The sequence below is a fragment of the Diadema setosum genome, chromosome 7, assembly GCF_964275005.1.
Source record: "Diadema setosum chromosome 7, eeDiaSeto1, whole genome shotgun sequence".
NCBI lineage: Eukaryota > Metazoa > Echinodermata > Echinoidea > Diadematoida > Diadematidae > Diadema > Diadema setosum.
In genome coordinates this window covers 2,298,207-2,415,244 of record NC_092691.1, presented here as the reverse complement: position 1 = coordinate 2,415,244, position 117,038 = coordinate 2,298,207, and the positions used below count along the sequence as shown (strand labels likewise).

The 117,038-nt window shown below is 39.6% G+C and overlaps 2 protein-coding genes across 2 annotated transcripts; one reads left to right on the top strand and one right to left on the bottom strand.

The window, feature by feature from the left end:
* Window positions 1–3,111: 3,111 nt before the first annotated feature.
* LOC140230896 (insulin gene enhancer protein ISL-1-like) lies at window positions 3,112–83,133 on the bottom strand. The gene is made up of 6 exons (XM_072311038.1): window positions 83,115–83,133; window positions 82,015–82,210; window positions 70,088–70,341; window positions 55,657–55,943; window positions 17,755–17,940; window positions 3,112–3,412 (listed from the first exon to the last, which is right to left on the bottom strand). Exons 1-6 carry the CDS (start codon window positions 83,131–83,133, stop codon window positions 3,245–3,247), a joined length of 1,110 nt encoding a protein of 369 aa, XP_072167139.1. The 3' UTR covers window positions 3,112–3,244.
* LOC140231015 (uncharacterized) lies at window positions 32,811–39,003 on the top strand. Its single transcript, XM_072311168.1, has 6 exons — window positions 32,811–32,880; window positions 34,302–34,607; window positions 36,794–36,910; window positions 37,391–37,507; window positions 38,236–38,345; window positions 38,848–39,003. The coding sequence occupies exons 2-6, from the start codon at window positions 34,328–34,330 to the stop codon at window positions 38,917–38,919; spliced, it is 696 nt and encodes a 231-aa protein (XP_072167269.1). The 5' UTR covers window positions 32,811–32,880; window positions 34,302–34,327; the 3' UTR covers window positions 38,920–39,003.
* Window positions 83,134–117,038: the final 33,905 nt, after the last annotated feature.

Sequence of the window (117,038 nt, the reverse complement as noted above, 5' to 3'; positions counted from 1 at the left end):
TTTGTCCTTTAATTCCCTTCTCTTTTTATACCTTTTTATCTGCGCAGACAGCAGGATTCATTTTTTTCTTCTCCTTCTTTTCAAAGGATGCGGAAAATATTTAACAATTCATAACGCTAGCGGCAGAGAATACATATATTCTTTACAGTAGCACACAGCTTTGGTCGCTTTCTCGAATTTCACACGACTGAGAAATATTCAAATGTTGGGGGATTAGCCGCTGATTAGAAGAGGCCATGGATAGCCCAGGAGTACCCTTCTAGGGCAGGATGACGTCATTATCTTCTTTTGGTTTTATTTTCGTTCGAAGATGAAAGAGAGGGGGAAAAAATCGAATAGGTGAGCGCCATTATAATCTATTCAAAACCGTCTCGTCGCTTAGGGCTATAGCCGTATTTCTTCGGAAAACTGTTCTCATCTACACATGTTTTTTTTTTTCTGTTATTTTCTCATTCTACATTTGGCAAATTTGTGTGTGTGTGTCTGTGTGTACGTGTGTGTGTATGTGTGTGTTTTATAGCATGCTACATACATTATACATGATATAACTTTCACGATCATCCACAAAGAGAGCGAGGGCGATGGGGGGGGGGGGGGGGTGGAGAGGACCTGAGAAAAGTTGTTGATGGAGATACCATTGTAAGTTATAAGTTGTGGAGGACGGGCTCGTCTCATGAATTTTCATGGGGGAAAAATTCCGAGGCATATGCGGGTACTTCAAAATTCAAATTCACATCCCCGGGGATATGGGAACCCCGCTCGGTGTGAGAACATCAAACGCGCCGGGTATCGCCCGATGGTCGCCGCTGATGATGGGGCTTACAAATCACAAAATAAACATTATGCAGAAATTATGAGGAAAAAAAAAAGTGGAAAAAAGAGCAGAGAAAATTGATTGAGGGGGAACAAAAGACGGCACTCGTTTTCGGATAACTTTTCTTTTTGTTCATGTATTCTCTCACTTACAATACCAAAGCGGGTGCATATTTTTGCTGCTGCTGCTCAGCCAATTTTGTCGTGCTTGTTAGGAGGAGGGTTGGATGGGAGGGATACCCCGGGAAGGGGAGGGGAATGAGGAGAATTTCACACAATGCATAATGGACTCAACATGTGCTCGGAATTTGAATATCTGCGCAGGTTTTGTGCGCAGCACTTACAGTTCTGATATATGCTGCGAGAGACAGAGAAACATGTATGAAGAATGAAAGAACAACATTATTTGTCGCTTTTGCGCGGAGACGTTACAGACATTTTACACGGTTGTGTATGATCTACATCTGATGGGAACATGGTGGCAATTACAAGTGAATATGGAGGAGCTTGCGAATTCTCTACAAGAAAAATTCGTATTGACTTTGGGAGCTGATTTATGGATTTCTTATTCTTTCTTACCTGAGGATATCGACAAATTGTGTGAAAATTGATCTTCTTGACATTGTGCTGAGCATACAAAAGGCATGTCTCATGTTCGTATTCTCAGTTGTACTGCTGTAGAATGAAATAAACGTTGAATTGAAGTGATTTGAAATGAATCGAATTTAACTGAATCGTCATCAGGTGAATAACGTTTATCTGCCTCTGGGCAATGTTATGAGGTGCGATATTTTATCGGCTATTAGGTTGATATACACTGATTTTGAATCATGGTTGAATACATGTATAGCTTTATATCTTTGTTATAGCTTAATCAGCGCAACAAGTCGTGTTCACAGTAAAAAGGGTATATGTCCAAGATCAGATGCCCAAAAACGCTCTAAAATCCGTGGGGTGAGTGTCTGTATTGTGTGTATGTGTGAGTGTGAATGTGCGTGCGCGTTAGTGTGAGTGTGCGCAATGTGCGTGGTGGTTCTTCAATTATAACATTGCCAATATTCGTCTAGATACTATAGTAGTTAATGGCCGTCCATGGCATTATTGCACCGTGCCGTTGTTAAGACAGACTCGAACAGGATTACTAATAAACCACCGCGACATGGAAAGAAAAGAAATATGTGGTGATGCTTTCTACAGAGACACAAACGCAGAACGGTAACTGTATCACACTAATCATGATTGTACACAGAACAGTTAAATGGGGAAAAAAATGGCCAAGAGATATTGGAGCGAGCGTTCCCGTTACATTACTCGTTTTCACAGCAATTGCCCACACATGCATGTAGAGAACAATGACAAATTCGAGTTAGTACGCCGTAGCAGAGCTTTCTTGGATTACAGCAGTCGTAATCACCCTGATATGGATATCATGTCTTGTGAAAGCGAGAAGGAAAAAAATTGCCGTTGATGAGTTTCTCCTAGTGTCTGTAACTCGAGAAATCTTGGCCAGTTCGTGGCTTGTTTTGGGCTTGGACATGTGCAGGGTGAGAAGAGAAAGGTTGGGAGAGGATCTGGGACTGGGTGAATCACACGATTGCCACCCTCCCCCCTTTCATTTCACAAACAGGGAAAGTTGGTCCGCGTCAGCTGAACATCTTTTGTCTGGTGGTTTGCATCTGGAGGGCGCCTCTCGCGTCCGTACAGCTCCAGGTAGACGATGGCTCCCCCCGGTGACGACGCATGCTCGATACGCAAAAGTCCAGCTTCGTTGTAAAGAGAAAACATGTGTCCGTATCCACGGTCACATGAGAAGACGCAAATGAAAGCGTTTTGCTTTTTTTCATAATGTTATATACCCCCCCCCCCCCACCATCACCACCACATTGTTTATGTGAGTTAATGAAGGAAGTCCCTATACTCGTGAGTTATTGCTGGGCAAGTGTTTTCCCCGCCCTAAATGTGGCAACTCAATAAGCAAACATTGCATCCTGTGGTTGTATTCCATACCGTTGGACAGAAAGGTCCAACTGTTGCCAAGCTAGCAAGATTATGTCCACTGTTCCCTCCAAAAGACACCGCCTATCTTACAGAAATAAAAGAATCCACGATGAGATAAATACAAGACACCAAGTTCCACGAATTCACAACAAAGTGCACAACTGATAGAGTTTCGATGAAGTTCCAAATCGTAAAAAAGTGAGGCGAATATTTTCTCTTTTCCTTTTATTCCAATCCTTTACTTGTCATAAGAAAGCAAGTTGATCATGCCGCAGAGGCTCGCTTATCTCTCTCCTACGATCATACATTGTATACACAATGATAGTACACTAGTAAATCCACGAAGAAAGCGCTTTATGAATATCTCGTCTCGCTGTACAATATCCTTGCTTGTTGATTCTCGTGCACGAAGTGAGTGGTCGCGCATCCCTTCTTATTCGCTGGCACTAAGCGGTTCTAGGTCCAGGTGCGTAGTGTGCATCCGGTCGGACGAGTCGGGCGTCGGAGGCAGACTCATGCCGGACCCAGGCGCGGCGTCGTCCCGGGGTGGAATGTCTTTACCGACAGCAGTCTGGCCTAGGCTCTGCTCTGAGAAGTTGACCTGGATTTTGCGACAACAAGGATGAAACAGAGATCGAGAGATAAATGACGATGAATAATTCAGGACGGAGGGCATGAAATTACCTAGCGTGTCATCAAGGCAACAGAGCGAAACGTAGGACATCTGTGAGTAATGTGTTATGTATAAGAGCTTAAGAGCAGATCTGTAAACATAGAGACAGATTGATATATAAATGGATGAAATAGATTATAATGATATAATACTCATTGGAGTGTCAAGCTATGGTGTATCTGGTTATTATTATCGGATAAGTAGACGAAAAACTACTTCTCATTAACACAAGATAAACGTTAACCTTGTATTATACAGATCAAAATATGAATTTGTTAAATATTTTATTCTTAGCATGTCCTCCACAAAAAAAAGAAGAATCCCATTGAGATAATCTCTATTTATTGCAATCAAAACACACACATACATTTGCACAGAAAAAGCCCGCATCGCCACTTGCAGAATTCATTACACATACACACATCCATCACCAAACATAATAGCACACAATACACACACAGGGTACAATATAATGCATACCGACATTGACTCATATCACACTCTCCATATGAGTGTAGCCTCTGTTTACATTCATGCACATGTTTGTTTTTGGTCGCAAGGGCAGATTTTGGCGTCGCCATTAAACCGACAGGAACTAAATGGTGAGCGATATCGCGCAGGAAAACAAGAAAATGAAACACGCCATATTATCTCCCTAAAGAAAGTTATGGAAACCAAGAAGGCCCTCCATTCTAATGGCGTGCAAATGGGTTTTCGTTGCGACATTCTATCTTCTCGACTCCGACCGATCGGAAGCTCCGGTCCGGAAGGTATTTGCGAGAGAACCTCTCACGTCCGCCGACTCAAGGCAAGAAAAAAATTTAGATAAAGAGGAAACATAAAGACGTAGATATAGAAAGGAAAACGAAGACGGAGGCAAACCTTGAAATTAACCCTTCAATAACAACAATAATGATAATGATGATAAAAAGTAACTGTCGTGGCGACATCTTTGCCGAGTGAAAAATAAACAAACTGTAGCCTGAGATCACAGCCTTGTTTGACATGAACCTGATAGATCTTGGGATGTCTGTTTTCGCACGCATTCATTGCTATCGCATGGTGAAAAGTTAGTAGAGTTCCCATTATGTTGAAATTCACCTGATGTTCTTGAGTACGTGTAACCTTACTTCAAACGAAGTATGAATGATGTCTACACTTTTCCATCCAATTTTGATAATACTTTCATCACGAGTAGGTGAAGGTTAACGGACAATCCAGAAAGAATAATCTACTCTGCAAGCATCACAAGAAATGACACTCATTGTAAGAGATGGTGGTGTAATGTACTGCCAAGGCATCACAAATATTATCAGTGTAATCGACTGAAAGCACACGAATAATACATGATGTTATTTCCTTCTTCATCTTCAACTTTTCTCTCAGAGCCGGGAAGCGATGTGTGCAATATAGCCACTGCATTTAATTAAATGCACAGTTCACGGGGACTGGGGGATAGCTGAGTGACTATTTCAGTGGAAACTTTGTCATTAACACTTTGTCGTGCCTTGCTCTACGCGATTGACTGCACGGATTTAGACAGACTAAACCATGATGGATCCTGTGCTTAAGACGCCAAGCTAAACACGGTGTTACGATCTTCAGCTGAAGTGTACAGAGGCCTGGCAGAACTTGTCGCTCGCACGGTACAGTGGTAGGACAGGAGGCCATAAAACAGGGGCGGTTGGTCCTTCTATATCCACAATCCCTCGTGTCGCCTTGTGATGGATCGGCAGTGAATGACGAACTCGCAAATGGGCGATCCCCGCACTTAATCTTGATGAGCATTATAAATTGATTTTGTCCATTGCTCCCTCATACCACTGCCAGTGTGGGACTGGGGCGATCTCACGCCATTGCGCCGCAAGGGATGCGGGGCGCTTACGGGGGATACCGCTGGATAAACACCTGCGAAGTAAACCTCGAACACGCCATCCGCGTCACTCCGACACACCATCTTTCACCAACACCAGCTCGAATCTCCCGAGCATCAAGTTAAACGTGGTCTCGTAGTGAGCAGTCTACTACTTTCACGCGGGTTTATTTCTGAGGGGCATTTGTTTACTAAACCTTCGACAGATCATGTTTCCATGAGCTTCTCCGAATACTGCATTATGCCTACACTTGCATGTGACGTGTGTATGTGTGTGTGCGTGTGTGTCTGTCTGTCTGTCTGTTTGTCAGTCATTGTGTCTGTGTCTGTGTACAAGTATACCTTAAGGTAACCTTTCAACTTGATATCCTCATGATACCTTCGAATAGGATGACGAAATTGAAAGCAATAGAAGGCAGTCGAGCCTAGGACATAAGACAGCAACGTTCATACCTTCAACTTATACCTAATATTGTGCTTGTACTACTTGCTCAACGCATTCCATTGCTTGACTCTTACTTACCACTGAAAAGCTTTGATAAATAAAACATCATATACCTAAAAGTACAAACGCACAAAATGACTACAATGCTCTATAGTCATGGTGTTACGTACACGTTGTTCTTACAATATTATCTATTCTAAAGAATACAACCAGTCCAGATTATAATGACGAGTAAGTACACCTTTTCTGGACAAATTAGTGTGCACTGGAATGCAAGTAACATCTCATCCGTACAGTGAATCAAACTCAAAAATGTACACTTCGCGTAAAACTTGTCCGTTCCCTCTCTTTTCCCTCCGTCAGCCCCTCAGGATTTGACGCATTTTCAAAAGTGGTCAGACGACTGGCTGTAGATTGTCATCATCTCTTACTCACTCTGGCGCGTTTTCGCTCTTTCTTATAGACATTACATCTCTTTCACTGCAGAAGCCTATGGGCATAGCCAAACGGTGGAAATACATTTGGAGAGTGGACACCCTCCCCTCCTTCCCCCCCCCCTCAAAAAAAAGAGAAAAAGATAAAAGAAAAGGCTGGAGAACATTGCAAAGCAGCTCCTTTCAAGCGATCCACGGTGGAGCGCCGCTCTGGATAGAGTGTTAACAGAGGGATGGGCTGATGATAGATAACACGCCGCATTCTCTTCTCGTCCGAATCGGTTTTTCATCCTTTATTTTCTTTGTCGCGGTTGAAGCAAAAACATGAGGGTATCACACCCCACCATTAGGTAAATGCGCTTTCTCTCTTTCTATCTATCTCTTCTTCTCGCCCTCTCTCCCTCTCTCTCTTTGCAATCCCTACATATTTCTCTCACTCTCTTCCTTCCCCCATCTCTCTCGAAAAGACAACATCGGGGAAAGAGACGTCTCAAACGGACACCACTTCTAAAAGCACTTCCCGCATCAACATTTCTACCCCATTTCGTCAAATTAGTCTCGAAAAGAAAAATACAAAGAAGCAGTAGATGAAAAAGGAGGAGGAGGAAGAAGAAGAAAAAGAAGAAGAAGAAGATGATGATGATGAAGAGAGAAAAAGATAGAAAGAGGGAGAAACAGAGGGAGTGATAAAAACAGGAGAACTTTCACTAATGTTTGATGCTCGTCGATTCGTTGGGCAATCTTTCTGGACAACTCCGGCTGGACTGGGATTGACGCTGATAATCCGTTGTCTGGGCAGTGTTTTACAGGGATAACGCATCTTAACGAAAAGAGGAGACGTTCATAGGAGGTACCCCTATAGACTGGCCTCACAGTGATCCAAACGGCTGGTTTTCATAAGGTAAGGGGGTATTGGCATCACCAACAAACTCATCATATTTTGACCAAGATCCCACACAGTAACAATCCCCTCGACCATGAGTTACCAGGGTTACAATAAGACGATGACAACTCCGTATGCCTACCGGAAACTCTCTTACTGCCCATTCTTTAACGTGTATGGTGTAACCAACAATAGCAGACTGTACGGGCTCTTATATTAATTTTGTTGTGAATGAATAAGACTATATGACATTATGGTCTACTGTAATCCATGATGTACAAATTGTTGAGTAACAGTCAAATTTCAGAGTGCATGCAAACTGAATGAAATTGGTGTTAGTGGTGGGGGTGCGTTAAAAAGCCTGAAGAAAACACAAACCAAGAGATTCAAAATAATCTTGTTATCCACAGAAATAGATCACACACCCGAGCTTCTAAAGTAGAATTTTATACCTTAAGAGCTTATAATTATGTGCATGTATCATGTGTATTGAACATCCTGGGCGGCGTACCCGTTCGTAAAACTGCCGGATCACTGTGTATGTACGGGAACGGCAGTTCTGGTTTAATGCCGTGCATATAGAGCAGTAAAACAGTTTCATTTTCTTTAGGTTGGCTTGGGATTCGAACCCTAGACCTTCTTGATCAGCGACAGAGTGCTTCATTGCAACATCATGATCTTCATGATCTTACATATCATTTGCACGGAAGTCATATACCGAGGAAAACCCGCTTTGTGAAATGATGATGTTTGGAGTTTAACTCAAAAGGACTGCACAGAATGGAAGAGGGGAAAACCTCTCTTTTGCACCAGCCACTGTTTCAATGGCGTATCATTGTATCAACTGAACTGAACAGCAACATTCGTGCCTTCCGAGTCCCGCGTCTATCAGTCATACGTTAAATTGTCAGTGACATGGCGAGGGGAGCCCCGGTAAAACGGCGCGGCGACTCCGAACAGCGCCGCACCGCCAAGGGTTACTTTGTCAAAACTGTTTACACTGCTCGAGGATCCGCAACCAGATGATTTATGGCGCAAAACCTGATCGTAAAGTACAATAAATATTTGCATCGATAACCTAAGCAAACACAGACATTCTCTTCTTCTTTTCTGGGTTCTTTCTCTCCCGCTCCTTTCCCTGAATTGATCACCAGTCTTATCCGACGGTTGTTCAAGGGGAAATATAATAAAAAAGAATAAAAGAAGGTTAGATGATGTGTTACGCATTGAACCCCACAAATTATATAGTTAGTATCAATTTTAGGATCTGATTTATTACACAACCGGTGCTTCATACCAAACACACTGTGAATCACTTGCTCATCGTATTCTGTGTACACAGTCAGTTGGATCGAGTTCGATCTTCCTCCTTTCCATAACTGCCTGCCCCCCCCCCCCCCGTCACCATTTAATCAAGCATGCGTAAGAAACGTGCAGACACAGATCAAATCGTAATTAAAGATAAAGTATCTTCAAATAATTGTTTTTCATTTTAAACTTTTACGAGGAAAAATACCCATGGTAATGCTTTTTTCAGTTTTGCGATTTTTCTTTCCTTAACATCCTTTATCATTATGCCTGTTTTTGATCTATAATTTTCTTTTTATCCAGTCTCCTCTGGAAACCATTTATTTTGAGTGACAGCCGCGCTGAAATTTGCATTTAGATAAGCTCTAAGTCCGACTGATACCCACTGACAAAAATGGAGAAGCAATTGCGCGAGAATTGACTGAAAATTATTTGATAGAAGCCGGGCGATCACAAGCTGACAGCGCGCCGATTCGCGCGAGAAAACTGACATAACACTAAACAAAAAATAAACACGATGATAAATCCCATCCAAAATAACATGAGAGCAAATCAATTTCGGCATAGAGACTTTGATGCTGTGCGCGTAAACATGTTATACGCCGGGATAAAACTAGACGTAACTATTTGCTCTGAGGGCACTCACACCAGAGGAAGGATTGCAGAAAAGATGCGACTTTGAAAAGCTAAAGAAATTGTTTTTCTTTCCCGATAAAGCTCGAATCCTGGATTACCAGTGTAGAAATCCTCCTGTATGAAATCCCTGATCCATATCGATCAGCAAAGGGAGATCTTCCGGGTAATTTTTCACACACACACACACACACACACACACACACACACACACACACACACACACACACACACACACACTCATACAAAGAAAAGGCAAGAAAACAAAGCAACGAACAACACAAAACAAAAGCAAGAGCAAACGATATAATATCATGTAAAAACAACTGAAATTATCACATTATTATCCTTTCATCAAGCGTATATAGAGAGTAGGAAAAAAAGGTCAGGAATAGTGATTCAACAAAATGATGGCGCTTTTTGTTTTATTTTTTCCTCAAAGGGAAACACAAAAAGGGCAAGGAAACAGTGCGAAAAGCAAAATGCCAAAAACAAAAAGAGGAGAAAATCATGAAAAAAAACAACAACCCCCAAAGTTTGCTTGGGAAATACATAATATTCACCAAAAAAAAAAAAAAAAAAAAAAAAAACACGCACCTATCCCCAAACCCTTGAATGACGAAATTGGTCTTAAAAACCTTTTTATAAGAACATGAAGAATACTTCCTTCTGGCTCGACAAGGAGTTGACAAAGCGTGCGTCACAAAAATATTGTGACTTTGTTGACTATCGTGGAAAAGTAAGATCACAATAAACAGTCATTTTTTTTTATTTCATGGGATCGTACGTGTAAATATCATTGAAAGACAGAACACAAAGAAACTGGAAAAGTCGTTTTTCGTCCGGTTTCTCGCGGCTCGTGTCTACAGTGAATCTATAGTCTAATTTTTAGCGTTTTTATCCGTTTTCTGTTTCTATTTCTTTTTGTTGACTGACATCTACTCGCAAGCGTGACACGAATTTCGCTTCCCCAAATTGAGCCGTTTCCCCTGACATTCTTCCAAATCACAAAGAACAAAACATATCATTCATACGTTTTTCGGCTCAAAAGCCTTGATCTCATTTCGACTGTCTCAACTGATACTCGACATCGCTTTGGATAGTCAAAATGCTTGCCAATCAGGATAAAAGTGAGTAAGATATAAATGCTCTGAAGACAAAACCACGATCATTCTTTCTGTGCACTTATCAAGCGGGTGTGTGTCACAAATTTCGACACCAAAACATAAAAAGGATTTAGTTCGAAATATTGCATTATTCGCTTCTGTTTATAGCGCTAAAATTATCTTTCATTGGGCGTAGGCCATGCGTCTACAGTGTTACATGAAAACTATACCTCTGTCTGTCTGTCTGTCTGTCTATCTCTCTTCCTACCGATTTATTTATCCATCTATCCAAATATGCCAATATTACAACATAATAGTATACAATATCAAACAGATATAGATTCAGAATTGCAATAAAAACAATAATTTATAATGGAGGAATGTTCGATATAAACGGCGGTAGTAGTCAGGTAGTAGAAACAAATATTTTCATGTTCAATACAGATGATGATGAAATTAACATTGATCCGTTACTTTTTTTTTCTAATTTGAACAATACAGTGGACTAATAAAAGAAACTGAACTGAATTTTCCTGCAATAGAAGGCCCCATTTTTGTACACTTCTATTAGCGCTGTGGATGTACAACAGCGTGAATAATATGAAATCACACTCCTTTGGCCAACAGCGCCCAAAATTTTCAGCAAGATCCTTAACCTATCAAGTTTGAGTGCCGCCTCGCCCCCCTCCCCCCCCCCCCCCCCAATGCATTACCCTCCTCAAGGGCCTTTCCAATCTAGTAATAAACGCGTATCCGTTGCGGGTGCGGAAAGACGCGACGGGCTTGGATTTCATATCAGTGGAAATAACCAATTGCTGATTCGCTTGTGTGTTGTGATAATGACGACATAATCTTTGTCACCTTTACGCCATTCGCGGGCGGCCGAGGACACATCTCTTTTCCGCTGCGGATCCAAAATGGCCGCGATTCCAGAGACGGACAGCGCATGCGCAGGTAAGCAGACGAGAAGGGATTCAAAAGAGTATTTATTACTTTTTTTTTCATGTGAATCTCGAGAGAGAGAGGATCTTGAATCTGTTTTATAAAAATCCCACGTGACTTTGTGATGGTGCGTTTGAAAGAGGAAGAAGGGCTCTCGCTCCACTGATAGGCGTCTGTCAGCGTAGAGCGTTACGGGAAGGGGACGTGGAAACACGGACTAGCGTTTCTGCGAGTGAACATCCCATAGCCCCACGTGTGAAGTTCTATGTATGGAACGTGGGTGCATTGCCCTTTATACGCCTCCACACGCCTTCAGAATGTAGTAACACGAGCCTAATTCGACAATCTTTGAAAGATTTCAGCTTGGCTTTGAATAAGACTTTTAATGTATTACTTGGTCTGTCAACTTTTACAACACCTTTTCTCCTTCTGATTATGGTATATTATGATCAGCTGCTGCCTATTATTATTATTATTATTATTATTATCATTATCATCATCATTATTATTATTATTATTATTATTATTATGATTATTATTATTATCATTATTATTATTACCATCATCATCATCATCATCATCATCATCATCATCTTAATCATCAAACTTTGTCTATTTTGGAAAAAAAAAGAATTGCGAGCTATTCCGCCTAGGTTTTGTTGATGATACTGATTTTATTTCCATGAACGTATACGTCTAAGGAAACACTTTTTGTGGCAAACCTTATTTTTGTGTTTATAATCCCTTGTGACGAAAGGAGACATTAGCAGAAATGGCTGGAAAACAACAAGTGGTTGAACACGAGGGACCTGTTCCTGCCTGATTAAAATTACATAAATTAGTATAACTGTTCTGTATATAAATCAACCTGGCATCCCTCCATGTATGACCAGCCTAGTTTTACATACAAACAAGCACACACACACACACACACACACACACACGCATATCCATTATCAATACAGAAAAAGATTGGACAATACACTCAGTCCATTTTTTATTTTGAAAAAGTAAATTCTATTTTCTTTTGTATTGACAAGAGCTACACATCTAATGGTGATGGTCAGTGTGAAGTCATCGGCTAAATTAGCCGCCGAAAGAAACAGCTTTCGATACGAAGGGCCCGCGTGTATCTTCGTTCCTTGGTCAAGCCACGTATACTCCAGACCTGCAGTACGCCGAATTGTCCTTTGATTATTATATCGGCCACAGGAGATTTACAATGACGGGCTGACCGCGGTAAAACTGGATGAGAATTCTTTTGCTGGGCTGCGATGTTTTACTTCTGTTTGGATAGCGTTGCAGTGTAGTCATGGTTACCGCTCTCTCACTCCATCCCTCTCCATCTCTTTCTCTCTCCTCTATGTGTATTTTGTTTCTTAGTTTTCTGGGTTGATCTGGATGGCCGTCGCTTTGAAACATAAATTTACGTTTTTCGAGGGGCTGTTTTATGTGGGGCAGCACGAATTCTGCTAAACACACACCATTTTCTCCCTTTTGTTTGTGACAACAGGAGAATATCTAGGCGAGTTAGAGGGGAGTATTTATGTGGGTTATTCCCCACCAGGACATCTTATTTAAGCGTGTGTGTGTGTGTGTGTGTGTGTGTGTGTGTGTGTGTGTGTGTGTGTGTTGCATGTGCGTGTTTTTGTGTCTAAATTTGCTCTCTCCACTCGAGTCGAAACATCCTTCCAAGAGTTACAAATTAACATTGTCGAAGATAAACACGGCGCTTTGAGTCAGCCACAAGTTCGCGGCCAGTAAACATATAAATTACATCAGCTCGAATATTTTCTCCGCTCGCCGTGCCAAAAAACAAATATCCCGGGAAAGATACACAGGGCACGGGGAAACGGAGGGAGAGTTTTCTTTTCTCTTTTGTTTCCTCTTTTTCCTCCTCCTCTTTCTAGTGTCCCTCCGAAACAACGGCCACCGTCAAATATCACGCAGGCAAACCATAATTTTTGGCTAGCAGTGTCATTGCCGGTTCGTAGAGCTATATAGAATCCTCGTGCTCGTCAAAACCCCCCTGCGTGTGGAAGAGAACTAAGCCACGGCGACCGGATGAATTATTGACCGATTCCCGGGGAATGTAGTTGGCTGGCCCACCGTCGGAGTGATAAACTCTGTCAGGGGGGTTTTATGGGGTGAAAGACGGGAGGAAAACTGATTTGTTACATGAAGAAGCCCGATACAGTAAAACGTATGGGTAATTAGGAGGCTTGTTTATACTACGCGATCAACATCCACGGGGATGCAGTTTTCTTCCTGGTCAACCATGAACGTTAATTTCTAACCTCTTCCCCATGTCCGAGCAGGCAAGGACAGTGACAAGCGAAATAATGTACCTGTCCTCCATCAAACTAGCCGTTATCACAAACGAAAGTCATAACCAGGCGGATAATCTAATGAGCTCGAGCGAGCATGCAGGCTCAGCTTCGACTCAGTATGAACAGGCCGACAACCACCTTCATTTTACCATGGAACTACAACAAACTCATGATTTTACTACCACCTAAACCCGTGCATTGATACACGTCACAGCATCTGCTACACTCTTATCATATGATGTGTGAAGAAAAAAGATTTTTAGAAAACGACAAAGGAATGGAAAGAGAAGAGAGATATAAAGATACATAAATAGAATAGAATAGAATAGAATAGAATAGAATAGAATAGAATAGAATAGAATAGAATAGAATAGAATAGAATAGAATAGAACAGAATAGAATAGAATAGAATAGAATAGAACAGAATAGAATAGAATAGAATAGAATAGAATAGAATAGAATAGAATAGAATAGAATAAATGAATGAATGAATGAATGAATAGAATAGAATGGAATAGAATAGAATAGAATAGAATAGAACAGAATAGAATAGAATTGAATAGAATAGAATAGAATAGAATAGAATACAACAGAACAGAATAGAATAGATAGATAGATATCGACATGGGTGAGTCAATAGACTATACTAGGTGTTACTTCGGGCGTTCCTTTCAAAAATACATCCCAGAAATAGGACTTTAAGGCAGACGGGCACAAACAGACATTTACACAGTAACATGCCATACATGGTATTTAGCCTTACTTGTCTTTACTTGTTTTGAATAACAAACAGTTCTTCATCGATTTCATTCTCAAATCATGTAGCAATAAACAATCCGTGATGCATACAAAATAAAACGTGCAAATGCAGTTAAAGACAAAATCAACATCATTTTGCAGCGTTTAATAATAGCGTTTTAACAATAATAAACCATCTTGAGTCAAACAAAATAGACAATAACGTAGCAATACTTCTTATGATACGCATTTAGCATCATTTTGATTATATTAGCATGTGTAACCATATTTCACTTGAATGTGTTACAACATGTAACTCATATTGCAATTGTAAGGAACAATTATAGGCCTTTATTAAAAAAAGATATATATATTCAACTCAAGAATAAAATCTTTAGTAAAATCTTTTATAGATTTTGCTCAACCGTATACACACACACACACAACCACGCACTCAAAGATACATTCTACTATGGACTTAAATTCATCTATGAGAAAATTTCACATAAACGAGGAGCTAGCTCGATTAAAACTGCTAAATATATGAATAGATTAAAATTGGGCATAGGAGATACACCGAAGAGAAGTAGATATGCGCCGTAAGGGAGAGAGAAAGGAAAGAGAGAGAAAGAGAGAGAGTGAGAGAGAGAGAAAGGTGGCAGGGGAGAGAGAGAGATTAAAGAATAGATGCAGACTCTCAGATTTATTATATATATATATATATATATATATATATATATATATATAGAGAGAAAGGAGAGAGAAAAAGAGAGCGATGAGGAGAGAGAGAGGGAGGAAGAGGGAGACAGTGAGAGAGAATCAGGATGCTCTTCGTATGCAGACCAAGTCGTGAGATTTATAAAACCTAATATTGGCTCCGTCATGCAGAGAGAGGAGGCGGAAAGAAGCGCCATATTCTCTTGACTGATGGCCGAAGCAGCCGACACCAGACAGAGGTAAGTCTTGTATGGACCCGAAATAGATGGTGACATAGAAACAACACGAACAACAATCGATGAACCTGCTTCAACCTAAGCACTTACGCACCAGTCCATCCATCTCTGGATTCGATGTCCTTTTTATTTCTGTAAATCCTTCCACTTAGAATATTTCCTGTTACCACAAGTGACTCCACTCTTTTTTCCCTACCCATGCTGGGGTGCTGTGCATTAGGCAAATTTCAAGGAGAAGTATAATTTATATATTTCGTTTTGAGAAAGGAGCATCTTGTAGACAGGCGTAATCGCTCTTCCATTTAGAGCGGTTGCTATCGAAACGGCTAGTGTGATGCTGGGTGAGGTTGGAGGGATGCAGGCTTGATCGCGGAAATCGATCGCCAAAGCTTCTGACGCGCATCATTTTACGCTAACTACGTAAGAGATGTAAAAGAAGGAGACGAATAAGTCTAAAACCCTTAGTGAGAAGACCATAAAGAACCACTTAGAGTGGTATTTCGTCATGCCGAAATATCTTGTGTAATGCAAAGTAATGCTCGTTTTGGCCTTCCGCTTGAAAAAGGAAATAAAGCCATTGTTTGCTTTGTTTTACGATGCTAAAATACGCATTATACGTATTCGCAAGCACATTCTGTGAAATATTCGGAAACACGTAAGGTCTTCGAGGTCACCCGTTAAGCGCAAACAGTGGCCATTTTACCCTCCCATCTCCTGGCAAGGGCGAAAATAACTCAAGTGAAGAGGCATGCGTCACATTATCTTTATCGACGAAATGCCATCAATTATTGGGAGGACGAAACTTGCATGTTGCCACTTTTAACGCGGAAGACGTATGCACACGCTGTGAAAGAAGGGGGAAACAAGCAGTGAAAAAAGGGAACTTGTGTATTGCCTTCGTTCTGTGTCGGTATACCGCATAGTGTGCATGTGTGTCGCTGAATCGCCTGTACCGCGATGTGAGTTCATCGGCGTTGGCGTTCGGCGCCGGTTGCCATGACGACAAATGGACTCGTCAAAGTCACCGCTGTTTGCGCGCTGGAAATGATGCAAGCAATTTTTCACACCGATATTTTCACCTAAGTTGTTTCGTGCTTAAATCCCCCACGTATTTTTCACTCTGCTTTTCTCTCTTCTTCTCCCTCCATCTCTCCCTGTCTATTTCCTACTCTCTCTCTCATTCTCTCTCTCTCTCCCCTCTCTAGGGCCATCTATTTCCTTAGGATTCTGTTTCTCTCTCTTTCTCTCTTAGGCTCTTGGGCAAAGACAGAAATGCTCCTAATATCTCCCTAAGAATTAGTAACTCTACCTAACACTGATATCGGAAAGGTGTGTTCTTTGAAATCAATAATTTAAATGTTCTATTAACATTTGTTCTTCGGGAAGTGTTGGTGCCATTATCTTTCACATTTTTTTAAACATTATTATTTACAGCGTCAGCAGCATGTGGAAGCTATAGTGGGTCAGATATCGGGACGTGCAAGTCACGTGACAGTGATGTTAGGACTCTGTGATTATCGCGAATCAGAGGGGAGGATGATGGGACTTGCATCAATATAACTTCGGGGTATCACCTCAGATGCTTTGTAATGCATTTACGATTGCCGTGTTTCAAAAATTATTAAATCGGGCAATTCTAGACAACATTCGTGAAACACGACGTCAACTTCATGCAATGGCTGTGCTTTGAAAGGCGATTGAACAGAGTAAAGATATACATGAAGTCGGTGAATTCCTTGCAATGAGAAAGAGGAGCAAGTGAAACACAGGGTGAGTATGACTCATATCTCCCCCTTCAAAAAAAGAATGCTTATAAAAGATGCGACGAGTCTTCACATATTATTGTTGAAAAGATTTGAGCATGTCTCATCTTTAGTCACCTATAGATGACATATCTAGTATATGCTGCGTTCACGATTGGCGAAGTGAATGATACAAAATGTAGATAACATTTTTATTCAGGGGACATCATCTAATCAGAGTCCTTATCATCCGACATGTTCTCACCAAGCCGTTCCCTCAATGTTCTGACTTTTCAGTTTCTTATACACTAAAACAAACAACACCGAAACAAAATTCCGGATTTAAAGTTTATACTTTTCCTATATTTGTCCGAGAGATGAAAAGAGCGACAAATACAGAAGAATCAAAGCGGGATGAAGACACTTAGCAACATTCTAGCAACCAATCTGTATCATAGTTGTTGCCATTATCATCATCAACAATACAAGTGGTGACATCATCATCGCTGTTGTCACATGAACAAAGATCACTACCACCATAACAACAATAACAACGTCACTGCTATTAACGTAAACGACTGCTTTATCGACGACAATATTACCATCACCATCATCATCATCATCATCATCATCATTATCATTGTCATCATCACCACCATCATCATCATCATCATCATCATCATCATCATCATCATCATCATCATCATCATCGAGTACAACAATAACCAAGTCACCAAGCAAGCGAGGGGGCGACCTATCTCGACCAATCGACTGATGCAGCCGCTCAACCATTCCAACCAACTAACTACCTAACTAACCAGCTAACCAACAAATCACAAAGTGACATATTTTTGTGTTTTGTGTTAGTTTGTATGATTCTCACCAGCTGTTGGAATGGAGGCTGTTCGATATCACTCTGCAGGGCGAAGTCACTGAGCGCCTTCCAGGGCGGCTGCTGGTAACTCTGCACCTCCACCTGACTACCCTGTGGCATCTGCGAATCGTGACGGACGGGACTCGAGGCTACCATCGGGACTCCGTTGAAATTCGGGACTCGACGATTAGGGTCCTGAGCGGGACAAAAATATCAAAAAGAAAAAGGATACAGAAATAAAAGATCAATATGGAATACAATATAATTACTTTACATGACGAGAATGTGGAGTGATGGCCAGTGAAGGCAAAAATATGATCTGCGATCATCGGGACCCTGTTCTAATTCGGGACTCGAAAGTGTGGTCCTTAAACGGGACAAACATCGTGAACTGTTTAAACGTGCAATCATTTCACTAATTCATAAAAGGTATGTTGCTGCTATGTGGGTGACATCCCGATAAAGTACGATCGGTAGTACATAGTCACTTTCAATAGACCACAATTGTCATAGACAATTTCAATTGGCCACATTTGCTAACTTGCAGTCATTGAGCATGATACATTTATTGCATATCATTTCGATTCTAACTTTCTCAGTAGAGCCCAATACAAAGGCTTCTTCTACGTCATCATCCGATGAGGTACATGACATTATGGCGCCGCACACCGCATCGCAATGAAAACCAAACTCAGATCAAGTGGATTCCATTTTACATCACAGTTATTTTTGGTGACACATTTGTCTTATATAATTGCATATTTCGAATCATTACAGGCCTGAAACGTTATTTTTTTCAGAACGTATTACTCCGAAAGAAAGAAATCGATGAAATAAAAACAACCCAAAACAAAAAGAAAACTCCAGTATACGAACACGACTGTATGGGTCTATTCAAAGTTTAACGACATTTTAACTTTGACTGAAACAACAATTCTAACTACAGTAAAGAATCACTCATAAGGTATCATTTTGAAAAATTATATAGATTCGCGTTTCTGACTAACATATAATAACCATATGAATACATAATACCGGCGCGTAACATTACGGTCACAATTATACACTTGTATTTTTGAGCCGAAGACGTGAATGGCTCCTTTAAGACAAACTACTGTCAGATATATGGAGAAGACCGAGAAAGAGAGAGAATGAGAGAGTGAGAGAATGAAGGAAGGAATGAGAGATGGGTCAAATTAGCCAGATACAACAATCAAATTACAACAGTCGACTAGATGCTAACAGGCGTCGCCGTCGCCCTTAATCTGAGCATGCGTACGATGGCGTACCATAATTTAATCCTATTTTCCCGCGTTTTTTTCCTTCTCCATTCCATCCTTTTGTATCGAGCAAAGCCAATACGCCAGAGCGGACAGTTCATACATGATGTAACTGAGAGGACACAACATGTCATGGAAAAAAAAAGAGGATGAGGATATACGCAGTTGTTTATCTTGATAAGGACCGGGGAAATTAAAGGGTTGCAGTAATACTGGAGTATATCAGCCAAACTATAATTTGCAATATGACCACGCAATTAAGTGTCTTCTCGAACATTTTTTGTTTTGTTTTATATCGTTGGCTTAGTAATACAATGTACGCATTGCCACTTACAGAATGTTGAATTATGAATTACTGGATGACAGTGGAAACCACACGTTAAAAAGTTGTTATTTTTTTAATGCTTAATTTAGTTAACAATACAGAGACAAGGGTTACTAAGGTCATCTTATTAAAATTATCATCGTCTTCTACTTATACACTTCCTTTTTATCTGTAAAAGATTCGGAGTATCTTGGATTTTGAAACGTGATATAATTCACTTTTATATCTAATCTTTGATCTCTGATCTTTAATATGTCCATGTTAAAGCAGAATAAATACCCCCCCCCCCGTCTCCCTCCCTCTCCCTCCCTCTCTCCCTCTCTCTCCTCCTCCGGCTGCGTTTTGTAATTGGAAGAAAGGGTATTAAAACCCGTCATCCATATCCTTTCACTCGTCTTGTTTTGACGACGTATGGCGGGTAATTCCGAAGACTTTGTCGCATTGACTGACTTCTTCATCGCGTCGCCACGACTGCCCATGGTGGATACGATGTACACCGTGATAAATATTTTACACCCGCCATCTTCCGATGCTCTTATACCACCGTGAAGACAAAAGCAACCTATCGGAATATTGTTATGCGGGCCGGATGGACATGAATGAGGTTTGAGTCGCATTGTGACTGTCTTCAAATGCAACTGCAACTATGGAAGATCAAGAAAAAGAAAACAGGAATAGAGGAGGAGAGAATGATACGAAAATGCATCAAAGTAAGAGCAAAACGCCCCCTTTTTTCTCTGTTTCGGGGGGGGGGGTGAGAGGGAAAACAACACATGAAGGGCTTTCATATTCCCGAAGAGTTTTGCATTTCGGCAACGGGAAAGACGCATTGAACTAATTTTGCTTCAGTGATGATTACAGGGAACAGTAGATGGCTATCTCAATCTGTACAAGAACATTTAAGTCAAATAGCTTGCGGTAAACATGGTGGAGTACCCGTCAAATTTATAAGCTGCAGTATCGCTACAAGGTATGTTGCATTAGTCATATACCTATACTCTTTCCCCCTATTACTGACGGTACTGTTTTGCGGACTAAGATGACGCGTAATAATATGACAAATGTGCTTTTCACTGAGACAGGGGGTTACCGAGAGGTGACGAGATGGAATAACATACAAGGGAGGCAAGCTCCCGGTTCTTCTTTCCCTATTGTTTTTGTTGTATTTTTTATTCCTTTCAGGGGGAGGCTCACATGTTGTCGCTGGAGGATGCCCAGAGGCATACGGTGAATGTGTTGGTTGGGCAATTGGGAAAGAACAGACGTGAAGTCAACACACATGCACATACACACAGACTTGAAAGACACACACTCGCTGGCGCTACCTTGACAAACGGACGCCGCGTCGTGAGGTGTGCATTCGCGGTGCGCCAGTTCGGCGCAGATAGCAGCCCGCCAACACACCTCTGTCGTGATCCTGTTATGGTGCAAAAAGAACTTACGGTGTAAGGAAATCTTCTGCCTGACTGCCTACTTAGCTTTGCACTTAGTGTTCATATTTCTACGGTCGGCAGGTATCTTGTACGGCCCTGCTTGTTCGACGCCGCAACAGTAATAAATCTGATTGATGCCACGATTGTAGCAGTTACATTGTGATCGCGTACTACAGACTAACTGCATTGACCCCGTCGTCATACAAGGTGCGTGGTCTGAAACCGGATTGCTGAATATTGCGACATGCATTGTGAAGCATGAAGGATGCAATGCCCACTATATTCCTTGTTATGCTACGAAAACATGGTAAACATGCTCCTTGCATGACAATGTCTTCATATTATTATCATCCACCACTAACCCCTGGCTCATAGTCAAGTCTGAACGCTGGAAAATGAGAGGAACAGAACAACAACAACAACAACAAAGGAAGACTAAAAAGTGTGAAAAATAACCCTACTCCAAAATGCGAAGGTGATTTGAGAAAACATGGGACATTTTCCCCCGTTGTTTTTCAACAATAATCCGTTAAGCTCTAGCTAGGGGGCTTGGAAATATTTATCTAAGCACGATGATTAATGTTGTCAAGAGTTTTTTTTTTCTCCTTTCTTTCTTGAAGAAAGGAGGGGAATGAAAGGGGGAAGACGGAAAGAGAGGGAGACCTAGAGAATGAGGGAGGAACAGAGAAAGGGAGAGGAAAAAATGTAGGGATAGTTCTTCTTGCACGGCCGACGGCAATTTCATGGGCATGTTTTCTTTTGTGACGAAAGGGTAACACGATTTCTGCGGCGGAGATTAGCGCGTCGGAGCTGGCGTTGACGACACGGAACGAACTCGGCTGTTGACCCGCAGTGCTGAGGTGGGCATCCCCCACTATTTGGCAGCCGCGGCTTGGCAGTGGGGTAGGAGTACGCCGAACGCTCCTTCTCTCGGCCACTCATCCCCAACACCCCCTTCCCCCCCCCCCCATCTTAAGGATCCCTGCCTGCTACACCGCATCTTCCAGACTCACATACACAGACATACGACTTCATGTCAAGAGCTTGATTTCATTAGACGTTAGATCCGTTCTGCGTGTAAAGTGCCAGTCATTGCCTTCCATTTTATGGGAGCTCCCAGACATCACATTTTTCTCTAAAATCTAAAGTTATGTTACGTTATAGTCATCGAATGACATGCGTTCAGTTTACGGAAGACCGAAATCATTTGAGATTGGAGAAAACTCAATTTCTATCGAAAATCGATTTTCATGTCTGCCCTTGACCTCAAACTCCTGAGGTAAGTATACCTAACATAATCCGCACAGTACCCAATGGTGTTAGTCCATAAAGTGTTATGACGAGACAAACGGACAAAAATTATCTATTTGAAAACCTCGCTGTTATGATTTGTGATGTGGCAGAGCATGAAGGACGTTAATCCAGAATAATGCCTCTACGAGACTTTGTTTGAACGGCACATGCGTACGGATAGCTCAGAGGCGGAAGATCTAATCTCCTTGGTAAAACTTGTAGTTTGGTTATAATGTCACAATTTCCTTTTATTGCTTTTTTTTTTTGGTGGATATATTAATGAGGTAAACAGCTCTCTTGGCGGTATTGAAGTATGCCATGAACTTGAAATCACATACATTAGAGAACGGGCGTAATGCTTATGCATAAACTTCATCCTTTTGTTCTTACATTGCAGCATTTTTTTGATCATATATCAACGACCGCCCTCTCTCGATAACGCCGATTTGCTGCCCAAGTCTCTACTATGAGGTCAGACTGTGCGTGTATGTGTGTATATGTGTGTGTGTGTGTGTTTGTGTGTGTGTGTGTGCCTGTGCTTGTGTGTCCAATATTCATTAGCGAATAATTTGTCAACGTTAACAATTATTTATCAAACCCGAAATTTCACAGACGATCGCATGTCGAGTGTTAAAAATGTTTGACATGGTTGAGATGGGAGAAAGAAAGGGGAGGGCACGAGGAAAAAAAAAGGTTTAAAAAAAAGAGAATTGTTCATGTCGTCGGCTTGTCTAAAGACACATCTCTCAGGTAAGCTGTCACCGAGGGCAAGTAAGCAAAGGCTACGGGGCGAGTGTAAGCAAGCCCCTCGGGCAAGTTCGGCGGCTTGCTCTCCCCTGACCCCGCTCGCCTAAAAGGAACCAAAGAGGTTGGGGACGGAGGGATGGGGTGGGGGTGACGAGGAAAAACAGAAACGAAAGCGACGCGTTAAAGCAAATTGTACATCACCCCAAATCACGACCTCCTGGAAAATGACGCTATGTTATACACACGTTTAAAGGCAACCGTGGAAGCACACAAGCTAGATTTTCACAAATCTCGCAATGCTGATTTGGAACGCAATCTGGACTTAGGAAAAAATCGGCTCTCTAATTTATCGGTTCTTTTTAAAGTCTTCTTCTATGCAGGTAAAATGCAAACGGAAAAATTCGTAATTGTATGAGAGTCAACGTTTCAATATCCCACATTTCTCAAATTAAACTTTATGATTACGAAGTGTTTTACATATTGCATAATTAAGAGACAGAAAATGATACGAAATTTCAAAGTGGAAATAACTAGAATATAGAACGTAGACGAGGAATATGAACTTTCGCAGAAGGCGATCCGATACAATGCACATGCACTGTGTACTGTTAAGTTAACGTCATCACTTAGTTTGCATCCATTGTACGTGTGTGGCTTTGTGTCACTGTGTGTGTATGTGCGTGTGTTTAAGTGGAGTGTAGTTTAAGCTATAAGAAGTCAACAAATTACAAAGATGTACCGGGGGACTTCGCTCGAATATAGACGACACATGATTATTCAAACGGTTTGACAAGAAGGTCGTGTGGTAACTGCCGAAGGCAAAACATACCAACAGAATGAAATAAGACTAGAGTCCTCAAAAGACATAGAGAGACAGAGAGAGAGAGAGAGAAAGACAGCGGAAGAGAAAGAGAGAGAGAGGGGGGGATTTTGTGATGAAAGTGGAAGAAAGGGAGAGCAACAGAGTTGAGAAAGTGGAACAAGAGATGGAGTTCTTTGCTGTTCCCAGTTCCCAGGAGACGACTAGGGGTAAATAAACATTGAACACAAAAATCGGCGCGAATATTCCAAAGATATAATTCTTCAGGCGTTTGGGAAAGAATAGTTCAACTCTGTCGCTGCCATCGCATAGGAGTGACCCGGTACTGGGCAGGACACACAAAAAGGGGAAAAAAGAAGAGATGTAAAATTCAAAAGAACACAAATAACATCAATAACAACAACAAGGTGAGTCAGACTGCCCCAAAACTTCAACTCAAGATCTACGTATGGAGTGACAAGCACAACACCTCCGTCTCGTCAGTCAGAAACTCCTTCGAGCAAAGGTTTCTTTTTTTTGTCAAAATCCCCAGAAAGATGTCAAGACGAGCGATGAATTTCGACCTAACAAGCTGTGCTACTTTTGAAATACTTGATGATTTGCACGAAAACATCCAATAATTGATAACACTTTCAGGTCTTGTCTGCAGACTGCAAACTTGGTAATAATTAACCATGTTTACTAACAAACACATACACCCATACAAATACAAAAGGACACACATACATACACACATACAGCGTGTCTGAAAGAAGGATAGATGGAAGAGAAATTAAAAAAAAAAGAAGAGAAAGAAAGAGAGGAAGACAGAGAATAAAAAGAAAGATTTCTTAAGAGGAATATACGCGAAGAAAGCGGGACTCAAAAGGAGAAGAAAACAGACGCACAAAGCAATCCGCCGCCTCCCAGACTTTCCCTGCCCTGTGATTGATCGTGCAACATGTAATTATTCCGAAAATTGGCCTGTGTAAGATTTCTTGGGATCGATCAAACATACACAATCGCGACTTTGAGTGACAGTGACGTTCCGTCCGCTGACCCATCCTTTATCTCCACTCTTTCTGCTCGCCGCCGCGTACACAAATGGGGTTAAGGTTAAGAGGGAGGGGTGGGGGGGGGAACTGAAGAGCGAGGAAGTTGAACGTATAAGAGAATACCTTGGAGGTTGTAGGAGGGGAAGAGAACTGAGGAGGGGAGGGGTATGGTGGGTAAGATGAAGAAAATAGGGAAAGCGAGGGCCAAGGTTGATTACATCGTTGATTCAACGTCGCATTATTATGGAAGCCGGAATAAAGAAGGAGAACGCAAATCAAGCAGAGTAAAGGGGAGTGCTCGAGGAATTAAGATGATGAGAATGAGACAGCGGTCTAATGAGAGAAGGAGACAGACGGATGCTGATGAAAATAAAAGCCGAAGGATGCCCGATTGAGATGGATAGGTCGTGCGAAGCTTGTCTCCCCTGGACTCATTCCCATGTGTTACACCTCCTAAAATTGGTACCTCCTCCTACTTTTCCCTGACTCTTCAGACCAAAGAGGATGGCATCCCGATGATGGAGGGATGACGGCCGTGACATATGAAGGTGGTATCTCTGAGAACCATACAGATGAGAGACACTCTCTCGATACCAACCGAGGACACACACCATACACACAAAAAAAAACCCCACATGCAAGCAAAACGTAAACATACAAGTATATATATATATATATGTATATATATATATATACATATATATATATATATATATATATATATATATATATATATATATATATAATCACACACATACCACACATACACACACACACACACATACACACACACACACACAAACGAACAAACATACGCACACAATCAAACACATTTGACAAAACGGTCACACACAAACACACACATTCACCAACATACCAGCATTTTAAAATTTTGACGAAATATCAAAACGTATCCCACATGCCATGCCATTCAGGTATAAAGACTCAAGCCCAGTTTAGTGGGATTATTACTTTCAAAGTCGTGTGTGCATGTGTACATGTCTGTGTATTGAACATCTGGTTTCGAGACAGCGTTTATTGACTCAATACACAACAATCAAAATACGCTGTACAATTCTGGGCCCATCCTTTCTTTCTTACTTTCCTTATTTTCCAATTCTGTCGAGAGAAATCCAACCCCAACCATTTGTCTTATTAACCCGGATGTAAAGTCTGAGAGTTAAAACAAAAATGGCGTTCTAGGAGTATTGAGAGTTTTAAGCGGCATCTTCATAGTGAAAGAGTTCTAGGAGTATTGAGAGTTTTAAGCGGCATCTTCATAGTGAAAGAGTTTATCTTTTAGTATCTAAGTCCCTTGAAATATTTTGGAGGAGTAGCTCGGGGAAGGAAACATCAGGTCTAAATACGATTTTAGATTACTGTACTTCACGTCCTTTCAAAACTCCTCTGCTTGACAACACAGCCTCACTGTCGCGCCTTCAGAGGCGATGCGGCGCCTTATTACGGGCCGGCGTGTTGTGTGTTTAAGAGTAGAAAGCATTTTATCTTTTTTTTTTTCTTTTTCCCTTGCTCGTCATCTTCATTGCCACGCTTTCGTCTCAAACTCCATAGATGGCTGCCCATAGAAACTTGACAAAGGCCTGTACCTTGGGAATAGTCCTCGCCTTCAAGTTTTGCAAATGTAAATGAGCATGCGGAAAAAAAAATGATGGTGAACTTGTTTTGTAGTTCTCTTTTTATCCGACGTCGACTCTCGTGTCGTAATTCGACATGTCACAATGCCGTCGAATTTGGCCCGTGTTTTCGGTCATGCGGCGAGCTGCACCGTAGATTAAATGCACGGTTCCCGACTGTCTCCGATTAGTTTTGTCTCCGCTTAAATGCGGATCCAATTACACAAATTAGGTTGGTTGCCAATTTCCATATCTTTTGTACGCGGATGGGTGCGTGCGTTTCGATCGTTTTCTGCAGAGCGTGAAAGCGGCTGTGTGTCGGGGACGAAAAGAAAATTCGTTTAAGGACATCAATCCGCCTGGCGCGTGGTCGCTCATTCCGTGTTATGCAAATCGTGCTCTCATGTCCGCCCTCCAAACTCCAGGCTGGTTCCTAAATCTAGAATACACCCAGATCTTCTCTTCAATGATAAATTTTAATTCTTTGTTATCTTTTCATCCGCCTCTTTTACCCCCTTTGGCTTCAAAAGTGAAGATGTTTATTAGCATGTGTGTGTCACGTTTAGCTCCAAGATGCACTTACGGATCTGTGGACGCATGCGATATGCAGAGCTGGGCGACCGGCTGACAGTAGGCACGATTTCTCCAGTACTTCTCTTCGCATTTTCCACTACAGGCAATGCAGTATCGAATAGGCTTTCTCATTTTCTCCCGACCCTGCCTGCCTGACAACCCACACCACCCGGCGATATTAAAAAACTTTTAGAATTGCTTTCGCGGCTCATCTTGCTCAAATATTTTCCTAAACTCGGGGCATCTTCTCTCTGAGAGTCGAAGTAAAACACGTAAATATGTAAAAACAGCGGCGGCGAAACCCGATCACCGTTGGTTTGTTCGGGGTACTTCGATCACGATGGAATTGATGGCTTTTTTCCCTCTCTCTCCTCTCTTTCCCTCTTACTCCTCTCGTTGCTAAAGACAAAGACGAGTACACATGTAGGCTCAGGGGCATTCTACGGTGTACGTTTTCAAGTGTCTGAGTGTAGTGTGCTGCTCGGCTGGTGAGAGGAGGGAAAGATACCGCTTCGCCATCAAGATGGCTTCGCTAATAGGGCAGCGACGTGCGCGTCACTATTATTCACCTAATATTTCTCCTCTAAACTCCATTCATCTCTCCTTCCCCACTTCTCTTCTCATCTTTCCCTCTCTCTCCATTTCTTTCTGTCTTTCTCTTTCTATCTATCTCCGTCCCTTTCCCTATGTCCTGTCCGCTATGGTCATTCTCACTGGCCGCTCTTTTTTCTTTTTAAGTCTCGGTAAAAACATCCGACGTGGACGCATGTCACAAAGCATTTCACCGGGCCGTATCGATTGAATTGGTTCCTGTCCAACACCTGAACCGTATGTCACATACAGTCGTGTGGATCAAAATGCATAGATTGACGGCTGTTACATAATAGGATGAGCGGGAAACCCATTGAATATTTGAAGGATGTTGGAAATCGGTCGTTAATTTGTCCGTGAGGTGGTTAGAGCCGCGTACTTTCTACAACTCCAGAGCGACCACGCACATTTGCCGTCAATTCAAGTTCTTTTCTGAGCTGCGTTAATCCACTTTCATATCATGCAGTCTAAAGCTCACTGTATCTGCGGATAATGCAAATCAACACATCTTGGTCTTGTTTCTTCTTGTGTCTTTGTCTATTGACGCCCTGTCCGATCCTTCACAGAGTCAGAGTACGTTATTTTCTCTACCTCGGAACTTGTCCCACCGATGAACCAACTTCTATGAAACTCATTTTTTTTTTGACAGTTACTGTTTTGTTTCTTCTCTTCTGATTAAAAAAAAAAAAATCTTCGTGCGCAGAGGTAATAAGTGATGAATCAAAATCACATTACTTCTCCACAGCGTCGTGAAAAGCTACGAAAGGATACCGAGTCTTAAACCAAAAAAATGGACGCTCTCGCTAGACTTATATACATTCAACGCGTATGATTCATGCGAAACAAGAGTAAAGTTAGCAATTATACAACTAACGGATTAAACCTTCGTCTACCTTCTTTCGTATGGGCCTATCTGTCCTTGGCAAACGTCCACGCTCAATGAAATATCGACAGGGAGCATGAGGCCCGTCCAAGGAGGATGAATTGTCGTAATGAAAGGTATTAAAAAAGAAAGAAGAGAAGACGTCTAAATTCCACATTGTCGTCTGTAATGACCCATGAACACGATGAAGAAAGAATGACAGCTAAGCGGGAAAAGTAGCCAATCGATTATGCGTAGCTTGAATAAGGTACAGTAGATGAAGGAACACGAAAGGCATATGTCGTCTGCTCCGGTATCTGTTCGTCCTTCCCATCTTTGCTCTACGGTATCAGCAGATCACTCTTCTGCGCCAACATCATCTTTTCTTTTCATTATCGTCTTCTATATTTGTTGTGCAACGCTTATCAACTACTCCAGTCGACATGTCGAGTGTACACAGCATACTACACCCAGTTATTCGACGAGGGAAAACAAAAAGATCGTTATATCAGTTACCACCGAAGATGCTTACCTAAAAAAGAGCATAATCATCAAGTACAGTATCCGCTTGTGCTGATGTACTCATTCATGCGTCCACGCGCTTTTGATGTGGCATCTCAACACGTGACGAAAAAAAGTGACAGAAGAACAAGCTGTGTGGATGTCAACATTATACTCTCAACATATCTCTGCAATCTCAGGGAGACAGAGGGAAATTTGTCACAGTATTTGTCATGATACCGCGCCATTCTAGAAATCGTTTATCGAGGGAGAGGACTGCGTTGCCCCGCGTCAGTGTCGTCTGTTTAGAGTGTAGGGTCAGCGCGTAACTGCGCAGCGCAGGAACGTGGACGATAGTCGCAGAAACGTTGTTGAGATGGTCATTGTGAAATATCAAAAAGTGCATTTGAACTAAGCACGTGTGTGGTGAGGCCATTGTTGCAGCGAAAATACGAGATGTGAAAAACACAACATGGTCTCAATCACACTTCCCTATACTTGCACACTGGTAGAACTGGTAGAAAAGGGGATTTTAAGGTAATGCTCAAATTGGCGCCAAGTCTACGCCCAATACTCAGGTATGGCGCGTCCTCTGTGGATATTAACACCTACCCAATTCCACAGCCCCCTGTGAGCATCGAAAGAACTGTTTGTTTCAATCATTATACCGTCATTGAAGACCCAGAGAGTGAATGGTGTAACCTAAGGATTCAATTCATTTAATAAACCGTGGATTGATGGCAAGGGGGGGGGGGGGGGAGGACTAGGCTGAATAGGCTGAATTTGGTGATCAAAATGAAATCGTCTGCATATCTTTTTCACCACACTGCGCGCGAATTGTTAGACCAACGAAAGGCTGAGTAAACTCGCGGCTTGATTCAGTTGCCACAGAATTGGAGATATAACCGAACGCCCCGTCTACAGGGTATCCAAGAAATCTAAGGCTGTGATTTCGAGCAATCAATTATAACACTAACATAGATTCTGAATTCGTCAAACGATCCTGAAAAGGGGATAGTACCTGCAAAAAGGAATGATATCTCAAAATGTTAGAAATTACGTGTAGGCGTATCGGCATTACAATGAATACATAAGGGCATGGACGGTTTCAGCAATTTGAAAATGGTTCCATTGTAAGATTGTTTTGTCAATCTGAAATAAGGAAGGCTTTTGATATTGCATTTCTGTTGAATAAATGTCATTATGTTATGACTAGTACGGAAGTAATGATGATCATGCACTTTCCGTATAAAATAAGAGCTACCTTTTCTAAATGTATGTCCATTCCTTGGCGGATTACTATCGTATTTTCTTTCGTCCTCTTCAGTATTGTTCGGTAATTCTTATCCTAATTCATGATACATTCGTGTTGCAGACATTATTCTCATTAAAGTGTTTATTTGGACCTATTCTCATTATGCTCATTAACTAGACGTGCCCCCAAAAGTCATTTTCTTGAAGCACCGTGAACAAGGCATCCAGAAGCTCCCTGCTTGCATGTACACACATTGCTAATCTTGGCTTCCCCAAGCTTACGCAAATGTTTGTCGAGGCTGATTACACAGTGGGACTAAAACACACACGTCCTTTTCTCCCCATCCCCTCGTTCTACCCTCGCCTTCGACTTTCTCTCTTACTCTTTAATTTCTTTGTCCCCTTCGCGTCTCGCTTTTCACCTCCTTCACATTTTCGATATTCACCTTCTACAATTCTCTTCTCGCCGGCTTCGAGCGTTTGGGCGCTATTAGAAAGCCATTTGTATTTCCGCTGCGAAGCACCATGGAGAGGAAAAAATAATCCACACACACACAACACACACACACGACGCACGCACGCACACACCCTTGCCGCTGTCGTATGAGGGCGCCACCGGGCAGCACTGTTTGGGATTACCCACAACGCAGCACAAACAAAGACCCATTCGTCACACGGGATCGACGTGAATGCATGGGCATTTACTAGCAGACGATAGCTGGAAGATTTCCGTGGATGACTATATATCCACGAAAACAGTGTACTGTGTAGATGACGGGTGAAATAGATATCTGAAGACTCCCCCTGACCTTTAGATCTTTCTTATGTGCAGCTTTAACCTCGATAAGATCTAAAAATAGGAGAAAACCCACAAAGAAATAAACTAACTTATATGTATACATGTATCTATATATTGGCACATGCCTTATAATCAGCACGGATTTTTTCTTTATAGGATTATTTTCATTATCATCATCACCATCATCATCATTTATTATTCATAAATGAGGCTGCGTTTCAGCACAGGTGACCGTCACCATCATGCTCATTCCCTTCCGACTCTGTCTGTCTATCTGTCTGTCTGTCTATCCGTCTGTCTGTCCATCAATGAGACCTTGCCTGTTTGTACTGTCAACTTTCACCATGATAACGATGAAAAAAAAATTCTGTCGTCCTCATAGAATATGTTTCTATCGCTCACCATTCCATCTCCTTACGCCATCGACCTCCCATACTGAAACACTTTAAATGGCGCACTCGCCTCGTTTTGAGTTATCTCCCCCTCCCTCCCGCGGCTCCCTCCCAGCAGGCCTACCAAGGCTACTTGTATACCCGTCCCTTGCTCAATAGGTACGATGAGGCGCTTTAACCAAGAATTCCCTTTTATACAAATCGGCACTGTCATCGATACAGCAAATGGTGAATGCCACCTCCTTTTCTTTCCATCTTTTTCTCCTGTTTTCCCCTCTTTTCCCTCCCTACCCGCCATCCCCCTTATCTCTTTCACGTGCTGTATTTCCCCTCTCTCGGCTTCTCCCCGATACATCCATACGACGGTCGTCCATGAACCTATGTGTGATACGTAATCTCGCTCTGTTTTGACAGAGCCGCCACGACTGTGTACGAAAGAGAGCCTTATATCACGTGGTCCAATTATGCGCTGTTATGATAACTTGCAGAGCAGGGAGAAAGTTTCAATCTCACATCATCCTACCACAGAAGACGCACTTAATGTCAGGCTGCACATCTCCAGTGCCACTCAGAGAGACTGGTAACGATTCTAACTGAAAGCACTGACCATGAGAGCTGTGGCAATTTCAAAACTAGCGTACACAAGATATGAGCCCTGTCTTTCCTTATCTTAGTGAGATATTGACCTCGTGATCGTATACCAATAATTACGCAAGATAAAATGCCCGTAGAAAATCTGTCTTAACTGACAACACAACTCGCCAGTACTACTCTTTCTGATAATAAAGATTCCCGCCAAACTCGATGAACGATTTTCCTGGGGCAGTGAATGCCTTAGTTGTATACTTTTACATCCACTTTTGATAGAAAGTAGAATGGGTGAGAAGAGGGAACGGATAAAAGACTGATGAAGAAACGAGTGAAAGAGAAAGGTGAAACACACTGGGTAAGGAAACGCGAAAATATGTGAGGACACGTCATAGCTAAACACACAAACTAAATAGACAGAATTGGGCCTGACAAAAAATAAGTATGTGAATAAAGATATAAATATATTACGAATAAATAGATTAAATAGATGTGAATAAAGATATAAATATATTACGAATAAACAGATTAAATAGATAAAACACACACAAAAACACACACACACTATAACACTGTGATAGATACGTGTGTATCTACATGAGTAAACATTTCTTGAACCATGTAGTATACTGTTCACTTGTTTCATTAATGTTATTAATCCTGATGGTAAAGCGCATTTGAACATCGTCGGCGACCATCCGAACCGTCGTATATGTCAAAATTCGGTAAATTTTTCGAATTTCAGATTTTGCCGTTTTAAGAAAGCCCAGCACACACTCTTTCTACTCACAAAATTTTGAAACCGGATTTTGTGTTTTTAACAGAGAAATTTGATATACGTCATTTTGCCTGAACGCGAATTGGCTGAAGGCGTTCATCCGAACCGACGTACCGCTATACGTCGGTTCGGGTGGTCGCGAATCTTCGAGTCGCGTTCAGAGAAGGTGTCGTATCGCCAGAACTGGCAGAAGCAGACGATGGAGCGTCAACCGGACCCTCCCCAGGACCGGTGAGTTTTACAATGAGTAGCTATGAGATCATGGAATTTCAAATAAAATGAACAGACCCAGGCAAGTTCTATCCGTAAGATTGTCACTTGTCAAGATAAATACGCAGATTGTCGTGGGTTTTCCAAAATATTTCGTTTTGTTGTTAGGTGTAGTCCTGTGTATAGATAAATATGTGGGTACAAAGGGATACTCTATACATAGTAATCAGTACAGTTTAGTAGGGTTTAAATCATAGACCCTTTTAGTCTAGAAAAACAACGTTCACAATGATCTCGTTGAGTTGACTTTATGTGCTTATGGTCCATATAGGGTGAGTTGTTTGGGAATTACCACAAAAAGTACGAGATTACTAGTCGGACGAGTCTAACAAGTTACGTGGTCACAGCCAACAGAGCGGCTAATCGCTGGTTCATCATTGAGTGAAGGGCCCTAGAGTTCTGATGATAGGTTCTATACTTACTTATATATCTATGGCCGATTGAGCCCCAAGATTGCAAACACACACAAAGAAAAACACCCAAATCTGAGTGTAATGTATCTCATGTGAATTTGCCAATGTAAGCCAAGGAAGGAGCTAGTAGAAGCCGAAGGGCCTATACTGGCTATAGGCCTAGTAAATATGAATAATTTCACCAACGTCTGTAAATTTATCTGATAGGCCTACTAGGATTCCTGGGACTCTAGGAGTAGGATTAAATAATGCTGGCCCATAAATACATATGTGTTGTTCAGAGATCTAGGCAACTGCAAAAGCTTTGTACGGGTACCAGTACTGAGTATGTTTTTATCGCATGCATTTTTATGTCGCTGTGAGTGCCAAGTCTCCATAATATTGAAATCACTGCAATGAAGGCTTTAATATCAGGGCTGCCAACTCTCACGCATTGAGCGTGAGACTCACTCATTTTGGTCCTTTCTCACTCTAAAACTTTATTTCATTTGCATGCATTTCTATTGATCTCACTCATTTTGACTCCTGAATTATAGCATTGGCCTATGGGAGTCTCACTCTCAACTAGTTTCCAGTGTTGGCATGCAGCCCTGCTTTAGTGTATTAACAGGCCAGAGGGCAGTACTTGAGTAAGCCCCTCCTGTGATATCTAATAGTAATACACTGATGTTCCACTACAATTAAAATATATAAATTTAGGTCTAAATGCAATGTTCCAATTGTCAGATCTAACCTAGCTATAGGCTATAGGTGCCCACACATTCTAGAGGGTAGTTTTGCAGTACCATAAGCACAGGGAATCTTCGCCCTCTATCCGTTTATAGTATTATGAGTTGAATTGTGCTTTTGCATTTTTATGATCAATGTAAAAATAGACCACTAGATAGACTTGAGGTAAAACATTTCTGCTAAAATTAAATTTTTTTTTAATACACTTGTAGTGAATGTTTTTGTTTTTGTTTGTTACAGGTCTTTGTCCTCAGGGAAACCACCAGATGTTGAAGTCCTTTGGGACAAAGATGGGTACGAGGAATACCGTAGCTGTTGATCAGCTGAAATTCAGGAAGGGCAGCTTCCCACGACTTGGAGTTCGTGTGTCAATGCGATGGCACAGGAAACTGTGGAAAGGCACAGTTACTGCTGTGTACAGGGGAGAGAATTCTGAAAGCAGTAGCGATGATGGAAACACGAGCACCGTACTTGGCGTAGACAGCAGTGACGAAGATGATACTTCTGATTATGACGATGATGACAACATTTACCGGGCGAAATTAGGTAAGATTGAGTGCACACAAATTAATACATACTTGTAGTAAAACGTATGGACAGTATACAGTGTGTGTGTTTATTCAATGCCTCTAATAACTTCATAACTGTGCTGCAATGTTAGAAGTAGCTTACTTCATACTGCATGAATGCATTTAAGTAGGGCCTGGTATATTACATTTTCATGGTGTCAACTCATATACAGCACAACCTGGTATACCATGTTTTCAAAATAAAGACATGAGCATGTACTTGTGTAGCTTTAATTCATGTTTATTTGGGTTATGCCTAAAAAAAAACAAAAAACAAAAACAAAAAACTTTAATGAACAGATACTAGACCTTCTATCAGTATCTTTTCTTTTTTTGTGTCACATCTGCTTGTATTTTGTGTTAGTTACTTTTTCCAATTTCATAATGCCCTTGTTTTACCGCAAAACTGAAGATCTATGTGTGTAGCCAGCCAGGCCGAGTTTAAAATTTTTTGACTTGCTGACCCCATTCGGGTGCCCTATACGTAACAAAAGAGTTTGTAAGCCTATCAGCAAATGCTATTTTTGTGCCTCACTTCCAATGATGTTTTTGTGTTCTTCATAAGCACATGCAATTGACTGTGGAAAGAGGATGCATGTACCGCTTGACTGCTTTTGCATTTAATGCAGATCACCAGTCTGTCTGATCTCTGCTGATGGGCAAAAATAAAACTCTTGTTTGTGGACATTTACATAGGGTTATGTGACAAATGTGGTATTAAAAGGTTAATCTTAATATAAAAAAATGAATTCAACTTTTAAAAAAATATGATGTTAACAGTGAAAAATATATGCACTGTGTATATTTTGTTTTCCTCATTTAAAGTTGGCATCAAAAAGGACATCATCTACATTGAAGGAGCACCGTTAGATCCATCCCAGCAGAATGTCAGCTCTGACCAACTTCTCAATGGTGAGTGTTTGTAAAGCCTTAATCTTGTTCAGAAACCCAAGCAGATATGGTTGAATCAATCTTGTTGGAATATCAATGACATCAACTATACACAATCAAAGAATGTACCATCCTGGCTACCATGTACCAGTGTTTTTTGCAGTTGTCAGGGGTGGGACAAGGAATTCTGTAAATTGGGGGGGGGGGGGACCACACGGACATCTCCAGTTTTTCTCTGTTTATTTTTTGTTTAAAAAAAGGGCATCTTAAACCCCATGTGTCCTTGCGCAGATCCACCATGGGTTGTAATCTGGATTACAAAGAAATGATAAAGTCAATCTTTCAATAAATGTGATTTTAAAAAGAATGTAGTATTTATGCACCGTGTGTATTTTCTTTTTCTTTTTGTTTTCTTCATTTCCAGTTGCCATCACCAAGGACATGGACTGCATTCACGAGATACCAATACCAGAATTGAACAACGAAGCACCATCAGATCCATCCCAGCAAAATGTCAGGTCTGACCAACTTCTCATTGGTGAGTATTTGTAAAGCCTTAATCTTGTTGGGAAACCCAACCAGATATTGCTGCAGTAATCTTGTTGGAAAATCCATTAGTAATTAAGATTGAATTATGCTATTGCTGTCTTATAAACTTTAATAGCAATTAAAAAGGATGACATAAACTACACACAAGCAAAGAATGTATTATCCTAGCTACGATGTACCAGTGTTTTTTTCAGTTGTCAGGGGTGGGTCCAGGAATTCTGTGAAGTTGGGGGGGGGGGGGGAACCACATGCATGTCCTCCAGTTTTTCTGTTCATTTCTTTTGTTAAAAAAATAAAAATAAAGGGTATCTTACACCTGATGTGCCCCACATGAATCAACCACTGGTTGCAATCTGGATGACATGTTATCCTTCTTGTCATATTGTAGCAAATGGCTAACACACAACTGGAGAATGAAGCTTGTCTGCCAATTGTACTTGGACCTTCCAAGCAGAGTGATAATCTATGAGCAATTTTCAAATGAGGATACATGTACCGTTTGACTGTTTTTGCATTAATGCAGATCACCAGTCTGTCCGATCTCTGCTCATGGGCAAGTCTTGTTTATGGACATTTAAATAGGGCTTTCTGAAAACTGTGGTATTAAAAGGTTAATCTAAAATAAAAAAGAATTTAAAAAAATTCAATCTTAAAAAAAAAAAAATCAGATAGAGACAATAAAATAAACATGGGCTATGTATATTTTGTTTTCCTCATTTACAGTTGGCATCAAAAAAGACATCAACTGCCTTCCTGAGATACCAATGCTAGTATTGAACAATGAAGGAGCACCGTCAGATTCATCCCAGCAGAATGTCAGGTCCGACCAACTTCTCACTGGTGAGTGTTAGTACAGCCTTAACCTTGTTGGGAAACCCAACCAGATATTGCTGAATCAATCCTGTTGGAATATCCATTAGTAATCTGGATTAAATGACGCTATTGTTGCCATATAATAGCAAATAAAAAGAATGACATCAACTATACACAAGCATAGAATGTAGCATCCTGGCTCCCATGTACCAGTATTTTTTGCAGTTTTCAGGGGTGGGTCCAGGAATTCTGCAAATTGTGGGGGGGGGGGGGGGACCACACGCACGTCCTCCAGTTTTTCTCTGTTAATTATTTTATTAAAAAAAAGGGGGCATCTTAAACCCTATGTGTCCCCGCATGGATCCACCATGGGTTGTAATCTGGATGACATTTTGTCCTTTGAAAGAAATGATAAAGTCCATCTTTCAATAAATATGATTTCTTTTTAAATGTAATATTTATGCATCATGTGTGTTTTCTTTTTCTTTTTGTTTTCTCCATTTCCAGTTGCCATCACCAAGGACATGGACTGCATTCACGAGATACCGATACCAGAATTGAACAACGAAGCACCATCAGATCCATCCCAGCAAAATGGCAGCTCTAACCAACTTCTCACTGTGAGTATTTGTAAAGCCTTAATCTTGTTGGGAAACCCAACCAGATATTGCTGCATTAATCTTGTTGGAATATCCATTAGTAATTAAGATTAAATGATGCTCTTGCTGTCTTATACACTTTAATAGCAATTAAAAAGGATGACGTAAACTACACACAAGTAAAGAATGTAGCATCCTGGCTACCATGTACCAGTGTTTGTGTTGTCAGGGGTGGGTCCAGGAATTCTGTGAAAGTTGGGAGGGGGGGGGGGACCACTGGCACGTCCTCCAGTTTTTCTGTTCATTTCTTTTGTTAAAAAAAGACAAAAATAAAGGGTATCTTACACCCGATGTGCCCCACATGAATTAACCACTGGTTGCAATCTGGATGACATGTTATTCTTCTTGTCATATTGTAGCAAATGGCTAACACACAACTGGAGAATGTAGCAATTGTACCTGGACCATCCAAGCAGAGTGATAATCTATGAGCAATTTTCAAATGAGGATGCATGTACCGTTTGACTGCTTTTGCATTGATGCAGATCACCAATCTGTCCGATCTCTGCTGGGAAAAAAAACCCTCTTGTTTGTGGACATTTACAAAGGGCTACCTGAAAATTGTGCTATTAAAAGGTTAATCTTGGTAAAAGAAATGATAAAGTCAATCTTTCAATAAATATGATGGAAAAAAATGAAATGTTTGTGCATCATGTGTATTTCTTTTTCTTTTTGTTTCTTCATTTCCAGTAGGCATCACCAAGGACATGGACTGCATTCAAGAGATACCAATGCTAGTATTGAACAATGAAGCACCGTCAGATCCATCCCGCAGAATGTCATCTCTGACCAACTTCTCACTGGTGAGTGTTTGTAAAGCACTTAATCTAATCGGGAAACCCAACCCAGATATTGCTGACTCAATCTTATTGGAATAACCATTAGTAATCCGGAATAAATGATGCTATTGCTGTCATATAATGACAAATATAAAGGATGATATCAACTATACACAAGCATAGAATGTAGCATCCTGGCTAATATGTACCATTATTTTTTGCAGTTGTCAGGGGTGGGTCCAGGAATTCTGTAAAGTGTGTGTGTGTGTGGGGGGGGGGGGGGAGAACCACACGCACGTCCTCCAGTTTTTTCTGTTGATTTTTTGTTCAAAAAAACAAAAACGATAAGGGCATCTTACACCCCATATGTCCACGCATGGATCCACAATGAGTTGTACGGTAAGCTGGATGACATCTTGTCCTTTCAAAGAAAATAAATTCAGTCTTTAAGTAAACATGATAAAACAAATGTAATATTTATGCACCATGTGTATCTTGTTTTCCTTTTTGTTTTCTTCATTTCCAGTTGGCATCACCAAGGACATGGACCGCATTCAAGAGATACCAATACACACTTTGTACCAGAATTGAACAATGAAGCACCATCAGATCCATCCCAGCAAAATGTCAGCTCTGACCAACTTCTCACTAATTATTGCTTGCCTATGGTGCCTACAGTTGTTTGTGCATGCAAAAGCAATTTGGTCTATGTATTCAAATTTTTGATAATTTATCACTCCGCACTCCCCACCACAATTCTCCATGTTATGATTTGTCTATTCTATAGCTATTAAATATTCGATGATATCATAATAAGCTTTGATACTTTCTTTAACAATAAGTGTCATATTTTTTAATGTGAAAGATGTACATGTAACAGCTTTATTCCTCCTTACAAATGTGATTTGATTTCTGTAGGACCATTGCGTAGATATTACTGTGATATCGAAATGAACGTACAATCACAAACATGCACATAATAACAACTCAAATCATACTTTTTTTTTTAGCCCTAAGACCTGAGTTATTAGAGATTCACTAATATTAAGAGGAAGTTGGCCTTCTGCTTTAAGCCATTTCCATCTGATGAATGTTTCAGAATGTTTTTCAATATAAACTGTATTGTGTACAATTTTCTCATGTTAAAATCGGTTTAACAATTAATTTAGATCAATATCTATTTAACCATTCTGTAAATTCAAAAAATGTTAATGAAATTTTACCATTGTATTTAAGGACATGTTCATTCCTTTTCTTTTCTTTTTTGATGTGAGATATGGATTGATTTTGAAATGAATATTTCTGCATTTTAATGCAGCCTTGTCTCAAGACTCATTTTCTTTGTTTTGTTTTTTCTCTTCTATGTACTGTGATCTCATATCGTGAGGAAATCATAATATTATGCACACTAAAATGTCAGCATATATAATTGGAAGTGAAATGATATTCATAGTACTACCTGAATATCATTTAAGTCTGTAGGGGTCTGTAGGACAATACACCTTTTATTATTTGTTTGAACAAGTGCAATCCATGTTTGTGTGTGTGGGTGTTTCTGCGTAGAAAATTAATTTGCATCTGTTTCAGAGTCCTGAACGTATATACAATGTATATATATATATATATATATATATATATATATATATATATATAAACAATAATGTGAGACAGACGTGTGGCTAAGTAAATTCTTTGCTTGTTATTTCTGATGAGCAAGCTGATAATTGAGTTTTACCCAACTGAATGATCATGAATTATGTCTGCCATGCATGTGAGCTGTAAAAGAAAATCTTTATTCATGGGTTAAAATGTACAGTATCCATCATGGTAGCTTAGAAAGAATGAAAGTTAGGTCATTACAGTCATGATTGCGGCATGAATTACCACAAAAAAATAGCAAGGCTTGGATGTGTGATTTTGGTTTTTGTTTACAGTATTGGAGAGTAGGAGAGAGGGTTAAAGCGTTGCAAGGGAAAGAGAAGAGGTGGAGGAGAGCAATGAGAAGATGAAATGATAGGAAAAAGAAGAGGCAGGCTGCAATGAAAAAACAATAATTTCATAGGCCCCACCTCTTTCACAATACATGTATAACCACTTTTTGCGTGATACAAATTAGATACAAACTGATCAAAGATAATGTGTTCTAAACATGGAGTGGGTTTTTTTGATTGTTTGTTTGTTTGTTTGTTTTTTTACATCAAAGGAACTCTCGTCTGATGCCTGAAGCGTAATTCATGTCAAAAAACAAAACAAAACAAGCAAACAAAAAATCTGCAGAGGAACCTCCCCCTCCCCTACCAGTGTTTCGTCATGCATGCCAAAAGTAGACCTTGGACGTATTTGTACTACATCTTATGAAATTATGACACAGAATAGTTGCATTCACACAAAAATATGCACGAAATCACTCGTTTTACAGATAAATACCAAGTAACCATGCATATCGCATAGACGCGCGTGTTATAAGAATAGGATACGTCGGTTCGGAGATCGCACTTTCGGTACGCGCGTTCAGCAAACTGACGTATCACCCCGATACGTCAGTTCGGATGACCGCGCGTACTGAGCATGCGATCTCCGAACCGTCGTATACCTGTTTTTCGACTCTTCCTGTGCGGAGGCCTTTCTTTTTGTGAACGTAGCATTAGTTTTATTCATACATAATTTTAAATACATATATTATACGAATCGTCTGGAATTTGCCTTTCTTTTCATATAAAAAGATCGGGAATAAAAGCAAGAAATTTCTTTACACTAGACTTCAAATGACCCCCAAACTTCAAACGCGTTTTTCTCGAAAACGTGTTCTCGCACACCGCTGACAGATACGACGGTTCGGATGGTCGTCGACGACATGTACGTTCGTGGAAAATGTACTATATGCATTTTTATTATTATTTATACTATCGCAACAAAATATCATTATACAAAAATACATTTTATTATGTATTGCATATATATACACTGTATATACCTGTGTATCTATATTGTGAGAGAAAGAGAGGAATGACATAGAGATTTATCTTTTCTATTCTTTTCTCATCGGACATCGTTAAATTTTAATTGCTCTCCTCGGTTTCTTTCCCGACTCGTCGGTTTAAGTTGTAATAATTGCATGTGTATTGATCGCTGCCCCGGGTAAAACATAAAAAATCTAATGACCCAAACCACATTGCTCACTTTAGTCATTCACAATTACATTACACACTAAACATCTGATATCATCTCATTCTCACGTACATTGCATGAAAGCATATCAGGCATAGAGTTCCTTTCAAGGCTTCCTTAAATACACACACACACACACACACACACACACACGCAGCACATGATATGTACATTATACATAATACTAAGTAGTATACATATACGTATACACGCCTATGTATTATATACATATACATTATATACTTATTATTATTATTATATATACATACACACACACACACACACACATATATATATATATATATATATATATATATATATATATATATATATATATATATATATATATATATATATATATATATATATATATATATATATATATATATGCATCAAACGTGTGCACCACAGAAGCAGGGATGAATCATATATCATATATATATATATATATATATATATATTGTTCATGTACATAATCACATTGGCCATCGTTACATTCTTTGTCATTGGGTGGAGGAAGATTCTGAACAGATGACGATTTACGGCTTGTTCGGCAAATAGTTTTGATAGGCTTCATCATTGCTTCCATGTTTAATGTTTAGATACATGAAATCTAAGCTGAAGGCGGACAAGAAAAAACTGTAGATCGCAGCTTACAAAGATCTCTATGCGAGGAGAATCGACTAAAGATAAAAATCTATGTGATTACTATCAAACCCCTCTGTATATCAATCAGTAGCATCATAGAACTAAAACGAAACCATGTTTCCAACCAAAAAAGAGACAACTATATGAAAGTGGCTTTGCTTTTTTGTTTCTACGTTTTCATGGCGGTACGAGAGAGGGTGAACCGCGGTTGCTTTTAGCCGACCTTGATTTACGAGGCCATCCCGGCCTCACGGGCGACTGCAATATAAACACTCGCTTACCCGGGCAAATCTTGGCGTCGTCAACTCCAGCAAGACGGTGAAAAAAAAACAAAAAAAAAAAAAAAAAACAGAACGAACAGACGAAAAAAAAAGCGTTTTAGAAAGAGGAAAATAGCCGCACGAGCGATAGCAGTCCATCGTTAAGACATGAAAATGCGTGCAGCGGAAAGCGACGGCAGAGATCTATACGATTTCATACGGGTAAGAAGAGGGAAAAATTATGAGGAGTAAGAGTGGACGGGAATGACTAGAAAACAGACACCATACGGAGCGAAGGTGAGGCAGTGTGGGGTGGGGTGAGTTGACACGCGCTTAACAGTCTAAATTCACCGCAGAACGGCTTGGATGTAATGTTTTGATGTTATAAACAATGAGCCGAATACGTACACCTCTGCCCAACCGTGAGTCACCTCGTAACAAGGATAGGGATTCCTGTCAGAGACACCGAGAGTTGATATGGTTGGGAGCTGGGTAGCCGGAAGGACTAAGTCACGTATGTCACTCTGTGATGTGTGGCGGGAACAATGTTTGACACATTTTGATGTGTAACATGGTGATAAATTCTAAAACGCCATCAGCGCTTTTTTGTTTGTTTGTCAGTGATACCGGTCTCCAGATTTTCCTTGAAAAGGATTTTCGTAAAATGTAGTGAGACGACATCATTTTTAGAATAAGAAAACGTGTCATACTGAATTAAACGATCAGGCCACCGTGAATAGACAGATGATAAAAACAATATGTTATTTGAACTTGCAAAAGAAAGCACGAAAATCGGATTACTGTTGGTTCTATAAGATGATATTCTTAATCAAGAAAGCAGGGTCATGATAAATACGAATTGCATAAACGAGGCTATAACTTTCTCTGAAGTTGCTTGCTTCCCTTCCACTCCTTATTCAACTGAATTGTTTGAGGTAACATGAGTTTGAAGGTCATCTCCGTCCATCTTGGATGAAGTCTAAGACCAGCCGATGACCAGTCGATCATGACAAACAGTGAGGTGGACAAACAGCAGTGACAATACGCTGCAAGAGAGTATAATAGGGCCTTCCTGTGTTAATGTTTCCATGTCGCCAGGAGTTATTTCGTATTTCAAGCAAGTTTTTATGCGACTCTAAATTCTTCACCAATCTGGCAACGATCAAAATATTATTGAACACATGAGTTTGGTATGTGGGCGTGTATCTCATTATCTTCAGCTATGGTAGCATTAATTTTGTCTAGACATCAGCGTGACATTAACACCCCTTCTTTCTTTCATGTAATTACTCAATCGTCTTTTTTTTTATAGTTCATAATAGGATTAAAATTGTTATCGAAGCTCCAAATGAGCTGCTTTGCCTTGTCCTTGTCTGCTTTACAATCCGTTTTGAGCTTTCACTGCTTTGTAAATGGATGTAAAGTGAATCATCTCAGACAGTTAACCGAGGTTCAGGAAATCCTACTTTTCATTGCCCTCCACGAGATTGCATTTTCTCACGCCCGACGAGAATTTCTCGACCAGACGACACGATCCGACGACTTGCGTTTCACCATTAAGACGGTAATTCAACTTCAAGTCCGATCATGTTTATAAGAAAACTCCAATTGAGTAAATGAGGTTTTGAGCGTGGGGCAATACGATGAACCCTGCCGCACACTCAACCCGACGAACACGGTATACATACAGCTGGGGAGTGGCTTGTGAAGGAAGGGCGAGTGTCCGCGGAGAAGGTTTTGTGTGTGCGTGTGTGTGTGTGCGTGTATGTGTGCAAGAGTTTCATTTCCCGCCAAACGCTTTTCATCGCGATCGCATGGCGTAACCGAAGATTGTGTGATGAAGAGAAAAGCGCCAAAAAAGAGGACTCCGGCATGTTGTTGGGGTATTGGTCGCAGATTGGTTTCACCCATTTCCATCTTCTCCTGCTTTTTGTGAATGGGATGATGAGTCGGAGGTGGGAAGGTGGAGGCAGATGAGTGTCAGGGAGGTGTTAAAAACTTGTTGTTCTAGCCAGTAATGAGATTTTTTCTCTCTCTCTCTTTGGTATACTTATCGTCCGCTCTGACGCGGCGGGTAATGTTGCGCGAGGATACGCCTCGATGTGGATGACGCCAGATACTGAGTGTAGTGTTGCGGGGGTCAATTGACGCGGTAGAAAGCAGGACAAAGGGGAAGAGTTGACGAAAATCAAGATGTTCGCACACTCATTGTCGCCAATTTACAACCACAATCTTTTGCGATATCCCAAAACTTACAATAAAAACAAAAGCATAACAACACAAAAAGACCCACAATAAAAAAGTTGCTTATCATTTTCCATTTTGTGTGTTGAGTATTGAAATATGATTTTAATAGGGGATTATCTATCATCTTCAATTATTTTTCTCCATGCTACGAGAACCCCCCCCCTCACACACACAATGAAGGTAAAGCATACACACACACACACACACACACACACTTATTTATATTCTTTATCTGAATTTCATTCAATATCAGGCTCATTTTCACAATGAAACTATACAGTATGAAATAAAAATAAGCAGCTATATTCCTCTCACTTGTGCTGCTGAATCACTCTTCTAAACACACACACAAACACACACACACACACACACGCACACACACACACACACACACACGCACACACACACACACACACACACACACACACACACACAAGTGATGTAGTTAATTTCCTCTCATTTAATTTTCTATGATTAACGGCAAAAAAAAAAATTAATGCCGTTACCTCCTCGCACTAACTGACTAAAGATAAATGATAAATCATTAGGGCTCATACCTGCTTATAGCACAGACTAGCTTGTAAAACGATTTGGAAAGAGAGAAAAAAACCTGAGTGTCAAGAATTATCTGTTTTCATCAATCTTCTCGAAACAATATAAGCATAAGACACAAGACCAGAAATGTGTCCCATGTCAATCCAATGTACAGAAGCGAACATAAAGATATTAAAGACAATGATGAGAAAAACTGGTTTTAAAAAATGTAGAAATCAGACCTTAATGGATTTTGTTTTGGCATACGTTGACATTTTCCCAAAATTTTTCTTGAACAGATCGTTTAATTGCGAATGATAAGTTTATTTGCTTGAAATTTGTGATTGCACTCGTTTAAGTGGACAAAACGATACTATATATCAAGTAGATTTCTGTTGTGTAATGATTATATCAAAACGCTCTGTGTATACATGCCGCTGTATCTATTTCGGCCAGGTCATTTCCCGAGTATATTTATTCACGGGAGTCCCCGACGCACGCGTACAGAACAGAAGCAGCACAACGAGAACAGAAGTCAAATAGAATGACGTCCCCCCGTGGCCGCGTACGTGAACCGAACGTGAACTCGCATGGAAAGAATGAAATGTCACAATGTAATTGTCGTAATCTCAATTCAGAATGCGACCGCTTATCCCATCCGATTGTAAATAGGCCCCTCGCTTAACTCTCCATTTTGTCGTAATCCAAAACCTGGACTCATTTTTCGGCTGGGATCGACGACAGTCTTGGGGTGAATTGTCTATGCTTACAATCTCACCGGCCTTTCCATTTTACGCATTGCCGTACACACTTTCACTGTTTCACAACGCATTGGCACGCACACAAAAGCGTTCAATGATTAACACAAAGAAAATACTGAAAATGTCGCTTTGTATGACACTGATTGCTGATCGCGTGTGCATCAACAAATGTGTGTTAAATAACGATGTTTGAGGCTGGTAGGACCAAACGTCTGTTCTTGGAGACTACTCTCTCTTTTTTCTGTCTGATCTCTGTCGATTGGCGATCATGTTTTGATCTGAGATGATTTCTCGAAATTCTATTACGTCGCGATGAAAGCCGCGGACTGCAGCATCGCTTTGTACAGTGAGATGGAGATAGGGTTTCTCGGCAGCGGAAATACGGAAGACAAAAAATGCAGCAAAATATCTCCAAGTCTCTGTCTTCTTGAACATTTTTTTTTTCTTCTCCAGTTTGTTCGCTTTAAAATTGCGGGTTTTCTTATATCTTCAATAGTCATAATCATATGCGTCCAATTGTCAAGAATATTAACTGTATGATACGATATGATGCAGATTAGCACAGCCTGTACTATAGAGATGGAAAAAAATTAAAGTTGTGTGGTGTACAATTCATACAAGTGAAGAATATAACAATTCTGTGTCCATGTGTGTGTGTGTGTGTGTGTGTGTGTGTGTGTGTGTGTGTGTGTGTGTGTATGTGTGTGTGTGTGTGTGTGTGTGTGTGTGTGTGTGTGTGTGTGTGTGTGTGTGTGTGTGTTGTGGAGGGGAGGGGGCGTTGGTCTCATTATCTGAGTATCGTTTTCTGGCTGTGTCGATACATTATAATGCAACATGCGTATAATGGATGTATTTTGCCATCGTGACGAAGATGCTATGGTATACACTGTACTTACGAATAATTTCGAGAAATTTATGTATGATCATTGACATGAATAGCAATTGGCATCAATGAATATCAATGCAGAAAAAAATATATACCAGTGATCATTATTATCATTCCTTGGTCGAAGAGTTGAGTCATAATATTGTCGTGGTAGCTCGCCAGGTCAAATATCGCTTTTTCTTCTTTTACTCGAGACTGTTTATGTCTTTTTTATTATTCCGGCGTCATTGTCAACAAATGTCACCCTTTCTTTGATAAAAAAGGATTCATTGATTCATTTGATATATTGGCTTTGGCAGTATTGCGAACACATTGACATGAATGTTTATGTATTTATACAAAGACTTGGTATCGTCTACCTAACAATACACTGAGTCGTGGGCGATACATTTCATAAGAACAGTAGAGGACTACAGGGTATAGCATTTGACTTGATGTTTTTGCATCTCTCAATAACACAATGTGTATACAGCAGAAGAGAATTTTGACCGGTTATGCCTTAGAATGGGGGTGTTTTCACAATTTCTACCATGATGACAATTAGTAAAGACTAAAATTAACATATTTACGTGGCTCAACACAGTCTGACATTAGAAGGGATGCTGCGTTTGTAATGACCTTTCTTGCGCTGATGTAATGCTGAATGCGAATATAATGTAAAGGAGATATGAAGGTGTGTAATACCACTGTAATGAAATTAGGTGCTTCATATTAAGTCTTTCGTGTCTTATTACAATAAAAAGCCACATCAACATTTTCCGTCTGCAGTTTTGATCAATGGGGAATGGCTGTTGAATATTCGTATTTCTAGAAACGTGAATTTATACGGTTACGATGAATGGAAAGCAACACACATCTCATCGCACAAGGTAAGGTGGGAATCGAAATCACTTTCCACAGGTTGATGCTACCTTTAAGTTAATTCGTAATGCTGGGTTGCCTGGATGCAGAACGTTGGGAAAGATAGATGTACCGGCTTTATCGCGAGTGGTACACATGTTTCGCTCTGCGCCAGTCTGCACAGCGCGTGTAATGGCCGAATGATATCGTCAAGGGAGTGCTAGTCGTTGACGCGATGCATCGCACGAAGCGAGCGCTAGAAATTTTTCCCCGTTTCAACTCTCACTCGCTTTATCTCTCATTCTAAACCTCCTTTACTATCTTCTTCCTTTTTTCTCTCTTTCACCATCCTTACATTTTCTAATCATGTCTTTATTTTTTTTTCTGTCTTTCGTATTATCTTGTTCGATATATTTCTCTCACACTCCTCACGTTTATTAATACTTCATTGTTTTATTAATATTTCATTGTCTTTGTTCCTTTCTGTTTCTCTAAACATTATCATCCTCATTTTTTTTCTCCTGTCATTCTCCCAATGTCATTGCATTTGCTTGTCTACCTATATCTTTTATGGTGTCTTTTTCTATCTTTCTTTCGAAATTTTTCTTACTCTCTTCTGTGTTAATATATATTTCTCTCTCTAAGTCAATCTTCATATATATTTCTCTCTCCAACTCAATCTTCATATATACTTCTCTCTCAATCTCTTTGTCCTTATATTTCATATCATGTCTTTATATTTTCTATCCGTCTATTTCTCTCTCATATTTTTCTTGTGGATATATTTCTCTTCCCATCTCTCTCTCTCTCCCTCTCTCTCATTGTGTCATTCTTTGTCTCTATCTTTCTCTCTTTTGTCATTTTTTTCTGTATTTCTCCCTTGCCTTTCACATTCATCCATCAGTCTGCATATATCGTGGAATTCCTAGATCGCACTTATCTCCATGTACGATTTCAATCGACGTATTTCTGTTCCGTTTTCTCTGACTTGACCTTCCATCAAAATCCAGAGATATGACCTTAAAGTTGACCCAAGTCCTTTTTCATCACTTGAAGATATAATGCTGTGAATGGTAGTTGGAGAGATTGGTATTATCTAATATGGCTAACTCTACAATGCTAATTGTCTTATTTCGCCATCAGCGAAATCGTCTCATGATCAGGTACGTGCAGACACACGCATTCACACAGGAATTATGCATCAATACTTCGTATCATTACGGTTTATATCCCTTGTGCGATTTATGACGTGTTTCCATGGTAAGAAAACCAAACAAACCAAAATGTTATGCTTCGTTGAGATTAGGCATCAAACAATAATGAGAGAGACCGAAATATGCTGAAAAAATGAGCAGGGTATATTTGTAGATTTTTTTCCAGAAATATTGAATTTATATACGTAATCATGACTGTGCTATGTACATTCTTATGGATAGATCTAGACATAATAGGCATACGATCATGGAGATATTAATACAGATATGAATATAGCTAACGATATAGATTTGAAGAGTGGAAGTGACCTGGCCACATGCAAACGCAAATGGCTGCCAGGAGGGAGGGAGGGAGGTAGGGTGAAGGATGAGGAGGAGGAGGGGGGGGGGGGGGAGAAGGGAGGAGGAGAAAGGAACGAGGAGCACGCATCGAAACAAGACTGTCAGTGCTTTTACTCTAGTCAGGCGTGGTGAGGGCAAACACGGTTGATTTCATCCCAACATCTTCTTCTCTATCCCCTCTTTTGTCTTTTTTGTTTCGTTTATTTTCTCCAAGAAGAAACTCGCTTGATGTGAGTGGGGAGGGGAGACACCCTCAAGTCCCGTTTGACCGAGATGAGCAGCTCCGAAAGAGAAGATAGCAAATGAGCACAGATTCTGGTGAAATTACGCCCCTTTCCACCACTTTTCCAAGCGTGGATGCCACCTCACCAAGTCACCCTTCCTCATCGTATTTTCAATCCAGCCCAGCTGTTAGGGATTTCACTCGTTTCCATCACACGCTATATTTGGTTTCTTTCTTTTTTTTTCATGTCCTTTCGCTAATTGTGTGATTCCCGATACCTCGTGAATTTCATGCAAGGAAATTAAGCTGTGTTTGGGATGATCACGTTCTGAATGAGTCACACTATTGAAAAGTACAAATCAACGACCAGTGGTCAAATGCCATTGGCACTATTTTTTACTTTTCTTTCCTCATATTTGAAGTTCCTTCCAACAGGCATAACATATTCCATTATTGACATTGCAATCTGAAATGACACACACACACAAAACCGAAGTGCGACGAATGCAATGGTGTAGTGACTATATTCAAAGGTAACCAACATAAACGCATACAACCCGTTAGGTACGCTCGAAATGTTTCAAAGGTTTTTATATAAAAATTTTCTTTTTGGTAATGTATGCTTCATGTCTGAATATTTACAACTCGATGTGTACGATGCTTTTCATTGTCGCCTTATAAGTTTTAAAAGAAACTTAACGCTCCGCTCTGTTTAACAAACTTCAATGTCTCTCACTCCTATCGGGTGCGCCTTTAAGACGGAGCTAAGATATCGCCGTTGGACCCAGGCAGTCGATATGCGGGAAGATTGAAAAGAGACAACAGGGGCGAGTGTACGCTGGAGTCACCTCTGGATGTATGGATGGTTAGAGGGCTCAGGAGCAACCTCTACCAGCAATGATGCGCCCTGTCTCGGCGGCCATGTTTTTCTCGCCCTTCGCGGAGCTGAGGGAATTACTACTGAAGCGCATAATGTCACTAAACGTTTCCCGAGGTGGTGGGGTGTTTTCATCGCCGTTTTTTCACTTATCTTCCCGCTCTCCTCTTCCTCTCCCTTCCTCCCTTTCTTTGTCTTCTCGCTCTTCCTCTCTGTCTTTCTTTCTCTCGTTCTTTATCTCTCTATCTCCCCTTCTCTCTCTCGGTCTGTCTTCAGCTATGTCCCTGACTCACTGATTTCCACCTACAATTAGAAGTGGGCATTTGACTTTGGTAACCATTTCCATCATGAAATATGAGGCGCAGCACAATGCGCAAGGAATTGGTGTATGTAGCACCACCGTTCCAATTATAGATTTACTCTTTTTCTAGTTGACGTGAACTACTTTGAAACGTGATAGAGAAAGAGATGGGCAGGAAAAGAGACAAAAAATCAATTTCGTTCTGTTCGGGTTCACATCTGAGGTCAATAAAGAGCGCACATTTTGCTGTACCTTGGAATTACTTGGTTATCCGTATCGAAATGCAAATTACTTCGAACTTTATCGAGTTAGTCATGTTTCAAGTACGGCTGAATGAAGAATCGAAAGTTCCTTATTGGATTGAAATTAGTGAAGTTTTCATTACATTGAAATTGTCGTTAAAGTAGGCCTACTACTTTTTGATATGCATTTGTGTGTGGCGATGTAGTGACCGAGATTTGAATGTATGTATGTAGGTCTATGCATGTGTGTTTGTAGACACTGTGTATATACGTATGTAGGTATGTATGTATTACGTATGTATGCATGTATGTATGTGTGTATACACTGTATATGTATGTATTGTATTATATGTATGTTTACATGTACGTATGAAATTATCTTATATATATATACGTATACGATATACATATACATTACTGCAACAAGATCAGATAAGATGTTTTCCTCGATTGTGTCAGTTACCCCCCCCCCCACCCCGACTCCGTCAGCTCTGTGATGTCATGCCTAACCAGGTACGCTAAATTTGCTCGAGTGTCCAAGTATCTGGTTGGCCTTGTCAGTGCCTGTCTTAATTACACCCAAGGAAGAAAGAGCGGCCGCAGGATGAAAAAAAAAAGAAGAAGACCGGGACTAATTATTGCCTCCCGCTAATGACACTGCTCAATACAAGTCCAGATTGTTCGCGCCGTGTCGATCACACTCTTCGTGGCAAAGATGGAATACAGAATGATGCCGACAAAGCCAGGGAGGGAAATCAATGTTGCCTCATCAACACTTATCGTCATTAATATTCAATGCCGAAATGCTCGGGGCCAAAATTGATTCATTCCCGAAATTATAGGGAGCATTCTAACTACAGTAAGACCTTCTCGGAGGTGGATGGTGTTAAAGACGGATTCCTGGAAATTTCATTTCTCTATTTATATCTTCGTCTTTCGATCAGTTTATCAAAAATGGATCTGCTACTGCTTAGTTTATCATGTTGCATTCAATAACGCCTCCATTGATCAAGTTTCAGGTATTTCAAATTGGTACTTTAGTAGTATCGTTGGTTTGACTTGAATTCGGTGTTATGCTCTTCATAATTGGAAAGTGGAGACGGGTGACTACGTAATGACACGAATGTTGAATGGAGAAGGTTGTATGATGTCAAAACCTACCGAAAGGAGTATAAAATCTCAGACAATTTAAAGGGAACTTGACATTTTTAGTCTACAAATTTCAAATAAGAGTGAAAAGCCGGTATCAATCCGTCTTATTCATTGATGAAGTTAATGTCTTTTAATACGCAAATGGTAGGCGCGAAAATCAATCCTGTTGTAGAGAAGTTCCCAAAAATAAACTCGCACAGCCGAATTTGCGTGTACAGGTTATACGTAATAGATGGATAGTACACTTTCAGTTTGACAAACTATCCTATCATGTCTTGAATAGAATGATGTATTTAGGAAATGTTTTGCTGGCATTCATTACACCAAATATAATCTCTTCCTGCCTTTTCATAGAGCATTGAGATCGAACAGTGCGGATAGGCGGAGCAGGGTTCAAACCAAAGACTAATTGATTTCTCGAAATACTCACGCTTTCCGCTGCATTTGGTAGACCTTTAACGAGCATCTACCCCTCGCCTTTTGTTCGCACCGCGCGATCTTTGCGTAGAATTACGTATGCAAAAAAAAAAAAAAAAAATGAATCGATGGAATTAGCGCAACAAACAAGGATGACGTGTTTTCTGACCGTGTGGGGAAACCATCGGTATATCGATGGACATCAGCTTTGATTTTTCACCATGATTAGACCAACCGCTGGGCGAGCATGCAAGCGTGTGTAAGTCATATTTTGCATAATCATAATATGTTTATTGCGCTCCCGACCCAGTACAAGATTACAGGGGTCCAGACATCATTCACCGCGGCGCTTTATAGCTCAGAACGGCATTTGAAAATCACACCATGTATACTTCAACAAATATTAAGATCAGTCGATGAAAAGTTTCAGAGAATGTGGGAACCGGTCAGTTTTGTACTCATGTGTAATGATGGATTAATGAAGGATAATAGTATGATATACATGGCGCAGTTTGGGCTGGCGGCAATTTACAAAATAGAAAAGAAAGAAAGAAAAACACAACACTACCAGTCTTTCGTATCCCAAGAATCAAAAGATTTTGTACTAACGTCATTCATTAAGGGCGTGGTTCGGGAAGATGAGATGTCTGAACGAATTTGTCTCTAGATTGCTGAGATGACATATAAATTAACGAACTGTTTTCATTACACTGTAAAGGAGTATAGTGCCAGTCGATACAGAACGTTCTCTTTATCACTTCTTCAAATCGTATCTTAATGATTCATGTATCTCGGATTGTCTTCATGAAATATTATCAATCAATAAAATTGGATATCAAATCACAGTGCTTCATCTTAGGATCAAGTGTCTCCAAAATTTTCATAATCCTCTGGCAATATCGCACTAAGAAATTAGACAAATCTGTTGACAATGTGAGGTCATGGCAGACAAACAGACTCACTTTTAATTGAGCGAGAGGCAATCTTGTCCTTTGTGATATTTGCTGGCGTCAAATCAAATTTGTCGTCTGCTATCTGATGACGCCACAATAATTTTGGGGGAAAGTTAATACCTTTCTCTTCAGAGGAGTGTTTTCCTCAATTTTCCAAATCTCCACAATAGACATCGCGTGTCCATTTCCTCCACTCGTAAAGGTGTTCGTCTTTTAATTGCTAATCAAACACTAATGAATACTGCCATCTTCAAAAGTGTGATGTGACTAGATTAGCTATCGATCAAATCGTCGATATCGAGCCGTGGAATTGGAGTGACACGGTATCAAAGTATATGCGGGTAATGAGCATGAAACCAACCGACGCGGTAAACGATAAAGTGACAATCTCGCAGAGCCCGCTGTTTGGACGGAAGAGCTGCCAAAATTAATTCCCGCTGCATATTTCCTGATCAGACTACACCCTCATCAATCTTTTAATAAGGCATTTTCACTTGTCACGGCAAATGACTGATATTCCGCTGATTTATTGCCTCACTGGATGCCAATAACGCCCGGTTGCAGATCGGGGCTGAATTTGTGTTTCTCTGTGTGTCTAGTGGGTTGTGTGTGTTTTTTTTTCGGAAAATTTTGGCGCGCTGTCACTTTTGTCATGATATCATAAACGCGAAGGGAATGTGATATTAAGCGGACTCATCGTTTGCTCATTAGGCGGGCGAGTTGAGAGCGCGGGAGATTCCGAGAAGAATGATTTTTCTCCTCGTCATCGAACACAAATGTTTGCTCTCATTTCAAACGGCCACCCTGCAGATAGATCGCTAGTTTATCAGTGTTGGTGTCAAAGCATGCAAATTTAGGTATACATGCATACATACACAGTACATTATGTATATATATATATATATATTTATTGATATATGTATAATATATATATATATATATATATATATGTTTATTTATTGATTGATATATGTATAATATATATATATATATATATATATATATATATATATATATATATATATATATATTTATTTATTTATTGATATATATATATATAATATACATATATATAGTAAAAAATGTTCATCGAATGAATATTATTCGTATTCGGTTTGAGCAAGGAATTTTAGGCCGTGGTGAGGAAGTAATAAATTATAGCTTGCTTTTACTCGTTTTATTCTTTTTTCTTTTACTTTTTTATTCTTTATCTTAACTCTTGTTCATTTCAACAATCATGTTTCTCAATCCACGTAGGGCTTCTTCTTTTTTCCCCTTTCATTCCAACATTCGATAACCGGGTTATTCCCGATTGTAGCCAAAGTGTAAAAGATGTCTGATCCCATCATCGCTGAGAATAGTAAAATAACATCAATTGATACGCGCTGACGAAGGCTTGAGCGCAAATTTTGGGCACGTATTTCATGGCATGATAGCAGGGTAACTATTCACATTTGACGATATTTAGTCATCAATAGGTGACATTTATGAGCGTACAATGTAGCGATGGCTTCAACTGTATGGTGTAATTCACAGATTAATGAAAGAATGATTCATTCACTGGGAGATTCAGGATACATTTCCTGAAAATGTACCCGAAAATGAGGGAAAATCGCCCTGGATTTGTACTCTCTAAAAAAAAAAAAAAAAAAAAAAAAAATCGAGTGAAAATATTCACTCTTAAAGGAATGAATTTAAAAAAGAGTGAATTTAGAGTGAAATTGTAGTGAGTTTTGAGTGAAAATGTTCATTTTCACTCATTTTGGAGTGACCTCAAGGATCACTCGAAGATTTTTGAGTGATCCCTGAGGTCACTCTAAAACGAGTGAAAATGAAAATCTTCACTCAAACTTCACTCCAATTTCACTCTAAATTCACTCTTTTTTTAATTCACTCCTTTAAGAGTGAATATTTTCACTCGATCTTTTCTTTTAGAGAATCATAGCAGAGATATAATCCTTTGTCATTCTTGGGTTCTTTTTGTTGTTGTTGTTGTTGTTTTTCTTCTTCTTCTTCATACCGACAAATATCTGTACTATATTCCATGCATTACATGCTATCAAAAGATTATAGTTGGAGAAATATACGGGACTGCTGCTAGCACACATACACACACACCCACACAACCCAAACAATAAACAGTTCCACAAGGCCATTAGCGCTGCAAGGTGTATTTCACTACTTTGATCTAATACGGAGAAACGTAATCAGCCAGTTTTATATCAACAGCATATAATCAGATGAGTGGGACTGAGAACTTCTCAACTCACCTTCGATGCCTGCTGCTCGGCCATTTGCTTCATTAGAACACTCTTCTTCTTGTCTTTGCATCGTTTGTTCTGGAACCACACTCGAATCACACGCGGGCTCAGTGACGTCATTTCCACCAGCTGTTCTTTCATGAGCGCGTCCGGGCGCGGATTGGCCGCGTAGCATGTCCGTAGTGTGTGCAGTTGCTTCTCATTCAGCACGGTACGTACGCGCGTCGGCTTTTCCTGCTTGTGAACGTGCGAACGCACGGACGAAGTTCGGTTAGGCATGGGTTCGGCGCGAGTTGCTGTGTAAAACAAACAAACAGACAAATAAAAAGATATGTCAGTGGTTAAGTGTCATTAATACTCTTCCTTAACAATACATATACAGCAAAACAAAAACAAAAAACTGCCCCAAAAAACAACAACAATAAAAAAGCAAAAACAATGGATCTCCACAAGACAAGCATTAAATGCATCTAAACACGGTTTGATCAGCTGTGCAGTCACATATTGCAACGAACATTTTAACTTTTCATGTGAGTTATGCTTTAGGCCTAATGTGTTTGCAGCTAACCAATGAATGTCAAATAAGATATGAATCCTCTTTTGCTTGAGAATCAGGTTCATTGTTGAAGTACCGACTTACAGCGTTTGAGGAAATCAAGTAATTTAGCTGTGTGAATAACCTGTGTGTCTATAATCCTCTGCCTACAATGTTCTGATTAAACGAAACCCCCATACCCAGTTTGATAATATTGCTTTCCTTTGACTCCTATACGTTGAGACGCGCCAGGAATGAATTACATCAAACTTTCATCAAATCCTTGTTGACAGAAACAGGTAATTTAAGGCACTTCCTTCAGAAACACCATCCCCGAAAAAAAAAAAGGGGAGAAAAAAAAAAGGACCAAGACAGGACAGAGTTAGAATGACAGAGAGGGAGAGAGAGAGAGAGAGAGAGAGAGCGAGAGAGAGAAATGACCCAGAGAGGCGCCGGTCTACTAACGTATTTTATGCAGTTTGTGCCAATTCTTGTGTCCAAAATTACGTTTTGCTGTCAGTTTCGCTCCTCGTACCAATCAAGTTTCAATAAATGTTCATTAGACGGAGGGTTCTTGGTCTCCTTTTCACAATAATGCTTGGATATTCGCCTCCCCCCCCCCCCCCGTGACATCCTCTTTTATATGAGAAGCGGGAAACACAACCCAATCATTTGAAACAGAAATTTCTTATGAGCGCTGGTCTGTTCAAGAAGCAATTTGAGTAGTTGTCCTAAAACCATAGAAGCAATTGTTCTAAACTCGAGAGTAAAATAATGATACGCATCAAGGTAAAATGTCAAAAATTGCACTTTCCTTTTCCTCTATCTCCTCCCTCCCTCTCTCTCTCTCTCTAAGCGGTTCTGGGTTTTTTTGATATGATACTTTAATAAAATACTTTAAGAAAATGCATCTACTCTGATACACACATGTGCTTGTATATGACTGTGTGTGTGTGTGTGTGTGTGTGTGTGTGTGTGTGTGTGTGTGTGTGTACACGTATTATTGGATTTGAGAGTTTGAGCGTGAATGCGAAAAGAAAAATATTACAGATGATATTCACAATGTGTATATTCTAGTCAGTATACTTTGTGCCAGCTTTAAGATTGGTTTCCCTCCCTCGGTCAAAGAGTCAAATATCTCTCCCTCCTCTCTTTTTCTCTCTTTTTTTTTCAATTTCATTTCTAAGACGGTGCTTATGCTTACAGTCGCACGTAGTTCCATCGTTTCCCGTGAGCTGATGGAGAGCCATCAAAAAATGGAAACTTGCGCTGCACACCGCGAGGTCGACAACGACCGCTTTTTTCTTATTCCTTGTTTTTTTCCAGAGATGCGTCGATGCCAGTACGGGGACACCCTTTGACCTATCTCAATAGACTAATTCCCGCAACTCTGTCTGCCATAATCCAATTTCTCATCCAAATTAACTCAAAATTGGATCCGACTTTGTCGTCAATGAAAACAGCATTACAACCTTATCATTCCCCTCGCAATATTGAATACAACGCATGCATTTTGCATTATAATACGCTGTTTTGAAAAAGAAGAAAAAAAAAGCAGGGGGAAGGGGCGATGAGAGCAGTCGAAAAATATAACGAGGAGTAGGGCTGATCTAGTTTTGATTATACCATTGAATTGTTGGGAGGATCAGGAGAAAGGAGGATGGGGGAGGGCAGGATGTGGGGTTCTAGAAATGGATGGCTAGGCCACCTCTTATCTAATCTATACCTCCATCAAGCTGTCTTCATCTATACTCTTTCCTTTCCCTTATCAACTGGCTCTGATGAAGACGAAGCTTGTGTTTATTCAGCAATAGTTCTTTCGACCTCTTGCTCGGAGTCACGTGATTTTCGTTCACTATCGCGAGGTATGTATGTTGTGTGTGTGTGTATGTGTGTGTGTGTGTGTGTGTGTGTATACCTATCTCGTTCAATCTCTCCCTCATCACACGCATACACATCGCTGTATTGAGTATGATTCAAAAGACATTTTTTCACTTCTTCCCCTTAGCGTGATCCTCTATCTCTGCGATTTCAGAATGATCGACGTTCTTTACACTATGCAAGATATCTATCCCCTTTGGATCAGACACGTTATGTTTTATAACGATGAAGAAATGTAGTAAAATGTATCCTTATCATTTTTCGTTTCGTTTCGTTTCATTTCATTTCATTTTTTGTTGGTGCTCCGTATTATTTGTCTGATATTATAGATTGCATAACATAACGTGAAGGATGCAGACTGTAATGAGGAGATACAAGGCAAAATGAAGGGCAACTGATGTAGCAAAATAAGTAATAGAGGGAGAAGAACGGAGAAAAGTTATGTAAAAAAAACCCACATAATCAACAATTATTGCTCCAGTATACCGCTATTGCTCTACTACTATACTGTAATGATCATATTTGTTATAATGCCAACAATGATGACAGTATCAAAAATGAAAATAATGATAAAATTGATAACGTAAACTAGAAATGAATGATAATGACAACAGTAACAAGAATGATAACCAAGTATTCAATTTATTGTTGTTGTTATTGCTATCATTATTATTTCCGTCATTGTTCTCATTACATTTTTATTTTCATCATTGTTTTCAACATGGCCATCACATTTTTGTCAACATCAAAAGAGTGGACGCGAACATGTCTATTCTATTCTATATCCATACTATTCTATTTTCTATTTCATCCCTTTGATGCACAGTCTCATTATTTCAGCCGTTATATCTCGTGATGTAACACGACTGCATTTTAATATTATCATTTTCTGGTGCCAGCATCTGTAATGATGGTAAAAGATTCAACATCGCCAAACAAAATAAAGTCAACGCGACGAGTTTAAGCTCCACACTGCTCCTAGATTTCTCGTGCAAGTCTTTTTGAAACAGCAACGATGTATAACAGATAGCTCGGTATAGGGCTGAAAAAAAAACCGACTCTTTTCTCCCATCACCATTGAGCCTGTAACCAGGGCAGACGACGATGGTCTGATATTTCTATTTACCAAGAAAACGGCGGGGAATTGGTTCATACAAAACGAGAAAGATGAATATATATATATATATATATATATATATATATATATATATATATATATCATTACTTTTTTTCAGCCGCTGTATCCATTTCCTTTGGACTATCTTCTCCTAAATCCTTCTCTTCGTTCTCTTCGCCATTTCCCTGCATTCGTTTGTTTGTTTGTTTTTGCTTGTAATTTCTCTGCTCTTTGCCGTTTTATGTAAGGATGAGAGTGAAATCTAGTTTCTTTGGACAACGTTAAATTCAGTTTGATGTGTAGTCTATTACTAGATCTACACGTGATGGGATACTTTTGAATATGAATATATTGTTTATACATATAGGCCTATATACACCATAGATGTGTTACACCTCTTTGTAACTAGATGTAAAGGCGCTTTACACATGATTACTAGTGTTATACTGTTTGTGTATATAAACACATAATAATGGGTATACATGTATGTGTTTGTGTGTGTGTGTGTGTGTGCGTGTGTGTGTGTGTGTGTGCGCGTGTGTGTAAGCTTTCCCTCAATCATGTATATTATACTAAACTGACAAGGAATTCTCTTGCTTCAAACCTCGTTTGTTTTGCACGGCAAGGAGTCACTACAGGGTGAGATGTATAGCTACCGCCAAGTGGCGCCATTTATTATTACCAAAGCCGCCACGCTTCGTTTAGCGCCTTGCTCGACATTGCAAGCACCAGTCACGATCAACAGGTATCCCCCCTTTACACCACGCTCATCAAAGTACTTAGCACTGGCACGCATCGCATGCGCACGGTTGGGAAAAAAGTACTTTCACACGCAAATTGAGATGAGCCTGGCACCACCGACCATGCGGCAGCCTACACTCTCACACGCTCCTCCTCAGAACCTTCACGCGGGGTACACCTCCACAGGGCTCAGTTGTCTCTTTTCCGCGTGGCAAGTAGAGCGCGAAGATGGCTTGTATTATCAAGAGTATCATCTTGTGTAGTGGCCGTTCCGCTTCTTCGCGCACGCCATATCATATTTATACACACAACAGCATGGGGAAAGGTGAGGAGCTCAATGTGAGATGCTAATAATATATTCCCCTCGCACGCGCGCTCAGTGTCCGAGAGATCTATACATTGTACAATACTACTGTATTATACTGTAGTAGTATTCGAATGCAAAAAAAAAAAAATCGCTTAATATTTCGGTATGACTTGTTTTTTGATGCAATGGATGTTTGTTTGTTTATTAGATCATCTATGTGCATGTTTGTATACGTGTTTGTGTTTGCTTTAATCTTGACTTGCATCTCGTAATGATGACTGACCGACTTAACCAGCGTCTCATACAGATTGATTATGATACACAGTATTATATGTGTAATGATATACATAATATTTAGTCCGTTGTTTGTTGCTGGTTTGCTTGTTTGTGATCATTTCATCTGACAAGATGGCTAGGTAGCCAATATGCACCTGCACTAGCTAATCTTCCACCGGATCCTGTTGTGTGTACCAACGTGAGGAAGACCACTTTACTGGGTCATGCAACCTTATTATGCATCGCATAAATTCAATTTCCTAAACAATACCTTGAACATTGAAAAGATGCTTCCTCACCCTGACGGGTGAAAGGCATTTCGCAAGTGACACCAAACTTATGTGATAGGAAAAGAAGTCTTTTGAAATGTGTGAATGCCTAAGTTATGACCTTATGACATGTCGATGTTCATGCGGTAGTGTTTGTCCTAATGTTTTACCCAAGTCCGCTTAAATTTTCATTTTCAGGTGTTTTTATTTTACTACGTCAATTAGATAATCAAGAATCATCTTACTTCGTTACAATGTCCTCATCCATTGCGATCACGTGACTATTTCCTCCAATGCGAAATACTCCTCAAGATCAAGTCTTGAAAGATGTTAACAAACATCGTGTTCTACAGTCTACAGGTAACAAGAGCGGGATCATAGAGAAGATAATTTCTGTTTAGTGTTCTTCTTTTTGTTGGTTATCTTTTCGGAAAATAAAAATTGGAATTGATGACATCTCAAATACCAAGTGATTATGTACTGATAACGAAAGACACAAATCCATTGCCTACGGTAGGGTGTGAATCTACTCCGTAAAACGGCCAACAATGTAGTCAGAAGTTATTAGTATAGTGGTATAGTGGTGTTGGTGGTGGTGGTGGTGTTGGTGGTGGTAGTAGTGTTGGGCGAAAGGGACCGGGCCTTCGATGGACTGGTAGTGCCTGCAGCAGTGGTGGTGGAGCGGCAGTGGGTCTGTGCCTGGAGAAACGCCCCAATCTCTCTCAGACGAGCGCATGAATCATTAATGACCCTATAAGCACCAGGTTTCACGGATCGCGCCAGCAGAATTAATTGGAAAATTTCAAGCTGAAAAATGATTTCACGCCTCCCTGCATACCCATCTTCCACTCCCCTCTCCCCCTCACCCTCCTCGGGAGAAATAAAAAAGTTGAGAGGTAGACAGTGAACGAGATGGAGAGAAGAAGAAACTAGAAAGGAAAGATGGATAGGAAAAGGGAGGAATCAACATGAACAGGAGGAACACGAAATGAAATGACTCAAATCATAATTGGATGGTTGCGACTTGAGCAGAAGACATCGAAAGGAGAAAGCACAAACCCTTGTCACGTAACATGCTGAAGCAAATATAGTACAAAAATACAGGTTGAAAATACAGAAGGGGGTGGGGAGGGAGAGAAGAGCACTCATAATGAAATACATTCTCTGTAGTTCTCTTAATTAGAAAGATCGGCAAATCCAAAATTCATGAGAAACGCACAGAATACTGATCACATCGTCTGACGAGCCGGCTGCTCGTCCCGTACTTTATTTCAAAATAATTGTGAAAGAGAGAGATAGAAAGAGGAAGAAAGAAGGGAAGAAACAGACAGAGAGACAAAAAGAAACAGACGAGTATTAAGCAAGATATCGGCGAAGACTCGAGAGCACGCGACCAGCCTACATTATTTTGGCGGGTAAATTTATGATTGAGACATATACATTCATGTAAACGAATCAGCTCCACTGTGGGGAGTTAGATTCTCGAGGACTTCTGTGCTGTTTACGTTAGATGCAATCGGGTTGTCTATGTGCGTACTATTAAAGTGAAGGGACGCGCGCGGGCAGAAGCCCCTTCCGTTTACAGGCCCAAGTCGGGCGTGTGATGAGAGGACGGAGCGAGACATTAAAGAGGGCATCTTACACGTGTATTTACATTAGGCTTGTCCGCTAAGAGGCATCCACAGAGTGATAAGGACGAGGAATGTCCGAGAAGGAGACGGGGTTTGGGTTTGGGACACGACTGAGGAACGGATTTAAGAGAGAAGATACAGAAAGAAGGAGAGAGGAAGAAGCGGGAAGAGTTCCCGGGGAAGAGTTTCCAACTATCCCATAACGTTTATTACTATACATGATACTAGCAAGGACAAAGTTATTTAACATCTTTCTGCTCTGTGATAAAAGGAAGATGGGGTGAACAGGAGGATATTGCTCCCCCCCCCCCCCCCACGGGCACTGCCGGGGGTAATATGTTACTGCATGATATGTTTTGTACACTTATATTCTTTGTTGAAAATGAAAATAAATAAAATGAAACAAATGAAATGAAATGCAATGATATGTCTCCGGGGATTTCATAGAAACAGGATGATAATGTCAAAACCTTTAACTCTTAGCTGTATTTTAGGTTTAATGTATTTTCTTCTTTACTGACACTTGACTGACGTCTGGTTCCATCTGGGACATTCAGTCGACGTTTTGCGCATTGTTTGTGATGAAGATCTATTAACTAAAGTTCATCGAAGTTTATAGCTTTATGTATTTGCAATAATGTGCATTTTACACGGCGTTTTCCTTGACTAGGCCTATATGCAAGAAAAGGAGGAACCAGAGATGGGGACATAGGCGGCAACATCGATGTTTTAGACTTGAAAGGTGACATGGTGGAAAGAGAGGCGTGAAACCATGGCAACAGTAAGTTCGGAAGACCTGCCGATGATGATAGTGAAGCTGGGATTGGTGGATTGGTCTTATTGTAATGATAGTGGTGTTAGTGTGTTACCAGTCTTGTTTATGGTGTTTTTAGAAGTGTCGGTATAAAGATAGTTACAAATTGTGTCGCGTGTGTCTTGAGCCTATAGTGCGTAGGAAAAGTTTGGTTCCTTCTGGTGATAGTGCAGTGATCATAAAATAGATATTCATCATCATTAGTGTTCAGGAGGTGGGAGTAGTAGCAGTGTGTATATATCTGATCCGTATAAGGCAAGGGCGTTGAAAAGACAAAAGCTAGAACGTTACATCTCTATTTACTATTCTCCATAGATAAACCTTAAGTATCGTATAAGGCCATCTTTGCATACAGAGCTGGATGAGTGAAAAGTTGTATTCAATACTCCCTATCGCTGTCAGATTATCGGTGGAGGTAAAGCCGCGTCAAGATGGATACACCGGCAAGCCGTCATGATGGTATGGTGGGCATACCGTGGCGGTCTTATGGTTGTCTGCCCGCTTTCTAGTGCACAACTCGTGACGTAGTGTGACGGCTGTACATCGGGGGTAGATTAGAATTGTTCTCAATGCATCTGTCATGACCGTTGATCTTTATAAAAGACCTTTATACATACACAACAACAATATAACGTGCTCCGTCTATGTTATGTTGATATCTTGTCATTTGAGGCAATTCCGCAATCATTTCTCAATTTACTCAATGATTGTTACATTGTTGAAGTGGAGGACATTGTCCAAACGACTATTTAATAATAGAAGAAAAAACCCCACAGGTCTTAAGTTCTAAACTCAAAGCTACTTTACTTTTCTTTTCATCACGAAAATTGATGTCGAGCGCTCGGCTGCACATCGGGAGGATGGTGGTAGATTTGAGGTGGCAGGTACAAATGGACGCGATAATCTTGGCGTGAAATTCGTCGTCTTGATATTCCCTCCGAAATGCAGCATGGTGTACCCATCTCTCGCCTCATCGCCCCGCTCATCGACTCATCAAAAAACGGCGATTAGCGGGCACTTCAGCCGTAATTGGGTGGTTTTTCCGCCACCCTGCACGCATCGTCGCCTATTTGCATAATATCCCAAGTTCCTAGCGTCGCGACGCGACGCACCCGTACCAGAGGGAACGGTCGATGGGAAACGGTATCTTTTTCTCTGAATATTGTATATTGTATTTGTGTGTGACTATGTGTGTGTGTGTGTGTGTGTGTGTGTGTGTGTGTGTGTGTGTGTGTGTGCATATGAGCATGCGTGCGCACGTGTGTTTTTGTGTGTGCATGAGTGTTTATGTATATTATTTTGTTCCATCTTTCAAATAATTTCAATCTAAAAATACAAAAAAAGGAAGCGGTGATGGACAAAGCACATTGGTACAATGAGCACAGTAACAATCGAAACTAAGCACCAGATTATAACAGGAGCATACATTTTTCTTGGCAATTAATTGAATACAAGATTTGTTGAATGAAAGTCACAACTGTATGATTTCTCTAAAAAAAAAAAATAGCTGATAGGATTTCTATCGCTAGATGATAAGATCTGGTGTAAGGCTGATTTATAGGGATTCATTTTCGGTTGACATGCTATCACGGGTTTCATCTTCCGAAGACCATGCATTGCCCAAACCAGGCAGGTGATGAGACGATTTTCGCCTCTCATCTCTCCTCCAACTGTCATCGCGGCTAATTACAGATGATGATCCTTACTTTGGCTATGTCACAGATCAACCGATATTGAGTATGGTGGTAGTAAGTTTTTCAACTTCTTTTATTTTTACTACTATAGAACATACAATGTTACATACGAAGAGTTCACCGACAAGCTGTTAGCATCTTTTGGTCCGACATGTAAGGTCCTCTTACGCTTAACTGGCTTTGCAAAATGGGAGTTGCGTTGGATGTAATGGGCTATACATCAACACGTTTCAACCTGATATCTAGTCTATGGGGAATAACGAATGACTAATCTATCTTGATGTCTAAGGACATTGACTCCAAACGGAACTAATATGTAAATACCCATTGAATGATTGTGAGGTAAGCTGCATAAACTGTAACTCTATACTTGTAGTGTGCTGTTTCTGTTATGAAACCAAATGCACATGTGGGTTTTTTAATCATTTGTCTGAACAAGAATGCTACCACCAATTCGGTAATCATCATTATGTTTCCGAAGGACGTAAGCGATATGGTATCCGCAAAGATGAAAAAAAAAAAATCAATGAACGCTGCGATACTAGTAACTGAAACTCTCTTCCCGCCGGGCATCACTGTACAAGAGTTGTAGAATTGTTATTCCCATTCAGAATACACACAGCTAATACGATTAGGATGGTCCACTTGAATTCAGGAGTGATTTGAATGTGTATGTATAGGATCCGTCGCGTTTCTCTTTTTGCCAGCTTTCCATTTGTTTCTCTATCCGCCCTCTTGTTTCTTGTCGTTCTTGTATACGCTGATGCAATGAACGCAATAAACAAAATACCGATTCTTCCGAGCATTGTGCTGTTTACATTCATTATTTTCTTCACTAGTCCAGTTTCCTTCTCTCTTTCTCATTCTTTTTGCCCCTCTATTTCGCTCTTTTTTGATATCTTTTGATAGATTTTGTATCTATTCGATTTTTTTCCTTGTTGCATGAAACCATGAACTAGTAGGTCCAGATAAGCTGTGGGTATCTTTAAAGAAAAATATGATTAAAAAAGAAACACTTTTGGAGTCATTATTTCAAAGCCGCTGGTCTAAATTTGAATTGCACAGCTCCATAGCCTCTGCTAACAGAGAAATTAATCGGTTTCATTTTGTGTTTGGGTTTCTTTTATTGCTTTATTTGCCGGTGTTTTTGTTCGTTTTTTGCACCATCATTCTATCTGTTTATTCTTCCACACTTCGTCACTACATAGGAATAATCAGTATTATTTTTTCCCCATGTACTTATCTATTAATCTGGAGTTCTTATCCTTTTGTGCAGCTACAGTACAATCAAAGATAACCCTGTATTCATCCATCTACCGTACTGCGCATATCATAACCCTTATACTATATGCCAGTTCTATTCCACGATAATTAGAAGATATTCACAAGGATCCTTCCCACGCACGGTTTTCATTCGCTCTAAATAGCCCGAGCACATGTCCCAGTTGATGCTTCTTATTACACGCCTCTTCAATTCTTCGGTTTTGCCCCTTAACCCCGAAGGGAATCGACTTCCGACTCACACAGCACGTCCACACTCGGGAGCCCGCTTTGAGAAACAACCCCCCTTCCGTATATCCTCCCCCTCTTCCTAGCCCGAGTCATGAGAAGCGGTACGTTTAATCAAGAATTGAGAATGGGAATAGATAGCGCGGACAAGAGACTTCCCACATTCACTTATCCTATTCCGATGCTGCATCGAGGACTCGGGACAGCGGAGCGAGCGTCCGCCCTCGCCGCATTCCCGACTAAACCCGCCCGGAGCGCATAATCGTCCGCCACGCCGTGACTGATTTCGCCGGATCGCAACGCGAGCCTTAATTCGCTTCTTCTCCTCGTTTGCATTGCACGAAGACGTCGAGGACGCCTTCCCTCGACGCTTCCCGCGATTCATCGCGGAGAACGACACATGCCCACAGGGGGTCCGATCTCGACTTTGTAATAATAACATCTCTCTCCTTCTCCACGGAGACTTCTCCCCAATGATGAATTTAAAGGTCCGTGTCGATGGCCTTTAGCCAGGGTAAAATTGAACGCGAAATGAATTTGCTCCGTTTATACGTGCATCGAATAATCGCAGATATGAACGTAACGAAAGAGTTTACCATTGTACGAGAGCAGAATACTGATTAACTTTGGCAAAAGCTCGCAAGTGACAATTCAACCAACCCTGAATTGTTATTGATACAAGATTGGAATAAACCCGTTGTACTTGAGGGTCCAAAGTCAAGCAGAAATTTCAATCATTCGGAAAGATGCCGACTACAGCCGTCATAACATTACACCGATATCGACCTATTGTAAAATAATAAATTTTACTCAGTGAAAATAAATCTCTTCTGTCACTTGCTTCCTTTTGCCAGTAAACATAAAACAATAGTTGCATGACGGGAAAGGGTACCAAATGGAAACAGGTGCACGTAATGAGCGGGACTGATACAAACATGATGCAGGGCGGTGTTCGGATCAATTTATCTACAAGCATTCGCTGCTAGTGTTATCTGATGCTATCCGGTTGAAAGCTACACTTTTTAAGCTTTCCTGTGCCAGGGACTTTAGACAGTGCGTACAACATTATTGGGTTTTCTGGGCCAATTCGGACTCATAACAAACAAAGGGTTAAACAGAACATAGTCTTTTCTGGCAAGGCAATCTGTGAATGAAAGAGGAAAAAAACTCTCTTGATTATGATGATCAAGAGCATCGAGCCCAAACTCTTCTGGTCACACGGTGGGGGGGGGGGGGCAATCAATGTGAAATCATTCTACCCCAAAAATGGCTTATCGAAATGAAAAGAACGCTTTTAAAACGAAAAGATGATATTCCCTGCGTAAAGGCAGAAAACGCATATTATGTAAGTGATTGTATGTATGTTTGTACGTTTGCTTGTGTGTGTGTTGCATTATGGGTGAGGCAGGGGAATGTTTAGTTAAGTGTGCGTGTGGGTGTGTGTGTTTCTTGGGGATGGGGGAGGGTATATGTTAAGTAATTGCGGGTTTCCGTTTTATTGCTATTTGTATTTGTTAATCCTTCGTGAACTTTATGTTTTATATTTTCATTGTTTTAAATGATATATTCGTGTTATAAAGATATACTGTACAAAATAAAACTTAATAGCCGGCTTTGTAAAATATGAATTACATAGTTAAAAACGCAATGAAATGAAATTATATTGTAGGACATGCAATTGTAATAATTGGCTTAAAGATTGATTCGTTGTATCATTTGAAGGAAATCAAATAAAGGTTTCAGAAAAAAAAAAAAACCAGCTAAGAAAAAAAGGTGTGATATTATTCTACACCAACACAAGACTCTTTCGACAAGCATATTTACGACAGCGAGCAAAAAAAGCGACTAAGAGACATGACTGGAATACGTAATTCCTCACAAAGCTGACAGTGACTCTGAATTTTGTGATTATACAAGGGAAAGAAAAGGGAAAGAAAAAATAATGCGAATGTCAATTATAATCATTTCAGTGTCATTTCCAACGGGAGATGAGACGAGCCACGGAAAAAGATATATGACGCATCGTCAGCTGGCGAACGATACCACGTTTGTGTTTGGATTGGCTAAAATTAGGAGTTTTCATCCTTGGTGCCCAAATTGACCAGAAAATTGATGATTCCTGCATGCGCTGTAGGTGTCAATCTGGGCAGGGTGCTCCGACACTTTTGGATCTATCTTTGAATGACTAGAGAGTGCAACAAATACACAACGCCATATTTGCGTTTGTTTTCGTTCCCTCCTTTGGCTCCAAGATTGTCCATCATTACATCTCAATGTATGTATTTTTGTCGCAAATTGGGAACCTCTCTTCTTTGAAATGTAGTAAAAAAAAGACAAAATGATGAAACGGAAGTCATGTGGAATGCTCAGCTTGGATCTTCTCCGTGAATTATTTGTCCTTGAACGGTGCTGAAACCGGGAGTATGAATGCCCCAAACTATTTTGGAACAGCATCCATATACTAACTCTATCAGTCCTTTCACGGGGAGCTTTTGAGATTAAAGACGGTTTAATGTAAATGAGCGCGCCAATTTCATTTCAAGGTTGATGTATTCATTAAACTCATAGACATCATTTCCCCAACATACGTTGTGATGGTGTATCGTACATCTCTGTATATCCATTCAACTATGTATTCTGAGAATAATTTGACATTATTGTAAGTGGTGGGCGGGTGTCTGCGGCTTAGCTATCCCTTCTACGACTGATATTCTAATCACACACGCACACCCACACCCACACATGGACACACACATACACACGATTGAGGGTTTGTCGACAGACCCATTTATATTCAATTCGTTTCACGGTGCTCAGTTTCAACCTTTGATGATGATATTTTGCTGAAACATCGAAATATAATACCTAGAGCTGGGATATTATGAAATTTGATCTGCGTTCATTCTGTGGCACAAGGAATTCTCTCTCACGTCGCATGGACGGACCGGAAATATCACTTTTGTATTCTTGGTTGATTAATTGAATATGAAATTTCAAGGGAAAAAATCCATCACAAGAAAGGTATGGCTTCTTAAAGGAAAGCAACGGTACTCTTGAAGAATCTACGAACTCATGAACTGAATAAAGACCAGTTGTACAAAGAATTACTGAATAATGCTTACTTTCAAAACTGGTACGATGTCCATTAACAATCAATTCAACAATGTAACATATACCCCATATCATGAGATAGTGGAAAGACGCCTTAAATCTGCAAAGGAAACCTATGGAATATTCAGGAACATTTTGGATAACGTCTTTGTTGTTATCCGAAATGAGGCAAAAACCTTATTACAATTACCACGTCCACTCGTGAAATGAATTGAATCTCGGTTTGGTGATGTGAAACAAACAAACAAACAAACAAACAAACAACAGCTAAACATCTATCACATGGGAGAGAGAAAGAAGAAAGAAAATATATAACAAATTATAATTATATAATGTACATAATTATAATCCACATATATACTAAATTATATATCTATATATATATATATCTATATATATATATATATATTGAGTGACATACATATTATATATACAATTCATATATTCTATATATCATAGTATAAAGAGAGAAGAGAAGATGAAGAAGGAGAGAAGGAAAGAGAAGATGAAAGAAACTAAGAGGAGAAAGGAGATGATAAAAGCAGTTCTGCTCACCATTGATGTAATTCCGATGGGCGACATTCTGACTGGGACCCGAGTTCCTTTCCGGCGATCTCTCCATGACTTCGTGGTCGGCCTTGCAGAAGAGCCCGTCGTCCCGGAGCGCGAACTCGTCGCCGGGAATCAGCTGCCTGCTACAAGCCACGCACCGAAAGCAGTCTATATGGTAGATCTTATTTCGCGCTCGCATCACAAAGTCGTTCTTGGTGAAGCCCTGCGCACACTTCGCACATTTGGTGCCAAACAACCTGTTGAAATTGAGTGTTAAATTGTTTTATATGATTAATTTCCCATCTTCAAAGGCATTTTTTACTATTTGCACATGTAACAAGAATCCAACTTATGTGTTTCAAAATAGTTCTAAAATGTGAGTTAGGGATAGAAACAACCAATGTAAAAAATTAATCATTTTAATCAATGGTATATATAAGTATTGTTAAATATACAAAATTTGAACAATAGTTACTAGTATGATATAATTGTTTTGAGACTAAACCGTTTACAGTTATGGTTTAGGGATAAAAAAAAGTGATATCTCCTTATATTTTAGGCTTTATTGCAAAATTTTTATATGGTAAGACATTTTGTGATACAACTGACGTACACATATGCATCATATGTGATAACAAAAACATTTTTATATAATACCACTGCTCCCTATGGTAAAAAAATACCTTGAATAGATGAATGAATGAATGAATGAATGAATAAATAAATAAATAAATAGTTAAATAAATGATTAAATAGATAATGAATAAATGAATAAATAGATGAATAAACATATTTGATACGTAATATATATATATCTATTCTTTACATAATTATATGAAGGGAGAGATATGAGAGAGAGATTATGTACGAGAGTGGGATATAGATTTCGAGATAGACACGTAGAGAGATCTTTGCAAGATATAATTCTTTACCTATGTTCTTTATTTATCGTCATTTCTTGTTCTATTTCATTCTGTACGAGATAGTTGAGAAAGTGGCTTGATTAATTTGGTGCTGGGCAGGCGAATACACCAGTCTTGCCCGCGTTTGTGCTTTGTAAGCAATCGTGTGGAGCAAATTGATGTAAACTTAACTGAAGTGAACTGAGGCGTGATCACTTTCACCATCAATTAAAAGTTCTTAATCACACCGACGGAGACCACAATTGTACGTCAAGGACCGAAAAGAATTCGTTTTCCTCGCCCTCCAGAATTAACTCAAAGAGTTTTAGTCTGGCTATTTCAGAAGATGAAGAGGACTTCAAATTAATTGCTTGACGATCTATTGGTGAATGAATACACATAGCTGGTTTCTTTTCACGTACGTGAATGGCAAACACCAAACCTTCTTTTTTTAACATGAAAAACAACAAACAAACAAACAAACAAACAAACAAGCAGACAAACAAACAAGCAGACAAACAAACCATGGGAAGCAGAAGAAACTGAAACAGATGATAGGAACATCTCACATTTAATCTATTGAAGGAGAGAGAGGGAGGGAGGGAGGGAGAGAAGAGAGAGAGACGAATACAGACACTGCGTTTCACATACGATCGGCTGTTGTACAAAATCTTTACAATGGCGGGAATGAAAAATGATCTCATTTTGCATTTCTCTCCCATCTTATATGTCATTCTTGTGCACACAGGTGTGCCAGCTTTACAGAGACGTACAATGTAGTTCTACGCCGATTTGCGGATTCGTTGAAACATCAATAGGAGCGTCCCTTAACATATTATCGAATGTTATACGTTATTCAATTACCAGAAAGGTAATTAAAAATTTGCATTCGTGCAATTACACAAACCATGCTATTCAAATCTTTGAATATCGTCACTTACAAAACAAAAATGGAATGTTTTATTAATGTCTTTACTCTGTGCACTATTTTGCTTTTATTGTCTTCGGTTATTTCTTATTTAGATCACACTACCTAGATCATAATACATACTGCTATCGATAGCGTAACTGTCATACTTATAAGTAAAAGAATTGGAATTCTTAGGACCTATATACAAAAGTCTGGGGATATGAGACTACAGGGTTTGGGTGAATACACAAAGGTGAGTTAATTAGTACGGTCTTCGCATTGTCAGGTAGGTGCGAGATGAGTTCCGCGGACGATTGCGTACTATCGGGCGTAATTACACTGACGTGCATTGAAATCAACCAGCGGATATCCACTTATCACCTTGGTAATGAGGGGGTAAGCCATGTTCTCGGCCAAGCCTGGGACTCCCTCAAGCCGATGGATGAGATTGAGGGGAGGAAAAAAGAAGAAGAACTGGGAAAAAAGAGAGGAAAGGGTGAAATGAAAGAGGTAAATTGAGGAGGTGTTGCTATCAGCATTGTATGAGATCATCGCATTTCTTTCTTTCACTGCGCTTTAGTCTTTGTGTGTACAGATGATATGTGCGCGCGGAGTTTAATTTTCCGTCGTCTGCTCGCGTTCTCGCGGCCTGGCCAGGCGACGATTTGTTCGTGTGTATTTAGCGGGTAAAACGGGATGTCGGGTGCTCCCGAGGTGTTCCACCAGGGCTAATCAATCCATCTCGGCGGGATAAAACGCGGAGAAACGAAGAAGGGGAAGACGGTGTGAGGAAGAAAAAAAAAGGAAAGTGAAAAGAGGGGAAATCAAATGAATTGTTTTCACGCCTGGTTCTCCTGTCTAAGGTCTGAGGAAAATCTGGTCAACATTGGCATTCATGCCTATTCTTCTCTTCTTCTACTTTCTGTCAAATCATCGGGGCTTTCTATCTTTTTTCGCCCCTCTTTTTGTGGCTCGAAATCTGCGTGACTTATCGCAGACTTCGCAGGTAATACCGCAAGCCCGTGCTTCAGTCACGAACTCGCTCCTCTCGTAGTATCCCCCGCACGCAAAGGACTCCGTGTATCAATGGATCCAGCGAGGTTCAAATCCCTCGCTCTCGGGACTCTGGCCCGCTCGCCTTTCACGCCAATTCGGCTAAACAAATACTCGAGCTATTTATGCACATAGCGGCGGCCCGTGTTGGGGCTTCACTTTTTTAGGTCAGCGATGTGTCCCACTAGTTCATGTCTTTTTCCCAATCGAAATGGGAAGGGTTCACCGTAGACGTCTTGATCAGATCGTTACAGTCGCTTGCTCCGCTATTCAAAGGAGAATCTTTTCACATCTCGGCGAAAAAAAAATCAAAACAAAACCCGGAATTTGTGGGAAAGAATGGGCGACCTTCTGTCGTCAGAGGTCAGGGGTCAACCAATTTGAGCTAGAGGAGAATGGTATTATCGACATCCTTCTAACGAACACGTGACTGATAGCATTCGACGTGTTCGTAGGACTGGTTGTAGCACACGCCCAATGCACACAATTTCTGACATTTTGATAAAAGGTCACTTGCTTTCATATTTTCCCTATATTGAGTTCTAATGTCTCTGCGTTAGCTTGGGTATTAAAGAGATGAAAATGACGCACGTGAATCGCAAACAGAGACATTTTCGACCAGACTAGACTAACACGATATTGTTTTGTTGTCGATCGCTACAGCGAGGGAGGGGTAATGAGTCACTTTGGGTTAATTAAGCCGCACAGCACCACTCTTCCGAAACACTGTTGGCATTTCGTGTAACATAATTACTAGAGAGAATTACAGACTTAAAGAATGACCCTTTAATTCAGAAGAGCTGAGAAGCATGCAGTAATTTTCATTATCATATTTTTCATTTTCTAAATGAGCATAATATCATAACGGCACGTCGATATTCCAATGTGTGTACCTCTGATAATTAGCAATACATTTGAAATTTTGATGTCGTGCTTTTTTTTTCCCTTCGTTATTAGAGTTACAAAATAACGACAAGGTGTAGGACATTGAAGCTCAGTGATAGGAAATTGAATTCAGAGACTTATGTTTTCTTCTTTTTTAGGGGTTGGTTGCGGAACGTTCTGGGTGACGTGATACTGATAATTATTGTGATGAGATCATCAAAATCGCGATGGTGATTCTGATGCTGATGTTGGCGATGGTAATGATGATGATGGTTGTGAAAACACTAGTGATGATGATAATGATAATGATGATGGTGGTGATGACGATGATGATGATGATGATGATGATGATGATGATGATGATGATGATTATATTGATGGTGATGATGACAGTGGTGATGATGATGTGATGATGATGGTGATGGTGACAGTGATGGTGATAGTGATAGTGATAGTGATGGTGATGATGATGACGACGATGATGATGACGATGATGATACTGATGGCGATGATGACGATGATGATACTGATGGCGATGATGACAGTGGTGATGGTGATAGTGATGATGGTGGTGATATCACGATTGTGAAAATGTTATTAACAATGGTGATGATGACGAAGATGGGATAGGACAAGGATAAAAGATCCTAACTTTGGAATATTACGAGGATAACAATGAGGATCTCGAGTTTGATATTACAATTTGATAAATCAAGTTTTGTATCGACTAATGAAAAGACAATGACATCCACATATGACCAGTATCATACATCTTTGATGCTATTCAGGTTTGTTTAAGAAAAGTTTGTAGTTGCCATGAGAACCAAGAGAAGTGATCACTCGCTCCAAACTTCTCAATGACATTGCTCACTCTGATTTTCAGAATTAAAAGGGCAAGTCAGAATTTTCACAGTATGTCAAAATGACAACTTGGGAATAAGGAAGTGACGAAGAAGGAGAAGGGGATAGACTGAAATCAATAGCGTATTAGAACAACATATAAAGGAACGATTCTTTTAAACCTGTAAATGACAAAGACAACGCTCTAGATCTTTTGTTTCACTTGTTACGGGTCTGTCATGGTGTCTGTATGGCGGTTTTTGTTTTTCTATCAGTTTATTTCGTGGTTGGAATGGTGGGATGCAAGGAACATTATATTGATTTTAAATCCAAGTTCAATCTCCCATGCTTTTAATTCAGTTAAACTTTATTAAGTAATCAATCTGATATGTCAAGCGAATTTTCCCTTACAAGCTTTGAAGATTTGACCCTCCCCCTCTTTTTTTTCTTCATCGTCATGACCATGAACATTGTTGTATCTTACAGAGGAGAAGCATCGCACAGTGAATGGGAACGAATTGGAGGCGAATTGAATAGAAGACATCCATCACGTAAGCAGACGAGCAGATGGGATGATTAGTAGGTGAGATGTGGAGGAGGGGAAAAAAATACAGAGTGTAACCATGGCAGCAGGGAGTGCTAAAATGTTCCATGTACTGATACTCTTGGTGAACATAACACATGAAAGCCAAACAGGCAAGATTGCTTTTGTTTTTTGTCTGTAACCGAAATTGATAGTATTTGTTTTTAAATAATGATAATGTCAACGAAACTACAAATTAAAATGTCAATAATGGAGTAAGTTATAACAATGTATTTGCACGAGAGTAACATTTCCTTCTTTTTTTTTCCATTTGGAGAGCTCAGGCGACATGTTTCGCACATATCACACTGATCATGCCGATGTTCTTTCAAACCATTTTATGATACAGACAATAAAGAATGGGAAACGCGTAATAATTGATTGTTAATTAGACTCCATTGTGAAACGTGCGCAGCTGTGAATATTGTATCCCCAAACAGACTGCACAATCAGTTGACTGGTTTTGATATCCACTATACTTGGTCTTCATCTCTGTTGACGTCGGTTCCCCTAGCTTTCTGTCCGATAATTTCGCATAAACCAAAGCCCTGCCCAGTAGGCAGACACACACACATACAAATCTCTTGCGAGTGTATTTCATTATGTAATTACCCTTTCACCAAATCAATTCTCAAGTACAAGCAAGGATCCCGCGATTCGTTTCACCTTGACTTTTTTTTCGCTGTTGGTGGAAATTCATCAATGTTTAATCCCGATAATCAAATTAACAAACCGTCATTTCATTTTCTGCCAACGCTTGGGCGAATTGTGAGCTTTACAGCGGATCACTGTGGTATTGCGATTTTGCCAGGGAATTGCGTAATTTCTGAAATATGAGGGGAAATACAGACATACAAACAAAACTTGGAGCTATTTGGTGAGTGCATTCATAAGATTCCCTGTGTTCTGTTAAAATACACAGCAAATCGTCTTTATTTGGTATTTCTTGCAATGGTATTTAATTTCACATGGAATTCAATAATACGTGAATTTCATTACACAGCGAGGTCAGATTGTGGTAAGAATTTTTTTATGAGAAAACAGCATCATATGAATGACGGTTACAAAATGGTCGATCCCGTGTTATGATGCATTCCTGCGTTGTAATGTATAGATAAAAACATGACCACCATCGATGTATGTTTATTGACCTTGAGCTTGCAGAGAACATAAAACGAAGGTTATTCATACTGTGCGGTCCAAAACTTTAGGATACATGTAATGATACGAAGAGTTTGCCTTTTTGGTATAGGTCTTGACGTATCAATTATCTGCCTTGCGAGTCGATATGTGGGGTTTTTTTTTCGTAAATCCTCTAAGATGTTATTTCCTAAAACGAATTTCTGCGCGAGACTTGTCTGTGATAATGGTTAGGTACGGGGATGTTTCCGAATCGGCCGCTCATTGTATACAAAAGCAGCCAGTCAAATCAAACCTCCTTTTGTGCGGTAACCTCGCGCAAAATTGCGGGAGAACGGCCTACCTTCTTCACTCACGGATAGGTATTCTTCAAGATGTACATCCAAAATGCCATAGTCGCAGCTCTGAGTCAGTGGAATGATATGCAAGAGCATGGAAGAGTGTGTGTGTGTGTGTGCGTGTTTACCAATGTGTGTATTGCCTCGCAGGTGGGGGGGGGGGGTGGTGATTAAGAACGAGAAAAGGAGAGGGGGGGGGGGGTGGAATGAAGAGAAAGAGAGACAGGGAGAGTGGCGTACAATAGTGCACGCCAGGGTGGTATAAAGCGGTCGTGAGCCCTTTGAGAAGCTCGCTGGCCACAGAAATCGGAGCGAAGCGCAGCCACTTGAATCGCCTCCAAAGAAACCGAATACAGCTCGCCCCGAGACGAAGCAAAGAACTCCCCCTTTATCTCAGGGTAAGGAGGTGTTCGAGTGACCGTATTCACAACCTGAACGCGCAGTGTTTATGAGAGAATAAACAGGAATGGAGCACTCTCTCCTCAAAACGTGGTGTCTTCCACCATAGTATTGTGTATGCTTTCAGGTACTCTGACATATTTTGATGGTTTTTTTTCTCTCTCACTGGTCTACCAGCGTCACATGCTGTCTGCATTGTTGATGAACAGGAAATATTTTTGACTGCTTTCAATGAAATCACTCTATTCTATGTGCCTATATTACTTTGCAAAGCTTACGTAGAGGATATATATATTTAACTATTAGGCCTAAATCTTAGCTTGGCAAGGTTGCAATTTTGCAACCTATGATACTCACGAATTCTACAGGGCAGCAATTTTTCTGGCATTTAAAGAGTTAATCGTCAGACAATGATCGAGGTTACGATCCAAAGGCTCGAACCACCCCCCACGTAGATAATTTATTCTTGGTCACAATTAGTGATTATGGAGAGATGCAGAAAATATCATTTCGTGGAGATACAATTTCTCATAACCTTAAAGCCTGCCATCTGTATCATACAGAGTTCAATGCATAGGAGCATATAGAATCATCTATAGAACTCGATTTGACTGATTTTAGTTTCAGTGATAATCCACGTTAGACATTGTAAATTTGCCTCCGTGGTCGTAATATACTGTTACCAGAAATAAACCAAGATATCTTAACAACAATAGATTATGTCTTTGGCATCCAAGTCGAAAATGAAAGGGGCACTTCTAAAATTCTGTCACCGCTACGTCAGTTTGATATATAAACTAATGGTATAACCCATCGTTCGACTAAATTACGTCTATTTAATGAAATTCGGTGGGAATTCGGAGGCTCACATAAGGGAACACCCTATACACCTTCAGACACAGCACGCGATTACGCACACCTGTTTCATCACGGTAGATAAGGCAATGTGAGATACGCGCAGTGAGAATGTTAACGCTCAATCACGGTAGAATGCTGCATTAGTTTGTTGTAGATAGTGCTGGGTAAAAGAAAAATTGGGGGGGGGGGGGGAGAGAAAACAGAAGAGAAAAGAAGAGTGTGAGAGTTAGCAAGAGCAGACGATCTTACTGTTTTTAAGAATAATTTCCCCCTATGAACTGCGATATCCAATATTGTCTTCCACGCAAGTCGGGTCGCCGCAGTTCGGGCCGAGCCCCTGAGCGTCCGACGTGTTTTCACTTCCTACCCATGGTCGTATTTTGCCAACTGTCACTGTCCGTCCAACGTGACAGGAGCCTCGCGCCCGTTTAGCCCGGGGAATAGCGGCGGAGCTATTACACGACTGGCGGTGTAGACGGTACACATCTGTTCGATTTTCAGTGCAGTATAGCCCTTCTTTCTTTACCTCTATTTCCTTCACCTTCTGTTTTTTTCCTCCTCTTAATTCATCCTCTGCCCCGTATAACGTGCTCTTCTAGTCATATGCATGCGAAAGCGCCATACACAACGTACAGGAGTTCGCTTCATGGGCCGCCGTATAGCGGCTAATGAACAGCGGCAATGCTGGGCCTGCCAGTACGCCTAATTTGGTCGTGCAGTATTATGATGATAAATCAATGGTGCAATCTGTCGGACGAGGAACAACAGATATCTAGATTTGGGCGGTGGAGGGGGGGGGGGGGGATCGAGAAAAAGGGAGGGGGTATGAGTCAAGGGTAGAGACAATGCGCGGGGCGTATAATTATCATATTTAGTTCTATAATGGGAGCCCCTCCCCCTTCTCGTCCAATGTCAATGCCTAAAAAGAAGAGTCAAAATATCTGATGGGGTGGGGTGGGGAGGGGAGGGAAAATTATGTTTAAAAAAAGGCACTGAAGGGACATACTTGTACCACATACTTATTCATTGTGCGTTTTTGTTAGCTTAGCATTCGAAAACGTTCGTTCAAAAAAGAAGTATCGTCCAATACTATATCGTCCAATAGACAGAAAAACCTACCTAATATAATTATCTGTTTTTTTCGTCAACGTATAATATTGCACAGCCCTCTAAATGGCAGTCCAAATATGACCCCCCCCCCAAAAAAAAAAAAAAAAAATCGCCAGCTAAACCTAAGTCAATGATCGATTGAATAGCGTAAAGAAGGTAAAAATCCACATTATCCAAAGATGATTTTTTTTTTTAAACCTTAGTGATACAGGCGCTCTAGTTCCTCTGTGATGCATATCGCCAAGATGACATTGTCATGCTTGAATTACCGCGAGACTACGTTAAGATATTTATACGAATTCACTCTCTTAAAATACACTTAAAATCAATCAAAATCAAATGGCGCAAGGAGCAGGAGAAAACAACGTAAATGTTAACCCATAACATTCACATTTCAACTTTTTTTCTATCCCTTTCCAAGCGAGATAATAGTCGTTGAAGAGACATGTTAGTATCTATGATTGATTGTCCATATAGCCTGTCACATTTCGTTGTAGGTGGATTGTGGATCGTCGAGAGCTCGAAATAAAACAATTGACCCGCTTTCAGAGTAAACATATCTCTCACACATGCTGGTGATTTCGCCCTCTCGAAATTACACCAGCCGTCTTGAGTAGGTGCCACACTATGGAGATAGTTGTAATCGATACACAAACAACCTGCAATCATTACCCTGCGTTTATGAGGGACTTCCCTCTATAATCTGGAACGGGACAATTCGTCACGAAAATTATTTCGTTTAGTGTATGCCAACGACGTATTTCATTTATGTCATTTGATGGCTTTAGGAAACGTTATGCATAGACGAAATGGGCTGTATACCTCTCGCGTTTGGAGGCGAAGATGGTGAGTTAAAAAGATCGTTTTGTTTTTAGCATTCCCAGCCTTCGCTATCATCGGTAATTATCCATTCTATGAATTTATGGCCGTTAACGGTTAATGGAAAATACGACGGCTTAACCATTCCATGAAATTGAAGCAATACAATTTTGAATATTCCATACTTATTTCATTATAATTTGCCTGCTGCATGGAAGCCGTAACATTAACAAGATGTTCACTTGCAATAAGACCAATCCACATGGCAACAACCAATCAGCTTCAAGGATTTCTACACTGTTGCCATAGTAGCCGCTAAAGTCTACAATACATGGAAGTAGGTCTCGTGTATGGAGTGCCTAATCACCTGCTATTCACACCAAGATTAAAATGCTAATTTCCTCGTGCGAAAAAAAAAATCACATCGTGAACATAAATCGATTAGCAGATGTTGTACGGGTTACAAATTGAGTGATAGGCTATAGGCCTATGTATGTTTGTTGAAACCTCTTAGCACGCAAAGACTTCAATCATGTCAATCTTTTTAACAGAAGAAAAGGTATATAGTTTGGTCGAGTAATTTCTTTGTACGAGCAAAGCTCTTGATAATTAAAGACAGAAATATATACATGGTGAAGAAAATCATCGAAAAACGGTCTGCTATGGGTGGCGGTTATCGGGGAAGTAATTAAAACTAAAATAAAAAATCAAAATCTTACTAAGATTATTCGCCTCTCACTTGGCAACGAATTCGCCAGCTAACATTCAATAAAGTTTGCATTCTGGTCTTGCTTCCTCAGCTAAACCCTATAGATGACTGTCAAAATCAAAACTATAAGATCACAATATTTTACCCACTTTACCTCATCGATATAAGATCTTATATTGTAAGTAATTGAAGTTGAAGTTAAAAATTGAAGTAATTAAATACCATCTTTGGTATCCAAGCGGACATGTCACTACCATGAGTAATTTAAACTTTGAAGAAGTCAACGCAGATAGATGACAAATTTCGCGGAATGAGACACTTGATTCGGTAGAAGTTATTTGGTATAGTGGAGGAGATGGTGAACCAAACCATCGAATTTTGAGGAAGTGGACTCAAGATTGGACGTGTTTTTTGTTTTCTTTTTCAAGCCTGGTTCCTAGCAGCCTTCAAAGTTTAAAATTTAATTTGCAGGGAGTAGAGCGAAATATCATCGTCCCCTTTAGTTTTGACGAGCTTTTCATTGTGTCTCAGAAAGCTTGATTAAGGTTTCATCTGAAGGATATTTTGGAACCAAAGATCCCTTCTGTAACAGACAACTGAGAGTATACATGCTAACTGCGGTTGACTGATTAATTGCTTGTTTGATTGAAAGATAGACAGATTGATAGTTTATCGGAAAAAAAATGTGTAAAATAGTAGCCCCGAAGGCTAAATTATAATATATTCCATAGTTATGTTATCTCAGGCAGTGATAAGCGAAAGAGTCTAAATTGAACGCTCATCGTAAGGTCAATGAGAAAATGATTAATCGCGCGATCCAAGTGTATCATCCATTATGGATGTAAAAGGAACGATTGGATATATTATAATAATCATCATTCATTACCACTTATCTGCTGTACAACTTTAGCGAGATTATGAAATGTGTTTCCAAGGTTCGGTTTCTCGGATCGTTACCAAAACTCTACAACATTACACACATGCAGTAGTCATTAGAGTAGTAGGTAATTATTTCATTCATGTCTGTGTAAGCGGTATACATCCCAAGTGTGACCACAGACATGGACGCAAAAAAAAAAAAATCGTCGAGCTCGATGGAGGGACGTCTGCTATTGAAATGTAAATGACTGGACAGGCTGTATGCGGCGGAAGGAGTAACGTTGAAAAACTTCGCAACGAGAACGAAGTTTGTCTGATTTTTGCATTGCACCACTTGTTTTATATGAAGCGTGCTCTCGATGTTTTGAAATGAAATAACTCTAGATCTACACTGTTTTTCATCTGTTTAAGGGGAGTGAGGGGATGGGAAGGAATTTCTCAATGAAATCCAATACCTTGTTGTGGAGGGCGAGTGGGTAGAGAAGAGAATACCGGTAGTACTCACCTGAGATAATCGCGTTTACAGTACGGCTTTCCGTCCCGCACGAAGCACGTACAAGTCTCGTCCAGGTACGTGCCACAGTCGGCGCACTTTAGGCAGGCGGCGTGCCACTCGAGGTCGGGCGCCACCCGCAGGATGTACTGATCCTGTATGCTCCCACCGCAGCCGACGCACAGGGAGGCTCGCCGCTTACACGTAACTGTCAGCGATATTTCAGACGTAGACGTGTGTGTTAATTAACAAACCTTTTCGACGCATGCCACGATATTATGGTATATACCTAGGCTTTAGTGCTAAGATATGATAAATTTTCACGGACGTCTTTTATGCTACGTGAGCGCGATGTCCATGATTATGTATGACGCATATTCGTAATGGTATTCCACTTTACAGGATAAACCAATTTAGCTGTATGGTCACACAAAACACTTACAGTGTTGTTTGTAGGCTGTTTACAAGTTTTAATAGTTGCGTAACAGTGCGATTTCTATCGTAAGAAATATGAATACTGACAATTTTCCTTCAAAGATTGCTAAGTTAAGTATTTTTTTTTTTGACTGCTCACTACCAACATTAACAATGACTGGCCACTGACAGTAACAACTACTTGTAAAATGATTACTACCTCAGTAATTTCAAAATTATTTTTCTTTTCATCATTGTTCGTCACAAGTCTTGAATGAAAAGCAATCAACCATATTCTTCATGTCTATAAGGCTATAGATATCGAACAGTAAGGCAAGAAAATTAGGTATTAATGCCTTCACAAAATACTCGCTCAAAGAGTCAATCCCCTTTCAAAAATATGCATAATAAAATAACTCTGAGCACTGAGACAATAGTTGAAATGTTGAGGCGCTTCGTTATTCATTACGTTATTTGTTGTAAACTTTGGGAGCGATAAGTTTATGAAAGTTTCTCAATTTCACGTAAGTGTACATTATGAACATTAAACATGAAATTAAGTGACTGGTATAATTACTTAATAACATTGTGCAACATGGTGTTCAAGGTATCACACAGTACCGATTCACATCTATTTGAAAGATTTATGTTCAGAATGAAGTGTGAGTACGACATCAAAAGTGGGTGATATAACTTACGTTTGGTGATTTCTTCCATCATCTTAGCGGCTTGGAATGAAAAATAAATATCTCCTTAGATCCACGAACACAAAACGCGTTTTGGCTCCTGACTCCAAACAGAACGGAGGGGGAGGGGCAGAGCGACGAGATACCAGCACCGGATGGGAGCAAAATATTACCCCTGTCTCCTCCTACCAATCAAAAACTCTAGGGAGTGGTCCGCTAGTAGTCCAGTCCTCCAGTGAGCAACTTGACTAACTTCGATATAGAGAAGAAGTTACGATGAGATGGTCATCGCGAAGAAATGGTCGACATGGACTCTTGTTCTATCCCCTTTCCCTGAAGAGTGGAAGGATTGTCGTGAGGTGAAGTGGTACCACTCTGATACCAGCCCACAAATTGCTGGTAGCCAGGAGATGCTATCCACCAGTTTCGTTAGATCCAGAGGGACGACAGACTCGTGAGGAGTGGTGGTGTAGAGGAGGAGGAGTGAGATGGTGTGAGAGTGAAGTGTGTGGCAAGCAAGATAACTGCCGCTTCTCCAACGCGAGACTCAGGTGGTTTTGTGTACCCTGCCCGACCGGCATCTGTCGGCCTACTCAACCCTCAAGCAGCCCCCTCGAAAGTGACAGCAGGCGAGCACGGGCCTCGACGTTTTCTTGCTTTTCCGCCGCAAAACACATACACAACAAGCTCATCGGGCCAGACAATATACACACATTCCGCATCAATACGGCCACGACGCTATGTAGAGAGCAGCGTTGGACAATCCGGAGCGCTGTTGGAAGGCGGATGCAAGCGAGGAGGGGGGTCGGTCTATACTCACTGGCAGTATGCTACATCTCTCGTACGTCGCGCGCGCCCAGTGAAAGCTCACCCACACACCTACGGCGCAGAAGGGGAAGAAAATTGACTGGCAAACTGACAGTGAAAGAAAAAAAAAAAAACCCTGCGCGATTTCGCGTCCTTATTGGACGATTTCTCTGGCACGTGACCAGGCGATGGCTTCTCGTTGGTAGCTTCTTCGTCCCTTGATGTGCATGCCCTTCGTGGATCTCGCTTTTAAGTTATCCACTGCCCAGAGGCACCATTCCACACAACTCGTTCTCATGGAAATGTTTCGAAGAAAAACCTTGCTCTCAGATCCGAAAATGAGGTCCTCACGCTGTCCAGGCTGATCTTTTTAGAATTCAGTTATTTCTAAATATGCCCTGTTCAAAATGCTACAACTTTGTCATCCCTCATAAACAGTCGCATGATGATAAAATACTAAATTCCAAATGATGAGCTCGCGGAGTGGATTATTTATAATGAAGCACAAAATGGGAAAGAATAGAAAAGTAGACGATTCACCTTATTCAAGACGCACAATCTAAATACTTCACAATACACAATCTAACCAAAAGCAAGAGAACTATGTAATTACATAACGAAGAAAACAGGTCCAGATAGATGTAGAAGTTTGTGTTATTTGTAGTTTACGAGGTTTTATTGATTAGGGTAAGAATTTGAGTCCAAAAGGTTACCAGTCCGTCTTTTTCTCAACGGTATGACACAGGCACATCGCTCCAACCATAAGTCTACCTGTGAAAGAAAACAAATTCACACCCCTCAATCACACCCCATTGAAGGGTGATCGTACGCCCGTTATAAGATCCCATAATTGGCCTCTTGCTCGCTAATCTCATTCTAACGAGAAAACGTCGTCTTCGGAGTGATCCACAATCTTATTTTAAATTTCTCATCTATTTCAATCAAGTCTGCGAAGCATGTCTAGTTGTTGGTTCCCAGTTGTGACCGTACTATAAAAGATATCGCAAGGACACGTTTGTTATACGAGGCGCTGGACAGCATTGTATACTCTACTTGTTTCTTTTTTCGTTAAATCAAACCCCCCAATTTATGAGCCTTCGTCATTCAGTGGGACAAAACGCCGTTCTCCTTTTGGATTTATTGCTTTTGAACTGCACGGTCTTCTTTTCAAAGTCGTATACCAGCTATATGGGTGGTTCTTCTCTCTCCCCTTTCTCTCCCCCCCCCCCTCTCTCTCTTCATGTATCTATCCGACACCAACGTTTTGAATAGTAACAGAGATATTATAATCTATTATCAATTAAAATTAGCAAGACATCTCCTTCTGAGGCAGAATAGTGAGGAGAACTTTATTTTTTTTTTAATTTTGCTGAAAATAAGGAACACACAAGGGATGCCATGGACCAATATTCACGACTGTTACATGGAATTAGGAGGCTTCACCTCGAACAGGGTACATGTGTTTAAATTGGTATCAAATCATAGCTGTGAGAAATTCACTGACAATTGAGTAATACACTAAACACATAGGGCCTAATGATCGCTGAAAAAAAAAATCTCTCTATTTGTTTTCTATGTCCTAGTTGTGAGAAAGGTAAGATGAATAACATACAGGTAAAACTTTGTTTTGGAATAAGACAGCGTTATGTACATTTTGACGCTGATAAAGGGTAGTAGAGTTCTACATTAGTAAAATGAAATTGCAAAGAACACATAATTTTGTCTTAACTTTTGGCTTGACCTAGCTCGCAACAAACTGATTTAAGGAAGAAACAGAAAGAGCAAGGCAGAGAATGGATAAAAACTGTTTATTCGCTTGTGTCAGCCAAATGACAAACTATTTTAATTTTCACCGGGTGACTCAATGCATGTAGCGTCGATGGCCAACGCACCGGAACGTTAGGGCGGTGTCAGGAGTATAGAGTTTATCAGTGGTCTCTCTTTCTGTACGCTCGGGGTGGACACGCGGGTTGTATAAAGAGCGCCCACAATCGTCAGCCAAAGAATGCTCCAGAGGTTGGTCTTAAAGGTAAAATCGATGTTCAAAATATGCATGAGTTTATGTGTGTGTGTGTTTATATATTTCTCTGCCATTCGTTGTGAAATATAGCGTTTTGGATTGGCCAATTCTTTTATGATGCTCCTTTGAATTATGACTGGTTTCACAGAAGGAATCATAATCATTATGTTAATTTTAAAACAGTTTCCTCTCATTTACCATAATATAAAAAATGCTAACATGCGTATCTCAATTGGGTATTACGTGTACACACTGTACTTTATTTACACAAACAAGTAATTCAAATAAAGAAAACTGTCAACACGCTCCATGACTGGAGTTTATATGTCTTACATCATCAACACTTAATACCAACACTTTTTGTTTTGTGATGTCAAAAGTGTATATGTCATATGATTTATGAAAAAGCACAATTTTTTTTTTAATCTGATCAATAAAATCCAGAAATACCAAAAAAAAAAAAACAACAACAACCACTTAACGTAATCTACATCTCTTCTTTGTATGCCAGGTTGTCTCAATTTTTATTACTTTTTAGTAGATGAATGTTTAAATTCTCAAAATCGCCACTGAATGAAAAAAAGTCCTTCTTCAAAATAAACAACATTCCCTTCACTATATTTGCAAACTTTATGGAGATTTGAAATCGACATTGAGATTGAAAATGGGTATTTACAAATTTGCAGAGTACACCCTATAACGGTGAAATGATACGAGAGTGTATAATTATCTTGACCTGGTGGTATAGTTGTACTTTTCAATTATTATATCAATGCTGTTTACATATGTCTGTTGATATGCATATATATATGCATGCATATATATGTTTGTTTTTTGTTTGCCATTTTCTTCTTGTTGACATGTTTGAACGTGTATATGCATGTATATATCTATCTTTTCATTTTTGAAGCGCCATGAGCACTGAAAGGTGGACCTGTGCCCTGTACAAGTAGCCACTATTATTATTATTGTTGTTGTTGTTGTTGTTATTTTATATATATATAATAACAACAGCAACAACAACAATAATGATAATTATAATAATTATAATGATATTTTATAAGCTTATATATATAATATAATACACACGTGCATCATATGTGTGCACATACATACATAAATGTATACAAGAATTTTATCTATAGATACAAATGGAGCGACAGAGAATGAATAATTCATGTAGTTATCTACTTCTAGTTTCATGAGGAAAAAAAAAGACGCCTATGGAATTCAAAACGTTGCTCCGCGGTAGCCAATCCATTCCATTCTAGTTTCGCCCATAGAACCATTGAAATACCAAAACAACCTTTGACTTATATCTCCGTGTTCCCCTCCCCCCTCCCCCACTAAAGACAAGCTTGACAAAAACCTTGCTTACAATGCAGGAATGGCGCGGTCTATACTACTACCGCTTAATCCGCCAAAACTCGCCCCGTATTATTTACGCAGCGCCAAACATTTTCCGCGGAACCTGCGCTCAATAGATCCTCTCGCCTCCGTGAAAAATAACAGTTACAATTTGGACTTACTAAGCGGGGGAAAGTCTATTATCGAGCTTTGTTCCCTCGTTTCTCGCCTGATAAAGCACGCTGAAAGAAGACTATGAACTTGGTTTACAGAGCGAGCCGGTAATCAACGCTGTACAGTTTAAATAACAAGGTCCAACAAGAGAAGGGGGTAAAGCAGGGATAAAGGTAGGCCAGTTTTGGGGGACAACAACAATGGGTATGGATTTGAGGGTATTTGGCAGGCGGGGCAGAGCGACAAAGATCAGAAAAGACACTCATTACCCTCAAGACGATTATAACGCTCCCTCTCTATAAAGACCACTCCCCCTCGCTTTTTGTGTAATTAGGAGTTTTGTTATAGATTCAAAACAGCCTTTGACTCCCGAGGGGTTCGCGTTTGATGGAATTAGGCCACTAGATATCGATCCAACCCTGGCAGATTTGGGTTTTGAAACCGTTTATTCCTCGAAAATGGAAAGAATCGCTGACTATTCGTTTGATCACTGCTTGTCATCATCGTCATTATCGTCATCATCGTCATCATTGTCATCATCATCATCATGGTCATCATTGTAGTCATATCCTTCCTGTTCTCGTTTTCCCCTCTTCTGTCTTTCCCTCGCATCTTCTTGTTATTCTTTCATTCCTGTTCTTTCACTGTAATTTGTTCTTCTTTCTCTTCTTCTTCTCCTCCTCCTTATTATACTTCTTCTGAGAATTTTTTCTTCAGTTTTTCTCTTATTTTCCTTTTTATTTCTTATTCATTTTTCTTCCTTGTTTCTTTAAAATCAATGATTTTAGAGAGTCAGATTTAAGATAGACAGCGACACAGGTCACACATACACACAGAAGCAAAAAACTTATGACGGATCACGTCAATCTGTCAAACACAATCATGCTTACGAAAGATATTATTGTATCTTAGATATTGAAATCGAAAGGGACGGGTGAATGAAGCATACCTGGACCGTGTCTATTTCCAACAGTTAATAATATCACATTTCTTTTCTCAACCCTGAATACCGAAGCATCGTTTTTATTTATCAGAAACGAAGATAATTTTCTTTTTTATTCGAGTTTGCAGCCTGTAACAATTTTTTTTTTGACGATTTCGTTCCAATTTCTTCTTTCCGTCGCTGAAATTAAGATTTTGTGAAAGTTTTTTGTTTTGTTTTCCAATGTATACTGACACGGAACCTTTCCCTCCCTTATCTCACTGCATTGATCATCCTTTCGTAAACTGAACCAAAACTTTATGGTTAAGTTGACGTGTTTATCACTATACAGCTAAATTTCGTTTATATGCTATAGAAAGCAGTAGGCGTATGGAATATTTAAGCAGAAACCAGTGACAATCATTAAAAAAAGTTATGAATATACAGCAATGATATATACACACAAGTCCGTGAAAGTTTTAGCAAAATGAAACCATAAAGAATATTTGTTAATATGAGTGATCATTGAAGATCTTAATATACACCTATAAAACGGCACCACTACATTGAAGTATCCTGTATATGCTGCGACCAGGGAGGTGGAAAGCCACCTCCCTGCTGCGACTAAGCGTCTTCTTGGCTGATATCGCATAAGATTTAAAGTAGCCCCAAATCAGTTCGAAGGAACTTGCTCTTGCACAGACAAGGGATATTGTCCCTTGGGATAAACTTCATTTATGTTTATAGTTCTCATTAAAAAAAAAATCATAGAAATAGAGGCCGACATAGTTTGCTCGTTTTGCATTCTGCTAGCATGAGAACGGACGGTACACGTACATTCACGTTCTAGGAGTAACTATCTGTCCAAAAATGGATTTTAACCTTGCTGCATTTGAGCTTCACAAGCACAGACGCTGTATAATATTTTAACCCTCTGTGCGCAACATTAATTTCCTGTTCGTAGGAATGCATGTGAGATTTGTGCACATTTGAACCATTGGCGCAGGAAGGGTTAAACGAAGAGGTATATTTCCCCCTTCTATCTGTATGAACGACCAATATCCACGTCACCAGGCGAGGAATGTTCAAGTACATTAATCCTTGGGTAGCGGATTAATAAGCGTAATCCAATATTGAACGGGAAGTGGTCACAGTTATATAAAAGACCTTCATTTGCTTTTCGCTTACATCGATTACGGGTTCTGCCCCACACAATGCGTGATTATGTGATTAAATGCTAACTGACGTGATCGTTAATTAGATGAAGAGAGCGGTCCACAGAGATTAATCAGGCTTAACTTACAGGTATATCAAACTTTCTGAGTAGCAGAAGAAGGCTAAGAGAGAAGGGGAGGTCATGGATAGAGTAGGGGGAGTGGGGGACCCGGAGGGATGGACCGTGGGGGGGGGGGGGGGGGGAGTTGGGGGGGGGGGGCGTGGAATGAGAAATAGCAATATCAGTTGTATATGGCAGTAATTGTTAGAAGAATAGGTAAGTGTATTTTGTGTTTTCATTCTTTGTGTGTGTATGTCATTTTGGGTTTTTTGGTGCGATTTTGAAAGTTCTAAAGTGAAATTTGGTATTTCACAATTTTATTTGGAAATTCTGCAAGTATTGGAAGATACTACAGAAAGTAAAAATGTAGAGGGGAATTTATAAGTCCTATTCTGTCTTATAACAGGAATATTATGTTTGAATGATTAAAGTGATTGTTCGCAGCAGTTCATTACAAAAAGAGAGGTTTTCTTGAAAGGGGGTGGGCAATGTTCGTGTAAACAGTTAAGTCTGCATAGAACATTTTGTAAACCTCGGTATGACCAGTATAGATCTATTACTGATTTATGAATGTCTTAAATGTAATATCAGATGATTTTGAAAAAGAGAACGTTATCACAATGTGGATATGGCAGCTTTTTGACACGGAATTAAAGATTTCAAGACAAAAAAGTTGAAATAAGAGATATTCATTCCAAAAATGTGTACGCATTTTTGGTTTATGATCTGCAAAACTCCTGTAATTTGCCGATAAAATATGGTCAAAGCAGTTTTAGTTGTAATGATGAAGAAATTAGAGAAATATACATAAGCTCTATAACGTGGAGATGTACAACTCTCCTAAATAAACACTGACAATTTCAAGTCAAATTATTGCACAGTGTCATTTACACCAAAATACAACTTCTAGCATTTTTTTTTTTTTTTGGGGGGGGGGGGGGATATCTATATTCTTCTTGCCAGAATGATATAGAGACATACAATATCTACATTCATTTTGTATTGTGATAACTTTAAAGATATATAGAAAGTGTGTGTAGTTTGTTTTTGGTATCATATGATGTATCAGAAATAAGAAATATGGATTAGAGATATATGTTTGTTGGAATGTAACATTATACTGTAAAATATGTAACATTTAAGTTTAGAAATCAAGACATTGCCATTGTTTTATAGAATAAATTAAATTGTATTGGAGTATGTGGAGGAAGAGAGGAAATTAGCAGAGGCGAGGGGAAATTTGGAGAAATATTTATCAAAAGTGGAATATTTTAAGAAGAAGTTGATTTTACCAATGTAATAGTATTTACATATTCACTTGAAGAGTAAAGACGATTAAAAAGTAAATAGAATTTTATAGGGACGGTACATGAGAATGAATTATGTTGTACAGGTTGTTTGAAGTGTGATATCTTTGTTGTTTACTCTTTGTTTCTATAAATTCTTTTATAGTATTTGTTGTATAAATAAATACATTTGGGATAACTGTTTAATGATTTAATATCAATTTCAACTTTCAATTCAATTGTTCATATTTCTCGATGAAAAGAAGTACATCAAATATAACAAAAAAAAAAACATGATATCCAGCTAGGAGACATTATAAGACATTGCAAGCATATCGAACATAGTGGTCGATCTATGAAAGTTGGAATCTGGGAGAATGAATGCTAAAGAAATATGATGGAACCTACCTAGAAGAAAGCTTGTCGAGTGTATGTCCCAGTTAAAATACAGCCTTAAGATTAAGATGAGGAGCACGGGTACAACAAAATGACCGAAACATAGAGAAAAAGGAAAATACAAAAGAAAATAAAAATATTCATGGATATAGCAAATTGCTCTGTAATGCAGGTTTGGGGGTCGAATAAGCCACATGCTGCAAGCGGATGAGCCGTTGTCATTCTGGCAATCGTTAAATCGTTAAATTATGAAAACAAAATAGTAAAATTCGTGGATGGTTGCTAGGGAAAGGCGGGAGGTGCAACGTATGTGTTGGAGTGGGATGGATGTTTGGATTTATAGGGAAGTAAGGTGATTGTGATGAGTGACAGGTGCCTTTATGCTGGAATAGAGAATTTAAATCGTATCTTATGCATCATTTTGGTTGAAAAGCTGTAACCTGAATCAGATTAATCTTATAATTTCATTTGTATTTTTATTTGTATTTATTTGTATTTGAAGTGTAATTTTTCTGTGTGTGTGTGTGCGTGCGTGCGTGCGTGTGAGTGTGTGTGTGTGTTTGATAATGTATCATGTGATATTTTTTGTAATTGTTTTACGTTGATATAACTGATTCTGGGTGCATGCAATGGTCGGGGAGGAAGGCCTTGAGCCTCGGTGATTAAGTTTGCCTTTTCCTTCCCTGGCAACCAGCGGTATGCACCTAGAATCACCACAATCTTTGTGTCATGTAATGTGAATTTTTGTTTGTATTCATGATGAAATGCCAAATAAATAGATAAATGAATAAATGCTAATAATGGTAATAATGATAATAATAAAAATGACAATACATGTACATGTAATAATACCAATGACAACAATAATAAAAAATATTAATGATAATAATAATAATAATAATAATAATAATAATAATAATAATAATAATAATAATAATAATAATAATAATAACAATAATAACAGCGAGGGAATCATGAGACGTTTCATTTTGTTTTTCACGATGTGCTTTGAGACCAATTTCACTCTTCGTGAAAACGTGAGACACTTCAAGAATTCATAAAGTGTGTTTTACGCTTTCACGTTCCGATTTCGTAGGAATTTCTGTTTGCTGTTTTTTTTTTTGGTTCTGTTTGTTTGAGATTGCTCTGTGCATCACCGTCACTTTAACCACGTTCATCACTCATCTCACACCGAGGCTCGGACTGAGAGCTGTTGGTTGCCTGGCGATCGAAGCACAAACCTCTGACTCTCACCCTCCTCCAGTTTTCACGCGTCATAATTGTGACTGAACTTTGAATTTTGCGATATTGAAATTCATGCTGAGAAAGATACGAGATGAAAGTCACACAGAACAATATACTTACCACACTATTATTAGGTAACACGCAAAGAATCCGTTACGGTTCGCTGTGATTGAAGAATAGTCAGTGGTGTGTATTAAGGCAAGCTGTGTGCGATGTGTAATGCAGTGTAGATACCATGATGGATAACTATAAAGATATAATTATCTTCATATAACTATAGATGAAGATATAGACAATAATAATATTTTATCTATGAAAAACATCAATGTATATTAGTGAATACATGTTTCTTTTTTCGCTTTTTTGCCCAATAATGCAAGGTGGGGATAGGACCAGGTCCTGCCGTAAAGCAGGTCTCACGGGTCCATTCACGGGGCTTGTTCAAACACAGACTGACTGGCGTTCTTGAGCAAACATTGCAATTTGGTGCTACTCCTCCTTCGAGAAGAGACGAGTGAGAAAAACAAGAGGGTGGGAGGAGAAGATGGAGAAGATGATGGAAGAGAAAGAAAGAAAGAAAGAGAGTTAGAAAGAATGGTGTCTTCCGCTCTTCTTTATTCATCGAGTAATGTTACAAACCAATGTTACAATCCATTGCAAAGATGTGATACATAGTGTGAGATTGCATTCTTTCAGTTAGATTCTTTTAGCCGTAATTCTATACGTGTGAGTCCTTTTCGATTCGACGGGCATTTAACGTTTAGTGCGTCCAATTCTTTCCGACTGGACGACGATAAACCTCCGAAGCATAACTGTCTAACGGGGGGAAAAGAAGACGTTTCTGAATCGATTCGTAGTGGCCTTGGTGACGGTAGCCCTCAATTGCAAGCGATCCGAGGATAGGCGTATAGGGTTATCAGAATGTGAGGGGCTGAACGTGAATCATTGTATTTTAAGAAGACAATCTACCGAGGCCCTTTATTGTGTCACAGTTTTGCCAATGCGCTTGCAGTCCAACTTCTCCATGATTTCTCAGGCAATTATTTGCAAATTTGGTAATGCGATATATAGTTTGTAAATGGAATCAATTTACATATATACCCTTCTTCGAATCATGTATATAATGTAATCTGTATATTGATATTTTAAGTGATGTTACAGAAAGGAATTTTGATCTATTTATGACACGTTATGTTGGAAGAAATATCAATCAATGAGAAAACCATGGACCTCGTTGTAGGTCCATGGACAAACCAACAAGCAAAATTAGTCTTCTCTAAAGTCTAGTAAGTAGGCCTGGATATCTCAAGAAATGTGGAAATAGATGACGTCATAGAATTAGTGTTCTGTTCCTTCTCTATTCTACGGCTATCTTAAGCCCTGCCACTGAGGGTACCTGATATTCCGATGTCAGTCTCTTCTAAGCAAAACAAATCTGGAAGTAACGTTTGAGGACTTGCACAAGGAGATAAATCTTCTTTGAGATTGTTCTTGAATACCCTAGATAACTATATTCAAATCTTCGAAAGAACCAGCTGTTATAAGTATCTAAACAGCTACTGCAGTTGTATGTTTAGATCAGTTAAATTGAATCATGTCGTTAAACATCTTTTATAATGATAAATCGGGTGAGATTCTAAAACGAAATAAGGTTCATTATTACGAAGATTCGTTAATCCGAAAGTGAGAAGAGTGTGCGTACATTCTGAATAACAAACCGTAATCGATGAATCGGTCATAATGTCTGATATTCATACGTGACATTTTTTATCCCTATTTCATATTGAAATATAAATTTCTCATTTCATCAAAGAAATCGTAACTCAAAATAGAAACTAAATACTAAACTGATACCTTCGAAGGATTATAAAAAAACGACATTCCATATTCCATTCTTATGTTAGTGATCATTTCGATGATCCATTCCTTTCAATGAGCCATTTTGCATTTACAATATTCCTTCAGAAGCTCAGAGCCACTTACAAATTAGTACCAAACCTACGTTCTTTGATGACAACGGTTAGATCCGTGTGGCAAATATTGATAAACTCTTCGAAAACTGTCATTTTGAGGGCGTGCAATCCCTGGAGAAATACAAACAAGAATAAAGTACGAGCAAAACAGCCTTGCCTTTCTCGCTCCGGCTACCCCTTTGACTCCCTTTCTCTCTCCTTCTCTCATGTAACGGTAATCTCTCACACTTAGAGGGCGCTATATACATTTCTGAGTCTGGAGTTTTTAGAATATAAAGAAGATATGACTCGCTGACTTTCCAAACGGACACCATGTTGTGACCCGAAGTGGAACCCTTCGTATCTGTTGCTGGATATATATGACGTACACTCCACTGTCTTGTAGATAATGGAGGGAACGAGCAACTATCTCAACCTTAATGTAACTGGCAGTCCTGTTTGCATGAGGTACAGCATTTGGCGAGGTCACTCGAAGGCGCCCGTTGCATGCTCTGCACGTTGTAAGATTAGAATAATATGACAGGAAAAATTTAAAATGATATAAAAGAACTTAAGTGCCTTAACGCGGACGCGATGAGAGGCGTTCAACATACTAATGGTAAATTGAACAAAAATTGACCACCAAGGTGATTACTATTCATAATTATGTACCGTAAGTAACTCATTTAGCAATGTGTTTAATGGGCACATCCAGAGACTGAGTCGCCTTACTATGACGTCACTAACTTGCACAATCAGATATTAGTATTTGGTTTTGTGTTCAAATTTCACTTATTTCTCATAGCTCTACTATTACGTCTGTGTACATCCTTCAAGTAATGTGAACCAATGTGATCATAATAAGTGACACGCATATTTTATTTCATTTCAGTTATTCAGTTTCTTTTCCAACAATAAGTAAAACATAAATAAATGTACAAGCTTAGAAAAACAATACTCATATTATAGCTTAATAATATGTCAAAATTAGTATGATGACAATATAATAGATTGTAAAGCAAAGAAGCATGATATTGACTTAATTACTATCAATGTTACTTAATGATGTGGGAAACATAGGTGTATGTGTAATGAGCAAGTACAAAAAGGTTACTTCGTGGTCATATTGTAATTGCATTTTTTTTCTTTTGGTTTGGTTTGGTTTGATTTATTTCTGCATTCACTGAAATTCAAATTCAATACAAATTTCAAAGACAATGAATAACGAATACAATGATTAGAATAATATATCAAAACAGTACACAAATAGACAAGCATAAGCAATAGCATTGTGGAATAAACATGATTATACAAAACATGTTATTGAGATGAATATTTCTCTAGTAAATTTGAGGGAAGAAGACCACAGAAGACTGCCATCGTGAGCGGTTAAGCTTGAAATGGATGATGCCTCATAAAAAGAATATTCGGCGACACAACTCTCTTGGAGGAAATTACATGATTTGGTTGGTGCAGTGGAGTTATAGATGAGGGTGAAAAATGCTGTTGATGATTTAAACAATTATAGGCCTATGATAATATTGCTTTGATTTAACGGTGGGGAGCATGATATTTACTCCATTAAATGCCGTTTAAGTGCAGCTTTTAAGGAGTAGATTATTCAAAATGCTCGGACCAGAATGTCTGACAGATTTGTGTTTTGCTAATGATTAGGGAGTCGTAAGATGGAAGTTTCGGACAAACATTTATTGCTCAGTGGTCCCATGTATTATCATATTACTCTTTGATAGTCGGTGTGTAATTTCTTTTTGTTCTTTAGGGAAGTTGAAGTACATTTGTTGTGTGTTTGCCGTTGACTTATGATGATAAAGTTATTAATAAAATACTTATATTCAAACTTGATTGACCACCATGTCCTACATGTTTGCAATATTCAATTGAGCATTGTATCTGGATATCATGTGTGGTTTTATTTTGCTGTATTTGATGTAATTTTCATTGAGAAATGTAAGAAAAAGAGTGAAATGAAATGAAATAAACTAAAAAGTCACGTGATCTGAACGATTCCTCCAAGCACTTCTTATTTCATTTTGTTTCATTTATGATTTTCTACATTAAAAAAAAATCGTTGTTACAGCTCAATGTGATCATAATGGCTCCAATGAACATGCATCACGGATATCGTCACTTTGAACAAATTGTTCGACAATATAATTTGTCAAACGCATACTTAGAATTATGTATGCATTTTGTTGGATGGAAATAATGTATAATTGAATTGATTAAATTGAGATGAATTGGCACTCATGATCTTCTGAAATACGAATTTTTCTGATTTCCCTCATTTTTTAAAACCATTAATTGCATTCATTTTATCGATATAGATCCAAGCAGCTGATTGTCTTCTATGCTGGATAGATATAGTCCTTAAAGTTGGCATACGTCTCTAAACAGAGCTGCTTCATTCATCACCTGTAGTAGCTGCAGCTGGTAGTTCAAGTCCGCAAAGTGGACAGAGATGGGACCAAGGGGCAGCTTCAGGCCAATGCCCCTGATGGTGACGCGCCAAATACCCTTGACCCTCCACACAACTGGTGGTACCCTCTTTCTGTCCTTTTTCTAAATGGCAAAAATTGCAAAGACTCCCCCCCCCCCTTCCTATGATTCCTATACCACCATTCCTCTTGCTGATACACTGTTGATTCCACCTGAGTTCGGTCATAACAGCAAACCTCCCCCTTCGTTACTTTTGTTTCATTTATTCCACTCTTTCTTTGTCAATTGTACAATCACTGCCGGTCACGTGGTCGCTTCCTTTGTCTGTCGTTAGAACACATGCACAGATAGACCTAACTAAGTATATACATGGCATACTGACTATCAATGACTTATGTAATGATACCTGAGATTGTTTCATAAAGCTGTTCGTAAAGCTACGAACGACTTACGAGCGACTGGTGATCAGTCCTTGTGCTGAATCATGGAAATTCTGATAAGTGTAGCACATCAGAACTGATCACCAGTCGTTCGTAAGTTGTTCGTAACTTTACGAACAGCTTTATGAAACACCCCCAGGCTCATAGTAATGTCCTGTTTAACTTCTACTTCAGTACACTTTTTCCTACATTTTTATTATAGTATTGCTGGCTTGATCCTAAGTTTATGAATGTGTGATGTGTTGCATAAGAACTTATTAATCTTCTTCCTTTAACGAGAGAGAATTGTTATTATTCCTATATCTCGTCAAAGCTAATTGCTACAAAAAATCATCTGGGGCTTTATCATCATACTGTCATCATACAATCATCATCATCATCTTCTGGTATGATGTAGTCTTAAGCCATCTCATTCCTCAACTCCCTCCCCCCCCCCCCCCCATCAAACGCCTATCAAATATCTCGTCCCCATACTTACCGTGGAGCTCAATGATTTAGTGACTAGGCCTATATAGAATTACGATATTTTTTTCCAAATAATTCTTTTGAGATGAATGCTTTCCCTTCAAATTGCTTTATAGGTGTTTCAAGGATTCTTCTTTCATAGCCTTCCTCTAATATAGGGAGGTGATGATCATCCTTTTAGCAATAGAGCAATAGAAAACATCAAGGGAAAGGTTTTCTTCCCTTTTCTCTGCATAGCAGATGAAACCATTTACTATACACTATATGGTAACAACTGAAATCCGTGCATTAGTTCACCTGCTGCCCTGTTACTATTATCATGCATTGTAACTACAAGTACTATACGTTGCCATTGCTTATACTGGTATAATCGGGCTACAGGAGAGTGACGTCACAGTCATGTAATTGTGACGTTGCAGTCCTTGTATCATCTTCCGCCTTCTCTTCCTGATATCAGCCGTCATTGTTCATGTTTTTTTTTTGTTTTCTTTTACAAGTACTGTGATGCATTCTCTGCACATTTTGATGAGCAACTTGATTAGCTTCGATGTTGTATAACATCTGAAAAAGCTATCTATATTTCATTCTGATATTATATTTTACTGTCGTTTAACCAGTGCATGGAAACAGATTCAAATGAAAATGAAAATCAAATCATGTTATTCTATCCATTTATTGAGCCAAAACAATGTCTCCAGTATTTTTGCTCAAGTATTCACTTGGCTGTGGTCCTCCTTGCACTGCGTTAGTTTCAGCAAACTGCACAGCTAGGATAAGTTTCCGTTGAATATAGGTTAAATGGGACAAAATTTGGGCAGGGTGGAATGCGTTGGGACCCATCGAGAATGGAACAGGTCCCAGTTTGGCTATGGTGACGAAAAATCATCTCTGGTTCTTTTCTGTTCATGTTTGCAAATCACTGCCAAGTTTACACGCGCAACCAGTGCTTTACCACCGGTAGGCAAACATTTGCCCCCATGTCCCCCCGCGTAGGGACTCATTCCGAACAATGACGAGGGTAACATGTGTACCTATTGTAGGCATGCTCCTAAACCTATTGTGGAGATTATTACTGGTACCACACCAAATAAAGGTTCCTTTTTAAGGTTTAATAAGGAGGGAGAAGAGAATGCTGTTGACTTTTCACATGCGCTCAAATCCTCGTTTGCACAAGCAATGACTTCTGCGACAGCTTATAGCGTGCTGTATAAAAGTTGAATGACGGACGTTGAAATTGTAATGAATAAGTCTCGTGTCTGAATTTCTCGACTGTCTTTTGCTCCCGTCGAAGCCCGTCAGTCGTTTTTGAACTTTTGTTTTCTATGTGGAGTCACTTTTCTTTCCTTCGCTTCTCTGCTCATGAAACAGACTTCATTCTGCGTGTGTGCGCGAGTGTGCGTGTCTCAGATCTCTCTCCACGTGTCTATCCGTTCACTTTTCTTTCGCACACACACACACACACACACACACACACACACACGCAAACACGCACGTACATACATAATACATATTTGCCCACATTATTGTTCTCGTCTGTCCTCTGTTCTCTCCAATTTCTCATATTATGGGAACACGCTCGCGCACACAAACATACGGACGCATTACACGCAGTCGCTTCACGACAGATATTTTCCTTTCTCCATCATTGTATGGAAGAATTATGCACCCACTGGCCACTACATCTGGCCTCCTAATTTATGGCGAAGCTGCGGAAAACAAGGGTAAAAAAGACAAGAAGGGAGGAAAAAATCCGCGATAAAAATCCAATCATCTGCCAGAGCAAAGCTGCGCCATATGGCTGGGGAGTTTCAAGGGATCGAGAAGCGACAGAAGAGACTCATGGTAGAGGCTATGTACTCGCCCCACCGTCGGCCGAGATACCGCGGGGCCGACCGCAGCGCGTGTCGGAGCGGATGCCGGGCGGAATGGCCAGCGCGTGGCGACAGACCCACGAAGTTTTGAGCCGGCGTCGAGAGCGCGCCTGCCCAAGGCCGGATCCACGATGCCACGAACTATTATCATAATAGTCGGAGAAATTAAGGAGAAGGAAAGAAGGAAAAAGGGAAAACAACAACAGAGAAAGGACATGGCCAATAACACGTCAGGGCCCAGAATGGGAAAGTCATCGACAATAAATACAAGAAACAGATTCACGCCCAGCGAAGGAAAGAGTAACGTTTTGTAAACCGATGCAATACTTTGTGTATGATGTGTGTCTGTGTGTGCCTGTGTGTAATAAACATTTGAACTTTCATTGTTTGTGTTTTACCACCGTATCATCATAGAGTGTGTCTTCTCTGTCGCTTTCTAATTGTTGTTGTTGTTGACTTGATGTTGTTGTTGTTGTTGTTGTTGACTTGATATGGGTAATCGATTTTTTGCCTATTAAGTGGCCGTCTCATCATCATGCCAACCGAATCCTTCTTTCTTTATTGCTGTTACCTATGACAAGGTCCGTAATGTCGTTACATCAATTTTTTGAAAAATATGACAATTCACACCTGTCAATCTCCTGCAAAAATGATGGAAGATCATAACATAAAATGTCAGACAACTTACTCACGTACGATATAGTAAACATAATTATATATATATATATATATATATATATATATATATATAATGGTATTATTATCCGCGTGTTGGAATAAGAGCATGAAGACGATGAAGACAAACAAGTTGACATAATGCATTAGAATCCAACTTCATTTATTTGTAAACCAAATTTTCGACCCTTGCACGGATCTTCCTCAGGGTAACAGGGTAACTGTTACCCTGAGGAAGATCCGTGCAAGGGTCGAAAATTTGGTTTACAAATAAATGAAGTTGGATTCTAATGCATTATGTCAACTTGTTTGTCTTCATCGTCTATATATATATATATATATGTATATATAATGTATGTAATCATTATCATCATTACAGACATAATCATACATGTGTGAGTAAGTGTGTGTGTATACATTGTGTGCCTAGCTGTAAGGATTCAACCGGAAGTGGAGATGCTGACCTTTCACTCGCAGCTATGACCTTCATGACTACATGAAATTTGACTCCATACTATGACCTTGTATCCATGGCATCCGGGTATTAGATGGGTAGGAGATGGTGCATAAGGAATGCCGATAAGTGATAAGAGGGAAGTTCGTTGATCTCGTCTTTCAGTGGCTTTTTTTTTTAAAGATTATCATTCATCGCTTCACCATGCGTTTACTCATCGCTTTTCCACTCTCATACTGCTTGCTTTTACACACTTTTACTTCGTCTCTTTAACTTCTGTCTACTCATAACGCTTTGTCGCTCTTCCACTTCTTGCTTTTACACACATTCATTTCATAGCTTTATTCGTTTACTTTAATGCCTCCTCACTATTCTATACTCCATGCTTTTACACGCTTTTACTTCGTCTCTTTAACACCGGCTTACTCATAACGCTTTATCGCTCTTCTACTTCTTGCTTTTACACACATTCATTTCATAGCTTTATCCGTTTACTATAATACCTCCTCACTCTCCTATACTCCTTGCTTTTACACGCTTTAACTTCCTCTTTTTAACTCCGGCTTACTCATAATGCTTTATCGCTCTTCTACTTCTTGCTTTTACACACATTCATTTCATAGCTTTATCCGTTTACTATAATACCTCCTCACTCTTCTATACTCCTTGCTTTTACACGCTTTAACTTCGTCTTTTTAACTCCGGCTTACTCATAACGCTTTATCGCTCTTCTACTTCTTGCTTTTACACACATTCATTTCATAGCTTTATCCGTTTACTATAATACCTCCTCACTCTTCTATACTCCTTGCTTTTACACGCTTTAACTTCGTCTTTTTAACTTCGGCTTACTCATAACGCTTTATCGCTCTTCTACTTCTTGCTTTTACACACATTCATTTCATAGCTTTATTCGTTTACTATAATGCCTCCTCACTCTTCTATACTCCTTGTTTTTACACGCTTTTACTTCGTCTCTTTAACACCGGCTTACTCATAACACTTTGTCGCTTTTCAAGTCCTTGCTTTTACACACTTTTGCTTTGTTTCTTTAACGTCTGTCTACTCGTAACGCTTTGTCGCTTTTCTACTCCTTGGTTTTACACACATTCATTTCGTCTCTTCAGCACCCCTTTATACTAGTAACGCTTGTCGCTCTTCTACCCCTTGCCATTACACTTTCATTTCGTCACTTTTACAGACGTTTCCTTGTAACGCTTGAGGCTCTTCTACTTATTGCTTATACACACTTTCATTTCGTCACACCCGTTTACTCGTGGAGCTTTATCACTCTTCTACCCCTTGCTTTTACTCGCCTTTACTTCGTCGTTTTAACACCCGTTTACTCGTATAGCGCGTTGTCACTCTTCTACTCGATCCTTGCCTTTACACTCTTTCACTTCGCAGCTTTAGCAGCAATTTAATCGTATCGTTTTGTCACTCTTCTACTACTTGTTTTTACACACCTCTACTTCATTGTTTGAACACGCATGTACTTTTATCGCTTTGTCACTTTTATATACTCCTTGCTTTTGCCTTCTTTTACTTCGTCATTTTAGCACGCTTTTACTCGTAAAACTTTGTCACTCTTCTCTACTACTTGCTTTTACACACCTTTATTTCGTTGTTTTAACACGCATTTACTGCTGTCGTTTTGTTACTCTTCTCCTTGCTTTTACCTTCTTTTACTTCATCGCTTCAGCACGCGCTTACTCGTATCGATTTGTCACTCTTCTGCTCCTTGCTTTTACACACTAACCCTTCGTCGTTTTAGCACACCTTTACTCATAAAGCTTCGTCACTCTTCTATACTCCTAATTGCTTTTATACACAGCCCGCAGCTAACTCGTATTACCGCTTTATAACTCTTCTACTCCTTGCTTTTACACACTTACTTCGTTGTTTTAGCACACCTTTACTCATAAAGCTTTGTCACTCTTCTATACTTCTTGCTTTTATACACAGCACGCAGCTAACTCGTATTACCGCTTTATAACTCTTCTACTCCTTGCTTTTGCAGACTTTTACTTCGTCGCTTTAGCATACGTTTGCTAAACGCTTTTTCATGTCTTCACTCACTCTTGAGCTTTAAACTGGACCCAACAACTGCACTGTAACAAAATAACATTCGTCAAATAGGAAGTGTAAATTCCGTGTATCGCCGCCGCCAAACAGAATAGTGCATATAACTAGGAAGACAAGAAAGACGCCATCATAATGATCATTATTGTGGGTTTTTTTTTTTGTAGTAATCATTGAATTGAATTTTGTAATGGTCATGAAGTTCAGATTTTACGTCATCTACCACGCACTCTCTGTCGACGCAGTGCTTTGTTGCTTTAAGCTCCCACCAAGTATGAACACCTTGTATCGGTGTATCTTTTTCTATTCTTTCTTCCTTGTGTTATTTCGTGTTGTTATATTTTGGTTGTTTCTTTTTCAGTGCCTCATTCCTTTCTATTCAGCATACACTGGGAATTGGTGTATCGAATGTTTTCAATTCAGTCCAGCCAGTGTCAGCAGGGCTATAGAAATGATACTGGGATTCTAACAGTGTAATGTTACGGGAAATTGATTGGACATGCGAACACAGGAAGTTACAACGATGAGAGTATAATTCGAACACCGTCTAAGTATCATTGTGCAAAACACACACACACACACGCACACACACACACACACACATCCTAGCAGAGATCAGAAACTATATCTACTGATTTATTTTTTACAAAAGTCTCTAACAAAGAAATCGTGTTTATAAAACATGATTACTGGTAGTATAACCCTCGTATCGATCAACGAAGTAAGTGATATGTAATCATGAAAGATGGAGAAAAGTGGACGGAAAATGAGTTTATCCAAAGCGCTTGTGTAGCGGCATCGTAAAAGCTGCCCGGGCGTTGGCAGTTTGTCGCTCGGGAATGACCTATCTTGTCTGGCGGATAACTCTGTCTTCTCGCGCGCTCCCTGACGATGCGTAATCGTTAGAACTTCAGCGGTCAAATTAATCCAATATCGCGATTTTAATTAGGATGCGCATCCCGGCGCGTTTTACTTTTAGCGCCAAGTGTTGGGTTACGGCGGGCTCCGGGCGCGCCGGATCGGGCTACACGTGATGCGATTAATGTTGCACACGAGCTGCCATCACTACACGGAAAAATGTAGTTCGTCCGACCTGGCTGCAATCACCCCCGCGTCTCGTTCCGCGATATACTGGCAGGTGACTTTTCGGGCAATTTTGACTCACATTTCTTCCCCGACTCGTCAGTCCCTGGCTGTGTTTTTTTTTTTCTGTTGCTATTCTTTTTTTACTTCCTTTATTTTTCTCTGTTTCTATACCTCTCATGCTCTGCTCTTCCTTCTCTCATTTGCCTTCCTCTTCCACAATCTCTGTATTATTCTTTGATTTTTTTTTTCGTAAATTGCATTCTAGATCTTTGCTCACTACATCTTTCTCTGACATTCTTTGAATTTATTTTCAGTCTACAATCATGATACAAGCACACAATAATACTCACATAGACACACACACATGATAGATATTTATGTAAGATCTTTCTAGACTGTGTTTGTTGTGCATTCTTTGTTAATTAAAATCAAGCGCACAGAATACCAGTATGCTCATAGTAACGGTTAACCGCTCTGAATTTATTTGTTTCCATTTTTTCTTTTTGTTGTAGCTGGTTTGAATGCCAAATATAGATTGAAAAACATTCGGTTGTGATTACATGAGATGCCATTTGTTATTTTTGTTGTTGTCGTTGTTGTTGTTGTTGTTGTTGTTGTTGTTGTTGATCTACTTACCTGGATGATACGGCATCTTTCATGTAACGTAAACTTGATGCTGCTCGATGCTGTTATTTTTGAAATTTCAACCAGCCCTGGGTTTGGTGCCAAAAATAGCATTCATGTGGAAGAGCCAGTGCACTGATCATTAACTTCGCAGCAGTCAGCACATCGGGATAGTGTATCACTTTAACTCCTTCTTGCTTTATCTTCTTTCCCTCCTTATCCTTTCTATTGTTTTTATGCCTTCCCTTACCTCTTCTTTTCCATCCTTTGGAATGTTTAATTTTTCTTCTCAGTGTAATTGTTTACCACCGTAATTTTTTTTTTCTCTTTTTTTTTTTTTTTTTTTGAGCCATCCCCGAGTCTGCTAGTACTTACGCGTCCACAGTCGGACATGGCACTCCGCAAATTGGCAGCGCAGTAGGCGTCTAGTTTAATGAGGGATGCTGGGAAAACGAGAATCTTCATGCTGATGCGCAGGGGCGAAAAAAGGAGAAATTTCACGTGGCGCAGGAAAATGACGGATTGCAGACTAGTTCGAAAAATGAGTGAAGGGGAAAACGGGTTGGAGGCCTGGTCAGAGTGATTTAAAGTTACACCATCACTATAAGCGACAAGTTCGAAAAATATTGGTTGAAAGATACAGTGAGTAATAACACACACACGTATTATATAATATATATATATATATATATATATATATATATATATATATATATGTGTGTGTGTGTGTGTGTGTGTGTGTGTGTGTGTGTGTGTGTGTGTCTGTATGCATATGATTTTATATGTGTAAAAAAGGTGTCATTTAGATAATTTTTCCTAAAGTTGGTATAAGCAATGAATTGCCGTCAATGAATGAAACAAAAGTAAGTTTCTGCACATGCTTGACATGCAGCACGAGAGTAAAATGACATTTTTTTCCTGTTACTAAGAATGTCAGAATATCAAAATAAAACGAAATTTACAGGTGGAATGAGTTTTTTTTTTTTTCATTATAAGGCCAATTCAGATCGTACTCAATTTCATCTTATTTTGTATTCGACAGACCATTGCAATATTTTAAGAATAAGCAAGAAAAGTAACTGAAACGTGAATGTAACTTAATCACTATGACAAAATATAATCAGAAGTTGTAACAATTTGAAGCTTTGGGTTTAACCAGATTGTAAGGACAGACATTAACTACTTCTAAGAAAATTTCGTCTGTAAAAATAATGTAAAAAGAGAGAGGTTTCTTTCCTTTTTTTTTTAAATCAAGATATCAATTCATGTAGATTGAGACACACCCGGATATGCTCACATGGGACCACAAAGATTATTATGTTGATGCTATTACAAGACAATGATAGAGACCATGTTTTTAATGTTTCCAATGCATCTACTTCTCATTTTCACATGTACATTGTCAAATTACGTTCTGCAAGTATTACAAATGTCCTGTACATATGCAATGTATATAATTTCTTTGTTTATTTGATGGAAGTGAAAATAAAGTTGAATCTTGAATCTTGAAAATGTAAAGTCACACAGATTTTATATATGGATGTACGTGCGTACCTGTTTAATGATGCAATAGACTCCTTTGAGTTGGTAAGCCTAATAAAACATTTGAAAAACGGCAACTTTAAAGTAGTTTGCGGGAACTTTATTTGCAAGGCCAACTTTACCTTTAATATTGTTCCCTGCAATATGTGACTGCGAAGTATTCCACTCCAGGCACGTGAAAACATGCTCGAAATAGAGAGTGATAACAACTATTCGCAGCGTGATTCTTAGTTCCCCCTGAGCAAATAACCCCGCGGCCACTCGACAGGCATGGGGCAGACGATTCTTTCTTGCGAACGCTTTCTTCTTCTTGCTCCTCTTTTTTCCCGCCTTGTTTCAAATGTGTCGAGTGCCACGCGACAGGCGCGCTTCTTCAACAATTAGCGCACGAGAATGCTGCCGTCAAACCACCCGTCGAGACTGCATACTTTGAACCACTTCCCCGTTTTTCTTCCAGCCAAGGTAGGTCATCAGTAAGTTTCACGTTTCTATTTCTTGAGGAATCAAGAGCCTTTGTGTGTCAGTGTGTATGTGTTGTGTGTGTGTGTGTGTGTGTGTCGTGTGTGTGTTTGTGTGTGTGTGTGTGTGGGGGGGGGGATAATCATTCACCTTACTCTGCTCCAGCAGTAAGAAGAAGAAAGCGCAGAGGAACGTTTAGATTATCATCACTTTATACCTGTACCAGCAAACCTCGTACTGCGGTTGTCTTCTTTCTTTCTTTCCTTTCCGTTTTCAGTTCCTTCTTTTTTGTGTGTGTGATGTTCTTTCATACATTCATCAACAAACGAACGTTTGGTTCTCATCATCTTCTTACCGATAAACATAATTACAACGTCTTCATTCTTGCTTGCTCTATTTCTCTATTTCATTTTATCTTTTTAATCAATTGTGTATTCCCTTCATCGTTCATTCCTTCCTTTATTTTCACTTTTTCTTTTCGTCAATATTAGATCTGTCCTAGTGGGATCGCATGGAAAAAAATAGGATTACTATCTCCTCTCACCAAGGGAATATTCAAGCTCGAAAAAAAAAAAGCCACCACAAAAACAAAAACATGTAACTCCCACTCTTGTGTGTGTGTGTGTGTGTGTGTGTGTGTGTGAAGCATTTAGATATTAATATCACCGTTCATTTTCATAATCCCTTTGTTGAATCGCTGGCGCCTCGGAGAAAGTTATCCATGTACAACCATTTATAAGAGTGCGCCACGCGCGCTTTTAGACATTTTTGTCACCATTCTTACGTCATCACCTGTAGCTCCGAGTGCAGGAGACGGACAATGGCCGACGTAGGGATGTCACTGCAGCACTCTACAATCAGCCTCGTTCATTGAATGTTTATAATGCATGAAATATCTCTTGAGTGCCTCCAGTGCTTGACGGGCTTAGATAAGATGAAGAAAGACAAATATACATGCCTACTCCAGCGGTATACCAAGGGGAATACCTCCATGTGTATCCAAGTCCTTATTTCTCGTAGGCATGGGGGCATAATTACGAGAATAAAAACATAATTACTGTTTTGTTGACAGTTGTGCTTACAACTGATTCTCCACCTCTGTCAGGGATGTCCATTTCTTCCTCATTTCAAAAGACATGCGCTGCGTGCGCTTTTTCATTTTTAGTGTTTCGTTTTTCCCTCCCTTATTGTTCTTTTTTTTTCCCGCCCGTGTGTCGTCTGTCGTTTTCTCCGAAAATTAATGTACCCGTATGAATCGCGGGATGCGAGCGAGCGGGAGAATGTACGCCCAAAGCCCCATCTGGTCCCGCTGAGTTGCAAATATTGGACATCATTCCCCAAACGGTGTAGGAAAAAAAGAAAGAGATAGAAAGAATATGAGATTCCGCGATCCTTCGTTCTTCGCTCTCCTTTTCAATCAGCTCACTCTGTGGTTAGAGTGTGGTCGACTGTTGTAATTGAAATGTAGATCATAAACGCGTGATTTGGCTGCTGGTTGTGTGCATCGTGTAATGTGTAATGCCGGATTCATCGGACAATGCCGGACCACGGTAAACAAAGGCCTGTGAAGATACAGAGGGGCAGAAGGAAAGAGATGGAAAAGAAGAGAGATAGGGCAGGGAGGGAGGAGGAGGGCGTAAGAGATATTTGGAGTATATAATAGCGCAAATGTTTTTGAAGCGTCATCGGGGAATTTGAAAAGAAAATGAAGTCTTTTGAAATGTATCGTAATAGATGCTGCTACCATAGACAGACAAAAATTTAATGATGAAGAGTGATGAGACATACTCAATACAAAATTATGTCAATGTGAAGATTATTAGAACAATGCCACTTTAAAACTTGTTGATACGTTCTAAGTGATTTCCAAGTAGCATTAGAGAGGATCGTCACTGAAAATGATGAGGATTATCAATTTTCATATAAAAAACAGAGAAATACGCCATAGCATCGCCATTACTTCCCGGTGAAATGGAGGAGGAGGGGGACTGTTCAAAGAACGTACAATTATTGTACATGGCTATGCAATCTACACGAGAAATTCCAATAAATTTCAGGAGCCCTGATGGATCTCGTGTGCAATATACTACATTACGATATGCGCGATAAAAATGTCTAAGTGGACCGAGGGGAGCTTTACAATGGGCAACTGCTAATTTTGTATTTTGAAACATAGATTTAAAATCGACAATATTGGATGACGGGACATGCGCATTAGAGTGAAATAGAGTGCACTATGGACATAATATTGCATGATCGTGCATTATAACAACTACAAATAATGGATGTCATATAACGTCTTTGCAACTTACCACAATTTAATGATGAATACACAATTGCAATACACAAGTGAATACAAAAGTGATTGTGATCACATACATATCACAGGTAATCACAAGTCATGTAGAACTGGAAAGGAGAAGAGCGGACACGGAGGACAGAAAGAATGATGACCTCACCTTTTGTATTATGCAAATACATCAACTATTTAACGGAAGGCACACTATTCAAAATGTCGAATCTGGCTTCAACCTGATGATGGGTGACGGCGTTCCAGCCACATCATGCACCATCATCTGACTCTATAAGACATGCATGTTGTAATAGCTTCTCCTCGTGTGACCCCTCTGGAAGGCAACTTTAAGGATTCAGACGATGATGGAGCTATTCCATCTTTCGCATATCTATGAATGTGATGCCCTTTAGTTAGGGGTCGGCCCACGGTCAAAAACATATTCCAGACGAGGATCTCTTGTTTCGCTTATGTTGCAGTTATGTCATCATTAAACAAGAGGAAAACAGCAAAGCAGAAACAAAAAGGAAGTCACCAGGCTCAAGATTTGCAACAACTCTGGGCAATCGAACATAGAATGAATACACATTATGTTAACACATACACAGACACCAGACACACACATGTTAATGTTTAAAACCGTCCTGTTCAAAACCCACAAAATGTAGGTCTAATGAATTTTCATTTTTATAATTTAAAACATTAAGCTCTAAGTTTTAAAATGAAACATAACTTGTTAAAACTGGTCCATCCTATCTCATTCAAAAAATAATTGAAATTAAAGAATCCTGTGCAGAAGTATTGATGGAAATCATGGTGAAAGCAGCACCTGTCAGAAGAAATATTGTCTAGAGAAATGGCTTATTTCTCGATTTCAGTTTTGTTTTTAGCAGGTAGAGAAGAGATTATATCTCCCAGCAAGAAAAACTTTAAGAATTTGAGTAGGTCAACCCAACTTATTACCGTTGGTCCATTATACAGAGAAACCTAATCTGCGACTTTTTGTGGGTTTTGAGCCCGGTTGTCACACAGACACAGACACAGACACAGACACAGACACAATCATATAATACATATATATATATATATATATATATATATATAATGCGCCGGTATATGTTATATATAAGCATTATGAATCTGAATCTGAACAGTGTACACATACATACTGCTTGTTGTACTGGCAAGTTTAAGCCTAAGAAGAATTGACAAATTTCCTACATTTTTTTAAGAAAGATTGGGTGGTCGATTCGTGTTCAACCCTTCTACCTTCATACTTTAGGCCATTTTGTGTTGTTAACTTTGATGTTGGCTACGGCCAACATCAAGCTTCTTTTCATTTACTGTCCGACTTCTCAATAAACTGTGCTCGGTGCACATCGTGAAACGACTCCGAATCCAACGCCAGTTCCAAATGATGGGGGGGGGGGGGGGGGGTAGGAGACTTAACCTTACCATCGAAAATTCCCAATCTACATATCCAATCTATGAAATCGGGAGTTTAATCCGGCGGTCAGGCTTAACGTGTTTTCGGCGTTTGTTCCGAGTGCAGCTTTGTCGGAATGAAACTGGTTTTTCTTAAAATTCAAATCCGGGACTGATTAAAGATTGATTGAAGAGGAAATGAAAGCCCTAATCGGTAAAATGTATGAGGCATGAAATTCCTCAACTACTAGTGCTATATTCATCTCTAAATTAAGTGCTCTAATTTCTTCATACTTCTACATCAAGGATATGAGGAATCCCGAAAAAGAAAGTTACGGTATTAATTTGCCGTTGATGATTAAAAGATTTTGTCTTGATTCCTACACATGACATGTGCAGCGGGAGAGAGATCTGGCGGAATTGAACGCAATAAGTGCAAAGAAATTTGATAACATCAAATGTCATTCCAATAAATGGCTAGTAAGAAAAAGTGTGACCTCTATCGCAGCGGCAAGAATTATTACACTCTCTTCTCATCTTTATCTGACGGTTAAAAAAAAGTCATCTTACAGATGTGCGCACCAAGGAGAGCACTTTATCATAGTTAGAGGAAAACAGATTGAACTACTCGTAGAAAAGGACACAAGCAATGAAAGATGAATTCCTTTCTGTCCTGTCCCTCTGATTCTGTCCCCCCCCCCCCCCCTCCAACTACACTGTACTCAGTCGTTCGGTCGCAGTTGCCTGCTGTAAGCAGACTGTCTTCCAGTTTGGATTTCAAATTTCCTCCTCTACTGTCAAAAAACATTCATTTTGACAACAAGGCGGTTTGTTTACCGAGGGACTATATATATATATATATATATATATATATATATATATGGTTGTTTTCATTTTTTGTGCGTCTTCTCTCGCGCAATTTTCCTCGTAGCGGTAATATGCATAATTATAGTTTTCTCGGCGTCTTGATCAGTTAGCGGCATGGCGGGATAGAGTTGGAAAGTAGAAGATGAAAATGTGAGTGGGGGGGGGGTGGAGATATGCCGCTAGCCCATTTCAGATTCGAACAGAAATATCTATTTTCGTCATGTAATCTGCTCTGATGAGGAAATTTTGCATTTTTGTAATCATTTTTGGTCAAAATGCAAAAACTGATATTTTAGAAATTCGACTGTTGAGAGCACTAGCTGATGTTCAGGCCCTTTGGTACATTTTACTCAGATTTCTCCTTTCATAGGCCTTCAAACAACTTTACGTCAGCATGTATAGTGAAGGTGATATTCAGCATTAGTCTTGCAGCTGACAATCGAAATTGAATCGAATCGTCCTACGGAAACTTTAATAATCTCCCGTGAGGTTAATGAGACTGATATATATGGTAAACACATTTCAAATCCTATACACATAATGTATTCCAGCCTTAGGCATCTTATCTTATTCAGAACTGTATTTTTTATTTTCCCATTGCAATGCTTGATGATAGAATTCAACGTCAAAACTCTGAACTATTTTGGTAGTTACATATATGTATATTACATATATATTTATATTTCATATGAGCATATTCGCTTATTCCCTTCTGACTCTAAAATATTAATAAAATTCAACCAAGATAATACTTGTATTAGGATCGATCAAAACCCTTAAAATGGCTATATCTATATTAGACCAACACAGGAATATATGTATATATATATATATATATATATATATATATATATATATATACATATGTGTGTGTGTGTGTGTGTGTGTGTGTGTGTGTGTGTGTGTGTTTGTGTGTGTGTGTGTGTGTGTGTGTTTTTGTGTGTGTGTGTGTGTGAACCACATCCCACTATTTTATTCTTCTGGTCCACTCTCTTCCGCTCTGGTATGTCACATTACCTCTTAACAAAATAGTAAATCATCATTTCTTGCCAATTCTAGCAAGTTAAATATTGATATTCAACAAGGGACTTGCATTGTAGACAATAATCATGCAGCGCATTAATTTTGACAAAATCCGTACACATAAACAGAGACAAACACAAAATTTTACAAAACAGACACACACGCACACACTGACACATGAATTGCAACAAGCGTCACGCAAGTATGGCGTCTGAAGAAAAATTTTTGATGGACCGTAATTTATTTCAGGTATGTTATGACCATCTTTTCGATGTGAACATGACCACGTTTTGTCAGGCGTTTGCTGAAAGCACTCTCTGTATCTCTGGCGCGAAAGTCAGCGCGTTTTCACGCAAATTACAAAGAAAAACATTCGCTGAAATTGAAAACGGCCACGAGAGGATTTCTTTTCCTTCTTCTCTTTTTTTTTCTTTTTTTTTTGTTGCCGTTTTTCTCAAGTTAAATAGAAACTCGTCTCTTTAGGGGAACTGTCATCCCCACCGAGTCCGTTGCCTCGAATATCTCCTATTCATTTTTTTTCCTAAGTAATGAACATTCCACCATCGCTGACAAAAGGATTCGCAGTAGCTAATTCTGATACCGGTACGTTCTGCTCGCGGCCCACATGGTCAGTCCACTTCTATATATGGGGGGATTTTCCCCCGTCGCGCCAAATTTTCCAAAGAAGGTTTTCGTGGACTGTTATTTTTTTTTCTGTCCTGGAAACAACGTCCTTTCGTCGTTCTGATACAGTCCTCTTTCCTTGAAGTACTGTATTATGTTTCAGTGACCCTTTCTATACTTCTTGTCAGGGTTATCTACTTTTTCATATCACTATAGAAAAGCAATATCATAATGAAGATACTATCCATTTTCTACTACTTCGACGACGACGACGACGACGACTATTACTATTACCACTATTTCTACTGCTACTTTTACTTTTTTTTTTTACTGCAGCAACAGCATCTCTTAATCACAGCTATAATGCCGCTGCTGCTACTTCCCTACTTTCCCAAAGAGTTACGATAGTCCTCACTTCAAAATTTGAAGGTTGTTCGTATAATACCCACAGAAAAGCGTTTCACATCTTCTGAAGATAGTACTTTACGCATAGTACACATACATACAAATACACACACACACACACACACACACAACTATGTAATATTAAGATAATATATTCATATGTGCATAACTGTATATATGTGTGTGTATGTATGTATGTGTGTGAATGTTTGTGTATGTGCGTGTAAGATTGAACGTCAGTATTACTGTACGTATAATACATTATCCTTTAAATACAGTATCGCAATATTTGGTCCGTTTTTTTTTTGTTGTTTTTTGTTGTTGTTGTTGTTTTTTTTTTTTTTGGGGGGGGGGGGGGTAGGTTTGAGAGCAAAAGAAGAAAACAGATAACCAAAACAAGATACGTTATTATCCGCCTCCTACTCTTCGAATGTTAAAGGTCTTTAAGTCTTCGACGAAATAAGCAATACCCCGGCTGCTTTATACGCACTATACACATTTGTAAATGTAAATGGAAAATGCCCTATATAAATATGTGAGTTGTATTACTATATTATTATGATTATGATTATGATTATCATATTATTATTATCATCATCATCATTATTATTATTATCATTAACATTATCATTTCGTTGTTGTTATTTTTGCAATATTTGCAATATTCTATGTATGTCTCCTAGCTGGATATCATGTATTTCATTCAACTTTGTTATATTTGATGTATTTTTTTCATCGAGTAATATAAAAATAAATTGAAATTGAAATTGAAATTGACAATTGAAATTATTGTTATTGTTATCTTACAGACTTGCTGAAATGCACGTCGACTTCCCAGGCGCTTCTTTTTTCAGAGACAGAAAGCAAATAGCTCTCCCCCCCCCCCCAAAAAAAAAAAGGAAATCATTCTCCAGCTCCTTTTTTTTGGGGGGGGGGGGGTGCACAAGATGTTCCTTCGGGACTTCTATTTCTCGTTGTTGTGGTTTTTATCCCATTAACCAATATTCCTCCCCTACATTGATATTTGCTAAGACGCATCAGGTTCGTGGTGCTTTCGGGGTGACGAGTCGTCGAAGAGATTTGAATTCGGGATTAATTGAGTCCTTTTCCTGCGCCTGACAAAGGATTGAGAGTATGTTTGCTTGCGTATGCCTGCATAATCTTGTGTGTGTGGAGAGAGTGAGAGAGAGAGAGAGATAGAAAGTGAGAGATATAGAGAGTTAAACAATAGATACGAAAAATAGGTAGAGAGAAAAACACATAGAGACATAGAGAGAGAGAGAGAGACAGAGCAGAAAGACAGAGATAGAAATTAAAAATATAATCGGATTGATAGATAAAGATGATGATACAGAAATAGAAATAGAAAAGTCCATAAAGGGAAGAGATATTGAAGAAAAAGTAGGACGAAAGATGTATAATTTATATCATATATAAACACATACAGTAAGAGCGGCAATAATAGAAAAATAGAAAGATGACAGACAGGCAGATAGGATGGAGGAGAAAGATATACAGAAATAAAGAGAGAGGGGAGAGAGAGAGAGAGAGAGAGAGAGAGTAGAAGCATAGAATAAGAGTTTGATGTGCATTTGCATTCGATTTTAGGTTTAGGATTCGAAGATAATGCGCGTCGTGTGGGGATGATTTGCAGAGCAAACTCCGTGATCGGAACAACCTCAGGGGGCCTATTTTTTTTTTTATATCTCCATCCCTCTCTCTCGCCATCTCTCTTTTCTTTCCCGCGCTTTTTCTCTGTGTCGTCTGCCGGACTCCGGGCCGGCGCTATACAGCCTGCTTACTCCAGGAAGTCCTGTTTGCATCAAATATGCATTACAAACGCTGGGGATAAGGGTGCTGGAGATCGGGTTGTAAGGGAGCAGATTTACACAGACAGATTGGCGGGAAGAGGAGAGGAGATGCGAGCCAAAAGACCGATGTATTTCTCGGCGTGATTCTGAAACAGTCACAGACTGGGGAATAGTGGTTTTTTTCTTCCTCTTTATTTTAATACAAACAAAAGAACAAAGAAGCAAACAAATAATATCAACAAACGAGCAAATTATAAAGGCACCCCGGGTACAGTGTCACAGATGAAATGATAAAAAGTTAAGATCACGTATGTTTGTTTGTTCTCTCCACTTCTCAGGGGAAAATATAAAGAAGAAACAAACAACATTTTAAAGATCCAACAGTAGTCTCTTTGCACATTATTGAGGTTCGTTTGATTGTTCATTTACGATGTAATCATCTGACAAAAAACAGCTGATTACGTGCCCTTGAAAAATCCTGTGTATAATGTTTGCATTGTTTAAATTGCAAAATACAAATTACAATGAGGTACTACTCACAGACGTAAACACACACACACACACACACACACACACACACACACATATATATATATATATATATATATATATATATATGTATATGTATGTATATACATATATATGCACATATATACATATATGTATATACATTTTTATGTGCAAACACGTATACAATGACAAGGCCTTCTGTAGAGCAGTGACAACTCTGAAGACCATTATGATCATTGTTATCATGAGTATAAAGAGAGAGAGAAAAAAAAGAGAAAGAGAGAGAGAGGGGGGCAGGTGTTTTTTTTTTGTGTGTATTTTCATATGAACCTATATACATCATTTTACTACAGAGATGTGTATATATCTATATACCTTGAATATGATTCACATACAGCTGTGAAGAAAAAGATAACAAATCGACACTGTGTAATGTAAATCCATGAATGATAGTAAAAAAGACAACAACTACTTTCTGCTTCAAGGTTTATGCGTCATCTAAACACAAGAAGGGAAGAAAGAAAAGCATCTCATGATATAGGAGGAGAGGGCATTAGACAAGACTGGAAAAAGAAAACAGAGGAGAGAGAAACTTGCTCAGTCGCTCATTCGTCTGTCTGCAGACATGGTAGGGGTATCTCGTCAGAGTTCTCCTTGTAATACAAAACGCGGTTTCCTCGTCGCGAGCCGCGCTCTGGAAGTTAGGCAAGGCGTGCGGGTGGGGTATCGAATTGCGCCCGTCAGTGACATGCTTATCGCTTATCAGCTTTCTAATCAATTAGCGACTAATCATTTTCGCGCTCGCGCGGCAGAGCGGGAAAAAAGGAAGATGTTGGCGAAATTATCTCCTCTGTCGTCTCCACTGCTTAGCTTATAGGAAGTCTATTCGCTTTTTGCAGTCTTTCTAAGTAATGTCCTTCAAAAGTATCCCTTTATGTCCTTAAAGATTTACTTCCAACGTCCAAAACAGCTACACTTTTGTAGATGACTGCAGAATGTTTACAGAAAGTTTCCTATGGAATTAAACGAAAATAGTCAGCAGGGACGTCTGACGGTTGCAACAGTCCGAGCTGGAAGATTTTTTTTTTCCTTTCGCAGTCTCATTGTAGACTACTATTAGTTAGAAGGAGTCAGCAAACCGGCCGATATTTGGCAGTTTAACTAAAATAACACAAAAAGGAGCCCCCTCCCCGAAAAAAAAAAAATCTCATCGTAGCGCTCAATAAGCGTCACGAGGCAATATAGCTACCCGCTTGCTATTGATTTTCCCCAGAGAGAAGTCGGGGGAAAGGGATGAATAGAGCGTATATAGCACTCTAAGCCACACACACACACACACACACACACACACACACACACACACACACACACACACACACACACACACACACACACACA

Coding starts and splice junctions, on each gene's coding strand:
- LOC140231015 (XM_072311168.1), top strand. CDS start 34,328: ATGTTGAAGTCCTTTGGGACAAAGATGGGTACGAGGAATACCGTAGCT. Junction 34,608..36,793: donor CATTTACCGGGCGAAATTAG/GTAAGATTGAGT, acceptor CCTCATTTACAG/TTGGCATCAAAAAAGACATC. Junction 36,911..37,390: donor GTCCGACCAACTTCTCACTG/GTGAGTGTTAGT, acceptor CTCCATTTCCAG/TTGCCATCACCAAGGACATG.
- LOC140230896 (XM_072311038.1), bottom strand. Junction 55,944..70,087: donor CCATCGGAATTACATCAATG/GTGAGCAGAACT, acceptor TGTTTTACACAG/CAACTCGCGCCGAACCCATG. Junction 17,941..55,656: donor CCGAGCAGCAGGCATCGAAG/GTGAGTTGAGAA, acceptor TGTCCCGCTCAG/GACCCTAATCGTCGAGTCCC.